Here is a 144,179-nt window from a genome sequence, read left to right on the forward strand (position 1 = left end):
ATGCTAGCCCGCAACCACCGCAGGCACAATATTCTGATACTTCCTAGAGACTCCAACCCACGACAGCTACTTCGTGGCTGCGTGTGTTGCACAACACCTTGGGGAGCCAACTCCCTACACAGAGGCCACAGTGAGTGGGACTTGGAGTCAAAGGAGACTTCCAGCTTTGGTTTAGTATTGTTTACTCTGTTATCTTTTTGGCTGCTTGGGATCTGTTACCTTCTTTCTGATTTCTCCTTGTTAATAAAGGAGGTGTGGGTCCTATGCCTACCACACCCATGGATTTTACAAAGAGATAACGTTAGTTCCACAGACTCTCAGTTGGAAAGAGAATTTGCCTCAGGATGAACCATGCTTAGAGCCTCACTCCTTCACGATTTATTATTTACTTCCTATTCCCATCTGATTTAGATGAGACTTCAGGTTTTGTACTTAAGGGTTGGAGTTAGAAAGAGATAAGGCTTATTGGAAGGGTGTATCTCACAAGTGGGAAGGGGATAAAGGGGCAGAATGTAGGCTCTGAATGTTGCCATTCGATTATACACAGTTATCCTAAAAACCATACACAGTTATCCTAAAAACACGCAGCAGTTTTAATCTAGAAACCATGGTGAACTTAACAGTGGTTGTCCCCGCTGGAAAATGTTTCTTTTCCTGTGAAGGAACTGTAACTACCTAACACTACTGGCTCTCCCAGCAACCCAGTCAGCCAGCTGGAGGAGGAGCTGACTAGTGGGTTCCATTCTGTGCCCTCCTCCCTGGACCTGGTGGCCTCCCGCTGACAGGGCTCTAGGAGAGAGGCTGTGCTTTGACAGGAAATGTGTGGTTTTCTGGCCCTGCATGTGACAAGCTGGCAAATATGCCTTAATTTAGAATTCAGAATTGGGACGCCCACAGGCCCAGAGGTGTCAGCCATATTCTCTAACATGCAACCCTCCTCCATGGCCTCTGCATCAGCTCCTGCGTCCAGGTTCCTGCCCTGTTTGAGTTCTTGCCTGAGTTTCAAGACCGACAGTGACCGGAGCGTGTAAGGCAGAATTACCCTTTCCTCCTCAAGTTGCTCTGGTCATGGTGTTCATCACAGCAATAGGAACCCAACTAAGACAGGCATTTTGAAAAGAAAAATTGGATGATACACCCCAAATAGCTAACAGCAGTTACTTCTCCCAAATGAGACTGAGTATCCCATCTGGGTTTAAAATTTGTACTTAAACCCCCAATTCATTGAACAATTTCCCAATGATCGTTTGCTACTTTTACTAGGCAGGCGCTCCACTACTGAGGTACATTTCAGTCCCTTTAACTTATTTTATTATGATGACTGTTCTCCTATAAAGTCCATTCGTGAAAGCTAGTTCTTCTCTGCTTCATCTTCTCCTGTGTCCTGAGCTGAGAGCTCCAGCTTCTTGGCTTTTTCTCAATCTGTGTGGACGAGGCTGGGCTTAAAAAGGGATCTTTCTGTCTCAGCCTCCCAAGTGCTGGGATTGCAGCGGAGTTTCGCCTTCTTACAGTCATAGTTCCTTACTCTCTAGCACTGTGAGAAAGGACCTCACCTCCAACCATCATCATTATCCTACCAGGTAGGGCACTTGCATTCTCAACCTAACTTGGCTGTCATGGTGATTAAAAAAAAAGATTTATTTATGTACGTATACGTGTTCTGTCTGCATGTATCCCTTCAGGCCAGACGAGCACACTGTTGTGAGCTCCCGTGTGGGGGGCTGGGAATTAAACTCAGGACTTCTGGAAGAATAGTTTCTTAACCACTAAGCCATCTCCCCAGCCCCAGTATGGTGACTTAACTGGACACCAGTCTAGGTGTTGCTGTGAAGGAACTTCACAGATGGAGTTGAACATGATCAGTCAGTGGACTTTTAAACTAGATTAGCCGGTACAATGCACAGCCCCTAGTCTCAGCAACCGGGGGGGGGGGGGTGAAGGGACTGGACTCATAAAGGTTCATGAGTTCGAGACCACCCTGATAGACATATAGCCTCCATTTTAATTTTGAAAAGTAGTGCATATTAGTACATATTATCTGGATAGACTTATATAAACCTACTTTATGTGTATAGAAGCTCCTTTGACTTACCTCCCAACAAATGCATTGCAAACTGAACTTCATAACTCAAAACAAAACATTAAAAAGCCCCACATATTTAACACAGCACACACAGCTATCACACAGCAGATCTCTAGGACAGGAAAAGATAACGTACAAGTGTAGTTTCTCCTGAGAGAGCATAGCTCTCAAGCCATCACGAAGTTTAAAAATGAGTCGATCCATTAGAACTTGGAACGCACACATATTTGAACTAGTGGAGCGCCATGCTCTGAGAAGTGTGGGTCTGGAACCCTGACTTGGGGTGGTGAGGAAATGAATAAAGGACACACACACACGTGTGTAAAAAGCTGGGGTGGAGGGGTGGGGGATGCATATGCTGACTGGGTGGCCTATTACCAATAAAACCCGGAACCTCAGTGCTCATGTCGGGAAGAGTAGGCAGGGAGGGGTCAGCTCGTCTCAGTAGCAGGTCTGGGAGGAGGGATCTGTGTTTGCACACACTGGTCACATGCTCACACTCAGACCGGGGGGGGGGGGGGCGCGATGGGGGAGGCTTTGCCATCCCTCTGAGCCCCACCAGGAAAGCTATGCCATTCCCATTGGTCTGATGCATGAGAGTCCTTGGCACGGTTGTGCCCACATCACGACAGCACACATTCACTAATGACTTCATTCAGTCAGGGCTTCCCCCATCCCCTGCAGTAGAGAGCCTGTGTGTGTGTGTGTGTGTACACGCACCGGGAATGCACACATGTACTCATATTTGGGTATGTGTGTATGTATGTGTTTGTATATATGTATGTGCATGCATGGCTATGTATGTAAATGTGTTTGTATATGTGTGAGCTGGGGTTCAAAATGTCCAATGAGACAATTTTTATTTTATTTGCCCTTTCTATTCACAATCTTTTTTTTTTTTTAAGATTTATTTCTATGATTCTGAGTGTGGGTGTCCAGAGCTCAGAAGAGGGTGTCAGATGCCCTGGGATTGGAATTACGGGGCTTGTGAGGTACTTCACGTGGGCGCTAGGAACCAAACGGGTCCTTTGGAAGATTTGGAAGCACTCTTGGCCTTTGAGCTCTCCGTTTACAATTTTCAGATCCAGTGTGTGCTCTGGCATTGAAGCAGTTCCCCCGAAGGGCAGACTACCCCAGTGTGCTTAATTGCAGCGTCCTGAGTACGCTCTTATCTTATCGTCACTTAGTGAGAGTGCTTATTATCAGAGCACTTTCAGTTTCTGTCCAGTCAGGGAAGCCAGAGATAACGTTTATGGGGACACGGGGGGTGGGGGGTGGGGGGTGGGGGGAGTGCGGGGGTTGGAGGGGGGAGGTTGAGGGTGGGGTCATGCAGATGAATGCCAGCCCAGTGTCACACTGTCCATCTGTCTCTAAATAAGTCACCCCCTTTTGCCTGACGAGTCACTGCAGCTCCTGCTGTGTTCCCACCAACACCAAAACAAGACACTTGGTCCAAACTGTGGCCTGGTCATGGGTGTGTGTACAGGGCCAGCAGACCACTTATTCACTACAACATGACTCATGGTGCCTGCGGTCTGAGGACCACCACAGGTACTGTCTCCCCCTAACAGATTTCCACTGCTCACACTCACGCCTCATTATCCAGTCAGATATCACTTCAAGACACAATGCAGGCATGCCTGTAATGCTAGCACTCGGGAGATTGAGACACGAGCACTAGGGAGACAGAGGCAGGCGGATCTCTGTGAGTTCGAAGCCAGCCTGGTCTACAGAGCAAGTTCCAGGACAGCCTCCAAAGCCACATAGAGAAACCCTGTCTTGAAAAACCAAAAATAAATAAATAAACTACTTGATTGGGATTCTAGGTGTAGTTCTGTGGTAGCTCACTTGCTTAGATTAGTGTGAAATTTGGGGTTAAATCCTCAGTACCAAACACCACCATCAAATCCCCCTCCCAACACACAAAACTTTTTTTGAGGGGATAGGATTGTTTATTAGGGGTAGGAGTTCCAAACAGAGTTTCCCTGTGCAGCTCTGGCTGTCCTGGAACTCACTCTGTAGACCAGGTCAGCTTCGAACTCACAGGGATCTGCCTGCCTCTGCCTCCCATGCCCTGGGGTTAAAGGCGTGCATCAGCGCAGCAGCCACTGCCGCCACGGCCACCTGGTTCCCCCCCCCCCCCCCAGGACTGTATAATTGAAGCATGCCCATTGTTATTTGTGCCTTCAGTGAATCACAATCTTTGCTTCTCTTGCTTCGGGGTCAGTGGTTGTTGACTGATAGGGTAGTAGATGATTTGAATAGCTAAGACAATGTCCTAAAATAAAACTGAGCACAGGGGTGGAGTCAGTGGTAGAGCCCTTGCCTAGTACAAGCAAGATCCTGGATTTGATCCCCAGCTGTGCAAACCACATCCGGGGTCGGGAGACGGCTCAGCAGTTACAGCACTGCATCCGCATCTGGGGGCTCACAGCATCTGTAACTCTCGTGCGGAGGATCCAGTGTCTTCTTCTGGCTTCCGAAGGTGATTGCACCCACACGCACAAACCTTATACAGACACACAGTCACACGCACAATCAGAAAGTGAAAATAAAATATTTAAAAATATGCCACATCTATGGACTTTTCCTTAATGAAAGATTTCCCTTTGGCACACGATGCTGTTGGTATCGAGAGCCCTCCATGATTGGAACCCTGGTGACTGACACCCCAATCCCAGCGTGCAGGGGCTGGAGGTGGAGGACGCCGTAGAAAATTGGAATCTGTCGTCTCAAACCCTGCAGCTGTTTCACCAGCTAAGTTTGTGTATTTGAAACCATTTGTTGCTATTTCAAGGATCTCCACTGCATCTGCGCTGGAAAGAAACAGGTAGCATTTCAATAAATGACTTTTTCCATCGCTCCGCTCACTAACCCCAGCTTCAGATCCCTTCCGTAGTTCTCTTGCGGTTTCTACCACACCGAAGGTGAAGTTGCGAGGCCTTCAAAGACCTCCCCGAGGACAGAATCAACTTATCCTAAACTCCTGTTAATGCCGATATCCTGACCTCTTCCTTTGAGTCAGAGATGTTCCTTATGGTGTCTAGGATGGTGACTAATTCTCGGGTTCTTAATGTACCGTTCCCAGATCCTTCGGAGAAATCACTCATTCTTTAAATAATAAGACTTAAACATTGAAATCACTCCAGAATGGAGTACTATTATGGTAGTAGGCATGAAAGCAGAATTAGTCTTGCCATACACGTCCATCAGAAGTCTTGGGTAACTAGGTATATTGTCAGCAAATGGGGGGGGATTTTGAAATGAATCTTTTTTTCTTGGACAGCGGGCTTAACATACTGAGTAAACTGCATTTGGGGATAAAAAGATGTGCTTGCTGTCAGGCTGGCTTTGCTGTTCCATTTAGCAAGCACAGGCAAAGATGGTTTTGTATAATTCATAAAGGCTTTAGGATCTTCGGAATAACAGAAGCACCGCTTTCAACTTCCAGTGACCAGGGCAGCTGGGCGTGGTGCTGATGCACACCTGTATCCAGCTCTTGGAGGCCGGGTGCACTGGTGACTTGTCTCAATGGGACAACACACTTGACAAGAAGCAAACTCAAGAGAAGAAAGGTTCATTTGGGCTCACAGGTGAAGTGATGTCAGCAGGAGCTTGAGACAGCTGGCCACATTGTGTGTGGGGTAGACAAAAGCTGGTACTCAGGCTCATTTCTGTTTCTGTTTTTTTTTGAGGTACTTTTTCGCTATATAACAGTTCTGCTTGTCCTGGAACTCACACTGTAGACCAGGTTGGTCTGCAACTCACAGAGATCCACCTGGCTCTGCCTCCTGATTGCTGGGATTAAAGGTGTGCACCGCCATGCCTGGCTCTTCAGACCCTCATCCTTGGAGTGGCACCAGGCAGTTAAATTAGTCTGTCTACGTCAATTAACTTACTACAAACATTTCATGAGCATACCTAATTTAGATGATCCTTCACATGTGTGTCCCCAAGGCTAACCTAATCTCGGTAACTCCTCACTGGCACTCCCAGACGCTTGTGCCCTAGAGGCCTTTAGACTATCTCAAGTGGACCGTGGTAACTGTCACAACTGAGCCAGGAAGATTGGGAAATCAAGGCCTGCCTGGGCTGCATGGTGAGACGAGACCTTTTCTCAAACAAAGCACAGTAAAAAGAAACATCTCACATGAAGTCATCAGTTGATTTAGCCTCTAACAAGGAAGGCAGCTTGGCTCGAGGCCAGGCCTTGACCTTTCCTCTTTATGAAAGTCCTCAGTGACAATTTCTCCAGGTACAATCTATTGTTTGTCATAGTCACCTTTATCAAAGTCTCAGCTTGGGCTGGAAAGGCAGCTCTTCACGGGATCAGAGTTCAGGTACCTGCTCTCATTCTGGGTGGCTGTGTGCTAGGGTGGGTAATTCTCTTGAGATGCACTGTGATCCTTTGTGAAACAGTTTGAAGTGTCCTCCTGACTTCACCCAATGGCATGATAGACTCTGCTGACTTTGTCCAATCTAACTGCCCCGCCCCCTCAAAAAGAGTACCTAAGGAGCTGTACTTCTCAATAAACTTGCTTGGCACAAGACACAGCTCATGCAAGACCTCCCAAACTCAGCTTTTCTGTCTTCTTTATTTTCTCATCTCCTGGCTACCTCCCACTTAGGACCTTGTCACCAAAGAACAACCTGCTAGTCCAGGCCAACACAGACAGACAGACAGGATAAAAATCAGAACCCGAGGCTCACTCATACACAGCAGTGTGACATCAACTAGTCATGATCATGAAGCATTTCTAACTGTAATGTTAGATTATTATAGGTATAATGGTAGATTGTGTCCCCTAACGTGCTTGCCACATTGTAGATTGTGTCCCCTAACTGCTTGTCATATAGGAATGCAATAAATGTTACTTTCTTTCCTTTCCCTTTCTTGTGCCCTGGGTTGGGGGTATGGCTCAGTAGTAGAGCATTGGCCTAGTATGTTCAAGGCCTTGGGTTCAATCCCTAGTAGTGTAAAAATAAACACACAAAATAAAAAATTAAAATACATAAAACAAAAAATTAAATTTCCTTTTTTATGTCCTACCTAGAATAAAATTATTTTCTACTTTCATCAAGTATGTTGATGAGGGTATGTTATACATCCAGGAGAAATGTAAAATATTAAAATAATTTGTAGTTGCTTATTAGCGCACAAGATGCAAATTATAAGGTTTCCACAAAGGACCAAATACAGCTTAGGAGAAATCCATAAAAAAAAAAAAAATTAGACGCTTAAATTGTGGAAAATTGAGTAGGATGAGATGCCTACCCCAGAGCTGAAGGTGGTTAGCCATTTTATGAAAATCAACGGTTACTGGAATGAGTTTAAAATAATTACTATACTCAGAGAATCACATAAGGCAGTCAATCTAAGAACTGTTTCCATCTATTCAGTTAGGAAGGATGTATCATGTGGATCCTTGTCCAAAAAGAACAGCAAGCAACTTAACGGAAGGTATTTTAGCAGTGCAATTGGAGAATAATTGTTATATAAGGAGATGTGACTTTTAAGTTTTTTTTTCATAGCAGAAAAATAAACATAGGTGAGATACAGGTTGAATGTCTTCTTTTGTGTAACTAAAAACCAGCAGAGGCTAAAATAGAATTGCAGAAGAAGGTCCCTAGGAATGGATAAAGTCTAATTCTTAGAAATCTGAATTTACACCATCAGAGAGCAGGTTGTCTGTCTGTTACAGATGTGACAGAACTCTGTCCAGAAGCATTCTAGCTGATATAGGAAGCAGGTAGAGTGTGAGACTGTAGCTCAGTGGCACATCAGTTACCCAGCATGTCCCAAGCCCCCACTGCAAATAAAGAGCATATTGTATCTACTAATATGAACCTGGTCCTAACCCCACATTGCAAATAAAGAGCATTTTGTTTCTACTAATATGGACCAGTTCTTCATTATTTTAAATATTATCAGCCTGCTGGACAGGAGCCATTCCCAAAAGAGGCGTTAGGATACACTAGGCAAAAATGTGTTGAAAACAAAGACACCCAAACTCTAAGCCAATTCATGTTTAATGCTTTATGACTTTAAAGTGGAAATATTAAGCCAGGAGGATCTCCATGAGTTCCAGGGCAGCCTGGTCTACATAATGAATTCCAGGCCAAGCAAGCCTACATAGAAAGACCCTGTCTCAAAAACCCCAACCAACCAAACAAGAAATAATAAATAAATATATGTAATAGAAATATTAGCACACACATGCCTATGGGTTTTATAAGAGTTTAAAACAGAAATAAATAATTGGAAATGTTTTAGAGATGTCATAAATGAAAATATTTTGGCACTCATCCATAATGTATTATTTAATGACATTTTTGCCTATATGCCTCTAAAGAGTATCTTTAAATCCACTATGTAAATTGAAATCTTTCTCTAGCAAAACAATCTAGATCTATAATGTTCACATAAAAGCACACTGAAGAGAACACAATTATTTATCAAACTACTTATAAGATTTTTGTTATAAAAGAATAATCGTGTGTGTGTGTGTGTGTGTGTGTGTGTGTGTGTGTGTGTGTGTATGTGTGTGTATCTTTGTGTACTTGTCTGACATTTTTTCTTTTGAGACAGTGGCTCACTATACCAGGGTGGCCTCAAGCTCAAAGAGTTCCACTTGCTTCTGCTTCTTGAGTGCTACCATACCACACTGTTTTGTTTTGTTTTGTTTTTGCAGACAGGGTCTCTCTTTATCCCAGAATGTCCTGGAATTTACTAAATATCCATAGCTGTTTTTAAACCCAAAGCAATCCTCTACCTTAGTGCTCTAAGCACCGTGCTAAAGGTATGAATCATCATTACCCAGATGAAAATAGGGTCGTTGTAGATGTAATTAATTATGTGGTTAAAGAAACAAAAAAAAAAAAAAAAAAAAAAAAAAAACCAACCAGGCAGTGGTGGCACACACTTTTAAAGCCAGCAGAGGCAGGCAGATCTCTGTGAGTTCTAGGCCAGCCTGGTCTATAGAACAAGTGCCAGGAGAGGCTCCAAAGCTACGCAAGGAAACTCTGTCTTAAGGGAAAAATAAAAAGATGTGGTAATTGTCTGGACCCATAAAAATGGCTTCACTTCATCTTGGTTTAAGGTCAGAGAGTTCAAAACTATCCTTATTCTTCCAAGGTTAAAGTCATAAGACCTAAAGGTACTGTAGGATGATTAGTCTTAGGTCTGGATGTTTTATCTACATAATTAGATGCTCTGAGATGTGGTTACTCTTAATCCTCAAGGCCAGATAACAAGAACTTTAGTCTAAGTTGTGGTTACCAAATGTTTGGAGAATTAAGGAAGACGGCCTGTTTCTTCTTTGTATCTTGACAAAGAAGTCTTTTGCCATGTTCCCCTTATTAGTTGGGGTATTTGAGAATGTTGAAGAATAAACTTGGCCGTTAAGTATTTGCTGGGTTACCCTCCTGATTCTATCCTGTGTCTCTCTCCTTCTTAGTATCTTTACCTGCTATTTCTCAATCCATACTCCACCTCTCAGGCATGGTTAATGGGGTTAATACAGATGGTACTGCAACAGATGGCCCCAAAGACAGGCTACTACCGCACCACAGAGAGCAGCTACTAAAGACAGGTTTCGACAGGTAATATGAGATTAGAGTGAACTCTAAATCCAGTGACTGGCGTTTTTGTAAGAAGAGGAAATAGCCAGGAAAGAAACCCTTGAGGAAGAGCCAGGCCAGAGGGTCACTGGAGGGCATGAGAAGCTGGAAAAGGCAAAGAAAGGTTCATTCCTAGTCCAAGGGAGCATGGTTTCAGATTCTCGGCTATAGTACTAAAAGGCAGTACGTTTCTGTCGTTTCATATCATTGCGGCAACCAACGTATGATGCATGGTCTCCTAAATATGCTTAAAGCCGTTTAGTGTGGAACCTGTGTAGCAATTTCTTCCTGTTTAAACAGGTTCATTAAGATTCAGGATGTGAGGGCTGGAGAGATAGCTCAAAGGTTAAGAGCACTGACTGCTCTTTCAAAGGTCTTGAGTTCAATTCCCAGCAACCACATGGTGGCTCACAGCCATCTATAATGGAATTTGGTGCCCTCTTCTGGCATGCAGGAATTCATGGAGGCAGAATGTTGTAAACATATTAAATAAATAAATCGTTAAAAAAAAAAAAAAGATTCAGGATGTGAACAACTTCTAGGTCTCAGGAAATCCCTGAAACCTATCAGATTCATAAGGTTCCCCCTCCTCCCCAAGCTTGTATGTGCAGTAACAACTTCTGGAGAGATAAGATTCCAGATTTGTTGAGCTGCTTGCATGCTCAGAGCACTCCATGGTTGTAGTTTCTGTGAGTCAGCACCCAGGCTGGGAGATGCACTTTTTGGAGATGCAGCTGCCTTTGAGTTACCCATGTGCCTGTAAGTAACTTCAATGAACTCTTTAGCATGCTGAATTGGACTTTGGTAGGACTGTTTCTTATCAGGGGTGAGTAGAAGTTGGTGCACGACTCTACGGGAAAAGCAGTGGTCTCATAATTCGTTGATATTTGCACTAACAGAGCCTAAGCATTTTAACATGTATTAATACAGTTGCACCTCAACACACAGGTAGTCATTATCATCTTTCCTTGCTACACACAGAGAAAATGCCGGTTTCTGTAGCTGGGTGTGGTGCTGCAACCCTGTAATTCCAACACTGGTTAGGTGAGTCAGGAGGAACAGGAGTTCAAGATCATGCTTAGCTACATAAGAAGTTCAGGACTAGGGCTGGAGCGATGGCTTAGAGGTTAAGAGCACTGGCTGCTCTTCCAGAGAACCTGAGTTCAATTCCCAGCAACCACATGATGGCTCACTGCCATCTATAATGAGAACTGGCGCCCTCTTCTGACCTGCAGGTGTGCATGCAGACACAATGCTGTATATGTAATAAATAAATAAATCTTAAAAAAAAAGTTCAGGTTGAAGACAGACCCCAATTTAAAAAATAAACAGAAGAAATGAAAACCAAAACCCGGAAAAATTTCTCTGACGTGCATGAAACTGCTGCAGAGGAAATCTTACTTCTCTGTTCAAATCGGACTGCTCCGTGGCTTACAAATTGTGATGACTAAGCATGTAGGAATGAACAGGCCGCCAAGTCTGCTTGCTCTTTATGTTCACACATGCAGGGGACCTGACTTGAGAGATTCACTGCTCATTTCCGCTCATGCCAGGGCCTCTGGAGGCTGGGCAAGCACACCTTCCCTCCTGAACCAAACCGTCAAGGTCAGTCTCAGAGGCTGGGCAAGCACACCTTCCCTCCTGAACCAAACCGTCAAGGTCAGTCTTAGAGGCTGGGCAAGCACACCTTCCCTCCTGAACCAAACCGTCAAGGTCAGTCTCAGAGGCTGGGCAAGCACACCTTCCCTCCTGAACCAAACCGTCAAGGTCAGTCTTAGAGGCTGGGCAAGCACACCTTCCCTCCTGAACCAAACCGTCAAGGTCAGTCTCAGTCGTCGAGGGCCATGTGAGCCCAGTGCTTTATGGTTTAGAGCAGCCCTTGCATGTTCTTTACAGAGATGAGATTATGGCTCGTTACCTGTGGGGTCAGTTTCCTGTGCTTGTTTAAACCACAGTGGGCCCCAAAACGGCCACAGCGAGCAGTTCCAGCTAATTTGGACTGGGGGGTAAGACTTTCATGCCAAGACGACTGGCGACAGCAGACTTGGGAGCCTTCTCTCTGTTTTCCTGGGAACACGGATAGATTCAGAGACAAGCACCATTCCTATGCGCTGCTGTCATCAAGGGAGAGTTAACAAACCATATCTCCAGTTCTCTGAAGTAACCCACGCCTTGGCACAGGGATTGATCTATTTACTGTGTTACTGTTTTGGAACCCATTGTGTTCATTGTGCATTTGAAGAGGAAAAGGTCTTTTGATCTATCTAAAAAAAAAAACTAATTTAAAAAGATTGATTGATTGATTGAGGCAGGGTTTTTTTGTGTAGCCCTGGCTGTCCTGGGACTAGCTCTGTGAACCAAGCTGGCCTCAAACTCAGAGGTCTGCCTGCCTCTGCCTCCTGAGTGCTGGGATTACAGGAACGCACCACCATGTCCAGCTTGTTTTTTATCTGTATGCATATTTCTACGTGTGTATGTGTGTGGGCATGTGCTTTTCCTTTTTCATCAGGACCCTGGGCTGCTGCTCTGTGAGGGGTGGGAAGCAGAAGCAGGGAACAGGGTTTGGATGACTGTGGGTATGACAGAGATAGCCCTCGGGGAGATAACTTGACAACTCAACCTTATTCCGGAGTATATGGAATATATAGGTTTGGGGATGGTAGCCGGGGAGTCATCTAATTTGCATTAAGTGGCGCTCCTGTCATAACGCTTTGTATGCCGCAGTAGAGTCTTACAGCAGAGCTCCTAGTACAAGTCTTAGCTACCATATGTGCATGGGAATGGGAGGGGAGGCTTCTAGAAGGGAACTATGCCAAGTGTCACACTAGAATAAGCCATGCACCCAGGCTGAGACAGCTTTCAGATAAAGTCAGTCTTCTGAAACTAGAGCTATTGTCTAGGTAAGGGCAGGTAGAGATCAGGAAGTCTCACTGGGGAGGGAATCCCTCATGTTGTCCAGCTTGGAGAAAGCTGCCAGGCCATGATAGACAGCAAGACCTCCCAACAGGTGGGAGTACCTGCAGAAGCCAGAAGACAGCGTTGAACCCACGGAGCTGGAGTTATATTTGGTTATGAGAGATCTGGTGTGCTTGCTGGGAACCAAACCCAGGTCCTCTGCAAGGGCAGTGTGTGCTCGTAAAGCGCCATCTCTCTGGATTTGTGCACTGTATTAGCTACTTTTCTGTTGCTATGATAACGCAGTTGGGAGCCAAGGGATTCCACAAAGTCACATGGCACAGCAAACCTCACACAAGATTCCCTGGGACAGGCACAGAGGGAGCTGGCTTCTGCTTGAGAGAGGAGTCAGGCAGCTGAGAACTAGCTGGGAGATGGGCTTCATATAGGGTTTCTTGGGCGGGGCAGAGCTTTCAGGGGTGATGTAGGATTGGAGGGATTTTGTGGCCTGATCTTTGTTTTGTTTTGTTTTTTTCTCTTTTCCTCCATAGGGCAGAGCTTGGCTATCTGCATCTTGAAGAGCTGAAAACAGGCATGCTCTGTCAGGTAAAAGGTCCGAGTACTTCTGGGTTTGAAAACCTTACCAATGTACCAATCCTTGAATTCGAAAAACCAATCAATCCCTGAGCCTCCAAATCCACCAATCCTTAAGTGCAAACACCAGTTCCCTGGGTTTGGCTTGATGACCCACCAATCCCAACCCTGGAAATCTCTGGAAAACTCTTTTCCCCAAGAAACCCTATATAGCTGGTGGTACATGCCTTCAGTCTCCTTACTCAGGAGACAGAGGCAAGTTGATCTCTGTAAGTTCAAGGCCAGCCTGGTCTACAGAATGAGTTCTAGGAGAGCCAGAGATATACAGAGAAACTCTGTCTTGAAAAAAAAAGGAAGGAAGGAAGGAAGGAAGGAAGGAAGGAAGGAAGGAACCCTACATAAAGCCAGTCTCCTGTTTGGTTCCACTGTTTCTCTTCAAGCAGAGGCAGCCGCCCTCTTGGGACTCTTCCAATAAATCTCGTGTGAGGTTTGTTGTGCGGTGCGGTTTTGCAGTACTCCCTGGCTTCCCAATTACCAGGACACCTTTCCTCTCAGAGCTGTTACACTCACATGGCCTTTAAGGTCATTGGGGGTGGGACCTGGCCACTCCTACCTCATGGGGCTTACAGTAGGATTTTCCTTTGTCCTTCAAGTTATTGTTGGATCCCCACTATATTCCAGACACCCCTGCTGCAAGTGGCCAGCACTGTTAAAGGACCTCGTCATCTGAGACCTACCTCAGCACATCTCTTCACAACCCCTGGAAAAAAGTATCTAAGACAGAAAAACCTGTTCACTTAGAGACCTCAGTCTCCACTACAAGGGAACAAACCTTCAGCCAAAAGTGCTGCTTGAGACTCCGCAGAGCTCAGAGGGTACCAGGATCTATCAGTATAGATCTGATAGGAGCTAAGGCCACAATATAGGAAGCTAATCCTATTGCCCCACCCTTCCTTGGGGTTCCTCTATACTAGAAGTTCAGGGAAGATATAGCCTGGATATAAGACATGGCTGATGCCCTGTACGGGAGCAGCCTCTTAGGCCTGACATTGAGACGACCATGTGATTTCCGCCTGGGTGTCTGTGCTGATTAGGCTTCCAGTGCCTCATATATGTTAAATCATCCTTGCATCACTGAAATAAAATCACGGTGCACGAACTTGTCAGTGTACGCTTGAATTCAAATTGCAAGTATTTTATTGGAAGAGAGCGGTGCAGACCAACTGAGGCAGCGGGAAGGGCACTCTCCAACCTGTTGAGCACCTGCAGCAGAGCTACCCAGGCTGTCTCCAGGCTCCCGTGTTCAAGAGATCCATTCTTTTTGACCCTGGCAAGAGCAGGAGGGGACTACAAGTGTTCGACATCATGTCTGGTCTGAGAGTACAAGCTTAGTTGTGGACGTATGCACGGGCCGCAACCCCAAGGACTGATGATTGAAGCCCATGACATACAGAAAGGAACAAGAATTTGAAGTTTTAGTAGGTAGTGGACAAAGATAGCTTCTCCAACAATAATGTCTACAAATAGCTAAGCTGCCTTACTGATAAAGATGCTTTTACAATTTCTCTATTTCTTTTCTAAACTTAACATTCTCTTTACAAAAAACCGTTCCCTTATATTTTATTTTGGGTAGTGGAAGGGAGCTGAAATTCGAAATTCATGTGTTGGATGGATCTCCGTTTTTTTTTTTTTTTTTTTTTTTTTTTTTTTTAAATAATCAGCATGCAAAGGGACACATTTTTTTAGCGTGGCACTTTCTAGGCTCTTACAGTCATAATTTGAGGCGATGTGCCCTGAGCCCCAGCCACCATAACGGATCAACATCACGATCAAGATAAATTTCCCAAATCCCCCTGGTGAGCCTCACTAATATGTACATACTGTAAAAAAAAAAACGCTCTACAACCCAGCAAAAATGACTGTCTTTTAAAAACGCTGCATTTTGCAATCTTCCAGGCACTTTAATTGTTCTCAGACAGATGGTTAACGCTCGGCTACCGCGCCCCGCATATGCTAGGATAAAACCCGATTAGAGCGCCAAGAAAAAGATGATTGGCTGTGGGCCGGAGAAGTTATACGGTTCCCCTAGCAAGAGCAGGGAAACCGCTGAATGTTCAGGTTTTGAAATACGGTTTTTGCATCGTAAAGGAAAAAGGTTAACCTATCAGGGAGAACCGAGCACATCCAATTACCAATCAAGAGCGGGAAAGAAGCCAAAGCCGGAGATGCCCAAGCACCACACGGGACGTCGTTCTTCAGCCTCCGCCAATGAGCCGCGGCAAGGGGCGGGGCGGCAGGAGGATCAATTGCCCAGGAAAACAAACAATGTGGAGTACAACTGTCTCGACCCCAGTCGGGGCTCCGGATGCCCCGGAGTGAGCTCCCGCTTTCTTCGGCCCGGGACAGTCGGAGCCGGTGGTGTCCTTTCCAGCAGAGCGAAGGCTGCCCTGCCAGCAGCTCCCGCGGGCTTGCAGAAACCCCGCTGCAGCAACTTCGTGCAGCACTTCACGGGAACGGGCTAGCTACCTACCTGAGGGGGTGGGGCGGCGGCCGTGCGCAGGCGTCCTTGCCTCGCGGAGGCGGGGCCCAAACGGCCCAGGCAACCCTGGGAACTGTAGTCTTTCCGTCCCGGGGGCCCGCACGGCTCCCGTGGCCCGCTGAACTACATTCCCCAGCATGCCCCGCAGCCTCGGGGCGGGCCGCTCGGTTTGTTAATGAGTTCGAGAAAGCCGCGGCGCGGCCCACCGGGTTCCAAAACAAGGAAATGAAGGGGGGAGGCGGGACTGTGGGTGCCCGCGGGAGCCTCCGCCGCCGCCGCGGAGGAGGAGGAGGAGGCGGAGGCGGAGGCGGTGGCTGCCTCGGCCGCCGAGGAGCCCCTTGCTGAAGGCGGGCGGGCCGCGGGGCGGCGGGCGGCGCGCGCGCGCCCGAGCCCGAGCCCGAGCGGCGGCTTGGGAGAAGCGGAGCGGGGCGGCGGCGGCGGACGGACGGCCGGACGGACTGAGCGGCGGCGGCCCCCGCGCCCCGGTGTCCCTATGGGGGAAGCAGACAATGGATTATGATTTCAAGGCGAAGCTGGCGGCGGAGCGGGAGCGGGTGGAGGATCTGTTCGAGTACGAGGGCTGCAAAGTGGGACGCGGCACCTACGGGCACGTCTACAAGGCGAGGCGGAAGGACGGGTAAGAGCGCGGGCTCGCCGGGGTCCCCGCCGCCGCCCGCGACCCCGAAGGGCCGGGCGGGCGGGCGGGCGGGCGGGCGGGCGTCGGGTCCCGGGGCCGCCCCGTCGGCGGCGTCGCTGGACCCGGCGGGGACCGACCGCGCCTGGGGGCGGGGGCGGGGGCGGAGGCGGAGCGGGCGGGCTGGTCCCCCGGGAGCGCAGAGGTCCCGGCCGGGAGGGCTCCGCTGCAGAGTTCCCGCTGTGGCCCTGTGCTGCCGACGGCCGGCCGTGGAGGAGCTGCCAATCGGCGCAGCGCCTTCCCGGGGCGGCGGTTTGAAAAGCTCGCGGGGCCCCGGGGTCGGACGCTGCCAGCCCCAGCCCAGCCCGAGTGCATCCCTTGGGGCTGGCTCACCTGCAGACGTGCCCACCCTGGTTGCTCACCTGCTCCCGACTCCACGTCCTCACATTTGAGTTCCGCACTCGGAGGATGGACCCTGGAGGGGTGAAGTGTGTCCTTAAGGGCGCAGTGTGCTTTGGTGCCTGCCTGTTCTGCCTCTTGGCTGTCTTGGGTACCTCCCCTCCATCCCCCACCCCCTTTAACACTGGGTCTCTCTGTGCACTCCTGGCTGGCTGGCCTGGAACTCAGAGATCCGCCTGCCTCTGCCTCTCAGGTTCAGGGTGATTAAAGGCATGTGCCACCCTACCCCCCTTCATTTCTTCAGGAAGAAATCTTGAGTTAATATTATATCCTCCACTCGCCATCCTCTTGTCAAATGGCTGCGTGCTCTGGTTGTGTTTATCGAGAACTTAGACCATCAAGAGCAGAAAACCGAGTGACGGACCCGGGCCTGAACCACCGGTTCAGGAGTTGAGGGAATCTATAGGAATCTCTTGGGAAGTATTATAGATTGTTGTGTTAATAATAATGCATCGAGAATGCCTTCTTTGGGCCGGAGCAGGAGGGGTGGAACCCGCTTCTGGCCTGGGAGTAGTGGGTTCCTAGGTCCCATCCTGGAATTCCTTTTTCCTAGGTTCTGTAATTTGGAAAGAAAGTCTCCGACCCTAAGGAGTGTCACACCACACAAAAGAGAGTTTTTAAGATTGTAGTGAGCTTTTTTGAAAAGCAGATCGTCACTACATCTTAGATTAGAAGTGCTACTTAGGGTTCCTTCTCACACTGCTGTAATTTGATTGGCTGGGTGTCAAACTCCAGCATCGAAGTAGGTAGTGTATGTGCTAATTTTATAAGAGGAAAAACAAAACACACTGTGTGAAGTGTTTCATAAACAGTATTCTGAAAATTACAAGGACTGTCCAGGTTTGAAAGATAATGATTACTGTTGCAGGTACAATTGTAGAGGCCAAGCCACTCAGTTGAAGGAGTTGTTTCTTTTCCTTTCTTTTTGGTTTTTCGAGACCGGGTTTCTCTGTGGCTTTGGAGGATGTCCTGGAACTAGCTCTGTAGGCCAGGCTGGCCTCGAACTAGGAGATCCGCCTGCTGGGATTAAAGGCCAGCACGTGCTGTTTCTTTTAATTACCAGGCGTCCTTGAGTGCTGGACAAGGGCTGTAGGTGCAGAGAGTGAGCTTGCTTTGTCTTTGGAGCATCCACTGTGCTTTTTAAATTGGTATTCTGGCGGGAATCTTCACAGGGATGTTCGGGAAAAGTAACCCAATGCTACTATTGGACCTTGTTTTTACAAAATAATGGAGGTGGATCCTCCCTTTCCTGTGCTAACTTTGTAATATACTCCATCTAGAATTTAAAAAGTTCTAATTTGATTTTTTATCTTGCCTGGAAGCTTTGAGAGAAGTTAAAGATAATTCTGCTTCGGATGCACTGAATGGCTGGTCTTGCAACAAAAACCAATGCCTGGTCCTATTTGTTTTCCAGTGTGTCTCTCTAATAAAGATCTTGATTCAAATACACTTTTTCTTTGAGTGAAATTGGTAAATTAGAATAAATAAAGTTAGCTTTTGTATTTTCTGAGTAGAATTTAAAAACAACAGCAAACACACACACACACACACACCCACACCATTTAGAGCTAGAGGCAGAGGCAGGCTGATCTCTGAGTTTGAGGGCAGCTGGGTCCACAGTTCCAGGACATCTAGGACCAACAAAAACTCCAAAACCAAACAAACAACCTCCCCAACTCCAAAACCTAAGAAAATGTCACTTAGGATACAGAAATGTTAGTTCAGACCACTGTATCACACATAAAACAACCCATGGTAAATTTTATTTGTCTTATTTTTTCTTGGGTTAAGTGTTTGGTCCAGATTCCTGATTTCCACTAAACACTCAAATCTCATGTGGGCTGGTAGTGTGGTTAGTGTTATGCTCATTAGTAACCAGCAGTTTGAAAGAACAAAAGCTTTTAGGGTGCAAGACAGATATACTAAAAAGACATGCTTATAGCACATAAAACCACACACACACACACACACACACACACACACACACACACACACACACACAGAGCATAATGGTTAGATCTTTTACTTGGTGTGTTGGATGTCATGATTATATGCAGTTTCTTTGGTACACAGTGTGGCCCCAGGACTTATTTCTCTCGGGGTTCCCTCCCTTAAAATTGTTGCTCAATTTTTTTTTTTTTTTCCGGTTTGGAAAGAAAAATATTGATTCCCTTTAAAGGAAACAACCAGGCTTGGGCCCTCAGAATGGCCCATTGGGTAAAGGGACCTGCTACCAGGTGTCACCTTGGTTGGATCACGGGCTCTACATGGCCAAAGCAGAGAACTGTTTCCACAGAATTGTCCTCTGACCGCCACACACCTGTCTCCTGAAGCATTCAAAGTAAATAAATGCCTAAAAATAAGTAAAGTCAGGCTTAAAGTTAACGACCTAAAATTTACTTATTAGAAATGTTTTGTGTGGGCCCTTGCATGTGTATGGAGGTAGGAGACAACTTACTGGTTCTGTCTACTTTTGTATAGATTTTGAGGGTTGAATTAAAGTAGTGATGCTGACCTTGTCAGACAACTACCTTCACCTGCTGAACCATTTTGTTGGCCCAAACTTATTTACTGGTGCTGGGGTCAGATCTAGGGCCTTGAGAGTACTAAGCATTCACTCAGTACTGAGCTATGCTTCCAGCTCCAGGATATTTTTAAATTTCTTAATTTGAGTGAGAAATCATTAGTTTTATTAGTAAAACATTCCACGTTGTGCTGGGGGTGTAGCTTAGTTGGCAGAGTGCTTGCCTAGCACACAGAAGGCTCTAGGTTGTAGACCACATAAACTAGCTTTGGTGTAATCCCAATGCTTAGGAAGTGGAGCCAGGCCAACCAGAGGTTCAAGGCCATAGTTCCAACCAGCCTGCAGTATGTGAGACCCTGTCTCAAAATAAGTGGAACATAAGAATTTATAGCAACAAGCCGGAAGACAATCATTTTCTAGCTAGGAACACTTGTAGTAAAGGAATATTGTTAAAAATTTCTTTTCATTAAAAGGGTGAGAAAAACCTTATTCCAGCATAGGATTATGTGTGAAAATTTACCTAATGTGAGTTGGATTTCTAAGACTAAAACCAAAAAGTTCCTGTTTTGATTGTTGTTTCCGAAAGGTACTTAATTCAGTGGCTCTTAACCTTCCTAATGTTGCCACCCTTGAATACAGTTTTTCATGCTGCGGTGACCCCCAGCCATAAATTATTTTTGTTGCTACTTCATAACTGTAATTTTGCTACTGTTATAAATCATAATGTACATATCTGATATGCAGAATGACTAATATGTGATCCTTGTGAAAGGGTTATTTGACCCCCAAAGGGGTCACAACCTACTGGTTGAGAACCACCGTGGTAATTAAAAGTGAAACAGCTGCCAGAGCTCTTAAGAGATTGAGTTTTTGTTTGGGAGTTCAAGGCCAGCCTGGTCCATAGAGTGAGTTACAGGACTGGCTCTGTAGCTACTGAGAAACTCTGTCTCAGAAGAAGAAGAAGAAGAAGAAGAAGAAGAAGAAGAAGAAGAAGAAGATAAAAAAAAAAAGAGTGTAGAGGTGGAGGTATCCAGGGTAAAGCTCAGAGCTTGCACAAGGCTTCGGATTCCATCCCCAGGCAAGGAAAGCAAGGCTGTGTGCGCGCTGTGCATATGCGTGTGTCTGTGTGTGTGTGTGTGTAATTTTTTGAGACATGTTCTTACTGTGTAGTGTTGGCTGGTCTGGAACTTAAATGCAGATCAGGCTGGCCTTGGACTCACAGAGAAGGGCCTGCCTCTTGTCTGTGCTGCAATTAAAGTCATGCACGGATAGGCCTGACTTTTACCCCCAGGAACTGTTTTGAAATCTTGAAATGATAATGTTATATGAGATAGGTGACTAGATATGTTTCTGTAGCATTAACTAGAGCTAGTGATTTTAGACTAACCTAATCTCTTCAGTGCTAGTAGCACAAACCCCAACACCTGGTTAATGTAGTCTTGAGGTCAGACCCAAGGCTTTGTGAGGTTAGGCAGGTACAGTAGCAGTTTAGCTACATTCCCAACTCTCTGGCTCTAGTCAGTCAGTCAGTCTGTCTCTCTCTCTTTGCATTTATATGTTTTTCCCCCCAGTAAGTTATTCCTTTAGGTGAGGCAAAGGCTGCTATGTAGCCTCAGCTGGTCTTGAACTTGCCATCTTCCTTGCTCCAGACTCCAGAGTGCTGGGACTACAGGTGGGTACTACCATGCTTTACACTTTCTTTTAATAGATGCTGAGAAGGAAAATAGTTATTTTGAAATAGTAAGCATTTTTTCCCTCTTCGACAAGACCAATTTTTGCTAGATTGTGAATTCTGTCTTCTGTGTTTTTAATAGCTATTTTATAGCAATGCTTAAAAAATGTTAGCACTCATATATTTTAAGAATTCTCTTTTGATATTACAGATTTATGACAAAAATATTTCTGACATTTAGTAAGTGAGGTAAATATTGGTTTATATTATTTTGCTCTTTTTTTGGTAATACAAACTTTAAAACTTTATTTTTGAGACCTAAGGGAAATCTTTTTTCCAATGAATTTTGGTAGAAGCAGTAAGTCAGCAAACTTTATAAAAAGCTGCAGATATTAGCTATTGTAGACTTTGTGTAGCCATCTCAATTGTACTTATTTGCAATTGGGTCTGAAATAGATCGATAAAGAAACCAGTGTTTGTAGAACATGGTAAAAGGAACCACACCAGGTTTTGAAGTGAATTGAAGATATTCAATTAACTTTTTAAGAAGTATTTTGTAGGCTGGAGAGATGGTTTGGCGATTAAGAGCACTTTGCTATGTTTCCAGAAGGGACCCAGGTTTAGTTTCCAAAACCCACACGGTGACTCACAGTCATCTGTAATTCCAGTTCCAGGGTACCCCGTGAACTCTTTTGGTCTTCATGGCCACCATCCATGGATGTGGTACACATAGACACACGTACCACTCATAACCAGAAAGTAAAAATTAAAAAAAAAAAGTATTTTGTAAAATAAAGAGCATGCCTATTTAATAATTGCAAGGGCATGAAAAGTAGACAATGTAACACACCTTCCCTCTGCCATACACTTTCCTCTCTGGAGGTCGCTTCTAGAGGGGGTTTCATGTATGTTTGTATGTATGTATGTTTGTATACACACATACGCAAGTATGTTAAACATGTCATTCAACATGATAGATGTTGTGGTCTGTATATTTCTCTTTTTAAACTTCTGTGACTTGAAGATTGGTCATTGCATATCTTATGTACAGAAATGGCTTGTTTTATAGTTTTATAGTTTTCTGTTTTGTTATTGACATATGATTTAACTGCCCCTCTTAATGGAGCTTTAGGACTTTGCTAGCACTAACGCCAGTGACTATCCTAGTCAGTGCAATTTCTGCATATTAATATAGCTGTAAGTTAAATTCTAGGAGCTCTTTATCTTTACAAGTAAGACTTGAAGTTGTTTGCTAATAGAGTGATACACATCTGAAGACTGGAGATTAAGGAGTGACTTTAAAGGTATTAATAAGGATTAAGTAATGAATTATTTGCTTGCCGTAGGACATGCAAGTTGTTTTGGATGTTATTGTTTTAGTAGCAGAACTTTAGCTAGAATGGATTTTAAAATACAGTGTGTATAAGTATTGATGAAGGAAGTGTCTTTACTTTTTTGTCACTTATTTTGGGACTTGATACACTTGATGAATAGGTTAATATATGATAATAAATGAACTTGTTTTTTGAAAAATAGTGAATATATTGTCAGGATTAGATGTTGCAATATACTATTTTAAGTTAATATATAATAGTTTGACATTTTCTTGGTTGTATTATTAGGATAAGAGTATTTAGATCTTTTTTGAATATTGGGGTCTTAAAAACTGAGTTTTGCTGGGTATGGCACACACCTTTAATCTCAGCATTGGGATATAGAGGCAGGCAGATCTCTTTGTGAGTCCAGCCTGGTTTACGTAGCAAGTTCCAGGCCAGCCAGAGATATGTAGTGAGACCTTGTCTCAAAACCAAGCAGCCAACACCTGTCCCCAACCCGGTGTTTGTAAAAGATGAACTTGTTTGTTAGCTGTGTTATGTTGTGACTGTGTATTGTTAGTATTCCCTTTTGGTTCCAAAACAAAGTGACAAGAAATATTATTTTTGGAGTACATTTTAAATTTAAGTAACTAGTGTAGCCATTTCTTAAAATAGTGTTTTTGGTGTGGAACTGTGCAGAGTTAGCCGGCGATGCTATTTTAAAGATTTTGTCCATGCAGAAATAGCTGGTATGCCAACTTCCTGAACTAGCCCTTTGGAGCATGCACCATGCAGGATAAGGGAGGGCCTGGAGAGAGATGCAGGGTGTAATGCAGCAGTCATTGTCTTCCTTTGTCAGCTGAGGGTTGAGTTCTGCGGGGAATCTGAGAAATAAAACCCTTTAAAGTCCTCAGACAATTGGTATCCTCATAAAATATATTTAATTTCAAATATAGTAAGTCCTCTCTTAAGGTAATGGGGGGATCAAACAAATACAGTACAGCTTTCTTGTATTTTCTATTTTAAAATAGAGAAGAGTAGTTTATGATAAAACACTGTGCCCCAGCTTCATATTTGTGCTTTCTGGGTCCCTGGTACATTGTGGATTTACCATGACCCTCAATTGCATAGAGGCCACATGAAGTTTGTCACCTGTGTTATTTAGGTATGGTGTTTGCACAGCCCGAGGATACCTATGCTTAGCAGCCCTCAATGTTCACGGAAGGGTCAGAGCGGTGGCTTTCCTCATGGCATTAAGTCAGTTTAAAGACACCGGGAGCAACCACAGGGCAGGAGAGCAGGAATGCTGGTCAAGCCTGAGCGCTTTTGGCATGCATGCCGAGGTTCTGGGTTTGGTTTCCAACCCAGAAGGGAAGGGAGGGAGGGAGGGAGGGGGGAGATGGAGGGAGGGAGGGAGGAAGGAAGAAAGAAAGGAAGAAAGAAGAGGTTCTATACTGCAAAACAAAAAAGTAAACTCACTTGAGAAAAGCAACGATTCTGCATACTGCTTTTGGGTTACTGGTGAGCATATTTACCTTTTTCTTTTTTAAAGACTTATCTGATTTGTGTGCACATATACGTGTGTGTGTGTGTGTGTGTGTGTGTGTGTGTGTGTGTGTATTTAGGTGCCCTGAGGCTGGAGGAAGGTCTGGGACTCTGTAGAGCTGGAGTTACAGGTGGTCTGAGCTACCCCACATAGGTGCTAGTCACTGAATCAGGTCTTTTGGGAGGGCAGCAGCAAGGCCCCTCTAACTGCCATCTTCCTGGGATCTCCTGACCCTTAAGGAAAAGAGGATTGTGTGTGTGTGTCTGTGAGCGTGGTGCCATGGTGTGTGTGGGGTCAGGGAAGAGCTTGGGCATGTCCCTTCTTGCATCCCTTCTACCATGTGGCTCCTGGGTGAGCTCAGGTTGTCAGGCTTGGGGCAATGCCTTTAACCTTCTGAGCGACCTCACTGCCTCTGCCCCTTGAGCTTATTTAGCAGTCATTTTGAAAATAACCATGCTGCTGTGGTGATAATTGCCCGTTAGCTCAGCATTCAGGCGCTGGAGGAGGATCCCCATTTCAAGGGCAGTCTGGGTTACAGAGCAACACTGCCTGTTTCTCAACAACTACCCTTGCCGCCACCAAAACCAATAAAACCTGTCCAACAAAAACCCGACACTAATCCAGTTTTCCAGCAACTAAGAACTTACCTTTCTGTCCAGGCCAGTGGCTCTCAGTCTTCCTGATGCTGTGACCTTTAATACAGTTGCTCATGCTGTGGTGACCCCAACCGTAAATTAAATTTCTGTTGCTACGTCACAACCGTGGTTTTGCTACTGTTATGGACTGTAGTGTAGACACCTGTTCACTGATGGTCTGAGGTCACCCCTGTGAAGTACCCACAGGTGAGAGCCACCGGTCTGGGTGTTAGACATTTACAGATGGCTCTGATAGTGTCCCATGCTGTGTGCTGCACTGCCACGGGGTCCCAGGTAATGGGAAGTTGTCCACTCCACTCCGCTGTCACGGGAGCACCAGAATGCGTGATTTGATCCTTGATTGAAATTTCATCATGCAGTCACACATGACTAATAGCAAAAACGTACAGAGCCAGCACTGTTTGTTGATCTTTTAGTGGAAATACTTTTACTTTTATTCTTTTAATTATTAAAAACTGTTGTATGTAGTAAAAACCAAACCTTCAGCAGTGCAATTGTACATAAAATGTAAAAGTGTTCCTTTTTACTGTGTTACAGAACCGTTAGCCCCCTTTATTTTATTCTGTTGCTCAGGATCAAACCTAAGGCTTTGGGTGCAGTGAGATGTCTCGGGTATGGGAAGAAATAGAACTGAATCCTTTGACTATCATACATGTGTTGTGGCTCATGTATGACCGTACCCATAAATACAATAAATAAGTAAATAAATAAATATGAAGATTAAAAAACCCTAAGACAGCCAGGCCTTGGTGGCACACACCTTTAATCCCAGTGTGAGGGAGGCAGAGGCAGGTGGATCTGTGTGAGTTTGAGGCCAGCCTGGTCTACAGAGGGAATGCCAGGACAGGCTCCAAAGCCACAGACAAACCCTGTCTAGAAAACACCAAAAACAAACAAACCCCTAAAACATTGTGAGTGTTTGATTGGTACTACAGGGAGCTGTATTCCCAGCTCTTAGACGTATAACTTCAATTAAAACTTTATTTTTTGTGTGTGCACCCAATCAATGCCTGTGTGCTTTAGGTTGTAGACTTTCTAAGTTCTTATATGAGTAATAATGTACTTCATTTTCACAATTGACTGAAAAATTTGGCTGTGTGTAGCAATTTTAGAATTATTAGTTAGTAAAATTTTATTCTTTGAATACAAAATTGCGGCTGTCTTAGAATACGTGGTCCATGGGAAGTTTATTTGAAACTTTGCTTTTTCTGGTTTTACTCATATACACACTATTCTTCACTCATACGTTATACCCCGACCTCAGCCTCCCCTCCCCCCACACCTCCCAGTCACCCCTCCCGTTTTTATTCTTTAAGGACTTACTTTTTCATTTGTTTATGACTGTGCCATTTACAAATGTCTGGAAGGCAGACTTGTCTCCCGGGTCTTTAGTACTGTTTCTTCTTGGCGTGGTCACTTTGCACTGATATGAACGCTAGAGATTAAATTTGGAAGGAGCAGCTTTAGTCTTATACTCCGCACATGCTCCTGGTTTTCCTGCCCTGCCACTTAGGGTGTGGATGCCAGGGGGGCGTTTCTGAGAGGTGTTTCGGATGGTGTCCTGTAGCTCAGGTGGCCTCCAGCTGTCCGCTGAGGTGGGTGGGTCTTCGGCTGCTCACTTGCTCTGCCTCCCAAGGGCTGGCATTACGGGGTTGTTTCTTTTTCTTCTCCACCAAGCTTACTCACCAGCATCCCCTTCCTCGTTCTTCCTTCCGAGCCACTTGGATTCATTGCCGGTATTCAGCCCTCACACTTTCGTAGTCTGAGAGATTTTCCCTTTATTTATCATGACCTGAATTCAAGAAATTCTGCTTTTGGTTTCCAGCGTCCTGTTGTAAGCAATTCTTTAGGTTTTTCATAAATAGATTTTAAAGATTTTAAGTTGAGTGTATGTATGTGTTTTTGGGGAGGAGGGAAAGACAGACAGACAGACACACACACACACACACACACACACACACACACAGAGAGAGAGAGAGAGAGAGAGAGAGAGAGAGAGAGGTAGTGGTGTGGGAATTGAGCTTGCTCATGACCACTTGCCTGTGCAGGTTGGAGACCAGTTTTCTGGAACATGTTCTTTTCTACCTTGTTGAGGAGGGTGTTTCCTTTCTGCTGCTGTGAAGCACAGGCTAGGCTACTTAGCTGCAAACGTTCTAGTATTCTCCTGTCCTTGTCTGTAGAGTTTTGAACGATGGATGCGTGTCATTGCATACACCCTCCCGGTGGTGGTCCCGGCGGATGGGGTGGGATCTGGGGATTGAACTCAAGCCCTCAGGTACGAACAGCAAGCACTCTGGCCTGCTAGGAGGTCTCTTTTCTTTTTCTTTTTTTTAATGCTTTTGAGACAGGGTCTCATTATGTAGCTCTGACTAGCTAGGTAGTTCACATCGCAGCCTTGTGAGTGCGGGATTCAGGCATATGCTACCACACCCGATTGAGGAATTCTCCAGTAAGTTTTTATTTTTTATTACCATATATTTTTCTTATTTTCTTCTTAGCCTTTTAAAGTGTTGTGCTACCTGCAAATCTTTGTATTAAAGATTTAGCTGAGAAAATTTGTCTCTCTTTCTCTTTTTTTTCCCCCGAGACAGGTTTCTCTGAGGCTTTGGAGGCTGTCCTGGAACTGGCTTCGAACTCAAAGAGATCCGCCTGCCTCTGCCTCCTGAGTGCTGGGAGTAAAGGCGTGCATCACCAGCTCCTGCTTTTGTCTCTCTTTCATAGTTCCCCAAATACATAAGGCTAATATATTTTCATTTAGCTATATTTCTTTTTTAAAGATTTTCTTGCCTAAGTGAGTAACGAGGAAATGACCGTTTTGTATGAGGAGGTCTTGCATTTAATCCCTTCCACAACCAAAGAGGTTGGGACAATAGAGGCTGGTCATGATAAGCAGATGTAAAGGATTGGGACACAGTAGTGAAAAGGAGCTCACTTAGCAAAGCAATCATGTTATGAAATTCCTGTGATAGGAATTCCATCATAGGAGTTTCTGAATAGTCTCCATCTGTCCTCATTGCCGTTTACCATCCTGTCTATGGAGCTAGTCCTGTTTCTACCAATCAAGGTATCCATTCTCTACCTTCTTCCAAGGATAAATTATTCCTTTTAAGCATTCTTCTACTTGTGTCAACTAATTCAGTTAGACCTTTATTGTTTATCCACTTGATTCCTTCCATGAGCCAAGTCTTGTGTCACAGGCAATAATATAAAGGCAAAAGAGAACTATCGCCTGCAATTACAACCAGGGTGTAATATTCAGAGCGGACTGCTAGTAACAGTTTCTATGGGAGGGAAATCTGGGTTGAGAGAAAAACCGAGGGCTCCATCCAGGGACTCATTCGTGGAAGACTTTTTTTTTTTAAAAAAATTATATATTCTTTAATTATTTTGAATATACTTCCCATTTAAAAAATGATAAAACACTTAAAACATAATGGGTAACTAGAAGAGCCAGAGGTGGTGGATTACTTCCAGGGGACTTTTTCTGTACACAGCAAGGCATTTGTATTTGTACACAGGCATACAGAGCAGTTTATTTAAGATGTGAGGGAGCTCAAGCCACACAGATGGCGTGGAGAGGGTGAGGTGGGCGTGAGGTCCCACCCGAGGGGGAGCACTTGGTAGCTGTTGTCTATTGGTGACACTCTGGGACAGACAGGCACCACACCCAGTACTACTTAGTTGGTCAGCGTAAACTGGATCTGGTGTGGCCTGTGGGAGAGTGAGTTAGAGGGGAAGTCGGGGAGGGAGGCAGATGGGGTGGATGTGCAGCGCTCAGGAGGGAAAAATAAACATCAAGATACATTGTATGAAGTTCTCAAAGATTTCACAAACCCTTTTGTTTTAAACAGTGCAACATGTAAATTTCTTTATTGGAAAAGCAAAAGCCCTTTGTATTAAGCACAAGAACTTGTAGTTGGATCTGCTCTACGGCTGAGGAGGAGGCTAGCTTTGCTGCGCAGTTATGTGCCAGCCTGGGCAACACACCAAAATCTTGTCTCTTAAAAAAGTTTAAAATATCACAAATGTCTTAATTTACATATTATAAAAAATCAGTATGTAAAAACATCAGCAAAGAAAGTTAGAATTTTAGAAAAAAAATCTAGAATATAGTTGAGTGTGATCGTGCACACCTGTGCTCCCAGAATTCAGAGGTCAAGACTGGGAGGCTGACAGTTCAAGGCCAACCTGGGTCACATATCAAGACTTATTGACAAGATCAAAACAAAAGAATACAAATTACTCGTGAACACTCAGAGGTAAGTAGTATTAGTATTGTGGTATATTTTCTTGCAGTGCGCTTTAAAAATAATTATGCCTAAAGTGCTTTTGTAATATGGTTACATTTAAATGACAAAATTTATAATTCTTTGTAGCTCTTTGGGAGGCTGAGGCAGGAAGATCACTTAAGCACAGAAATTTGAGGCCCTAGCTAAATATTGAAACCCTATTTCAGGGGAAAGTTTTTGATAGAGGGGAGAAACAACTGGCTCATCAGCTAGGAGTGCATCGGTTCCTGTAGAGAGCCTGACGTTGCTTCCCAGCACCCATATCTTGTTGCTAGCTCCCACATTTGGGATTCACCGTGAACCCTCTGTAATCAAGCCTCAGGGGCTCTGAAGTCTCTGACCTCCATTCTTGTGCACCTGCAGACACACAATTGAAGCTATGAAACTAAAAAAAAAAAGAAAAGCTAGTAGCACTCAGGGCAGAGGCAGGCGGGACCTGTAAGTTTCAGGCCAGTGTGGTCTGCGTGGCAAGTTCCAGGCCAGCCAGGGTTTCATATAGACCATTATTTTAATAAAGAAAAAAATAAACGATGCAAATTCAGAGTTCTTTAGTACATTTAGTACATTCACAGTGTTTTATAAGTAAGTTACTTCTGCCTAATTCTGGAAGATGCTCATCCCCAAAGGAGCCCCAGACCTTTGGAGTCCTACCCAGCCTTTGCTCTTGATTCTGGCATGTGCTGTCTGCCTTCTGTCAGTGGATAATGAACAGTCTGGCCGTTTATGATTGACCTATTTAACTCAGCATATTTTCAAGGTATACCATGTGGCAGTATGTACTAATATTTCCTTTTTGTGGATGAATAATGATATGGCCACGTTTTGTTTATCTATTAATGAAAATTTGTTCTCTTTTTGGCATTTAAGAATAATGTAAATATGTGTACATATTTTTGTTTGAACATATGTCTTCATCTGTTTTGAGTATTTACCTAGGAAGTAGAATTGCTCAGACATATGGTAATTCCAACGCAGAACTTTGTAGGAACTGACAAAACGCATTGCACATGGGTACACCATTGTGCATTTTTCCCAGTGCTGGTGTTCAGTTTCTCTGCATCTTTTAAAGAAGATTTCACGTCTTTGAGTTTTATACATACATTCGGTGTATTTGTTTCTGTTTTAATGGCCTTCTCCCCCTAAGCCTTTCTCACCTCTCCTCACGCATCTTCCCAGGTCACCCCTCAACTTCATGTCCCTTGGTCTCCGTCCCCACGTCTGTCTGTCGTCTGTCTCTGAATACCTCATTGAGTCTAGTATGTACTGGAGCATGGTTGACTGACTCTCTCCCTCCGTCCCTCCTTTCCTCCCCATTTTTGGGTTTTGAGACAGGGTTTCTCTGTGTAGCCCTGGCTGTCTTAGAACTCTGTAGACCAGGCTGGCCCTGAACTCTCAAGTGCTGGGATTAAAGGCGTGCACCACCACCTCCTGGTTTAGTTCTTACTTCAGCATATGAACATTTTACTTTCTACAGATATAGTTTGCTGTATTAGCGTCTAAGTACTTCTTAAAGGGAATTATTGTTTCTTTTTACCCACAGTACTCAGAACAGATTGCTAAGATCCTAGCTTGTGCATGTTGGAGATCCTTTAACTAGATATGGTCATTGTTTATCTGCTACTTATTTTTCCATACTCAATAGAGGTCTATTTTTTTTTTTTAATTACACTGTATAGTCTTTTTACTTGTTGGACATTTGGAGACTTTTTGCCTTACAGGCCGAGTCTTGTCTAGTCCCTGACTACCTCTAGCTCAGGAGAACCACCTTGAATTTCTGCTTCTCTTGCCTTCACCTCTCAGTTCTGGGTTAGGGTGCTTGCCCACATAATGTGTCTCTGGGGAGTGAACACAGTTTTCAGCAGGCGCTGCACCAACTGAGCCCGACATGTAAAGTTCCTTTATATTTCTTTTTTTTAATTAATTTTTTTTAACATATCAATTCCATTTCCCTCCCTCTGTCCCTCTCCTCCTCACATGCACACGACCACCCTCCCCTCCCATCCCCCCACCCACTCCACATGTAGGGTGATGCCCTCCAGGAGGGGGCATCTAAATCTGTGAAGTCATTTGAAGTAGGGACTAGGACTTCTCTCCTGTCTCTAGGTTAAGGGAGTATCCCTCCATGGGGAATGTGCTCCCAAAGTCCTTTTGTGCACCAGGGATACATCCTGGTTCCACTGTCTGAGGTCCCTTAGACTGCTCAGGCCTTCTGGCTGAGACCCATATTCAGGGGGTCTGAGTCAGTCCCATGCTGGCTTCCCAGCTATCAGTCTGGGGCCCGTTAGCTCCTCCTTGTTCAGGTCAGCTGCCTTTATGTGTTTCTGCAGCCTGGTCTTGTCCTCCCTCTCTGCATCTGGATTCCAGTTCGGCTCAGTGTTTAGTTGTGGGTGTCTGCTTCTGTTTCCATCAGCTACTAGATGAGGGCTCCATGATGGTGGATAAATTAGTCATCAATCTCATTATCAGGGAAGAGAAGGGCATTTATGGTAGCCTTTCCACTGTTGCTCAAATTGTTAGTTGGGGTCAGTCAGTCTTGTAGGTCTCTGGACATTTCTTTAGGTTCAGTTTTCTCTTCAAACCTATAATGGCTTCCTATTTTGTTCTCTCTCTCTCTCTCTCTCTCTGTCTCTCTCTCTCCTGTCTTCTATTCCTCCCCTGACTCAATCTTCCTAGTCCCACGTGCTTTCCTCTCCTCCCCTTCTCTTTCTCCTAGTTCCCTCTCCACTCACTGCCCCCCCCCATGTGCTCTGGAGATCTTGTTCTTTACCCCTTCTGTGAGGGACCTTATAGTTCCTTTATATTTCAAACTGTCAGTTGCTCATTTTTCTTTGTTTTAGTTCAGGTGTGATCCCTCCCCCCCAATAATAGTGATAGAAGTTGATTTATTGTGTCAAAGGCTATAAATTATTTTAAGGCTTTTAGTAGGTATTTCCAAATTTATAGATAATTTCATGCACTACCACTAACAGTGTATGAAAATGTCTTTCATTTCACTGTTGTTTGTTTTGAGGTAGGGTTTCTCTGTGTAAAATAGTCCTGGCTGCCCTGGAACTCACTATAGAGACCAGATTGGCCTTGAACTCCCAAAGATCTGCCTGCCTCTGTCTCCTGAGTGCTGGGATTAAAGGTGTGCGCGACTACACTTTGCCTCGTTTCAATTCTTTAGTGTGTGTGTGTGTGTGTGTGTGTGTGTGTGTGTGTGTGAGAGAGAGAGAGAGAGAGAGAGAGAGAGAGAGAGAGAGAGAGAGGCACCTGGAGTGTTTGAGCTGGCACACAGGCACACACTCTTCTGAATGGGTGTGGAGGTCAGAGGACAATGTCAGGGGTCAGTTCTTTTCTACATTGGGTTCTAAGAACTGAGCTTGGGTTGAGGCTTGAGTGGCAAGCTCTGGTACCTGCTGAGCCATCTTGCCAGCCCTCGTTCTGTCTGTTTTCATATGAGAATGTCTGTGTTTAGTCTGAGATTGAGAGCTGATGTCCCTATGCTTGAGCTCTTTGGAACTATAGTTTGTGGTTGAGGTTCCTTTATTTTATAGTTGCTAAGATCTTTAAGTTATTAAACAGTAGCATCCCCCCCCCTTGGAAAAGTGTGCATTTACATAATCTTTCCCCCTACATTTGCTACTTTTATTGTAAAAGATATATTCAGAGATGTAATTATTTGAAAATCTGTCAGAATGCTTTCTGTCAGCCTGTATCCCTACTATTTTCTTATAGGAAGAGAAAGTTTCAAACATAGGAGCTGTACCACTCAAGAAGATGGTTTGCTTTCCATTGCTGTGATGAGACACCATGACCAGGAACAACAGGGACAGGAAAGGGCTTATGTGGCCTATGGGTGTCAGTCACAGCCTGTTGTTGGGGGAAGCCTGTAGGAGCTGAAGCAGGGGCCACAGAGGAACACAGCTTATTGGCCTGTTCCCTAAGGCTTGCTGCATATGCTTTCCTGCTACACACCTCAGGGAGCCTGCCCAGGAGTGGCACCTCCGACATGCCTGGGCTCTGCTACAGCCATCCTTAGTCAAGAGAAGAGTATCCCACAGTTTCTCAATTGAGAGTCCCACTCCCCAGATGACAAAAACCTCACCAGCAGAAATGGGAAAGAAGAAACAATGTTTCACATTGTATTTGATGTAGAACTTGTTAGCAGCATTAAACAAAGTTTCAAGCTAAGGCTTAGGGGCAGAAACCATCTAGTTGTCTTTAAAATGGGGAGGGAGCAACCACAAAGGTACATGTATGTAGATCTCTCGTTTTGACTTCATGTAGAGGAAAAACCTAGTCATTATCATTGTAAAGAAATAGGGGCCAGGTGTGGTGGTGCATGCTTTTCAGAGGCAGGCGGATCTCTATGAGTTCGAGTCCAGCCTGGTCTACATATTGAGTTTCAGGACAGCCAGAGCTACATAGTGAGACAAAACAAAAAACGAGAAATAAGGAATTTGATTTTTTTTTTCTTGGAACAAAAAGTCCAGAAATGGTTTTTGGATACTCAAGGATATTATCAAGTGTTAAATGGTTTTTGGATACTCAAGGATATTATCAAGTGTTCGACTACTTCTGTCTGATCTATGGCTTCTGTTTAGGCCAGAGGTTCTCAACCTTCCTAACACTGCCACCTCATGCTGTGCTGACCCCAACCATAAATTATTTCATTGCGACTGCATAACTATAATTCTGCTATTGCTATGAAACATAATGTAAATACCCGATGTGCAGGGTGTCTGATATGTGGCTCTGTGAAAGGGATGTTTGAGACCCTCTGGTTGAGAACCTCTGGAATAGATGGTCCTAAATGATTGTTGTGCCTCTCTCACAACAGGAAGGGGACGAGGCAAAGGGAGGGGCTGTGTCAACCAAGTTGAATATTTTCCATCAGATAGGGCAGCCATCTTCAGCACCTACATTACCATCTTAAGTTGCTCATGGGAGACGCAACTTCTTGCTGTGGTCTGCAGTAGCTTGTGACGTGTGTTTGTTTAAAGAGTCTTTCATGCACGTAAAGCTTGAGTGTTGTCATCCCCGTGGAAAAGAATTTCAGGGTGAGCCAGTATAAGGCAAAGATAGGAGTTTATTAAGAAGACATTTTAAATAGCTCTTACGCACAGAGGTCAATAGAAGAAAGTATGTAGGGAAGCAGTAAGACATGCCAAGGTGCATGTGGACTTTTCAAGGGAGAATATCACTTTATTGCCTTTATAATAGTCATATGTAGAGTTTTGCTAAGACATTGAATGAAATCTCATAGGCACACCTGACAGGATAGCATTTGGTAAGGTAAGCGTCCATCACAGGGATGCAGGACGTTAGGATGTATTCACGTTAAAAGCTTCATTTCTGAAATTGCTGCAGAATCTATCTGGTCACACACACTCAGGCCTTAAGCCTGACTCAATGTTATCTTAATACTTTCGAATTGAATGTTAATTGTGCTAGGAACTTTGATTCTTAGCTGGGAGACACCAGGGTGTCTACGTCCCTGTGGTTTTCCCTGTCTTCCCGTCCTACCTCAGTATGATACATGTGCAGCGTTATTATTTTCTAAGTATGTTTATCCACTTGTATGGTTATCTCATTGGTTAAATTCTTAGAAGTGTGTTAGGTCACAGGGTAATATCACCGCAGTTTTCAAAAGGGTTGAGTCAGGGCTGGGGAGCTGACTCAGCTGTTAAAATGATTCTGTGCAACCATGAGGACCTGAGTTCAAATTCTCAGAGTCTATGTGAAAGGCTGGATGTGCAACTTGAGTTTATAATCCCAGTGTCTCTGCAGCCAGGTGGGCAGTGGAGACAGCACCCAGGAAGCTCACAGCAGCTAACCCGCAGTCTTGAACAGGACAGATGCTTGAGGTCGCCGTGTGACCTTCTCACATGCCTGTGGCACTTGTGTGCACATTCTCGCCCCTCCCCAAAGTTGAGCCAAGCTCTTACACTTCTACGAGAGTAGAGTGTTGCCTGCGCCTTCCTCCTCTCCTTGCCTACCTTGGCCTCATTATCTGTTATTAATAGGCAGATGGTCTTTTGCTGTTGTTATCACTAGTTTATTGTGGGAAGGCTAAGTGTCTTCATTTGTCTATTGATTACCTTTTGGGTCCCCACCCCCTTTTTCCTCTTCAGTAAGCATTGCATGGTGGCTAAGATTGGGCATTGGGTTTAAACTAATGCAGTTATAATACTTAGGTGAATGACTGGGAAAACGAATTCGGTGTCTTTGTTTTCCTCCTTGGTAAATGGTATGCTAGTTTCTATCTCATGGAGGGTTGCATGAGGTAACCCATGGGAAGGATTTAAAACACCTGGTGGTTCTGCTGCTGCTACTGTTAGACTTTACACACTGTATTCCTGGGGGGAATGCCTAGAAGAGTGGGAGTGTTTCAAAGTAGGTATCATCAAACACTGTCTTAACCCTGTTCACAGTAAAAGCTGCGTAGCTGAGGACTCTGTCTGTGCCTTTGCTTTCAGTGGTGTGTTTCTGTGTATATGTCTGTCTGTCAGTTGTGAAAAGATTCATGTATAAAATGATACATATTTTCTAACTTTTGGTTATCAGCAATTTCATTCAATGAGAAAAGTCTCATGAGCTCTGTGTATCCATCACCTAGACATTTTTTTTATGTAAAATGTCAGGTATTTCAGGATTCCTATAAAGGACCAATCAATAAATATTTGGTCTTTGGGGCCCTGTGGTCTGCTGTGTGTGCTGAATACTGCAGTTGTGTGAAAGCAACACTGTGGTTTTTACTTAAACAGGTCTTACTGAGCTTCCTGGCCCTTGACTAATCCCAGCATGTGAGAGGCAGAAGGAGGTAGTCTTTGTAAGTTTGAGGCCAGATCCAAGCCAGCCAGGGTTACATAGTAAAACCCTGTTATGAAACCCAGAACAAGCCCTCCTCCCCCCAACCTAGGTTCTATGATTTTAAAAAAGGAGCCAGCCTTGGATCTCTGTGAGTTTGAGGCCAGCCTGGTCTACAGAGCTAGTTCCAGGACAGCCAGGACTACACAGAGAAACCCTGTCCCCCCCCCCCCCAGCCTTGATAAAGAAGCTAAAAAAGGGTAAGGGGAGGGCGGTGTGGGGAGGGGCCATTCCTGCTGTTTCAGCTTTAATGTTACTGTGTTTTACTTGGTAAGAAAGACTTGTCATAGATCAGATCAGCTATCCCACAGCACGGAGAAGCGCTGACACATGCATTGTGTCTTTCCCCGAGGCTGATTTACCCTTTAAATCAGCAGGTGCCCTGATGGGAAGGACAGGTTCTACTGCATTGGTACAGTAGTGGTGGGACGGTAGGCTGCCATTGGCAATACTGTGCTTCTAGGTGAGACAGATAACTATCCATCATGAACTAAGTCCTTCATAATGTTTGGGAACAGGCTTACTACATCTTGGCAGTGCATGTTGAAGAAGCTAAACAAATGCAATCGAGATTCTTTTAAAACGCACCAGCCATGTGCTCAGGACAGGTTGGTGATGCATTTGCAGAGAAAAAAAAGCAGATAATGACCATGCAGGCCTGGCTAAAGAATTTGGCCTGGAACCTGGTAGAGAATGAGAGTAACGGCATCCCAGATGGAGTGGATCCCAGTAGCTCCCAGGGTGGAAAAGGCATCTCCCCCCCCCCCAAATCTGGTTGTACAAGGGATATATGTTACAGAAGGAAACAATTGAGAACTGTGGCAAGCCCCTCTAACCCCTTTTATTGAGGCGGCCACCACCCAGTAGCTCCTCGCAGAGGACGACTTCGTGGTCGCTGCCACAGCGTGGGTGTCACAGAGGACACACGGATGAGAGCGGACCCCCAGTAGAGAAGTGGCGAGAAAGGCTGCACTTCTGGACCTGTCTGTAGCTGTTGAGGAGATGGCAGGCTGGGAGCCTGAGGAGGGTGTTTAGGAGGTAGAATTCACGGACTGGTTGGAGGAGCCGAGTGGAGCGGAACAGTGGCCAGGAAAGAGGGTTGGACCAAATTGTGAAATCACTGGGCAACATTTGGAGAAGTGGTACTGAAACATAAGGTTTTTTTCAATTTATTTTTTGGTCATAAGTTGCTGTATTTAGTTTTCTTATTGTTGTTCCTTTTTTTTTTTTTTTTTTTTCTTAATGGCGTGGAACTCCCTCAGGATGTGTAGACCAGTCTGGCTTACAACCCAGAGGTCCACCTGCCTGTGCCTCCAGAGTGCTGGCATTAAATGCATGAGCTGCCACACCCTGCAATGTTTTCTTTTTGAAAATTATTATTATATGGGTATTGGATAAGCAGTCGACCCTGGATTTGAAAATTATCATTATATGGGTATTGGATAAGCAGTTGACCCTGGATTTGAAAATTATTATTATATGGGTATTGGATAAGCAGTTGACCCTGGATTTGAAAATTATTATTATATGGGTATTGGATAAGCAGTCGACCCTGGATTTGCACTGGCAATTATCCCTCTGCCTCCAAATGTTGGAAGTACAAGCTTGTGCCTCCACGTCAGCTTGAGTTTTTTGTTTTTTAAAATGTGTGTGTGTGTGTGTGTGCGTGCACATATTTGTGTGTTTGCGTGTGCCACAGGCGTGTGTGTGGTGCTCAGAAGACAACTTGTGGGAATCACTTGTGTTCACTGTGTGGGTTCCGGGGGTTGGACTCAGGTGGACACCTTTGGTGACAAAGCACTCTTCTTACCTGCTTGTTAAGCTTATCATATGCCTCCTCCCCAGTTTTTTCAAGACAGGGTTTCTCTGTGTAACTGCCTTGGCTGTCCTGGAACTCGGCTAGTACACCAGGCTGGCCTCCAGTTTGCAGAGGTTTGCTTGCCTGGGTCTCTTTATTGCTAGGAGTAAAGGTGTGTGCCATCACACCTGGTGTATCAGGGCTCCAAATCAGTGCTTTTCCCTTTTTTCCTAGTTATTTGGGGATAATCTGAAAGATTATTACATAACAAGATCATCGTACTAGCTAGTAAGTATATTTTCGAGGTTTTTTTCCCCTCCCATTATGTTGCTTACACTGGCCTTGAATTTAAGGCTGCCTGCCTTCACTCAGTTCTCAGATTACTCCCCATTTATTTTGGAGGTTTTAAAAAAAAGGTCTGTTACTAGGAAAGAGGGAAACAATTCTTTTTTAACTGATTAAATCTTTAATATTTTGTAAGAATAGTTTCTGAAAGTCCTATTTTTATTTTACAATATTGGAACAGTTAATTTTCCCCATCCCGCCTAGCATGCTTTACTCATTTTAGTTTCTGCTGGCTTCTGCTTTCTGAATAGTGCCAGCTCCATAGTGTGCTTTCTCCTTTCTTTCTGTGCATTTGTTTCCTTCCTGATGTGTTTTAAGTGTCCTCTCCCTATATTCTTAATGATAATTTCTGGTTCTAAGAAGAACTGTAAGAATCCTCACATTCTATTTTGTGGTTTGTTTTCCTATTTAATATATTTTATTTTCTATATACATGTATGAACTCGCATGATTGAAAAAACAGTTAACTTTCAATTTGCATGAATTCACACACCTTTTTGTTCTATTTTCCCCATAGCATAAATCTGCTTTATTTTTATTTTTTAAACGAGTGTATAGTGATTCAAACTCAGTCAGCATTTGGTATTTTTTGCATAACCCGTTGTGTTAGTTTACATTGTTGATTTTTTGTCAACTTGGGAGTTTGACTCCTTGGCAAGCCTGTAGACTCAGATAGGCATTAACACTTTTGTCTTTGGGGAAGTATAACTTTAAATCTACATAAACTACCTTTTGCTTGTGCTGTGACTGTGGCTTCCAGGAGGGCTGGGTGTAGGGACCTCAGGTGTTCTAGACAGCAGACTTTGAGCAGAAGGCGGAGAGTGTTGCCTTCTGGTGTTATTGCCTGTGCTGGGGCGGGTGCATGGCAAGTGAGAGCTTTGAGTGTCACCACAGAGCAGTTAGAACGATGCAGTAAATGGATTGCTTTGATCAAATTCAAGAGGCATTCTAAGTCAGTATTGCTACAATCTGTAAAAAGGGAAGGAGAGAAGAAAGGGAAGGAGGGCTGGTGAGGTAGTTGAGGGGTAAATGCCTGCACCTGCTGAGTTTTTTAATCCCCGGGTCCCACAGGTCCCACCGAGTGGGTGGGGAGAACAGGCCCCTGCAGGCTGGGCTCTGACTCCCGCGTGCCTACTTGCATGCATACACACACAAGTACATGTAACAGAGAGCAGGAGACTATGTGGAGCTAGAGAGTGACTTTCACTTCTGCCGACACTAAGATTGGGAGTGATTAATAAAACCAGAGCACCACTATCTTGTATGATATGCACTGTGTCATTTTCTCAGACTTAGCTGCACTGTGGTTTCTCCCTGGGAACCTGGCCAAGTCATTATTCATGCTGTATTCTTCCCTACTGCTCCTTTTACTGAGAGATTGCTTCACAATAAATAGAGAGGCAGCCTAATCCGTGACTCATGACTGGAGGATAGACATTCTTATGCTAGGTGCCATGTGCCAGAAGTGTTGCTTTCCAATATGCTAATTACCTCTTCCGAACTTGTTAATATGCTCTTCTCTCAAGTTTGTTCTTGTTTTTGTAGAGAAACAAACACATCCCACATACTTGTAAAATATGTTTTTATAGAGGCCTTTTTAATGAGTTGCTTTTAAAGAAAATAATGAGATTAGGATCAGAAATTCTGACATACTTTTCTTGGGCATGTTTCTTTGATTAAAAAAAGGACCATTTTGCCATTTATATGCCAAATATTGTAACTACTACCTTTATGAGTTTATACAGCTGTTTGTGAAGTTTCTCCACTTTTCTGGAGGAGTTCTTTTAAAAAGAGAGAGTGTGCGTGCACACACGTGGGTGTGCATGCATGTGAGTGTGTGTGCATGTGTACGAAAGTCTGTGTGTGTGTGCGCGCGCGCGTGTGTGCGCATGTCTCTGCATGTGCGTGCGTGTGTGTGTGTGTGTGCGAGTGCGCACGCGTGCACTCACGTGCACTTGTATGTGCATGCTCCAGTGTGAGGCTGGGCCTCCAGTATTGGGCCTCACCTTCCCTCTTATTGGAGACACTTCTGCTTGCTTTTCTGGTGTAAACACCAGGGTAGCAGTGGCCTCTGCGCATCTGCAGATCCTCTCTGTCTCTCAGACATTAGTGGAATACATCAATCAGATTTTTGTCTTGGTTTGTTTTAGGCTTTTATGAGGCTTGTAGGATTTGAACTCCAGTCTTCACACTTGAATATTTGAGACATCTTTCGAAGTTCTAGTGCTTTTTAGTTTTTGTTTGGAGACAGGGCCTCGGGGGTTCCTACTGTGTGACCCTGGTTGGGTTAGAATTCTGTTGTGGACTAGACAGACCTCCAGTTCTCAGAGAGGTTCTTGCCTCTGTCCCTTGAGTACTGGGATTTAAAGTGTACATCAGCATGCTTGGCTTAGATTGTTTTCTTTAATTAATAGAAGATTTGTAGCAGCTTACATAATGCTACACTCCAGTGCATAAAGTTAATACCGAGGTCAGTCTGTAGATGGTTCTGCATGAGAACCAGAGTAACTTAGTTTTGGAGTAATTATTTTAGTCTCTGGAGAGCATGTTCTGTTAGGTGTGGCGGAGTAAGTGGCTGTGCGTGCACCTCCTGCTCACGATGTGGGATTGTGAGAGGGTGAGGTGTGTGTTCAGTCTCTGCTATGTGCTCAAGGCAGGGCCACCCATTTCACTCACAGTCAGCTAAGTCCACCCTTGCTCTCACTCCCCTCCCATCGCTTAGAGACAGAGGAGTTCAGGCTGTTTAGTTCTTACATCTGAAACCCTGCCTTTTACCTTCTTCAGTGCCTAGTTCTAATTTACCAGTAATAACTGGAAGTAATTTTCTTGAGAACTTTTTGAACTGTATTTTAAGTTAGTTGGCTATTTTTATTATTTTTGAATTATGCACATTTATTGAATATGATATGGTATATATTGTTACAATTGAAAATCTCAAAGAATTACCCTTATCAAAACAAAGTGGTCGCATCTTACCTCCTTACCTCTTCTTAGTTTCTTTGAGAAAGATGAGATTAATACATGCTTTTAAAAATTTAAAAAAAAAACATGTGTATGTGTGTGTACATGTAAACATGTATGTGCCCATGGCAACTGGTCATAAAGCGCCCATGGCAGGTTGCAGGAACTGAATTTAGTTCTCTGCAAGGCCAGGGTGGTTGGCCCTGCTGAGTCATCTGCTGAGTCATCTCTCAGGGCGCCAACCCCTCCCCCACTTTTTGAGAGTCCTAGGTAGCATCATTGGCTGGGTGCTCGTTAAGTAGCCGAGGTTGACAGTGCACTTCTGATTTTCCTGCCTCTATCTCTCAAGTTCCAAAGTTACAAGCCTACACCATCACACCTGCTTTTACCTGGTGCTGGGCTCCGAACGCTAGACAGGCACAATCTCAAGCGAGCTATATCCCCAGCCCGTAGCATACATTTTAGGTGTGCTGGGGCAGGAGTTTTCCAAGTGATGCTCTTGCAGGCTCGGTCCTTCCTCCCTTTCCCTGACTTGACTTTCTCATGTCTGCCTGGCTCTGAGCTCTAGGCATTTGAGCATCAGCTCCCTATAGACATTACCAAAGCCCTCACCGTGAGCTCCCTCAAACTTCCCCAGGCTGCTCTTTCTAACTCCTCGCCCAGCTGCCTGCTAACAGGACTCATGCTTGGTTATCTTTCATGTGTTTCTTTATTCTTGTTCCGTTGGCACTGTGTCTAGCTGTCTTGCAGATCCATCTACTCCTTTTATTTCCTCTGCCACCACCCTAGCTTATATTATTGTTCCCACACACTTAAAATACTCTCGAGGTCCCTTAACTACTTTTCCTGTTGGCCTCACACCTCCAGACTAGCCACAGGAATATAGACTACTCGAGAGTCTTACCTTGGTGTCTTAGGTGACGTTGGGTTCCTTGACGTGACTTACATGTTCTGCTTGTCTCTTTGTCATTAGTGCTCATTAGCATGCGAGTCTTGGCACATAAAGACACGAAGAAACTTGAATCAAGTCTGCTTGAATATTGTAATTTAGGAGCCATTACCCTCTCGGCTTTAGGTGGGACTGCAGCATATGATAGGAATTGAGAGTTAATGTTTGAGCTCGTGGTCAGTTTCTGATGTGTAGTAAGTACCATGAAAAGACAGCTATTTGCAACTCGTAATAAATGTGCTGTTGGGTAGTAGGAGTTGTGGTAAATGGAAAAGATAGCTGTTCATTATAAATTAAGAATAGGATGGCTTATTGTTACTGGTACTTACGTTTGATTTTAATTGAGTAACAATTTTATTTAATTAGTATCTTTGTTTTTCAACTTATTAGTGACTTGTAACTCTTGGATTAGCATTTGTGTGAAATATATAATTTGATAAAGCTAGATTCGCCAGAATGTTTTTGTCTTTGGAGATTGGGTCTCTTGTAGCCCAGGCTAGTCTTGAACTCACTGTGTAGTATGGATGACCTTGGACTCCTAATTCCCCTGTCTCTGCACCCCTAAATTAGGTGTGTATCCATATGACCATTAAGTAGACAAATTCGCAAACTCTTGAAAGAAAATGACTATTACACAAGCAGTTGATGTTTGTTACAGAAAAATCAGAAGGGATAAAGATGGCAATAATAATCTTTGTATTGTTGATAGTTTATGTAAGGCATATTTCATAGTATATACAGACATGAAGAAATGATTTTGTAACTTGTTTTCTTTATAAGTGTTCTCTTGCAGGGCTGGGCTTGGTGGCAAATACCTTTGATTCCAACATTTTGGAGGCAAAGGCAGACTGGTCTTTGTCAGTTCAAGGCCAGCTTGGTCTAAATAGTGAGTTCGAGGCCAGCCAGGGATACAGGCTAAGACCTGGTCTCAAACAACAACAACAAAAACCAATAAAGTGTAATAAAAACTCTTCTATTATTACACCTTTATTCATACAGCATTCTCAGAAGAAGATAGCTAACATTTTGGTTTGACCTCATGATTTATGCACTATATTGATTCAAATTTCAAGTAAAGTTTTCTAAATCAACTAACTTTTTCCTTGGAAGTGTATCTCATAGATTGTGGATTATAAAGGCAAGAGCTTTTCTTACTGTGTCGAGAAAGAGACTAACACTAGTTAGCATCAACTAGGAAAAGTATGCTCAAACTCCCACCTGCCTAAGAGAAAACGGTGCTAGAATAATGATAACACGTGTGTGTGTGAGAGCTCTGGGGCGATGATAACATGTGTGAGAGCTCTGGGGTGATGATAACACGTGTGACAGCTCTGGGGTGATGATAACACGTGTGTGAGCACTCTGGGGCGATGATAACACGTGTGAGAGCTCTGGGGTGATGATAACACGTGTGTGAGAGCTCTGGGGTGATGATAACACGTGTGTGAGAGCTGGGGTGATAACACGTGTGTGAGCGCTGGGGTGATGATAACACGTGTGTGAGCGCTGGGGTGATGATAACACGTGTGTGAGAGCTCTGGGGTGATGATAACACGTGTGTGAGAGCTGGGGTGATAACACGTGTGTGAGCTCTGGGGCGATGATAACACGTGTGTGAGCGCTCTGGCCGCTCTCACAAAGGACCTGCATCCACTTCTCAGTGCCCATATGGTGGCTCACAACCGTCTGTAACTGTCCCTTACTGGCCTCTCCACAGGCACCACGCATTTAAATGGTGGTGTGCATGCACATACTCAGACAAAATGACCACTCCCATAAAGACAGTCTTATTTTACATATCAATCCCAGTTCCCTCTCCCTCTCATTGCTCCCCTGCCCCCCCCCATTCACTCCTCAGGGAGGGTGAGGCCTTCCGTGGGGATCATCAGAGTCTGTGTCATTAGGTGGAGGACCTTGGCCCTCCTCCATGTATCTGGGCTGAGAGAGTATCCCTCCATGGGGAATGGGCTCCCAGCCACACTGAATCTCTTAGAAGAGAAAGTGGTACAGGAGAATGAATGAATTGGTACAGGAGAATACTTCCTGAACATAACACCAGTAGCACAGACACTGAGATCGACAATTAATAAACGGGACCTCCTGAAATTGAAAAGCTTCTGTACGGCAAAGATCGACAATTAATAAACGGGACCTCCTGAAATTGAAAAGCTTCTGTACGGCAAAGGCAGCCCACAGAATGGGAACAGATCTTCACCAACCCCACTTCTGACAGAGGGCTCATCTCCAAATTATACAAAGAACTCAAGAAGCTAGTCACCAAAACACCAAATAATACAATTAACAATTGGAACTAAATAGAAAATTCTCAGTAGAGGAACCTAAACTGGCTGAAAGACACTTGAAAGTGCTCAGCATCCTTAGCCATCAGGGAAATGCAAATCAAAACAACTTTGAGATACCATCTTACTCCTGCCAGAATGGCTAAAATCAAAACACCAATGACAGCTTATGCCGGAGAGGATGTGGAGACAGGGGAACACTCCTCCACTGCTGGTGGGAGTGCAAGCTCGGGCAGCCACTTTGAAGATCAGTATGGTGGTTCCTCAGGGGGAAAAATTGTTTTTAAAGGAAGATACCTTCCATGGAAAACTAAGACATTTAAAATGTAATAGGTGTTGATTTTAGTATCTTGAATCTTAGTAATTCTTTTGAATAAATTTACAGTTTGAGGTAATTTCATAGAGCACAGTTGAGTGACAGAAGAGACTTGGCTTGCAGGAAGCCCTGGCCTTAGCCCTCAGTGCAAAACCGACCCGAGGAAACAGTACTGCCGGCTCTATTGATCTCGTTCTATCTGAACTGACAGAGCTAGACTTGTGAATGACAAAATATTTGTATATTTTTTTCCATTCCCTCCAGACGGAAGAAGTTGCATTCTGGTGAATTTTAAGACATGCTGCTTGCTTACTATTCTAGTGAAAATATTGATGTAAGGTTCTATCATTTTTATTTTATTTTTCACATGTATTTTTTGGTGATAAATCTGTCTTTGAGTCTTTTCTGCTCCTAAGGAACTCGAATAAAACTCAATGCTACTCTGGTGGTATCACTGCAACCCGGGAGCCACTGCCCAGGGATGGTCCCACCCACAGTGGGACCATCAATCGCTAGTTAAGGAAATGCCCTACAGACTTGCGTGGAGACCAGTCTGGTGGAGGCACTTGAGGCTCCCTCCTCTCAGATGATGCTAGTTTGTATCAAGTTGACAAGCTAATGCAGTAAAGTCTTCTGTGTAATTTCCATTGTGTTTGGAATGAATGTCTGGATCAGAGTTTAAGTTGGGTCATTGTTTCCCTCGTGGGGGAGGGGGGCATTACTGCTCCCACAACCAGGCATCTCAGCCATCTTTTCCTCTACATATGCAATCAAACTGGTTACTAAAATTGTCAGTTTTCATTTAGAAATGCTTTTATTCTTATGTTTATTCATTTATTTTTTTTTAAGACAGGGATTTGTTCACAGCCCTGTGGCTAGTCTAGAACTCTCCATAGAGCCTAGGCTGGCCTTGAATCCACAGAAATCCACCTGCCTTTGCCTCTTGAGTGCTGGAATTGACAGTGTGAGCCACCGTGCCCACCTCAGAAATGTCTTTCAATCCATCATTTCTTCTCACATACTTCTTCATCTTTCCTTACCTTGATGCAGCCTACCATGTGTTTGCTTGGCCACCATTTCCCCTCTGTAGCCATCACGAGTAACTTTCTGAGCAGTAATCTGTATAGGTAGCTTCTCTGATCTTAGGAATCTGGACTGCCCCCATTTGCATAGTCTCTTTCCCAACCCTGGCTCTGTAGTGAGACTTGAATACTAGCTGCTTCCTGAATGTGTTTTCATACTGTATGTGTGCCTGGATCACCCAGCATCCTCCTCCCTGCTTTGGGAAATACCCCTTCAGAGGGACGACTAGAGGAGTTACCTTCCTTAAGGTCAAAATGTCCCTCACATTCTGTCTGGGTCTTCCTTGTGTGTGTCCTGAGGGCAAAGAGCACAGGCGTTACTTGTCTATAGTTCCTACTTACTCAGGATGTCTTGTGTAAGACGGGCTGTGCTGTCCAGGTTAGCCAGGGTCTCAATTTCCGTCAGCTCTAGAGTTTGGCATAGTGTTGAAAGCTAAAATATGAACTTACTGGCTAGTTGGTATAAACATTTTCATCAGAAATAAAAAGACTTTAATATTTTTATTTGAAGATGCAAAACTTTTAAGGATTTATTTGTGTGAACGTGTGTGTATATTTGCGTATGTGTATGAGTGCATTGTTTCTGTACATATGGAGATCAGAAGAGAGTGTCAGATGCCCCGATGTGTCCTTCTCTGCCGAACCTGTACAAGCATGTGCACATGTGTTCACACAGACATTAACACATTAGAAAAGCCCCCTTTCATTTATTGTGTCCATATGTGTGTAGGGATATGCATGTGTGGGCATGTGTGTAGGAATGTGCATGATGGGCATGTGTGTGTGGGGATATGCATGTGTGGGCATGTGTGGGGATATGCATGTGTGGGCATGTGTGTAGGAATGTGCATGATGGGCATGTGTGTGTGGGGATATGCATGTGTGGGCATGTGTGTGTGGGGATATGCATGTGTGGGCATGTGTGTGCTTAGGGCAGAAGACAGCCTTAGGTGTTGTTCTTCAGGCATCTTCCACCTTCTTGTTCTTTTGAGACAGTCCCAGCGGCCTGGAACTAGCCAGATAGGTCAGTGAGCCCTAAGAAGCTGCCTGCCTGTGCCTCCCCAGGGTTGGAATCACAGGGCGTTGCTGCATTGCCAGAGTTTCCCCTTTCCCTTACAACAGGGTAGTTGCTTTATTACGGGAGCCGTGTTCTTGGAACAAAGGCAAGCCATGGGGTAGCCCTGCTACCACTTGGAAGGCTCCAGGGAGCCACATAGAGGGAGCGTGAGCTCCCTTCCTTCCCCGTGTGCCTAGACTGGACTCTTTGTGAGCATTATGCTAGCAATCCCATTCTTGGTCTTTAAACATTTTCTCTTACATGTATTTGTTTGTGTGGTGGGTTTGTGTGCATGTGTGGAAGTAGACAGCCTGTGCCCTCTCCTTCCACGATGGGGGTCCTGGGCATTTTGGCAACAAGAGCCTTTAATCACAGAGCCATCTCGTCAGCCCCCACATTCAGTCTTTTTTTTTTTTTTTTTTTTTTAATCTCTCTACATGGCCCTGGCTGTCCTGTAACTCACTGTGTAGCACAGACTAGTCTCAAACTCAAAGAGATCTTCCTGCTTCTGCCTCCCGAGTGCTGAGATTAAAGATGTGCACCAAGTGTGGGGCCTGTGGTCTGTATGCTGCAGTGTTGACTGTTGTCAAAGAGTCTCATGCTCCCTGAGACTTTGCTGTTTCTTGTGCTGAATCTCAGAGGTGCCTCTTCACCATTCATCACGAGACAGAATAAAAAGGTGAATATAACGATACATATGCTTCATTTCCTCTTAATTCTAAAACTTAAAGGTTTTCTAGGGTTTATTAATTTAGCATACGAACGTTATCTTTAAACTTTTTAAGTGAAATAATTACTAGGTTTGTCCCTTGTTTCTATCCATATAATTCAGGGTACAGCCTATGCTTTAGTCTATTCTCAAGCTTTTAAATTCCTTTGACAGCCTGGATATGAAATTCAAAAGCCATTAATGTGATGTGTTAATTTTGCACTTTTTGACTTACTGCAAAAATCTTATAGTTTCCATAGCAACAATAACCTATCCAGATTGTATAATATTCTTCACAGTATTAAAAATAAAACTGCAATTCCATGAGTTTTTGGAGCACCTCATGTAGGAGAACTAGGGATTGAAAGATTTCAGTGAAAAATAAATTGCGATTGAGTGTGAATAATACATCAAAAAGCTCTTTGTAATTTTAGGAATTAATAACTTTATTCAGTAGTGGATAGCTGGTAGCTAATGTAGTCATTAGACATGAAGCATGTACATTGTGAGCATGTGTGCTCACTGGCTCCGTGAACTCTGTCCCTGCCGCAAGGTGGGAGGTGCCACTGGCTTTGGCTGCTCTCTGTCACCTGCTGCTTGTGCTTTAGTGGTACTGAATGGTCTGATGGCCCAGGAGACAGTGGCAGAGGGGAAAGGAGCATGAAAGCTTTTCCTAATGTTTGTCTTTGCTGTGAACCTGGCGTGGTGGCGCACGCCTTTCATCCCAGCTCTCCGGAGGCGGAGGCAGGAGATCTCCGAGTTCAAGGCCAGCACGGTATATATATCTACGTGCTGAATTCCAGACCAGTTAGGGGTAGGCAGTGAGACCCTGTCTTAAACACTCCCCACCTGCCTTCTGCCTAAGTTAGTCATACTGAAAATGCTAAAGGTTATTTAAGCAGGCATTTGTTTCTAGAATATCGGGGTATTTTGGATCCCCTCCATGCTAACTTAAAACCATTATATTAACAGTACCATTTAAGCAGTATAATTTCCTGCATCTTACATGTGCTTTTAATTTTTTTTTTGTATTAGTTTCAATATATTCAATAGATGTATATATTTATTTATAGTAGTATAATCTTTATATTTTCTTAATATTACACAGTGTCCTATTTGCTTTCTATGACTGTGATGAAACACTGATCAAAAACAACTTTGGAGGGAGGTTCGTTTCATCTTACACTTCCGTCACTGAGGACAGTCTGCCCTCCCACAACAGTCATCAATCAAGAAAATGCCCAACAGGCCAGTTCCTCAGTCGTGGTTTCCTCTTCCCAGGCGACCGAAACAAAGTAAAAAAAAAAAAAAAGATGCTTTTAATTATCCTGATTGGCATATGGTGGAAAAAGTAAATATAATTTTTGGACTGACTGTGGGAGGGTAACTCATTTATTTATCCAAAATAGGCGATTAAGAAAACATTCTAAAGAAATTTATTTTCTCTCCTTCTGTTGTTTTTATTAATTAATTAGTTAGTTGGTTAGTTAGTTAATTTTTGTGTTGGTGGAGATTGACCCTAGGGCCTTTGGCATGCTAGGCAAACACACTACCACTGACCTGCATCTCCCGCTCTAAACTGATGTGTTAAAAGGCACATTGTGAATAACATGTCGACTCTTGTCTGCTGTCGGTACAGAATGGGGATGAGAAATAGCTAAGCAGGACAAGTGTGCCAGTTCTTTGGTGCAGTTGTAGTAAAACGTCACATCATGGTGCACCTTGAGCCTCTAATACAGTGGTTCTCAGCCTTCCCAGGGCGGTGGCCCTTTGTGTTTAAGTAATATATGTATATATTATATATGTGTTTTATTGTTTGTTGTGGTTTTGGCTTCTTGAGATGGTTTCTGTGTAGCCTTGCTGTGCTGGAACTTGATCTGTAGGCCAGGTTGGACTTGAACCCACAGAGATCTGCCTGCCTCTGCCTCTGCTTTTGCCTTCTGAGTTCTGGGATTACAGGTGTGTCCACCACACCTGTGGTGATGTATTATTTGTGATTTATCAAAGCTTGCCTGAGGATTCAGAAAGCAAAGCCAGCCTCAGGCTATCGAGATCAGGCTATGGAGGTACACACCTTTAATGGCAGGACTCAGGAGTAAGAGGTAGACAGATATGTTAGTTCAAGGCTACCATGACCTACACAAAAGTGAAGAGTAAGAGCTCACACCTTTGGCCCCAGCATTAGGGAGTACATAAGACAGGAACAGGGTCTCAGAGCTGGACTCACTCTCCAGCCACCCTAGGGTAGGGTGACACTGAAGTCTCAGGATTCTCCAGCCACGCTGAATTCAGGGTTCAGGCTGAGGTATGGTGGAGCCAGGGTCGGCTTTCAGTCTGAGGTAGAGGTAAGAGCTAGTGGCTTGGCTGGTTTGCTTTTTGATCTCCAGCTTGAAGTTTGAACCCCAGTATCTGTCTCTGGGATTTTTATTTTTTGTGTTATAACACCTGGCTGCTGTGACCTGTTAATTCCTCATGCTGTGGTGACCCCCAACCGTAAATTAAATTTCTGTTGCTACGTCACAACCATGGTTTTGCTGCTGTTATGGACTATAGTGTAGACACCTGTTCTCTGTGAAGTACCCACAGGTGAGAGCCACCGGTCTGCGTGTTAGACATTTACAGATGGCTCTGATAGTGTCCCATGCTGTGTGCTGCACTGCCGCTGTGTCCCAGGTAATGGGAAGTTGTCCACTCCACTCCGCTGTCACGGGAGCACCAGAATGCGTGATTTGATCCTTGATTGAAATTTCATCATGCAGTCACACATGACTAATAGCAAAAACGTACAGAGCCAGCACTGTTTGTTGATCTTTTAGTGGAAATACTTTTATTTTTATTCTTTTAATTATTAAAAACTGTTGTATGTAGTAAAAACCAAACCTTCAGCAGTGCAATTATACATAAAATGTAAAAGTGTTCCTTTTTACTGTGTTACAGAATCGTTAGCCCCCTTTATTTTATTCTGTTGCTCAGGATCAAACCTAAGGCTTTAGGTGCAGAGATGTCTCAGCTGGTAACCAAAAGACAAAAATTGGAGGGCAATGGATATGACCCTATTATTAGAACAAGCCATGGCATGATTTGTGTTTACAGATGATCAAACCACAGTTATGGGAGCCAGCTGGGACCATCCTGTGGCTGGTTCTGGTGTCTGTGTTGTCTGTATTCTGAGGAAGTTAACTCTTAAAATAGCTACTTATCTGATTGACTGCCCCGGTTACTGAAGCGTTATATTGTATTGGTGAAATCCCTGGTAACTATTAGGATTCCAGATATTCCTAGTCTTTGCTGGTTTCTTTTTCTTTTTCCAGACAGAGTTTCTCTGTATAGGCTTGGCTGTTTTGGAACTCACTCTGTAGACCACACTGGCCTTGTACTGAAAGGAACCTTCCCGCCTCTCTCTGGAGTGCTGGGACTAAAGTGTGCACCACTAGCGCCTGGCTATCTTTGCTTCTTTTTCAAAACCCCGTCTTAGTTACTGGGCTTCTCCAGGAGTCTTTAGAGAAAGCTGTGTTGGTGCTAAGTTTTGAAGTCTTAAAAGGGCTTTCACTTGGGGCCGATTAAGTGAGTCTGGTGGTTTATATTGTTATTTTGTAGTGATGGTTTATAACAAGGCGTCTGTAGACTTGAGATAGTTAGGAAAGGAATGGCAGTCATCTTACCAAATGTTGGAGTGTGTATCTATGCTTGTTTACTCTTTTAACCTGTGCTGTGTTCATTATCTTATTCTGCCTACTGTGAATTTCATGTTTTAGCTCTGTTTGGTGCTTTCAGTATAACATGAATTTCCTTTGGTAGTCCTTATTTCTACAGTAGAAGTATCAAACATAATCAGCAGTGTGTGGCATAGTGGAAATATTTACATATCATTGAGAGACTAAATATGTTTCCATTGTTTTTATAGTTATAATTTTAAGTAATATATGGAAAAGTAAAAACTGCTTTTTTTTTCACACGCAGAAAAGATGAAAAGGAGTACGCCCTGAAGCAAATCGAAGGTACAGGGATATCCATGTCAGCCTGCAGAGAGATCGCAGTAAGTACAGGCGCAGATAGATATCCATGTCAGCCTGCAGAGAGATCGCAGTAAGTACAGGCGCAGATATCCATGTCAGCCTGCAGAGAGATTGTTTTTAATGTTGGGGGCTTATTTGAATATAAGTCAATATATTTAATATGAAATATGTATCAATGTATTGATTGCATAATGAGTGATAATCTCACAGATTTATATAAAATGAGAAAATTTGTAAACTTAAAATCACTTGGAAGTAATTTTCTTAATGATTATTTGAGGCTTGTAATATACAGATACTGAATAAACAATGATGTAATTAAAATTATGGCATATAATTGCTTGAGTGAATAATAAAATGTATTCTCTAATTTTAAGTCTATATTTCTTTTTAAAAATGATTCTTGCAGGATTTTATCTGTTTCTATGCATGTATGACTATATGAGTTTACTTATACCATGGATGTGCTAATATTCAGTGGGTTAAACTCTGTTGAACATGGTACAGATCTTTAGGGAAGGATGTTCCCCTCCAGTCTTACCTTGCATACCCTTGCCTTGAAGACAGGGCTAGCCATATCTGCTGAGGATTTGCTAAATCTTAGTTTTTACAGTTCTGTGGAATAAGTGCTTTTAGTATACCTATTTCATACCAGAAAACTGGCAAAACTATAATTCTGGTTTTGAAGGCTTGCTATTACAGTTTCTTATTTTAATTCTTCAATGAAGATTTTTAATTGGGCTTTTACATTTGTTAGAGACTATTCCCTCTAAATTGTTAGCTATTTAAATAAGGTTTGCATAGTAATTCTTAAACAGTTGTTTACATTTTTCATATCCATTAGGTATATGTATATGTAGATTAGATTTTTGCAAAACTTAACCCCCCCCCAAAAGTATTGCCTTTCTCTGGAATATGCATTGATCTAAAGTAATACAAGTGTAAATTTCAACTGTAAAGTTAGTTGGACAATTTATTAATCATTCTAGATTATGTGGGTATAGAACAACTTGTAAGATGGAACTCCTTAGTACTCTTAAAAATTGGGATGCTTGCATAGTAAGAGAGGCTAAAGGCTGTCAGGGCCACAGACTGTAGAGGCCAGAGAGGTTCCTTAACCTTTTTGGACTATTGTGACAAAGCAGCAGAGGCTAGATGTCATGAAGGCTTCTATCCCTGACACTTCTGGAGACTAGAGCCTCCAGCATCAGGGCACCGGCAGGGTCTGTCTGGTATAGGCCTAGTTCCCTGTCTATGGAGTGTTGGCCATCCTTTGCCGTGTCTTTCAGTGATAGAAAGGATTGCAAGGAGTCTCTCAGGGGTCTTTCAGAGGACTTTGCTCTCTGACTTCTACCTCCTACCTCACAGAGGGCCCATGAAGTAATGACTTCAGTTTGTGGTTAAGATTGCAGACGTTGAGTTGGGGCCAAGGCACATAATAAGCATCCCATGTAGGCCTGGGATGCTTGCTCATGGGGTCTAGTGCTTGTTGCAAAAGCCCCAAGACCAACTTCATCCCTAACACCCAAAGCTGGCTAGGCCTGCCTGCATTGGTAGTGTTTGGGAGGCAGAGACGGGGTTCCCCTACAGCAAGACAGCTAGATTCACTGAATCAGTGTGCTCTGATTTCAAGTGAGAGCAAATAAAGCAGAGTTCAGTCAAGGAGACATGTCTACACATGTGACCACACATGTGGACATACGTGCACACATACCACCCACATAAATGCAAAAATTGTGGCAACAGAAAACTCATTTGCATTCATGCCCGAGGGAAGAGAGGGGTCAGGAAGTCTCCTTGCCCCTAGTGCTGAGAATTGAACTCAGCAGTCATACATGGGAGACAACTGCTCAACCACCGAGCTGTATTCCCAGCCCCAATCCTGACTTCTTGTCTGCTTACTGCCTCTCAGTCCTGGCCTGTTGTCATCTGAGAAGTCCTATTTCCTCAGTGACTTCTGCTTGGCCGTTTCCAAATGTGTGCATGCGCCCACACTCCAGCCCGGCTCTTTCCAAGGTGACAGGCAGACGAGCTGTTGTGAAGGGTCACCTCCAGTCTTCCTGTGGCGGGTGGGAATGCCATGGCCAGGGAAGAGCTCGCCTCTGCTCGTTCTCTGTTGCACTCTGGCCAGGCCAGCCAGCCGTTTGTAAAGTTCAGTGGAATGCTTACAACTTTTAGTATAGATGAATAAGCCTTTGTTTTATGAATTGGTAGAATGTATATTAGAGTAGGTAATGAACTCTGAGAAAAGCTTTGAAATGCCCATGAATAAAGCTGTTTAAATTTCCCTAATTTATCTCTACAGACTTAACATTGTTGCATTATATTTCATATATTAAAAGTGGAGAAACACATGGTATTAGGCAATGATTTTAAGAATTTTATGAATAAAGTTTGCATAAACTACAAAAAGTGGAGAAGGGTCATTGTATCATTTCATGTTTCAATGAGTTCAGATTTCCCTCACTTTGCCCAACTTTGTGAGAGTGTAGATTGGTAGAACTAGATATGTAACTCAGGATCCTGCCCTCCTGCGAAAGGATTAGATTTCAGTGAAAAGCCCCTAAAAGCAGACAGCTTTTAGATATATTTTAACAAGATGTTCTATGATAATTTGCTCATAAAATGTTTGACATGGTTTTTAGAATAGAACTAAAGAAATTTTATGTGATTTACTTTTGAACAAAATCTCTTCTTTGGATGCTTCCTTCTTTTTCTTTTTCCTTGATGTTTTAAGACAGGGTTTCTCTGTGTATCCCTGGCTGTCCTGGAACGCGCTCTGTAGACCAGGCTGGCCTTGAACTCAGAGATCTACCTGCCTCTGCCTCCCCAGTGCTACTAACATACTGCCTGGGTTCTCTGAGTTTGAGGCCAGCTTGCTCTACATTGGGAGTTCCAGACCAGCCAAAGCTACATGCACAGTGAGACCTTGTCTCAGACAAACAAGCAAACAAAGTATATTCTTAGAAGATATTGAAGCATAACATTTATTGTGTTTCTGTGTGTGTCTGTGTGTATAGGTGTGTATCTGTGTGTGCCTGTGTGCTGTGCAGACATTTGTGTCTGCGTGTGTCTGTGTGCTGTGCGGACATTTGTGTCTGTGTGTGCCTGTATATACGTGTGTATCTGTGTGTGCCTGTATCTGTGTGGACAAATGCATGTGGAGGCCAGCGGTGGCCATCAAATATCTTTCCTAATTGTTTTACACCTGGTTTTGTTGTTTTGTTTTAGCTTGGTCTTTTAAATAACATTTTTATTAGTTCTTTGGGAATTTATAGTGTGTTTTGAGCATATATGCATAGCCTCAGCTCCTTTCTCTGTCCTCTCCACTTGCACCTTCTGACATCTTAGTTTTTGAGGCATAGAATCTGGATTTTCCAATCTGGCTAGACTGGCTATCAGCGCCCCCCCCCCCCCGTCTCCCTCTCTAGTACAGGCAGCATAGGTGTGTGCTGCTTGCTTGGCTGTTGTGTCTGCAGGGTTATATTCTTTTGCTTGCGCAGAAGCAATTCACTGACTGATCCAACTCTCTAGCCCCTAAACTGTAAACTTTAATTAATTAAGTTAAATTTAGTAATCTTGGATTGCAAACACGATGGACATTTTGTTGGAGAGTGTGTACACGCAGGCGCCGGCATGCGTGTATGGTTTGGAGAGTGTGTATACACAGACACACACATGCACGTGTAGTTTGGAGAGTGTGTACACGCAGGCACCCACATGCACGTGTGGTTTGGAGAGTGTGTACACGCAGGCGCCGGCGTGCACGTGTGGTTTGGAGAGTGTGTACACGCGGGCGCCGGCGTGCACCTATGGTGGCCAGAGAACTACTTTCAGGAGCTGGCTCCTGCCTTTCACTTTGTTGAGCAGTCCCTGTCTCTCCTTGCTGCACTGCGCACTCCAGACTGGCCGGTCCACGAGCTTCTGGATTCCTGTCCACACCCTGTCTCATCATGGAAGTGAGTGCAGGGATCACAGGTGCTTCTTTCTGTGTGCATACTTGCATGCCTGGCGTGTGTGTGTGGAGGTCATAGGGGGACCTGTACGTGTGAGTTCAGGAATCGAACTCTAGATTCTCAGGCTTGGAGGCAATTGCCTCTACTTGTCATCTTCTTGACTCTCAAACTGTGACACTAAACCGGGAAAACCCCAAACAATACTAGAGATGCATTTGTTTGCTTGTTGCTTTTATTGTAAGGCAGCAAAGAACTTGGATTTGGGATTCAGGTAGGTTTGGGTTATGTGGGCTCCATCACGCCTCTTGAGTGTCCTGGAGTTCACTTAGACCAAGGCTTAGCGAGATCCTTGTGCGTCTGCGGCCCTAGTGCTGGGGTTAAAAGTGTGCACTACTATGCCCAGGCTTTTTTCTCTTCTTCTTTTGGTAAGCTTTGTGATTATTAATTTTTAGTCACACTTCAAGGTACACTCCATCATGGAGAGAAGGGCACGGGCTCAAAGCACAGCTCTCTCCTTTTTAAGAGGGTGGATTTGCTAGTATTGTGGGAAGATACTTTACAGGTGTCCTTAACAGAGGCTTGCTAAATGCTTATTTATTCATTTGTTTATTTTTAAAGTAGGTAGGTTCTAACTGTGTGGCTGGCCTGAAACTTGGCACTGGGCTGGCCTTGAGCTGGAGGCAGTCTGCCTGCTTCTGCCTCTCAGGTGCTGGACTGTAGGTGTACACCACCATGTCCAGCACACAAGTGTCCCTTTGAGAAGTTCAGTATTTGGTATTGCCTTTGAATGCTGAACTATTTTGAGGCTCTATTACTACACAAAATACACTGTGTCCTCTCGGTGTACCTGTTGGTAGATACTGAATATTACTTTTTGTGACACTTTGTACAGTGAAATTTTTATGCATGTAAAATGTTTGGAGTTTTTGAGACATGAAATGCTCTTCCCTCAGAAAATGAAATAAATGATGCCGGGCCACCAGCCTACCCCACCGAGAACCAGCCGTCACTCGGGTGACTGGGCCAGGCTGGCTGAGTCGGCCCTCCCTGCCTGCCTCCCAGCTTCACCTGATTGTTTATTGGTTTTGGTGCCTTGCACGTGTTAAACAGTCTGCCTGCCACTCAGCTCCAGCCTAGTAGGAAGTGGCTTGCGGGTTCAAGTCCTGCACTTCCGTTTTTGAGACCAGGTCCCACTATATAACTGAGATTGGCCTTAAATTTTCACTCTCCTGCTTTAGTCTCCCAAATGAGGTCTCAACACTAGGGCACGTTTTACATCTTCAAACTTAGTGACAGTGACAGGCTGATTCTTTCAGGTGCTTGGGGTATAAAAACTAGAATAGCGACTGGGAAAAATTAGACAAATTTAGGGGTTGTGTGGCAGTCAAGGAGAGCGAGAACCCATCGTACCCAAGCAGCATGTCTTGAATCGGTCAGAAAGCACCGGGATGGACTAGGGGAGCTGGAGGCAGCTGCAGGCAGGGCGTCTGTGTAAGTGGGAGGTGAAGGCACACTGCTCCAGTCAGCAGCTCTGGTGAGTAGGTGGAGGCAAACGAGTGGACCAGGCAGTGTGCACAGGAAAGCCACAGTAGGGCGGTGACCCAACAGTGCACACGGTAGATAGCAGCACACTCACCGTGATCAAGGGAAAGGAGGGTTGCCATGAAGACAGTCTCACTCAGGGCTCTGCTCTCGTTTCTGGTGATGAAAGGAGCTCACAGAGACCCCGGGAGAGACTGGGTGCCAGTAGACACCCACAGGGATTAGCCTGGATTTCGAAAGCACGAACCGCAAATTTCAGTTTTATAAGCTTCTTGGCATCTGAGCAGGTCTGGTCATCGAGAAGATTGGCTCTGTTGTTTTTCTTAGAAGAATGTTTTAATTAACTGGAAATTCTACACCTTGTAGATTTTAGTGATACATAACTTTTTGAGGGGGTGGTGGGTGATCTGCCTTTCTGGTAATTCTGCCAAGCTACTTTATATTAAAAAAGAAAAGAAAAGAAAAAAAAAAAAAAAACAAAAAGCAGATACATAAGCCCATATTGATCTGTGGTGTCAGTGTTGACATGTTGCCAGCCTGGGCTTCTTTTGAGTGTTTTCTTGTTCAGCTTTTAGAAATTACCCCACCCCTACCCCGCACTGTTTCTGTTTTTCTTTGTGTTGGACATTGCACTCAGGGCTGGATGCAATGCATGATAGGCGTGGGGTCAACCACTGAGTTATAAGCCCCAGGGTTCTTCAAAGTTAAGGCTTTCCAGTGTAGCGATCCTATCATGTTATGAGTTAAATATATCTAATACCGTACGGCTCTCTGTCTGTCCTTGCCCAGTTTTGCATTTTATGCCTTTGTTAATTTATGTTGCATGCTGCCTATTTTGTTATCTATCGTTTTAGAAACCTTAAAGTACTTTTTGTTCTCAACACACTGAGAAAGGGGCATCAGGAGGGATGGTCACATTCATTTGGATTGCTGTACCCTTTTCCAGTATTGTTTACTTTGATGACTTCTTTGAGTTAACTTGAGATGACCCTAAAAGTGTCTGCACACACACACACACTTACACACACACACACACCCATCCATCCCAGTGTTCTGTTGCCTCAATATGAACATAAAGACTTCTGGAGTTTGTACAGGTTAAGTTGGTAATAACAAAAATAAACATTTCAAAATATATAGTGAAAATTAGTCCCTTCCATGCCTCTACATGAACTTTAAGTTGTGTCCAAAGTTTTTAGTACCATTTTTAAATGTCTATATTCCCAATAACTGATCTGAAAAGTTTTGCATAGAACATATTCTGCAAAGATTTAAGAAGAGTAAAGGATACTATATGGGTTTTTCAAAGTAAAACCTTCCTCTGTGAACGGTTCCATTGGTTTTATTACAATTTACTGTAGCTTGCAGTAAGAGGTGTTTTACTTCTATGGAACTAATTTGTCAGTATATGTAAACCTGCTTCTTTTTACCCCAAGTCTGTGATTCCTATAAAAGGCCTGGGCCAGCAAGCATTTCCAGCACGTTCCTGACGTGTCTGAGGAGCACGATGGTGCTAGCAAGCAGCTGTTAGTTGGGTTTCCTGTGCTTTCTCTTGTAACAACCATAATGTGTGCTCTCCACAGTCCAGCAGGTCCACATGGAAACAACAGCCACAGTGGTGGCATTTCAATCTGTCACACACATTAGTCAGTGCTGTCACTTATATCTGTCTTAACATACAAGTGTAGATATGCCAGTGGAAATAATGTAAAGATACTTCTTAAAGTTTATGTACATGAGATGCTTATTTTCGATTTGGTATAAGCTCCTGTTGTAATTTTTTCTTGTCTTTTTGTAAAGAATTTTCTGAAGGAACGATAATTTCTCAAGGACTGTAAGTCAACGCATCTCACCTTTTTAAAAAAGTAAAGTGTTTTGGGTTGGGGAGGGCGTTGTCATTTGTGTTCTGAGACGGTCTTGCTTTGCAGCCTAGGCTGCCTCCAGTCCTTGCTCTTCCTCCCTCAGCCTCCCGATGGATAGGCTCTGGCTAGGGGAGGTTCTCTCTTTTAATTTGAAATGATGCTATTTGTCTGTGTGCGCACACGCGAGCGCGACATGCGTGGATAAACATGTCATCATGCACATGTGATGGTCACAAAACAGCTTTTAGGAGTTGGTTCTCTCCTTCTACCACATGGGTTCTCAGGCTGGGCACACGACACTTTTATTTGCTGAGACATCTTACTGCTCTATAAAGTTAGATATTTTTAATCCAGAGGAAAAAATAGGCTGAAGGAGACTTACACAACTCATTGAACACGGGGGAAGTCGGGGTTGTGCCTGCTTAGAGCCCTCTCACCCTACTGACCAGGGCTCCTAATTTACATAAATAGGAATTTAAGCCTCCGGTTCAAGACAGTTTTAAAGTTTCCGGAAGAGTTTCTGTTGCAGCCATAAAACACAAGAGGTGCGGTGGTGGCGGCGGCAGCTCACACCTATAATCCTATAACCCTAGCACTCGGGAGGTAGAGGCAGGCTATTAGTTCAAGGTCAGCCAAAACCAAACACCAAACCAAAACAAAAAAAACACAAGAAAAAGGTTGGGAGGAAAAGGGCTTATTTTGCTTACACTTCCATCATGGTCCGTCGTGAAGGGAGTCAGGGCAGGGACCTGGAGGCCACGGAGGGTGTGCAGGGCCACCAGCCCAGGGTGCCCACAGTGAGCTGGGCCAGTCTGGTGGGGACATTTTCTCAATTGAGGCTCCTTTTTTTCAAACGACTCTCTTGTGTGAAGTTGACAGAAAACTAACCGATGTGCTGACTTGCACACCCTTTCCTGCCTCCCCCCAGGGCATTTTAATTAGGTCTGAGGCATTTTCAGGCCTTTGCTGTTATTGTTACTTTGTGATCTGCACCTCCCTGCTTTGCTCTGCGTTCGTGTTGACCTGAGATTTCTTCCCTTTGCTTTGGGTTTACGTTTGACTGGATATGGAGATATCCCTGGACTCCCAAGACAGTGCTTCAGTCCTTGATCTCTGGGTAGAGCATCTGATAATGTCTGTTTATTACTCAAGACAACTGGCATTAATTTATCTTTGCTAATGCACTCCCATTATCTTATAAAATATCTCTTAATACTTTGTTTCCCAAGTAAAGAAAGAATCTGATGTAATCCTGCTGCGTGATTCTAACATGATTATGTTGGTTGCATTGTGAAATACTAGGATTATCTTTTTCCCAGTCAGACAGATTCACTAACTGTTCTCTGAAGCTACTGGTATTTCAAAATGATACTGAAATGGGTTCCCATAGCAATGCCCTACCAGTTTCTTTTGGCAAACACTGCATCTTTTTACAAGATAGATGGAGAAAGAGAAGTCTTTCTGAGTTTATTTATAAAGCCAAGCCGACATGATGTAGTTGTTTGGGATTTTAGTCTTTCTCTCTCAAGAGATAAAAGGAGGGACTGTTAGATTAAACAAAAATTAGTGAAAATTTTTACATTAATTTTCAAGTTAGCATATAGTGTCTTCTCCCCTGCCCTCTCTCCCTCCTCCCTCCTTTTTGTCTTTTGGAGACACAGCTTCTCTGTGTAGCTCTGGCTGTTCTGAAACTTGCTGTATAGACAAGCTGCCCTTGAAGTCAGAACTCGATTTCACCCACCTCTGCCTGAGAGCCGGGATGAGAGTTGGGATTAAAGACATGTGCCACCACTGCCTGGCAGTGTGCTTTATTCATACATAAAAGTTTATTTTTTTTAGAATGAAAAAAAAAAAAAAAAGATTTGCTTTCACAGCCACACTTGGACTCTTAAAGCACACCCGGCTTTGGTAATGGGAGACCGGTTGAAGGTGACGTTGCCTGTGCCCAGCAGCTTGAGCAGTGCCTTGCAGACCGCCCTGCCCTGCCCACCGCACTGCCTGGGTCTTGGGTGTTGAGTGGGGAGAGAGGAGTATTAATAACATTATCAAGCTGGTGTTTCTCTATGAATTTTATTCTCTAAAGTTGACTTAGTTTTTTGTTAACTCAGACCTTTGAGGGCTCCACCATCTCGAAAGCAAACCCAATTCCATACTTTCTAGTTTGGGTCTTTTCCCTTGTTGCTGTGTGAATTTTCAAAGCAAAACATTCAAATAAATTTGTTGAAACTAGCATAAATCAGATTTTAAGAAGTCAGTGTTTAATACCCTTTAATAACTGATTCACTTAGCAAATTCCACATACTGAATATATAACAGGGAAAAACCTAGACAGAAATAATTCTGTCTCAGTGGCCCTTTCCTAGTAGGGACAGGTTGAAGATGCTTTCTTCTTGGCATTCTTCAAGTCTGTTCTCAGTGTCATGAGAAAGCAAGCTTCCTCTGGCTGTGTCGGCTCCGTAACTGTAACGTAGAACTCTGAGAGCAGCATGTGCCTTATTTTCTGTTTGTGTGTTAGTTTTAAACATTTACTTTAGGCACAGAAACAAAAAAGATCTTAAGTGCCTCCTACTTTTGAAAGCACGTTAGAGGGCTCTTTCACATTCAGTCCAAGTTTACCCTTAGTTTCCATGTCTGAGTCTTAGTCTCAAAACGCCTTTCAGTTTCAGCTTCGTTTTCACTGTAAGACTAACAGAAAGCCTTTGAAAGAAGGTTCCAGTGTGCAGGCCAGGCTAGCCTCCCTCCCGCCTTCACTGCAGCGCTTGAAGCGCACGGCTCTTCCTGTCTCAGCCTCCGAGTGCTTTGCTCACAGGTGCTTTGCTCACAGGTGCGCACCGCCAGGCGTGGCTGCTCACTGTTGCTTCTACCGACTTTGCCTCAACCCACGGTGTCTTTTTTTTTTTTTTCTTTCCTAACTTTGAGCAATAATGTTCTGTTCTGCTTGCCTCTCTGCCAACTTGTCCTAAATATAGCCACTGGATTAATCTCAAACCGCAGACACAATTAGGGTATGCTTAGCTGCAGAATCCTGTGCTTGTAGACCCAGAGCTCTGCAGTGGGTGCACACTGGTGTCCCGGCACCCTGGGGAGCTCTGCAGTGGGTGCACACTGGTGTCCCCTGGCCCTGGGGAGCTCTGCAGTGGGTGCACACTGGTGTCCCGGCACCCTGGGGAGCTCTGCAGTGGGTGCACACTGGTGTCCCTGGGGAGCTCTGCAGTGGGTCACACTGGTGTCCCTGGGGAGCTCTGCAGTGGGTCACACTGGTGTCCCCTGGGGAGCTCTGCAGTGGGTGCACACTGGTGTCCCTGGGGAGCTCTGCAGTGGGTGCACACTGGTGTCCCTGCACCCTGGGGAGCTCTGCAGTGGGTGCACACTGGTGTCCCCGGCACCCTGAGGTGGGGCCCAGGTGGTCACTTGTGTTCTTTCTCTCTCAGGTGTTTGATATAAGTTCTCCTTTCCCCTTTCTTTCCGGGTACTGGTGTGGGTAAAAGGGAAGCTTAGGTGTTGTGGTTTAATGGTGGTGTGTTTGTGTGTCAACCTGCAAAGGGTTGAGCTCTTGATTGCCAATCTTGGTTGTCAACTTGACACACCTGTGAAGAAGGAGCCTCGGTTGAAGAATTGTCTGTCAGATTGACCCGTAGGGATGTCTGTGTGGTGTAGCATGAATTCTAATTGGTGTTGGTATTAATAATAAGAACCCAGAGACAGGTATTGGGGTTAAAGCTGAAGATCGAGAAGCAAAGTGGCCCCACTAGAGAGCCCTCTGCTCTCCCAGAGCTGGACCACAGGGTGATCCTGTCCTCAGACTGCATCTCCAGACTGCACTGCTCTCTACCAAGGCTCAGACTGCACTGAGCTCCTGTCTCCTCCAGCCTTACATCCATCCCTGTGCAGGGCTGGGATTGATGGTGTGAGCTGCTTCTCTGTTAGACTGATTCACTCTCAGGGTGGCCCTGAACTCTGTCTCCTGAGTGCTGTGCTGGGATTAAAGGCGTGTGCCACCACTGTTCGGCTAATGCATTTATTTAGTGTGGGCCAGGAAGAGAGCCCAGGCGCTCATACATGCAAGGAGAGCAATCCTTGTACTGAACTGCACCTCCAGTCTGAATTTGAACCCTTCCTTTATAAGATGGTTCATTTACCGTCGGCTTTCCTTGCTTTCCCCCACACCCCCCACAGTCATTTGTGCAGTGGTTGAAACCATCAAGGACATGGAGCTTACAGCACCATGGGCCAGAACCCTTTGGCTATTTTAGTGATGCTGTGGTTTGAATATTTGTGTCTCCATGACGGTTTTTATATCGGAATCCTCACCCCTATAGTAATAGTGCAGTCAGTGTCTTTGTGAGAGACACTGAGTCTGCTGTCCCCTTGACCTTGAAATTGCCAGCTTTTGGAACCGTGTGAAATAAGTTTCAGGCCACCTGGTCTGTGGTGACAATTACAGACAATAGCTCAGATGGACCCAGACAGGGGTTTATTTATTTCCACTTAGACTTGCTGTCTTGTGACTGGCGTCTTAGGGCCGCACGCAGCTGAGGGTTGTTTCAATGTGGTTGGCTCCTGACCTGGACTGTGGGTCAGGGTGGACAGTGACAGGCACAGTGGCCTCAGCATTTCCCATGCGCATTGTTGACAAGCCAGAGCAGATCTTAGCCGGTGTGATGGAAAGACTCACAAATAACTGCTTGAGATGACCTCAAGACTAATTTAGTTTGTTTAAAAGTTACTGCTGTTGAATTATTTATGCCTTCTCTGGTTACAGTGTTCTCCTCAAGTGGTGTTGATTAGATTATCAAAATTAGAATTAGTTTTAGAGACTTTATTCCCTGATGATAAGTTTCTAAAATAAAAAACACAGTCACCTGTGGAAAACAGTGGCATCCATCGATGTCTTGGCAAAGATCACCAACAAATGGATGGCGTGCCTTTAAGGAGTTTTCTCTTGGATGTTGTTTTTGGTCAGACTCTGCCATATATCTGCATCAGTGTTGGACAATAGACGTTTCAAGGGTACAGAAGCTTCTTAGAGTTAGTTTCTGTTATGATTGTGAGTTTCAGGACAGCCAGGGCTCTGTAGAAAGATCCTGTTTTAAAACAATACCCTCCCCCCCCAAGAAACCCAACAACCAAAACCCTAGGTTGGATAGAATTCCTGCATTTTATCTTGTTTCTTCATTCTGTAATTACATCAAGGTTGTTACATATTTTCTACCGTAGACAATTGGAAAAACCACTTTGTTTTTACCCCTAAGAAATGGATTCTGATATTGAGGATCTTGGGTAATGTCTGCTTGCCTTTTACATAACAATGTGTAAATTTGCTGTTTCCTCACTTTCTGAGCTTCCCGTCTTTTATAAGGCAAAGCTTTTCTAGTTATTTCTTAGGCAGATTGTTAAATAGAATGTAGAGAGCCAGTTGTGGTACCAAGCTGGTACTAAAGACTAGTTTTGGTTTTCAACACAGGGTTTCTCTGTTCCTGGACCAGTAGGGACAGCCTTGGCTTTGTAGACCAGGCTGGCCTCAAACTCACGGAGATCCGATTGCCTCTACCTCAAGAGTGTTGGGATTAGAGGTGTGCACCACCACTGACCAGCAGTGTAGACTATTTTAATTATCTGTAAAATTAAAAAACTTTAACCTGATATACACTTATTTTCTTTCATGTGATTGTGTATGGTGCCGCGTGTACCTGTAGAACACGGTTTTGTGGGGTCCATTCTCCCCTCCCACCCTAACGTGGGCTCTGGATGATTAAGCTCGGGAGGGTAGACTTGTGGGTCACATTGCTTCATCCACTGACCATCTCGGCCCAGCCTCTCCAGTCCAGCGTGGTGATTCATCTTACACCATCTTAGTGGTTTCTTTGTTAGAGCAGAAACATGGTAGAATGTGAAAATTTTGTGTTACTGTTTCAAGTGAAAGATCACGTTGATTGACAGAAACACATGAAAGGGAAACTTCCTTAGAAGATGGGTCAGAAAGCCTGCCCTTCATGAACCCTAACAAATACCTGCCGGTAGGATGACGGGCTTGGAGACTACAGGAATGCTGACATGTAGACATGGCCCCCTCTGTCTTCTGAGAGCAATGGAGCAGGACGGAGCCAGTGCTCAGACTCAAGTCTGGCATGCTGCAGACAGTGGAGAGTGGGCAGCTTCAGAATAAATGGGAAGCTTTGCACTCTCCGAGAACTGCATGAGCTGGCACAGTCTAAACCTGTGGTTCTCACCCTGTGGGTCACGACCCCTTTGGGGGGTTGTCAAATGAGTCTAACAGGGATTTCCTAAGACCATCAGAAAACAGATATTTACATTATGATTCATAACTACCAAAATTACAGTTGTAAAGTAGTAATGAAAATAATTTTATGGTTCAGGGGTCAGCACAACGTAAGAAGTGTGTTGAAAGGTCGCAGCCTTAGGAAGGGTGAGAATCATGGTTCTAAACCAACACTGCCTGTTGGAACTCCCTGTGGTGAGGGACACGTCTGTTGGCTGTCCACAGTGAAGCCTGAGTTTGCAAGGGCCACAAACCCTCACAGAGCAGGTAACTACACTTATGATTACCTACAACTGGAAAACAGGGCCTTCTTCTGTATGTTATTACATTCAAGAGGCGGGCGAGTGCACAGAGGTATTATTATTCGTTCTGATGCCTATGATAGTAAACATAGGTAATACTCAGAGCAACGCATTCTAGTACAGTGGAATACTGGGGCAGCCATTAAAACTGCTGGCTAAGGTGGATGGTTATTGAGTGCACATTTGTTTGTATTATGTAGAAAAGCCTAGTTACAATTTTAGGGAGTTGAAAGTGTTGAAGAGTATTCTGTTCTGTGCACATGTATATTAGTACGTAGGAGTTGGAACTAAGGCATCAAAAGATTTGCTCTAGATTGAGGGGGTAGCTCATTGGTAGCGCTCTTGCCTAGCAAATGCAAGGCTCTTTGGTGCCTTCCAGTTACAGGGTGTGTGATAGGGGAATGGGGAAGACGGACTTTATTTTACCATTGATTTTGCTATTAGCTGTGGGACTTTGCCTTTTAGCTTTCTCAATTTTTCTACTCTGAAAGAGACGTTTAAAAATAGTGCCTTTTTACCCTGAGGAAGGTCTGAATTTAAGCTCTGGCTTCCACGTGTAACACCCATCCCGCCCTCCAATGGTCCCTTTTGTCTGGAACTGCCATACATGTATATGTTGGTTTTTTTCCTGTGATTCTCCAGAAAGGCAAAGAAAATGAGTAAAGCAATGTTCTTAGGTCACTTAGAAAATATGAGATTGTTCCACTGCCCCGAACAAGTGGATGTAGAAGAATCATTGTGCTGTAGACATTAAGGGAGCGTGTGCTATTTAAGGAGTGCTATGTGAGAGCACATTTGCTGTGGTACCCAGGGTGTTGTTGGTATTGCTGCATGTGTTACGGATCTTGAGCACTGTAAGAACAAAGATGGCTTTCTAAGACAGAGGAGGAAGTTTATTATTAGAAAGGCATCAAGGAGAAGAGTCTCTCCGTTCAACGAAAACCAGCCTTTACAACCGTTACATCAAACAAGCCAGTGGGAAGAGCCCTGGGCTGATGGGTCTGTACCTTGGGTATCCGTGGCATAAGGTATATAAAAATAAAAAAGTGAATGCACCACATAAAAAGCAAGGTCAAGTATACAAAGTCTGCATCTTTATTGCTTTTTGGGGGTGGTTTTCAAGATTAAATGACATAATGTAACTGTGGTTTAGCACAGTTATCTGGGTTATTTATGAAATTTAATAGCTATAAAACATAGTTATATGTTATCCATATATTTATGTACTTGTATAATATAAATACATAGTATTTAATATAAAAATTAATTTAAATACTTTAGATAACTATTTTTTATTATATTTATTAATCACAATTATTGCTTTTAATTATTAATTAACATGGGGCACATTAATATATAATGAACACATAGTTGTATAACACTTACATAATTATGTAATATCTAAAATAGAGTAAATGTCCGCTCTTTTGTGGTCATGGTGATATTATTGTGAAATGTATATGTCAATAGAGACAAAGTTAGGAGGTATGCACCACATAATCTCTGATTAATTGAATTACAGATGATTTGTATTTTTCTCTTTGTGTGTGTGTGGGGGGGTGGCTGGTCTTGTATTTGAACATACATGATTTGTTTGTAATTTTAAAATGCTTTTATATGCCTGAATCAATAATATTAGGCATACCATTAAGTTAAAAATTACTCATACTAAGTAGATAAAAGATTTATGAGCTCCAGTATAAATTTCATCATCCCTTTAAAATTGTGCCATCATTTTTATGGCTCTAGAAAGTAGAGATGGCTCAGTGGTTAAGAGCATTGTCTGCTCTTGCAGAGGACCTGAGTTTTATTCCCAGCATTCACATGGTAACATATTGCTAGAACTCCTGGGAGCAAATGTCCTCTTCTGTGTTCCTACATGCACATGGTGCATAGAAGGTAATGCAGGCCAGTGCATAAAATAGTTATTAAAACAGGAAGAAAACCTGTGAGACCAAGACTAGTAGGGACGGAATAGTGTGATTGAGACACACTCCTCTATGTTAAATTGTACTCTGTCTGTCCATCCATCACCCACCCCACCATCCATCCACCCAACCTGTCTACATCTAGCTACCTACCTATCTAACTGTTATCCATCTATCCACCCACCATCCATCCAATCTGTCTATCTCTACCTACCTACCTACCTATCCATCTACCTATGCATTCACCTACCTTCCTACCTACCTAATCTGTCTCTATCTATCTATCTATCCATCCATCCATCCATCCATCCATCCACCCACCCACCCACCCACCCACCCACCCACCTACCTACCTATGCATTCACCTACCTACCTAATCTGTCTGTCTGTCTATCTGTCTACCTACCTACCTACTGACAGGGCCTGTGCAGCCCTGGCTGTACCAGGCACTCTCTTTGTAGAGTGGGTTGGCCTTGAATCAATCCCCAGAGACCCACTTGTCTTTGCCTTTAGAGTGTTGGAATTAAAAATGTGTGCCATTAAGCCCAGATTTAGAGTTACATTCTTAATCATATTTACACATGAGAAAGTGTGTTGGAATTAAAAGTGTGTGCCATTAAGCCCAGATTTAGAGTTACATTCTTAATCATATTTACATATGAGAAAGACATCTTGCATCTTTTCTTTCTTTCTTTCTTTCTTTCTTTCTTTCTTTCTTTCTTTCTTTCTTTCTTTTCTTTTTGGGTTTTTGAGACACGGTTTCTCTGTATAGCTTTGGAGGTTGTCCTGGCACTTGCTCTGTAGACCCTCCTGGCCTCTGCCTCCTGAGTGCTGGGATTAAAGGCGTGATCCACCAATGTCTGGCCGTCTTGCCTCTTTTATACAAGGGCAGATGTTTAGTTATTTAGAAATGTCCCTTTTTTTATTGTTGAGACAGTCACATACATACAGCCCAGGTCATCTCCAAACTTGTGTGTAGCTGAGGTTGGCTTTGAACTTTTAATACCCTGCTCAGTAGTAGTCTTGGTTTTCAATTGCTTGTTTCTGTGGTGCAGATTCAGCAGCTCTGGTCTGTGTGTGGTTCTTCGTGAGTGGAGAAGTCAAGGAAGCGTAATCCCGGAAGACATGGGGCGGGGTTACCAGCTATACTGTCACGCTCGTTTGCCTAGGTCATTCTGTCATAGTCCTGTGCTACTTGACTTTTTAAAAGTTCATTCTGTTAACAATTAAAATATTGAATTACACATTAATTTGGGCTAAAGTGAGAAAATAATTAAGGAAGAGTCTTGTGAAATTTGTGTAGATGTTTAGTTTTCCCCGTATGTTTTCCCAGGTCCCGTATTTTTAAAATGTTGTCTCTCGTGTTGTAACAAAGCTGAGTCCGTTGGTTTCTCTTCATCATCGACTATTAAAGGCAGCCTAGCTGGGTTGCATTCTGGCTTTGTTTCTCTAATGCGTGGGAATCAGGATTTGCTAGACTCAGTGCTGTTAAAGTCAAGTTTATTCGGGGAGAAGTCACTTACACAAAAGGCAGGTGGCTGCTTGCTGCAAGTCTACTTACTCCAAGCATCCTTAGCGGTCGGGAGGACCCAGATCTAACCTAACCCTCCATCGTGTCTGCACCTGTCAGATGGTCAGCACTGTGGGTGTGGGTGGGGTGGGCATCTCAGTGCATTTCTCCTTCGGTTTAGCTTAGAAGTGTTTATATTCCCACACATGACTGGTCCCATTGGTGTAGCAAATAACAGCAAACAAGAATAGACATGATAACTGTCTACGGAATTTAGATTTTCGGTAGTGAAAGCTATTGTTTTTGACTTGTAAATACCTCCAATGGAATTTGATAATCCAGTAGGAATTTCTCTCAGCATTTAAGATTGTCCTCAGTCTGGGAGGAAGAACCCTTTCTTACTTCATAACAATACCCTCTCCTGTGTGAAGGAGGCATCTGCCTTTTTTCTTGTCGACATTGGTCTACATCCTGTCTATTTTCCTGAAGGGTTCTCTACTCTACTCTGTCACTTTGTGTCTCTTTTCTGTGCAGTATCTATTCCAGGTTGGTCACCGCCAGTTAAGCTCTACCTCTGTGCTCCAGGTCCACAAGACTGGGCCTGCCACAGACCCTTCAGTTCACGCTTGACACTAAAGCCAACCATCTCGCGGCCTCCGCCTTACGTTTCCTGTTATCTCTACACCGTCCGCCCCTTCTCTGCGTGCTTGTTCCTGACCATCCTGGGCCACTTGTCTTCTAAGCAGTGCCTGGGTCCTATTGATGCTGCTGCTGCCCTCTCTGTCCATCCCTTCCCCCTATTCTCACCACCATGCCCTCTCACACACGCCGCCTTCCCTCTAGAATAAGAAAGAGATGGTTGGCTGAAAGAGAGGGAGATAGTGTAAAGTGAGGGAAAGACACTTGAAGTTGGCAACGATGGTATTAGTAACAAGCGAGCTCCCTCCTATGGTGCTCAGACTACACAGTACACATGATTTAATCTCCATGTTAGTCAAACAGCCTGCTTCATTCTCCCGGTGACCCTTTAATTTCATTAATTCTTACAACTTTACTTTTACTTCCTGAATTATGCTCCTATTCCTAGGTAGTCATTTTGCAGTTGCTTTCTTTGATCAGACGTGATTGGACAAAGGCTGGTATTGATAATAACTAGCTCTAACATGCCCTAGGCACAGGAAATACTTAGAATGTATTCCACAGATCATGGTGGTACATTTTGTATATTCTGTTCACAGAATCCGAGGCAAGATGGCTCAGCGGTTAGGATGAGTGCTCTTTAGAGGACCTGGGTTCAATTCCCAGCGCCTTCATGTCATCTCACAGCTGTTTTGACTCCTGTCTCTCCTCTTTCCTTGGTCCTCCAAAACCTCTATGGTTACTTTTGGTCAGTTACTAGCAAGGTCTGCCCTCCGATTCAAAGCAAACTGTCCGAATGTGATCAAGATATCACCCAAAATTTCCCTTTTCTTTTTGTCTAAGTGTAAAGGGAAGGTTTTGACTCTAGCATGGTAAAACTATATACAGCTTCTTACATTCACAATGTCCAGTCCATTTGCACTTGGCAGATTCAGAGAAAATGCCCAATCTTGGTGAGTCCAAAGTTTTGTACCTTATTTACTTTCTACCTTTAATTTGTATTATGAACCCCAAACTATCCTTTTATGTCTATCAACTTTATACACTTTACACCTCTTTTGTGAGTTTATTTTCTGAATTTGGTAACAAAAACTATAACTTTCTAGTTGAGTCAATCAGAGACCCAAGAAGGACATACTATTACCCGAATAAACAGGAAGTGCTGAACAACTTCCAAAACTAAGAAATGACAGAGACCTCTGGCTGCCTGGACAGTCATCCGGGGTTCCTCTGTAACGTTGGGGCATCCATCTTTGGCTGACGGGCCTAGAATATTTGACAGACTTTTCTGTGAAGCAGGGATTTTGAAGAACTGTCCTACCCTGTCTTGGCAAAGTTCAGTGGTTGCTTTCTTCTGTGTTCTGTGTGTCCAGTTTGGACAACATGCTGTCAGCAGTCAAGGCAAGGGCAATGTTTTGCTCAGGGGCTAACTTTTGCCAGAAAGAAAGCAAACTCTAAAGTACATTGATGCTGCCTTGAGTAGACATTATTATGTCATTGTCATAAAAAGCCTTATATTTCTAAGACATCTGTGATGCCATATTCTATAGATCTCTGAAGTGTTTGAAGTCTATCTAAAATATATATATCGCTGTTTGACCTTGAAAACATACCTAACATGACTACAACATTGATCGTAATAGGTGACTAACTACTAACCTGCATTTCTTTATTATCCTAAATAGTCTGCAATAATATTCAAGGCCTAGAAATTTACACTACATTGTTAAATGAGCTATATAGATACAATACCTTAAATGAGACTAGAAATGTATATTTAGTATGTTCTAACAAGTAACCTTAAATTTGTATCAGTATACAAAAATACCTTAAACAAGAGTAGAAACATACATATATATCAAAATAACTTTCAGTTTGTATCGCTATATAAAGATCAATACCAATATAAAATATTTAAGACTAATAGTTGCTTTTTTACTCTAAAAGTAGATTCAGTAATCTACCCTCTGTCCTATAATTTCTATATCCCCCATTTTTCTTTTCAGAATGAGATCCCTAAATCTAATCTTTGTTCAGTTTTTTTTCTTAACCATTACCAATGACAACTTGTAACCAACCACCTTAAACAATGATAAACATCCATAACCCACCAAATGACTAAAGACCACCGTGTCCCCATCTCTTGAGAATGTCATGTTCTCTAGACTACTTCCTGTTGTTGGGGTGGTGGGTGGGGTGACGGCATCTCTAGGGAACCCTGAGGAAATTGAGACAATGGTCAGATTCTGGGAGAGCTAGCTGATTCATTTGTTGCCAGTGTCTGTGTAAAGGGAAAGTGTAGGGCTTATATGAAGTCCTGACTGGAGTAATAATGAGCGTGGAGCATCTTAGCTAGCCCATCTTTGGGTGGTGTTTGTTGGCTTAGTGGCATTACCATAATCCAGGTGAAATCATTGTTGTGGAGCCCCATTATCCTTCTGGAGGCTTCAGATGTTGCTGTTAGACATGGTCATGGTTCACCCAGAGTACACAAATTCAATTCCTAGATGCTTTATAGAGACCCAAACCCAGAGTCTTGTACAGGAAGCTAGAATTAGTTAGTATTCTATATGACCAATAATATCATGACAGAAAGTTAAAAATACGTGTGTGTGTATTATATCTTATAAATTTTGAGATATTTATACCTTAAGAAAAAAAATTTAAGAGTCAAAATAAAGCCAAAGTATTATGATGTTAATGTCAATAGTATAGTCCCTTAATTCGGGTTTTTTTATGTTCCATAAGTACCAGGTGGCTCCTCTGACACGAGACAGAGATTTTGGATTTTCCTTTAACAGCGCACTAACAACAGAATTATTGAAAACTATAGTGCTGTGAGTTTTTCTCTGTCCCCCCCCCCCCTCTCTTTCCTTTTCTGACAGTGTCTTGAAGTCTTCCTGCTTCAGTTTCCCAAGGCCTAGGATTAAGGCTGCTCAACCACACTTACCTGACTTTGCATTGTTATCATTTAATGATTTCTAAGCTTTTCAATCTAGTAATTGTTTAATGCATTTCTGTAAAAGCTCCACATCTGCCGGTTTAATTCTTTTTAAAAGATTATAGTTGGGTTGTCTAGCTTAGTGGGAGAATTGCTTGTGTGGCACCTGCAAGGCTTCTCACAGACATTGAATATTTTCAGTACAACACACAAAAGTAATAAACTTCACACACTTAGTATGAATGTAGTTTTTAGTATTTATTGATTAAATATGATACATGCTTTAAAGACAAATTAATTACTTCATTATATAAACTTACCCTTCTATTTTCTTATAATACATAGCTTTGTTAGCAGACTCGGAATGAAATAGTTTTGTGTAACAGAAACAGTGCTGTAGATGTACCCTGGCCTGTGTTTACTTCAGAGCATGTAGTTGCTTTCCTTGTTAAAATGTCTGGGAATGGTGGATGATGGTGGATTCATTTGAGTCTGATTTCACTGTGTTCTTTTATCTCCTTTTGAAGCATTGTGATCTAAAAGACATTTAGTCATTTGTGTTGGTAGTTCAGTGGTTAGTTATTAATCGGAATCCTTAAGTATACTTTGTAAATAGTGTTGCAATTTCCTTAATGTTTGAAGTGGGCAGCTAACCATTTAGATTGGGAAGAGTCAGGGTGGAGGGTGGAGGGGCAGGATGAATTAGAACATGCCTGTGAATTAGAAGCTTTTACCAGGCAGACTCAATTTTTTTGTATCCGTTTTATTTAAACTTTGTATATCCACAGTACTGTTGATTTGTAACAGGTGTTTTCAATATTCTCATATGTAATATCTTACATGAAAGCTTACTTATGCTTAAGTAAACACATATCCTATCACAGTGAGGGAGATGTAAACTTTTGTTATTTTAGATATCACTTGACTTCGATACTGCTCTCAGCAAAAATGTGCAGAACTTAGGGAGAAAAAGAAACCAAATTGTTTGTTTGTGTAGAAAGATAACCAGCCTTTCATATAACCACAGTATTGTGATAAATCTATTAAAGGGTTGTTTCAGGCACTTTGTGAGGCAGTGCTGTGCCGTTTTCCATCACGGCCTATTTCTTTTTAATGAGTGTCTGCCTTGAGTGGTTAGTGTTTAAAGAAACTGCAATAGAAATACATCACATTCCCCTTGCCCTCCCCCCCCCCCGCCCCTCCCAGGCACCCTCCTTCCAGCCTTTCCCATGCCCACCCCCAAGTGGAAGCCTCTTTTTCTTTGATTATTATTATTGTAACACTCCTCCCTTCTTCCACACACATGCGCACACATGTGCGCACGCACACACGCGCGCGCACACCCCTACCCCTTCCTGAGTCCACTTTTGTTGTTTCTATGTATGGTTGCAGGGATGACCATTCCTCATTGGAAAACCAGCGGAGGGCTCATCATTTTCCTTCTCCCCGGAGTCATTAGTTCCTGTTCTTTGTCTAGGACCCCTGTGGGGTTTCCCCCTTCCCAGGTTAAAATGCCTGCAGATACTGTCACTTTGGTCTTGTTTGTGCAGGCGTTTCTGGGGGAGACTTTCACAGAGGGCTTCCGGTCCTTGGGCTCTTCACGCTTTCTGCCCCTCTTGTGCAGCGTTCCCTGAGCCTCAGATGCAGGACTCTGCACCTTCATTGAAGGTGTCATTTGCGGTTTTCTGGGATGGTCTCCATTTGGTGTAGACAGGCTTATTTGAGGAGGAGTGGGAGGTACACTTAGCCAGGAAATGTAGCTCATTCTTTTAGTGGTTAGTTCTTTTCAACTGAAATACAGTTACAGCTGCTGTTTATCAAGAATGTTTCTTATGCTATACATTCTACATAGATCGTTGCATTCTTGCTTTGTCTTAATGTTCTTGAAAGTAATGGTAGTTTTGATTGATAACTATAATTTGTCAAGAGTTTGGTTTGTTGTAAGCATTGAGTTTATATGCTTAACCACTGTATATTCATTTATTCCTTACAGAAACTGCTGTGTGAGTAGATAACTTTATTCTTCCACAAGACTACTCAGAGTTAAGTAACTTTGTATCATGCTGCTAGTGAACCGGGACTCCTGTGTGTATTTTTGCATTATATGTGGTGGTGTGTTGCAACAAGCAGTAACAGGGAACCCTGACTTTTTGGAGCTTATGACTATTACCTAAGCATTGCTATGAAAGTGTGCATGCCTGTGTGTACGTGTGTGTACACATGAAAAATTAGAGGGACCTTGAACCATAGTTGGGTTACTGTGCTTCTTAAACCCCTTTCATAATATGAATGCCACCTGCTGGAGGTTTACAATGTACCTAATATGCTTTTGAAATATTAGCTTCAAAAAGGCCCGTCAAAGGTGTGAAAGTGTCACGTTTCAAATGCTTATTATTAATGACTGCTTTAGGGTCACTCCCCAGTGAAATTGGGCAGTTGCCCTCACTATGAAATGCATTGCTTCCTTTATTTTGTTGTTTTAAAGCTGATTTACTCAGTCCTTTCTAAAACAAAGTCATGGACAGGGTTTTTACCCAAGAGAAGCTTTGATGGCCCTATGAGTCACATCGTTATTTTAAAGAAATCAAACAAGAATAGCAAGTTGGGTTTATTTTGGGAAAAGTAAGTTACTGGACTATAAGAATTTCAAAATCCCCTTTTAAAAAGTCTGGGACCCAAGCAAGCGTTGTAGACAGCACAAAAGAGTGTGTGCATAAAAATAGAAGTGTGCATTGGAGTCTTTGGTAAAGACTCCCGAGGTCCAGTGGAGATCTTAAACAGTGCTTTAGAGAAAAACATTAGAGCTTTAATGTCAGGTTTTTTTTTTTAATGCGTCTAGAGCGTTTGTTTTTATAATCTCTGGAAGGGAAATCAGATAAAAATTTTTGTCCATTGAATATTCTTCTCAAGGTTGTGTTGTTACTAGGTTAGCAATTGAGTATCCAGCACGGAGGTTAGCATTCAGTGCGCGTCATGGGAAATCGTAGTCTACTTAACTGCTGTTTAAATGGATCTAATGCATATTTGTAGTTGCATGATATCATGTGTAACAAATATTTGTTGAACAAAAAGAAATGTGATTGTCATCTTACACCATTAAAAAAAGTACTAATAATACTTTGCTATATATTTTATTCTATAAACAAATCATTTTATAGATGTTTAAAATATTATGGCACAACATTATAACAGTGTGTCTCGTTAAGAACGTATAGTGGGGCTGGAGATGCCGCTCACTGGTTAAGAGCTTACTCCGCTATTCCCGAGGGTGAGTCGGACTCTGAGCACCCACGCCAGGCGCTTCACAACCGCCTGACTCCAGCTTCAGGGGATCTGATGACTCTTGCCTGCTCAGACACATGCCTTCATGGTCACATTCTCCCTCCACATGCACATAATTTTAAAGTCTTTAAAAACCCTTTAGAGTATATATCAGAAGAAGCTATACCATAATCATCAATTTTGTCATCATTGAGATCGTGAGATCATGTATTTCTGCTCCTTGCTGGGTTCTGTAAATCATGGTAGAGAGACTTTTTGTCAGGGTGGTGATACCCTTTTTGTGTGATGTTTATCTAGTACCTAGGGCTTCATTTGTAAACTGGTCTTAAAAATACCCCCACGAGCTGATGAAGGGCTCAGTTGATTAACTGCTTACCGTGCAAATTCGAGGACCGACTTTGGAGCCCTGGGACCACGTAAGCAGCCTGGGTGCGGTGTGTGGCTGTAAACCCGGTGCTGGGGCTTGCTGGCTGGTGAGCCTTCAGTGAGAGACCCTTTCCCAGCAGTAAAAGTGGAGACAGCTGAGGATGACGCCTTATATGGTGACTTCCGGTGTCCATGAACATATTCACATGTTACTTTTCTAGTGGGTTCTTCATAAGTGATTGAAAAAAAAAAAAAAAAAGATCACTCAAAAACACTTTTTGATAGAGGATAGTTTGTCAGAAGAAACCAGTATTCTACAAAGTATTGTTTTCATGAATAAGAACCAGGTAGGCTCAATAGGTTTAATTCATTTGATAAATATTATTGAGTGCTTAAGTATGTCATATGTGCCATTTTGAGCACTGGGGATATAAAACCAACAGAAGCTTTGCTATTAATAGAAGATGACAAGCAGCAAATAACTGTAAAGCATTGTAATGGAAGGGCCAGGGGAGGCTTCCTTAGGAAGTGATATCTGACACTAAAGTAGCCCCCACCCCAGTAGTTGCCTTTGCTGTGAAGAGCGGATGGAGCAGAGATCAGACACTGACGCAGAGGCGCTGCCTTAGGCTGGAAGACTGTGGGCAGGAGCAGGTGTTTGTAAGTCATTTCTGTTCAGGGTTATCTAAATTCCTTCACGTAGATGAGACCACCAACACGAAACACCCTGCAAACTGAACTCGAGTGTGCCTGGTATGCCATTCATTTCCCAGGGACACAGCGGTAAATTCAACTGGCTTTGAGCAGCTCCTGGTTAATAGGGAGGCAGATGTAAGCAGCTGGTAGAGTAAACTGTACTAACACAAACACAGGCCTAACGCAGATGACAAACACAGGCCTAACGTAGATGATCCAGAGACGCCGAGGTGAAAGTCCTTCTCTAGCTCACACTGCTGAGACCCTGGCGCAGTGGTCCATCCCTGCACGCATGTACAGTTTCAGAGCTGCCGTGTGGGTGCTGGGAACTGAACTTCACCCCTCTGGAAGAGCAGCCAGTGCTCTTAACTGCTGAGCCATCTCTCCAGTCCCTGTGGTACACATGTCTGATGCCGGCACTTGGGAGGTCGAGGCAGGAAGATCACAAGTTCAGAGCCAGTGTGGGCTAACATAATTAGGTGTGTGTGTGTGTGTGTGTGTGTGTGTGTGTGTGTGTACACTCATGGTCTCATACATGCTAGGGAAGCATTTTACCACTGAACTGTATTCCATTCCTCTTTTTGTTTTGATGTTTTGAGATGGAGTCTCACTACATAGCCTAGGACTTGAGTTCACTTTATAACCCAAATGGGCCTTAAATTTTAAATCCCCCTGCATTGACCTCCTGAGTAGGAATATGTCAGCACGCATGGTGAGCTCCTCCTGTCTTTAAAAAAAAAAAAAAAAAAAAATCAAGTATGCTTCTTCTCTGTGCTTACTAATTCTGAACCGTGCGTGATTGAGTAGTGGGAGTCAGGCATATTTACAAGGCTCTTACCGTAAGCTCGTGTCAGTATTCCTGTCGTTTATCAGGCTGCTGTCTGTAACGTGCAGGTGGTTTTATTTGCTGGATTGGCTGTCGCTTTCTTGTTAGGGTAGAGCCTGAAGCTTGTACATTGTGAAGGCCATTCTTTCTCTTTTATGTACAGAACCTCTGCTGTGTGAGTCAGGTTTCCATCGATGTCACAGATCCTTGATAATCAAATAACTATGGGCAAAGGTTTATTGTGGCTTTTGTTTCAGAGATTTAGGCCATGCTTCTTGGCCTAGGGCTTGATAGCACAGAACCTCATAGTTAGAGCCTCTCAGGGTATAAGCTGAGGAGAGAGAGGGCTCAGTACTCTGACAGTCCCACTCCATCCAGCCCAGGGTTTCCTGATGTCCACACGAGCTGGGAACTAAGCTGTTAGCATACAGGACTTTAGGAGACTTTCAAGATCCAGACTCTAGCCACCATCAGGGCACATAAGACTCACCATGCCTGTTAAGCCCCATGGATGCTGGAGTGGAGTGGGTAAATGTAAGGATTTTAAGTTTTCTTTCCTCTGATTGTGGAATATATATTGAGCTCTGATGCTGTGCTATGGTGAATATAAATTGACTGCGGTTTCTGATTTTCAAGAAGATCATCCTTTCATAAAGAAAATACACATGGACCAAATACAGCTTTTGGGGGGAGGGGAGGGGTGTGTGTGTGTGTGTGTGTGTGTATGTGTATGTACATGCATGCATCATGCATGTGCAAGTATGTCAAAGCCAGAGGGCAGCGTCGGGCGTCATTTCTCAGTCCTTTACTGTTGTGTTGAGATTCAGTCTCTCGCTGACCTAGAACTTGCTGAGTAGGCTAGACTGACTGGCCAGTCAGGAACCCGTTAGCACTTCATTGATGGAACTATTTTCCCAGACCCAGCGAATTCTATAGGGACACAGCACTCATTTTGTCTATCGCTTACATTGCATCATTTCGGACAGCCCTGTTTTTAAAACACATGTGCACACATGCATGCTGTAGGGAAGAATCAGAAAAGTGCCTGCCCGCAGAATTTTTCTCCCAGCGTGGTATCGGAGAGTCTTTCCTTTCCATGCTGCTCACCGGGCTTTCTGAAATCTAAAAAGTTCATTTGAAAGCTAGGCATGGTGGTGCACATGGGTTGTGAGTTCAAGGGTGGTGGCCTGAGCTATAGAAAACCTTGTTGTAAATAAACTCTGTTCAGGTCTGAGCAGACTCCCTGCTGAGCCCTCCTTGATACTGAGTGGTGGCCTCTCTTTCTCTTGCACTTAGCTTCTCAGAGAACTGAAGCATCCTAACGTGATCACCTTGCAGAAGGTGTTCCTTTCTCACAGCGACAGGAAGGTGTGGCTGCTGTTTGACTATGCGGAGCATGACCTTTGGGTAAGTTTGTTTTATATAGGTAAGGGGCACGTATGCAAGCAGTGTGTACTAGTCATGCACAGAAAAGAAAGCTCCCTGTTCATTCCAGTTTAGAGCAGTTACAGTAAATGTTTCCGGGATGAAGTTTTGCTAGGATAACAGACTGGTCCTGTGCAGGAAGCAGTTTGGAGAAAACTGCTTCTGTTTGTCGAATTCACAGGGCTCAATTCTCATCCAGTATATGCCAGTGAGTAGTTTTTAAATCAAAAGTGATCTCTTACTGTTATCTTGGTATTTCAAACTGGGTCAACCAAAGAAAACTATGATTATAGTTTTTAGAATGCCTTATTAATACATAAAAGAAGGAAAAAACCCAATTCCTGACTTTAAAATTTGGGAATCAGAACGTTTTAAACATTTTGTCTCTAAAACTGCCAAAAAAAAAAAACAAAAAACAAACAAACAAAAAAAAAACAAATCTGACAGTTAAATCATGGATAAATTTGGTTCAGTGTGTCGCAGCGTGCCTTCTGTATAAATTGAAAATCTTTATAAGGACAACTTGGACAGGCTTGTAAGGTCTTGAATGACCTTTGAAAGCTCATGCTACTACAGAGCTGTTGATGATAACTCCCAGGTGCAGGGCGGGAGGTACATGTGGCTGTAACATTTTCCTCCCTGGCATTCCAATGAGTGCTTTTATAATCCATGTTTAACATGTGATGTGAAAATGGCAGTCTGGGGGCTGGAGAGATGGCTTAGAGGTTAAGAGCACTGTCTGCTCCTCCAGAGGTCCTGAGTTCAAATCCCAGCACCCACATGGTGGCTCACAGCCATCTGTAATGAGATCTGATTCTTTCTTCTGCCATTCAGGTGAACATGCCGATAGGGCTCCATATTACAAAGAAATAAATAAATCTTAAAAAAAAAAAAAAAGAACATTAAAAAAAAAAAAGCAAGCAAGAAAGAAAAGAAAATGGCAATCTGGCTATTGACGCCTCAGCCATTTGTCTCAGGTCTGAGACCTGACAATTAATTCTTCAAGTTGTTAAAATTCTGCTTTTCGCAATGTCCTCTCCTGTACAGTACTAAGTTCTGGGAACGTATGGATTACACTGTTGTGTGCCTAGAGGAGGGAGTACAGGGAGGATTTTCTCAGTGATTTCAATATATCCAGTGCCAGTGACGCTACACAAATATGAAAGTACTGTGCTTGTCTGTCAGCCCGGTTTTACAGTTTGCCCTTGTCTCTTCTTACCCCGTACCAACACTGTTCTGAGACAGCCATTTGAGTGTCAATTCTTTCTACCCTTCGAGGCTGGAGAGTGAAAATCTTAGTGTTTTCATGAGATCTGATCATTACAGACCCTCCTTAACAAGGTCACATTCATCCTCAATACATTTTTTGGACAACCTTATTATTCAGAAATTTTTGCATCATTAATTTAAAAGTTAATTGTAAGATATATAGCATTTATTTCAATTTTGATTTTTTTTTCTTTTGGCAGAGATATGAGCAGACTATATTATTATAGGATGTTTTCTTTTCTAATTTTTAGCATATTATTAAGTTTCACCGTGCATCTAAAGCAAACAAAAAGCCCATGCAGTTGCCGAGGTCGATGGTTAAGTCCCTGCTCTACCAGATTCTCGATGGCATCCATTACCTCCACGCAAACTGGGTGCTTCACAGAGACCTGGTAAGTTGTGGTTTAATTCTCCGTTAACCAGATTGTTCCTCTTGGCACGATTATAACAGGACATTAGCTAAGGAGGATTTGTAAGTACATGCAAAAGGAGGGTAAAAGCTCATCTACTGCCTGCTGTCTGAAGACTGGAAGCTGACGTCACGGTGGCTGCTGTCTGTAATTTCAGCACTGGGGAAGCTGAAGCAGGAGGGTTCCCATGAGTTCAAGGACAGCTTAGGCTAAGAGTGGGACTGTCTTCCCACACCCCTCCTCCCCTCCCCTCTTCTCTCTTCCCTCTCCCCCGCCCTTCTCTCTCTCTCTCTTCCTTTCCATTCACCCTTTGTTGAGTGCAGTGGAACACACCTGTAACCCCACCACCAAGATGGAGGAGCCTAAGTTTGCAGCCAGTTGGGCTACCAATCAAGAGCCCGTCTTAAATAATCAAAAATGTACCAAACAAGATTATCTTTGGGCATCTATTCTGCAGATCAGTGCATAGCCGTAAATATCAGTGTGATTTTTTTAACAAGTGATTACTAGCATATAATTTTAATGTTCAGTTAATATGTAAAGCTAGTGTATTTCACTTCAATTTGTTCTTTATATTAAAGCACTAATAATGAAAGCTGACTTCTCATTTTTTGTTCCTTTGAGACTTAAACTGAAATAATGACATTACTCTGGTGAAAATGTTCTATTACCAACATTACTTAATAGCAAGTAAATGAATAAGTGCATTTCTTAATTACAACATACTTATTAGGCAAAGTAGCCACTGTTGTGGAATATTAAGATGTGTTACATTTATTTATGCTTGGCATATTTGTTTTAATGATGCAAAGATACGTTGCATTTAACTCTGTGAAGCTGGGTTACTGTGCCTGTCTAAAACACCCGATGGCCTAATAAAGAGCGGAAAGGCCAATAGCTGGGCAGAGAGAGCATAGGCAGGGCCGGCAGGCAGAGAGAATAAACAGAAGGAGAAAAAGAGGGAAGAGAAAGGAGAGTCGAGAAAAGAAGGGGAGGAGGACATCAGGGGCGGCCACCCAGCCAGCCAGGGGACAGGAAGTAAAGAAAGGTACAGGGCAGAGAAAGAGGCAAAAGGCAGACGGGATATCTTAAGAAAAGCTGGCCAAGCTAAGAAACAAGCCAAGCTAAGGCCGGGCACTCTTAAGTGATAATAAGCCCCCATGTGACTTATTTGGGAGCTGAGTGGTGGGCTCCCCAAAGGAGTAAAGAGTGAAAAGAGTAAAGCGGCCAGCAAGAAGCCGCAGTGCAAACGTTTGGTCTTGTTTTTTAATTCAGTGTATGTATAATTAGCATTCACCTTTATTTTCAGCTTAGATAATTTTTTAAATTAAGAATATGAGGACCTGAGATGGCTGTGACCCTGATGAGTTTATCACTGAGGAGTTATCATCCCCCCACAAGATTTCATAATAATGTAGTTTTTGCCAGTTTTAGGTACAGCAATGGTAGGGGTTGGTCTAGGTAGATCCCAGCTTTATTAACTGAGGAGAAGCATTTGCTACAGAACAGACAGAATGCATGAAGAGATGTAGTTAGTACCCTCTGGCTCCTTGTCAGTAGACCTGGACGTCTGTCTTGACCACCTCTTACTGTGGTATTGTAGCTGAATTGAGACCAAATAACAGTGACTACAGCTCATTCATTCTTTTAGCGTTTTTTGTCGGCACTTGAGATTGCTTTGGAATGACCCAGAGATAGCACTTACATTTTTTTGTTTTTAAGGTTCCAGGCACATGTGAACCACTAGTGATAATCAGGATTGTTTGGAGTATTTTTCTCATATTTTACAAAGTTACTTGTTCCCAGAGAAGAGTTTATCATGGTTTCTTTGTGATGCCGTGATCTGCTTGCCTACTGGTACTATTCAGTGTGACTGGGGCTCAGTTTTTTCCTGTTTAAATTTGCTGTCCTTTCGTGTCCTTTACCTTAATAGGCAGCGGCCTCTCTCTTCCTGGCAGAGAAATACCTCTTGCCTGTATACAGAGTTTCTTTGTGGTTCATATCCAGAGTGTGACATTGTCGTGTCTACAATAGCTTCTGCTCATCTGTTTTTATCCCCTGTGCCTCCTCCCTTGATCATGTCCTAATAAATTACTTCTTTGTTTTATCATGGCACTGGCCTCTGCATTTATCTCCTTTAGCAGGCTTTTCTTCCAGTCCACAATAGACCTAATAGCCATTTATTAGCCTCTCAGGAACTTTGGAATATATTCTCATAGAAAAAGTAAGGTTTCAGTTTCTTATTTGGTTTTCAGGATCTAGGTAAATAGCTCTAATAATTTCAATTTTTTTTTCTCTCTCTCTGCCTACATCCATTTCTGCATGACTTCTACTATTGGTTATTCTTGTATCATCCTGAGGTTTCTTGCCTTAATGGCTTACATTTCCTTGTCTTATTATTCTTTGTCTCTACATACATAAATGTAATTGTCTTTCAAGGCTCAGCATGAATACTAAAGCTTGGGGCAGGAGATGGCTCAGCAGTTAAGTTTTAAGCAGTTAAGTTCTTGCTAAGGACTTAGGGTTGCTTCCAAGCACCCACATGGCAGCTCCCAGCTGACTGTAACTCTGGTCCCCAGGGATCTGGTGCACAGACATACCTGCAGAAACGGGAAAAAAAAAAAAAAAAACCCACCATAATAAAACAAAATAAACTAAAAATTTAAAGTTTATATTCACAGTCCATCTGTATTTTGAAGTGAAATAATCTTTCATTGTTCATTCCTGTTATATTTCATTTTTATTCTCTTATAGTATTTGTTAGTATCCTATAGATGTTTTCGATCAGCAGTTCTCAACCTGTAGGTTGAGCAACCCTTTCACGGGACAGGGGTTGCTTAAGACCATTGGAAAACACAGGTTTTTACACTAGGATTTGTATCAGCAAAATTACAGTCACGAAGTAGCAATGAAAATACTTTTCTGGTTGAGGGTCATGATAGCATGAGGAACCGTATTAAAGGGTTGTGGTGTTAGGAAGGTTGAGAACCTCTGTCTTAGATCACCTCCCAGATTATAACGCTCTGAGAGGACAGGGTTTATGATCCTTCTTGTATACAATAAATGTAGAAATGCCAGAATAGTGACTTTTATTTCATTCTTGTAGCCGAGTATTTGAAAGACTGTCCTCCATGAACATGCATTATTTTTGTGTATGGATGCAATAGGGGAAATAGGAAAGATGGATGCAGCTATGACTGTATCAGAGACCCTCTCAAGGAGGCTGTAGTCTAAGAGAAGCATCAACAATTGTAAGTTATGGAGAATGAGATTGTAGGTCTCCTTCAGAGGGGCGGGCCCGATGCTGTTTATCCAAGTTAAAGAAGAGTCGCCGTGTGTGTGGTGTGGGGGGGTAAGAAGAGTCGCTGTGTGTGTGTGTGGGGGGGGGGTAAGAAGAGTCGCCGTGTGTGTGTGTGGGGGGGGGTAAGAAGAGTCGCCGTGTGTGTGTGTGGGGGGGGTAAGAAGAGTCGCCGTGTGTGTGTGTGGGGGGTAAGAAGAGTCGCCGTGTGTGTGTGGGGGGGTAAGAAGAGTTGCCGTGTGTGTGTGTGTGTGTGTGTGGGGGGGGGTAAGAAGAGTCGCCGTGTGTGTGTGTGGGGGGTAAGAAGAGTTGCCGTGTGTGTGTGTGTGTGTGTGTGTGTGTGTGGAGGGGTAAGAAGAGTCGCCGTGTGTGGGGGGGGGGGTAAGAAGAGTCGCCGTGTGTGTGTGTGTGGGGGGTAAGAAGAGTCGCCGTGTGTGTGTGTGGGGGGGGTAAGAAGAGTCGCCGTGTGTGTGTGGGGGGGTAAGAAGAGTTGCCGTGTGTGTGTGTGTGTGTGTGTGTGTGTGTGTGTGTGTGTGTGTGTGGGGAGGGGTAAGAAGAGTCGCCGTGTGTGTGTGGGGGGGGGTAAGAAGAGTCGCCGTGTGTGGGGGGGAGGATAAGGTGATGTTTCAGAGAGCAGGTAGAATTTCAGCTGGACTTTGACTTGGGACTTAGAGATTTAGTGAGCAAAGGAAATCTGTAGACGTGTTGGTTATAAAAGGTGAGAAGGCGCTTGTATTCTCTCAGAAAGGACGGGGGTGTGTCTGGTGCAGATAGGAAGGATTGCTGTAGTATTATAAAAGGTGAGAAGGCGCTTGTATTCTCTCAGAAAGGACGGGGGTGTGTCTGGTGCAGATAGGAAGGATTGCTGTAGTATTATAAAAGGTGAGAAGGCGCTTGTATTCTCTCAGAAAGGACAGGGGTGTGTCTGGTGCAGATAGGAAGGATTGCTGTAGTATAAAGTAGAACAAAAGAGATTTGGGTTGCAGCTTCACTGGCCAGGCCCTAAATATCGGGTCCTGGTATTTGTGGGGTTCATTTGTTTTAAGGTCCTGAAACTTCGTGAGCAAAAGAGTGGATTCCTCACGGATTACAAAAACGTTGTCTGAGGGTGAGGATAGGGTATATATATTCCGAGAGAGGCTCTGAACTATGGCAGTGCTTGTTTATGTTCTTCCCACAGCTGCTGGACCTTTCTGCCATTCATAAGTAATTCTAATAGGACCAGGGACATTCTCCCTGGTCTTCTCCGTTGTCTAGTATCTTGGCGTCTGTCTGTACCATGTCGTCTTGCTTTTATTCAAGCATTTTCAGGAATGGAGTGTTAAACCTACACATATACATTGTCATTAATAGAAAAATGTAAAAACATATAAAATATGAATATGTTATTAAAAGGAGATGGAGATGTGTGAAATTTATTTTCATGAGCTGAAGAGCAGAGCTACTGTTTAAGATATTTAACTGCTGTATTTCCCATTGCGCTACACCATTTGTTAGTCACAACTGTTTGTATGTACTCATTGTCTCTAATGTTCATTTCATATGTGAAACCTGGGAAAATTCATACAAGTGTACAACTAGAAAAAATATAAACTGCAGCTTGATAATATAACCAAAGGAAATTAAGAGTAACTAAAAGCCGAGATCCTAGAGTTCATATGCAGAAATATTAATCCTGAAAAACAGTATGTTTGTTTGTTTTCAGGTCTGGAATAATATTTCAGTTATGTGATTTGAATCCTAGAATGTAATACAAAGGCAGAGAACTTTAAAGCCCCTATGACAATTATTTGAGTTGAGGAATTGGCTTTAAAGGAAAGGAGAAAAAGCTGAACGTGTTTATTTTGGCTGAGAGACAGTGAAGGAGAGACATAAGTCTATAAACAGTTTGAGAAAGCTGTATTTTAATTTTACAGCAGGATGCAGTGCAGAGTAAGGTGATGAAATACGGGATGACTCACGTTTGTGGGTGCCGCTCTGGGCTTGGAGAGTGCCAGCATACAGCTGGTAACCCCGTTCCAGTGTGAGCTTCTTAGAGCCGGCTCATAGCGCACTGATTGTGTCCTGGTGCTGGGTTCATTGTCTGTGCTGTAAGTCACTAGAGCGGACTCTGCAAAGCATGTGACACTTCACATTATTCTTCAGCAGAGACGGGTGTGCTGGCTAAACGGTGGTGCTGTGTAGATTTATTGATCCTTGGTCTCAGAGCATTGCTATTGGGTCAGTGGCGTAAGCTGAACGGCCAGTTAGACTGCCATCACTCATATTCCAGAGCCTGGCCCAGCTCTTCTCTTTAGAGAGTTTGTGGGAGCTCCACCCCCAAAGTTAACTTGCATTCTGTATAGTGTGTTCTCATAGTGAGTTGAATTTTTATTTGTTTACGAGTCCAAAGAAGGGGCTGGAGAGATGGCTCAGTGGTCAGTCACATTTCCTGCTCTTCCACAGGGCCAGGTTGGGTCTCTAACACCCACACAACTGCTCCCAGTCATTGTCAACTCAGGGTCCTGGAGACCTGGTGCCTTGGGCTCCACACACAGGCAAAACATGCATACAAATAAAATAAAAAGTAATCAGCCTTTAAAAACAGCTTGAAATAGAAAGTTTCTAAGATAGCCAGCCGGTAAGCCTCTGTTCCCCTCACCGTAGCTTATAGGCAATGGTAACTTACGTGGTTGGCTCCCTCCCTCCATACTGAGGCTGAGTTCCTCTTTGTTGCCCTCCTGTAAGGGCCTCCAGGTGGTCTATCAGCAGTTGAAGATGCTCTTTCTAGCCCATCTGCCTAAGCAGAGATCAGGTTCATGTGTGAGTCATCCATCCTGATTCTTAAAAAGATTAAAAAAAAAAAACAAAAACTAGCCTGTGTTCCCTGTAGTTTACATTTGAGAACTACAATTTTTTTTTAACCAAGACTTAATTTTTAAATGCTCAACTGTCAAATGACCATCGATTTTCCTTTGATTTATTAAACTTCTACTTGAAGAGAGTTACTATAGCAGATGGTAGGACTTAATTGCTCTGTGGTATTTAATTTTACATGGTAGCTTACAGTGTAAGAGGGCGGGGCCTAGAACTTAACAGTATTGAGGAAGCCAATGGAGCAGCAGTCATGCTAGGCTGTGTCTTTCCTCTCTGGTCTCAGCGGTGCCCGTGAGTCCCCGAGGTGATGGCTGGGAGCCCCTGTGTGCGCCCCCTCCCGAGGTGATGGCTGGGACCTGGAATATAAAGGCAAACAGGCCTTTCTTTGCTTTCTTTGCCTTTGCTTTGTCACCCGTTTGTCACAGCAAAGAACCAGAGCACGCTCCAATAAATGAAACAGTGACTGCAGCCATGCACACTAACCCTTGAGGAATTAAGTTTGCTAGTGTGAAAGTAAAGGGTATGGACTTCTAAACATGGTGGGCCTTGAAGGGAGGTGTGGCTTCGGGAGAGGGGCTTCCATAAGAGCAGAGCGAGAATGAGCTAGATAGATAACCCAGCACTCGGGAGGCAGAGGCAGAGGCAGAGGCAGGCGGACCTCTGAGTTCAAGACCAGCCTGGTCTACATAGTGAGTTCCAGGACAGCCAAGGCTACACAGAGAAGCCCTGTCTCAAAAAACAAAACAAAACAAAACAAACAAAAAAACCAAAGTAAACAAAATGAGGGAGAGGGAGAAGCTGGGATGGGGTCGTAGCAGCTAGCTGTGCGGTGCTGGCCTCCTCTCTCTCTCCCCCTCCCTCCCTCCCCCTCCTCTCCCCTCCCTCCCCCTCTCTCCCCCCTCCCCTCCCCCTCCTCTCCCTCCCCCTCCCCTCCCCTCCCTCCTCCTCCCCCCTCTCTCCCCTTCCCGCCCCTCTCTGTGCCACCGCTGGGCAGGGGCCCTGGGTGCCATAAGACAGCAGGCTGAGCAGGCTGAAGGGAACAGTAAGTTCTTCCTGACCCCTGCTTCCTCTGGGAGTTCCTGCCTGACTGCCCTCAGGGATAGAGCGAGCCCAGAGGTACAAGATGAGGCAAACCCTTTCTTCCCTAAGTCGATCATAGCCATGGAGTTATATAGAAACCCTAACTAAGATAGGGGCAGAGGCCTTCTCCAGCTGGTATACATGTGTCCATCACACACACACACACACACACACACACACACACACACACACACACACACAGACACAGACAAATAAAAATAAAAACAATTACAAAAATACCTGTCAAAACCAAAGGCCACAGACAAGAGCCTTAGGACTTTAAGGGCTGTAGTTAGTTAAGACTGAAAAAGTCATTCATTCAGTCTTGCTATTCCATTAAATTATTTTTATTGAGGAAAAATTTATATGTAATGATATATCCGTTTTAATTACCAGTTGGCAGGTGGTGCTGAAAGGTTATTCAGGTAGTCACCGCTGTGGCATTGCGCAGGGTTTCGTGTCGAGGAGGCAAGGACCGGTGCCTTTTTCACAGGTTGTTTGTGCCGTTGTTTGTGGGAGCATGTGCCCCTCGGAGCACGCTTCTAGAGGTGAGGACAAAAGTCAGTGTACCCTAAGTTCTCCATCATTCTACTGCTTTCACAGCCCGGGGCCTGCTGCTGTGTGTCTTTGGGAGCTTTGCATTCTGGGCCTGCCACTTTCTGTGGAGTGTGCAGTCAGAGAAAGTTCTAGTTCTCTCGCTCTGGGCCTCAGAGTCTACATAAGTAGAACAGGAGGGCTCAGTTTGATCATTCTTTTCCCTGACGCGCTTCCTTTCTGAATATAAGCGTGAACATAAACACATGAAAAATGTAAAGTAAGTAAAGCAGGAAGATCGGAGGCCACACTTTGGACTTGGAAGGCCATGGTTGAAACGGGAAAACGCATTCAGGGACGGTGCTGGATTGAGTTGGTTTCGTGGGAGGGAGGGAGTGTTGTTGATAGGAACAGAAAGCTGTGTCTTGGGGTTGTTGCTTCTCGGTGTTGTCTGGGTGGATGCCTGAGCACTGCTGGCCCGATACTGCTGCTAGCAGTGCCCAGTAGACCTCATCTTTCTCCCCTGGCCTTGGCCTTGGGCGAGTCAGGTAAACAGCCCTCTAGACACATGTGTTTGTTTTGCGTGAAGCTTTTCATGATGGTTGCTTTTTATTGGTTCTCGTTAGGGAAAAGAAACCTTATCTTTGGTGTTCAGGCCTATAACCACTCCTGAAGGCAGACAAAGGAATGCTTTGTTAACTGTTGCCGGTGCTGGCTTGGCAGGCATTGTTTAATGTGAGCACCAGGGTTGGATTAACATAACTTATACGCCATCCTGGCCTATGGTAAAATGAAACTTATCATGTACTTGGCGTTACAGGCTGCTTCTCATTTACAAATGCCTGACACTCATGAAACTTCATTGTGAAGACTTTGTTGCTTAAAGTCAACATTTTAAATAGTGGCTAGGTTCTCTAAAAAGCTAAAGTGTGAAAGGAATGGCATTACTGAATATAACTGACATTTAAAACTGTTTTTTTTTTTTTTTTTCTTCTGGGCAGTGGTGGCACATACCTTTAATCCCCACAGAGGCAGAGGCAGGAGAATCTCTGTGAGACACAGCTCAGAGAGTCTGTTTAAGCAGCTAAGAGCTGGAAGGTCCGAGGCAAGCCCATCAGAATAAAGAGGAGAGGCTGCAGTCAGTGTTTAGGGCAGAAATAGAGCAGAGGGCTACAGCTGAAAGGACAACAGCCAGGGCAGGCTTCTGCTTTTGTTGACCAGGGAGAGAATACCAGGAGAAGGTAGTTTGTTAGGGAGAAAGAAAAATCCACCGTGGATGAATGGAGTTTGTGGTACATACTTATGGAAATGATCTACCCAAGGTTGACTATTTCTAAGATAAATGGAAGATCAGAGACCTAGCAGTCTGCATTGGAGTCACCAGTGTACATTATTCCAGTGGTTTATGGAACCCTGGAATAAAATCCAAATTTTGAAAAACATATTCAGAAACAAACTTGGTATATTTTAGGTATTCATTTACTTCCTAGTTCTCCTTTTAAAATTGGGACATTACCTATCAAAAGACTCTTACACAAAATGCCACACGTAACTGGGTGGGTTTTGAGTGCTAACCATTGGCCGTTCAGTTCATTGGTTCATTTGTTTCCTAGCCGGTTAGTATATTGTCACCATTTCAGTAGACACGAGAGTGGCAGGCTCTCTTCTCCACTGTCGGGAAATGGTCCCATCGGCCGCGTCCTCTGCATTTCATACCTCTTTGCTCCATTCCCTCCCCTACGCTTCTGCATCTCCCTCTGGTTTGCTTGTTTTGTTTTTAGGTAGCCTTCGCTCTCCTGGAACGCATGTTGGTAAACCTGCCTCTGCTTCCCAAGTGCTAGTGTTAGAGCACTATCTCTCCTTTCTCAGGCTGGTTTTGAACTTGTTAAGTAACCAAGGAAGACTTTGAAACGTGATCCTCTTGTCTCCACTTCCCAAGTCACTGAGTCTTGCTGTATTTTTAAACGCTCCACTCTTCCATTAGTGAGGTTGTTGTAAGGCGTAGATAACTATGGTAGACCAGTGTCTGCCTATGAGCACTGTGTTCATGGAGAGAGCCCTGTGCCTCTCTTGTAGGCGCTTGTTCTGAGAACGGAATCTTATTTGTTCAGGAGAACAGCGAAGAACAGGGTGCAAAAATGAATCTCCTGGGATGGTCCTTCTGTGTCAGTAGAAGGGAGCTGCACTATATGTACTATTAAATGAAAGCACAGTTGCAGCCACTAATATCAGGCCAGCATTGTCCATTGTTACAGAAACTAGCCCAGCTTAAACTCTGATTGCCTCATTCCTACTATTTAAGTCTGGTTAGTTGTGCTTCTGTTTTCCTGTCTCTGGCGCTGTTAAAAATCATCCCGAGATTTCCCGCTGTGCTGAAGTAGGGAACACACAGCAAATGTATTTGAGTGGTCGTGGATCTCTTCGCTGTTCTATTTATGACACACCAACTAACCGAAGTCAATTTAACCCGTGAAATGAGTGATCCTATGAGAGGAAAAGCAGATTTGGAGTATATAGAAAGTGTCTTGGGTGTAGGCTGAAGAATTACTGAATTCTGCAGGAATACAGATATTAAAGGAATAGCCTCTTTATAACCCTGTTACTATTATACATTTTCATGACTTGCCTTTACAGTAGAATTTAACTAAACAAACCCCGTAGCATTGATTTTTGCCTGTTTGATTTTATTGCTGATAACTTAACTGTGAGGCATCAGCTTCTGCCATTTCTGCAGTTTCTATGGCAACTAAAGTGTGCAAGCCCAGCAGTATCACTTTGTTTCACAGCTGCCATTTTGTGTTCACAGTAAGAAGAAGAGCTTTGGTGAGGCGTGCTCTGTGCTAATTGGGTGTAAGTGGGTCAGGACAATTTTGGTATGCTGCTTCTTGTCTGTTTAGGTTTGTGTGGGCAGGGACATGGGTCTTAAACTACACGGCTCTTCCCCACATCTTTCACTGATATTACTCATTAAAGTTAGTCTTCTTGAGAATTGGGTAGAGTTGTTCTAAGACCTGCTTCGTAGACCTTACACACTTATTTCTAGTAGAAGTGCAGGGGGCTGGAGACATGGTGCAGAGGTTAAGAGCACTGGCTCCTCTTCCCGAGGCCCTGAGTTCAGTTCCCAGCAACCACATGGTCACTCATATACACAGACAAACATTAAAAACTCTGAAGCGTTAAACATATTTTAATGGTAGATACATAGTTTACCCTGTGATTTTTAAATTAGTTATCTTGTGAGCATACCCTGTGCGTACTTGTTATGAAGGGGACAGGTAGGGCCACCTTAGGGTACACGTGCAGCTCTTGACCACAGGGTAGGCCACTCTGCCTTCATGTGAAGAACAGCATGGCTCCTCACACTTCCGCTGCCTGCCCTGCCTGCCGCCAGGGTTTCAGTGTGCGGACGCAGACGGTCCCCTTAGACCCGCGGCCCTCTCTGGTCTCACTCCGTGTGGTGCCAACACCGACATTCAGCGGAACTTGAGCACAAGAACTTCTAATAACACTAAGTAATACAAATCTGCTTTCTGTTCTCGCATTTTATTTCTTTCATGAAACGATTTGTTCCCATTCACAGACGTCATTGTGTTTATCTTACAATTTTAAAGTGCTTTAAAAGCTCAGACTTTAGGAAACACAAATACTGTAGGCAAATGGCTTACACAGTATGGCAATCTTACAGTTTAGAACTCATGACCTGTCAGGAACAGTCATTCTTTCTTAAGGCCTTTGGAATCTTATTGATTCTGTGCCTTCCTTACACAAACTTGAGTTTCATTTACTATATCTGACTTCTGAAATTGAAGAAAAGTTATTTTTATTGGGTCACCAATGACCTAATCATCCATTTTGGCCACATCTCAGATTTCATTATTGACACATGACAACCACTCACAGGGACCCTGTGCTGCTAAGACACGTACCTTTCTCCCTCTACCCTTGGTCTCAGCACCCTCCCTCCCCCTTCCTTTCCTCGGCCCCCTCTTTCAAACACCTTGCCCATCTGGCCCTCTTGTGGCAACTCTTAACAGCTGTCAGAGCTCACACTCAAGAACTACCCAGTTCTGGTCACTCAGGGCTCTTGCTAATAGTGGAGCCACTTGAAACAGGAAGCAGGTCCTTCCTTGGTTTCCTTTGTGTGGTCACTATCATTGTGCTTGCTCGTTCATGAGGAACATGCTTGCCTCGTAAACTCTAGATGGTTCTTCTCTAACCGCCCGGGCGGCACGCCCCCTACTGTTATTCTTCAGACCTTATTCCAAGGGTTACCTCCTCAAAGAGGCTTTCTCTGTAGAGCATAAGAGAATGGTTAAAAACGCTTGAAGACAGTACCTTCCTTGTTTTACTTTTGGTTGCTGCCATCATCTTACTGTGCACATTCAAAAATATTTGCAGGATTTATGTGTGCTAAGAGCTTAAAGATGCACAGACTGCTGAGACCCTGACAGGTAACAAGTAGGCCATTACCCGAAGCTTGTTTTGTCCTCTCCCTTCTAGTCTCTTCTTCTTAAGACATAACAGATGGCGTAGATTTTCAGACGCTATTCTCTGTAGTTTAAAAATAGGTTTATCTCATTGTGTGCATCCCTACAAAGTGTGTTTAGCTCTGGTTGGATTTGAGCTATATGGAAATGGTGTTCTGTTACAGATACCTTCTCAAACTTTCTTTTTTTTCATGCAGTATAGTACTTCCAAGATTAGCCATGGATTTGTATCTATTTGTATTTCAGTAATTTTCTTAAAATTATGAACTGTGTTATTACAGATATTCTCTGGTATTATGTAAAAGTAAAATTACTGATTCAAAGTGATTCAGTTATTCACTTTTGCAGGGTTATACCGTATTATTTTCCAGACAAATTGTGCAGTGCGTTCACCCACCAGAAATGTACGGTGTTAGTTAGCATTGCCTCTCACTTGGCATTTTAGCCAGTGCTGATGTAGTGGAACATCTTTCTATAAGGCTTTTGGGGATAAAAAATATCTCTGGTATAGTTAAATATTTTAATTTTTTCCCTACTTTTCTACACAGTTGATTTTTCATTTTGACACTTAGGTCTTTGTAGTGTTCTGTTTGTGCTGTGGATTTCATTTTCTTTGTTTTGATGATTGGAAACTATTTTAATGTAGCAAGATTTAGCTGTCTTTTATGATTAAAAATTTTAATGTCTTTGTAAAGAAACTTGAGTGAGTATGGAGAGATTGCAGAGGACCTGAGTTTAGTTTCAGCATCCACACTGGGTGACTCACAGCCTCCTAGAACTTCCTTTTAGTTCAGGTGCATCTGCTGCCTTCTTGCTTCTGTGGATACAGACACACCCACACGTATACAGTTAAAGATAAAGTAAATCTGCGAGGAAAGAAGCAGCCGCAGCCTACCAGGACCAGATGCTCTTACCAAATGTCATGATGTACCCCTCTAGTCCAGTCCTCAGGAGGCTGAGGCAGGAGGATCCCGAATCTGAAACCAGCTGGCTCTGTAGTGAGTTCCTATCTTAAAAAAAGAAGGAAATGTTGTTATTGTATTTTTTATTCAAACTTTTGTTTTTCAGTTACATTTTATTCTGCTTGAAATTTATCGATCGATAGCTAGCTAGCTAGCTAGCTAGATATGTGGTAAGGATTCACTTTACTTTATTCTATCTTTGGGTAACTTGTTCCTGCATTGCTTTTTGGATAGTTCCTCCTCTAGGCCCTCACTCTAGCTAGCCCTTTGGTAATCTGACCTGAGCCTCTGCTATAGAGCTAAAACAAGTCTTGATGTTCTGTTTTGAGCCTAAGTCCTATACCTACTCCTCCACCCTCCAACATGCCTCTCAGATGTCTTGGTTCTTCTTAGCCCTCTGTTCTTATGTGTGTGTTTGTTCATTTAATTGGAGGTACTGGAGACTAACCCTACATCCACGAGCGTGCAAAATGAGTGCTCTGCTCTTGAGCTGCACCCTTGGTCCTGGTGTTGGGTTTGTAGTCTTGCTGTGGCAATCGCATGGAAATTGAGCGACATGTAGTCTAGGTTGCTTAACTTCTGCCTCTCTCTGTCCTCCTCTTGCCTTCGTTCTGGCACGGACTCACAATATAGCCGAGCTGTCCTCACACTTGTGCTTGTCTTGCGTCTGGCTCCTGAGTTCTGGAGTTACCGCTACATCCAGCGCATTTCTTGACCTGCTCTACTTGTGTGCATTGTGTAAAGGGTGTGCACGCTTCTTCATGTGATTCTGGCATCGCTACATCCCTGCTTCTCTCTGCTTCCTGTGTTCTTGCTCCAGTTGTCTCAGAGATTTATAATTCCCTTCTGTTTTGTGTTTCTGCCTGGATCTCTTTAATACTGCATAGTGCTTGTTTGTTTGTTTTTTCACACTTGTTCATCTGTTGAGCTTGGGCACACATTTTCTTATATCTATGCTTTTTTCCTGACATAATACTCAAAGCCATAAACTTTTCTTATAAGTGCTGCCTTCCACAAGCTTTGGTAAGATCTATGTTAAAATTTTTGGTTCTGAGTGTTTTTTGCTTTTGTATAGTTTTCTTCTTGCTCTGTTTGCTTTAGAAATATTTTTAAATTTTCAAATATGTGATAATTTTGGCTCATGTTTTCTTAATTGATCTTAAAATTGTTTGTGTGTGCAAGTACACATCGTGATATCACGCACTCTCGTGATATACTTGTGACTGTACCCTCAAAGGCCAGAAGTGGGCATCAAACTCTGGAGCTGGTTGTTGAGTTGGCTGACTTGAGTGCTGGTAACTGAACTGTCAGATCTCGAGCATCAGCACTCTTAACCGCTGAGCCATTCCTCGTCCCAAGTCTGTGTTTTATAAATGTGCCTTTGTAGGATTGGTTCCGTTAGCCTGAAGCGTATTCTTCTGGTTTGAGTTTATTCATCTTTACTGACGTCACCTTCCTAAATATTATCCTGATATTCACTGAAAAGTTGTTTCTGTTTTGTTTGTTTTGTCTTGAGACAGGGTTCACGCTCACCTGTCTCTGTCTCCTGGGTGCTGGGATTAAAGGTGTGTGCCACCCCTGCCGGCTAGACTTTCATAATACTCCATTCTAAAATTATCTCCATCTTCCCTCACTAGGTTTAAGCTCCTGGAACTGTAGTAGGTCGTCATGTATTTCCTTTTGTTTCCTAAAAGTCTATAATATAACGTTTTGTAATCAGCCTGATATCCATCCACAGTTAGCAAACTTTAATTATGAAGGGTTGTTTTTCACCTGGTGCTGGTTTACCCTTCCTGCCTGGTGACCTTGTTTTAGTCACCACGCTCCTTGGGCAATGACCTGTAGCGCAAATCATCCTGTCCCACTCTCTTGGCTAGTGTAGCTTGAGCGCATCATGAGAGCAAACTTGCTCCGTTCACTGTCACATGAAGCCAAGATCTTGGTGTGATCTGTGTTTCGGTTCTTGTTAACCTTTTCCTTTTGCTCCAGTCACTAACTCCTATAACCTTTCTTCTCTAAACAATTTTGCAGCCCCACCCCTCCCCCTCCCCCTGTGCTTTGTGTCTGTTCACCAGTGCTGGCCTCTGCTTCTGTGTAGGGTCAGGTGGCTTCGCTGGCATTTGAGAGCACTCAGCAGGAGCCCCTCCTGCCTGCCAGAGCTCTTCAGAGCTGGCCCTCCTCCCTGTCCTTTCTCTGCTAGACTCTTGATAATTGTTCAGGGTTTGGTTGATGGACCCTGTCCCTGCCCATAATAAAGTTGCCAGCCACTTCAGAGCTTCCTTAAAACAAACATCAGCACCGTGGAAAAGATCTCAGAGCAAGAGAGACAGACTCAGAAGGAAACTCACTCTGTCTATCCGTCTGTCTATCCACAGAGTAAATGCCGACGATTACTTCTAGTGCACACATTTTTCTCTCCCGGGTTTTCAGAGGAGTTTGGCTCACCCCTCTACCCCAGTAGGTAGCCATAGTTTCTTTCCACACATTTGCAGGAGAGGACCATGGGAAAGGCGTGAAGACTGGCTTAGCTTACTCTTTTCTTTGTAGAGCTCTGTGTTGGCTTTGGCTTTGGCTTTGGGTTTTTGTTTGTTTTGTTTTTTCAAGACAGGATCTCACTACAAAGCTCTGTCTGTCCTGGAACTAGCTCTGTAGACCAGGCTGGCCTTGAACTCACAGAGATCAGCCTGCTTCTAGAAGCCTCTGAGCGATGGGACTAAAGGTGTGTGTCACCACCGCCCAGGTTGACTTTGGTTTTTAATTGTTCTACAGTTTGAAATTGTATTTGGAGTCCCTTACTTTTGCTTTGATTCTAGCTGACGTGAACTCTAATGGAACCTGTCTGAATGTCAGTGATGCTTTTCCATAGTCCAAAGATACTTAGCAAGGTATACTCATTTGATTCACTTAGTGAATGTCGTTATATTGTATTTTGAAATTCTTAGGTTAAAAATGAGTGTATTTAATTTGTGCAGTTTTTTAAATTATGGGACAAATAGAAATGATAGCTATAATGACTTTGTAGTAATTTTTACATGACACAGTTTTGAAAATAGATATGTTTTCCTGCAAAGATGTTTATATGAATATAGTTCTAACTTCGAGGATATCAAATGCTTTAATATAAAAGGTGCTTAATCTTTAATAAACTTAGACTAAATGAAAATACATAAATTATATTTTCATATGAGAAAATTTTGTCCATTGTGGAGCATGTCAAAAGAATAAATGTAGTAATTTGAATGCTCTATTTTTTATTTCTAGAAACCAGCAAATATCCTAGTAATGGGAGAAGGTCCTGAAAGGGGGAGAGTCAAAATAGGTAGGTAATGATCCTGAGGTAACTGATGAAGAGACCAAGGTGACTACTGAGATGTTTCCCCCTTTCAATCCCTTTCTTAAGTTGTTGATTTTAAAATTACTTTCTTGGAGTGTTTCTAGAAAAGATGTTGGAAAATGTAGGGAGTACGTGAATCCACCAGTTTTTCCACAGCGCTTTCCTCAAAATAAAACGCTGTCGTTCTACGTTGCCGCGTCAGTTAACGAGCCCCATAAACACTTGCTCCCATTCGTATGCTGTGTGTCATCGCCTCTGTCCTGCAGACCCCAGCTTTATAGTTCTTTTGCTCCTCGGGCCAGTCCCTGAAGAAGCTGTCCCAGCCAGTAGCCCTGCTTGGAGGCTCTGCCTGATGGAGTGGGGCTGGCCGTCATGGAGGCTGCGTTGTCGGGAGATACTGGATCGTTGCTTTCCCCTTCCTGGTCCTTTCCCATGTGTGTTTTTCTTTTTAACACTCACATGCTTTCTTACAGGCACTTACTGAAGACGTGTGTTTTGCTCTGCAAAAGTGAAAAGGAGATAAAAGCTAGTCCCTCCCCATGAGAAATAGTCAGGCAGACAGACTTTTCACTGTGCAGTGTGTTCTAGTGTGTTCTGTGTTATGTTACCTCAGCCTCATAGCTGCCTCCTGAAGGTAGACACAGTAAGGGAAGCTGGATTGAAGAGCTGCGCCTTGCTTGCTCACGTTAAGCCGTGGCTGGGATCCCAGCCCTGCCCTGAGACTTCTCCACAGCCTCATGCGCCCTCACTGGTCCAACCCTTGTAGCCTTAAACACTAACGGGCTTTCTCGGGCCTGCGATGCACTGGTGCCACTCAGCTGTTCTGAGGTTCCTCCTGTTCCTTAAACACTGACGTCCTCCCTCCATTTTACAGTGAACTTACCTCTGCCAGTGCAAAGCACGGCTCTTGCCCCCAGATGAAGAGAGAATTTATTCTGAGCCAAACACAGTGGCTGTGACCTCTGAGCATGGATTCAGGTTGCCCCTAATAGCTGGCCCCACTGTGGGAGCAGTTACAACCAACTTCTGTAGTCACAGAACAAAAGGAAGCCGTGTGTCAAGGCATCGCCCAAATGCATGGGCAGAAGCATCAGGTAGATGGCAGACAGCTGATAGAAAAGCTGGGTGGAAGGGTGTGAGGATGCCATGGACAGATGGACAGATGGACAGCTCTACTGAGGATTTGATATATATCTGATGACATTCTCAGCTTTTAGATTGATGGACTTTAGAGGTCTGATGATACATTCTAGAGGTTTTATCTGATGGTTGAAAAGATATCAGACACAGGAACAATGAATAACAATACCCTGAGATCACTTGGCTCTGGGCCTGCAAAATTCCAGTTTTCCACAGTCACAGTCCTAGCCATTAGCCCTGTTGACCTTTAACATCGACCTGGCAAGTTTTTCTGCGAAGTTCTCCTTCTTGGCATGCACCACGTTTTGTACATGTAGAGGCTGGAGGTTGTTTTGTGTCTCGGCGCTGGGAAGGCTCATTCCTAGAATCTGATAAAGGTGAAACTGAGTAGGCAGAATAGCAGTTGACAGCAGAGAGAGACTATTAGACTCACCAAGGAAATAGCCCCAGGTCACATCACATGTTAGCTGCCAGGATCCAGGTTTAAAAAAAAAAATAAAAAAACTTCATTGATTTTTTTTTTTTTTTCAAGACAGCTGTACACTCTGCAAGCCAGGCTGGCCTCGAACTCAGAGTTCTGCCTGCCTCTGCCTCCGTGTTCTGGGATTAGAGGCGTAGGCCACCACTGCCCAGCCTTCTTTCCTTTCTTGTCCTCTGTATCTGACGTGTATTTACATGTGACAGATAGTAGATACATTCTATCTGAAGTTAAAAGTTAAAGGAACGCAGTATACTCTGGAGAACTAAAGGTGGCAGATGACAGCCAGCAAAGCAGCTCTCTAAACTGTTTCTCCCGTGTCTATGATCGTGGCCAGGGGTCTCTAATGCTCGCGCTATTTCAGGTGGTATTATTTTATTTATCCTATTACTTTGGCATTATACTGGAAAGCCTGGATAAATAGGTAATAGTTACAGAAGAAATGAGTTAATAATTTTTAAAATTCCTTCCAAACAACATTATTTTTCTGTATGTACCAAGTTTTACTATTGTCAGGAGTAGAAGTAGGAGGCCAAATCTGTGAGAGATCAGCATTTGTGAGTGTAATAAAATCTTATTCCTTATTTTACAATCAGAAAAGAAACTGGAACTCCGGTATGTTATTTCATGATTTTTTCCCATAATTTTTCCCACTGATTTACTATTCATTGTCAGAATAGGAGTATTTAAGATTTTCTTTCTTATTCACTGACGATTGTGCAGTTTATAAAATGTATTTTAATTGTCTCCGCCCCAACTTCCACTCTACCCAAATATTCCTTCGACCCGCCCCCTCCACCCTCATGTCCTTTTTAAACCCACGAACGCTGAGTGTATTTGGTGCTGCCGATATGCGCAGTGGTTCTGGACAGCCTGCCTGTAGCCACACCTTCAACCACAGAATTATGGGCACTCGCGTGCATGCGCGCGCACCATCAGCTGCCTGTAGCAGGTCTCACACGCCGCTGCCGTGCGTCCCAGGCTTGTGGCCATGTGCCCAGGTGACACAGTACTCCTCTCCATCCTCCAGAAGAGCATCTCTCACATGTTTCTACCCCCTTTCCTGCAGTGTTCCCGGAATGTCGAGGGCCAGGGTACCTTTAAAATCAGAAAACATGGGCTTAAAGCACCGTCTCTTAGATAGAAGAAGTTTGTTCTTTTGGGAAGAATAGTTTTATGTATTTAAATATGGAATCCCTTTAAAAATCTATTTTTTAAAAATTACTTTTAGTAGATTTGTTCTAAACCTTCCAGTTTAATACATACACTTCCAGAGAGATCTCCTTTGATGCTAGCTAGTTCGATACCAACACCATGGATGTGGTGGTGTTCACTTTGAGTTAACTCAAAGCCGTTGGGTATTAGTGCACTTAGCTGTTGTATGCCCTAGGACTGCCCAGAGCCTTGAATTTGTTGTATCACAACAGTCATGTTAGAAATAATAATATAGTAATCCAGATGGTTGAACCCAGTAATATTTTATCTCCTTTTTCTTACTGGGGATTCTGTTGGTTTTGGCTCTAGCTTAGATTTAAAATTGAGGTATCCCCAAAATGGAATTCCTTTTAGAAAATTTAAAGTAGGTATCTGTCAATGTGAAGATTAGATTTTTAAAAAGTTATACTAAACAATGAGATTTTTCTGTGAAAATATTTTGAGTCATTTTAACCATTAAGTTGCGCAAACACTCAAATACTTGATTAATAAAAGGATCTAATACCGTCACCCTCTTTTGTAGTTTTACTAAAACCAAGATTAGTGATTTATCGGTTAGGAAAATATACCAGGGAAAATGTACTATCCCTTGAACAGTTTTTAACGGTTTAAACATAAAAGAGTGAGTGTCAGGCGTGGTCGGAGTGCTCTGAGTTCAGTTGCTGGGCACTCAGTTGTCCTTCCTGCCCAGGTGAAGGGCATCCGAAGCATTACATCATTGGACAGTCACCTGTTTTTGTAAAAGCTCGTGTCATTTAGTTTTTCTTCAGGTGTTCACTTTGGAAGAACTCTGTAAACAATTTTGGATTTTTTGAGTTGTTGTTTTTTTAATCCCATAGTAGTGCACAATGTCTCATTACTAGAGATGGCGTATACAGTCCTTTGCCCGTTTTTTATAGGATGCCATGGGTTTGCTACTCAGTTACTGTCAAATCCTGGGGACAGGTGGGATTTGTCCCGCGTAGCTTTACTCACAAACAATCACAGTAGAGTGCAGACTTAGTGGAACAGGTGAAAACATGCACCCCTCACTCAGCCGGGGCCCTCTTCACCGTAAGCAAGGGCAGGGCCGGCCTACAGGCCTGCCGTGTGGATGGGATGATAGCTCTCCCTCGCTAGCTTTAAAAGTTAATCAGCAGAGACACCTGTACAGATGGAGAGCTGAATTAATAAAAGGTAAATAATCTGGATTACAGGTCAGTAAAATGCTCTGAAATTCTTCAGCAGATTCCAGAGTGCCTCAGATCTAAAGTGTTTGTCCAGGTACTGTGTAGATGTGTGGGGTCCCTGTCCCTGTGGGCTGTGAGGAGAGGCTTGACAGGCTTTGATACAGGACTTGCCTTGCTTGGGAACTTGTAGAGAGTAGAAGGAAAGGGTGATGATGACTCAGAGTAGGCAAGGAGACCAGGCTGGCCTGGAGAGACGCCTGCCTCTGAGTTAAAGGCATGAACCATCACCACCTGGCTTTTAACACCTTTCTTGTTTGTATAGTTTTCAAAACTCTTGTGTGTGCTTTTTTTTTTAATTAAATTTGTAATTTTATCATTTCTTAGGTGCTTTTATTTGCAAATAGAAGTAGGCTTCCCATTCAACATATTTTGCTTTATTGTGTACAACTTCTGGTTTGGAGAAAGAAAATAAAATACACAATGTAAGGATATTGAATGCTGTCCATTGCATGTGCATGTGTTTGAGATAAAGCCAAGTTATAGTTTGATAGGTTTCCCTGTTTTTCCAAATAATTGCAAGTGGAATTGCGTTAATTATTAAACAGAGCCAGGTGGAGTTCTAGTTGACTGTGGTCTCCAAACACTTCCTCCTTTGAATTTCTGCTTCTTCCCTTTGCTTTGGTAGAGGAATCTTTTTCATGCAAACTATATATATATATACACACACTCTTATATGCTAGCTAAAGGGGTTTGTGTTTGGAATCAAATATATGTGTGAGAAAAGCTACCTTGGGTCTCCTATCAAGCTAGGTTCCTCCCATTGTGTCTGGGTTTATTCTGAACATTTACAGGGGTTTGAGTGGACTGGGCGCCAGCGCCCACCCCTCATATGTGTCTTTATAGTGGAGCCAACGACGTTCCAGGAATGGGGTGTGTTGTCTCATCTTGAGTCTGACACCTTGCCCTGATGATTGTATGCTGTCTTTATGGTCATGAACTTGTAGACTTTGTAAGCTGAAGGGATGAGGTTCCCATTAGCTGGGGCTGCCATGGAGACTGCACAGGCACACTCGGGTTCTGGAGATGCTGGCGAGCACGTGCCCCCAGAAACAAGCAATATAGGCAGGTACCTGACACCCTGATGGGTGTGTGAGATAAACAAAGGCGTCTGATGAGGGCTCAGAGCACAGGACTGTCGACAGTCCACCACTACACCAGAGGGGAGGCTCAGTCCCCAGGGAGAGCTCACCACATCTACCCAAGGAGGCTGCGTGGTTGCCTGACACTAATGCCAGTCCACGTGCAGATCCCATGAGGTCTCATGGTGTGGGATCAGAACTGTCGACACAGAGTAGAGCTCTACAATCACTAAGTTACATCAGTGACTGAGTCTTCAGTGTCTTTTAAACTAGTTGTGACTTTTTCTGCACCACTTCATTTATTAGCATCTGTGTCCCTGTGTCTCATGTTGGTACACCCGATTGTTTCTCTACTCCTAATGTTCTAGCCTTAATGTTCACGCTTTGGTTTCATTTACCATAACTTGTTGGAAGCTCGCCTTGAAATCCGTTTCTCTGTCAAACCTCCGCCCCGGCAGATCCCGTGGCCCGTGTCAGTCACTGATCTTCCCACAGTGCGCGGGTCTGACATTGTGTGGCGGACTGGGTGTCCTGAACTTCATCTTCTTAGACTCCTTGTTGTTTTTGTGTTATTGACTGTGTTTACCTTAGCCACTCAAATCCGCTCAACATAAAATTCTGTTCTCTGCTCAGGCCAGCTACCTTATTGTTAAGAATTTTAAGATTAGCCAGGCGTTGGTGACACACACCTTTAATCCCAGCACTCAGGAGGCAGAGGCAAGTGGATCTCTGTGAGTTCAAGGCCAGCCTGGTCTACAGAGCGAGTTCCAGGATAGCCAGGGCCACACAGAGAGACCCTGTAAGTACACTGTTCTGCACGTGCACTATTCTGTCTATGCACATATGTGCATAATAAATACTTTTTAACTACAGCAGAACATGTTTGTTTGAGTACTTGCCCTTCATGTGAACATAGACAAGTAGTTTAGTTGTTTTGGCTTTAAATTCTTCATCTCAGAAGTGAGAAGCAACGTACTAAACTAGCGTTCTTACGCAGGTGAAATGAGATTATGTGGCATGCGCAAATGCCGCTTGTAAAGTATCTGATAGATGTGAGGTACTTCTTACTTAGGAAATCTTAAAAAACACCTCTAGAACCTTATAGTGACAAGTACACCTAATACTTAGCTTTTTTTTTTTTTTTTTTTTACATCTTTGTTAAATGAATTACTATAGTAATGGTCTATGTCTTTTTTAGCAATTATTTACTGTATGTTTTATATGAGTTCTTGGGATTGTGTATGACATGCATTATAATCGACTTTGTAGGGGAAAGGTCCAGTATGGTTTTTTGTCTTGTGTGCTCTGATTGCTTCCGCACAGCCAGTTCCACAGCTGCAGTCGCTGCCACTGGACACATGTAGTTCAGCCCTCCTGAGTTTGCAGCAGCTGATTTCAGGGCACACTGCTAAGTGGTGTGTGTCGGTTCTCGGTGTCTGAACGAGGGGCTTTTGCAATGCCCTGACTGCTCCTAAAAAGCCAGGGCTGCAGCTGAGCTTAACGATTGTGCTCTGAAGCTTTAGTTTCCTCATCAGTAAAGCAGAGCTCATGCAGAGGGCTCTCTCTCTCTCAGTAAAGGTAAGCAATGCAGTTCCTAACCAGGGTGCAGTTTTTAGAGCAAGCGTCCACCTTTGAAAGGTTAGCAGCAGTTACCAACCCCTGCATGACTCTGACAGCTTGTCAGATTGAGTTTTATTTGTCTACCTTATTTTTCAGCTGACATGGGTTTTGCCAGACTATTCAATTCTCCTCTAAAGCCTCTCGCAGATTTGGATCCTGTGGTTGTGACATTTTGGTATCGGGCCCCAGAACTTTTACTCGGTGCCAGGCATTATACGAAGGCCATTGGTAAGTGTCGAGGTGGGCTCTCCTCAGTGTGAAATCATTCCTACCAAAGCCAGTGTGCATGAAGCAAGGATGTGCACACCTCCCTTATGAAGAGTTGGAAAGGGTTAGAACTGTCTTCACAAGGAAACCCAGCACAGGGTACAATGCTGGAGGAAACTCCCGCTGTGTCCTCACCAAGACACGGCACAGGGTTCCATCTCTCTCGATGTCGTGTCTGCATAATGGCGGTTTGTCCACTGAGGTAGGGAATACAGTCTCAGTAGGATTGTATCACTCAACAACTTGCCAGACCACCAAAAGGAGAAAGGACCAGAGAAAAGAGTGTCCCTTCAGATTGATGCTCTTCCTTACACCAGAGGCTTTGGAGATTTCACTGTCTGACCATAGAGGAGACTCCGCCCCGGTTAGGGGGTAGCAGGCAAGAATCACCTCAGCTCTGGAGATCTCTTTACAGTGAAGACGAAGGGCAGGCAGGCAGGCAGGCAGGCAGGCAGGCAGGCAGGCAGGGGAGTAAACAGAGCCCAGGGCCTTGGTTTCTAGTGTTAGTATTTCTAGAGGACTCTGCGTGTTCCTTCTTTTTCAAAACTTTTGCTGTAGGCAGTTCCACCTTGATCGCCTTTGCTGTCGTTGTGTCTGTTTAACAAGGGCACTAAGGTGGAATGTTAGTGAAGATCCACCAGAAATACAGTCCTGATTCTGCTCAACAAGCTTCTGAGAAGGGAACGGCATGCCACTCTGAGCAGGTGTGGTGAGGCAAGTTAGCCTCTCAGTTAATTCATGGGTAAAAAGCAGACAAGTATTCCAGTGCCTTACTCACCAGAAGGTCTGAGTTCTTCAAAATCCAGATACTGTAGCACAGTGCCGAAATAGATGTCACTATAAATACAAATGAATATAAGTCAGTGTAAATATAAAATAACCATAAATTGCTGAACATTTGCAAAAGCTTCTGAGTGGTCTCACGCCTTGAAGACAAGTGTGTTTGACTGCAAAGGAGTGTGAGTGTGACCCTGGACTTGTGTCCAGTCAGATCAGGCTGCTGAGGCCATGCCATCAGTAGAGTGCCTGGAGAGGCCTCAGGACCGAGAGCTAAAAACTAGTGCGGCTCTTTTGTACTCTGACCTAAGGGGTTTGCTTTTCTTGTTATCTAGGTCTTTTCCTGCCAGCTATTGGGAACAGTGCCTTAGATAACCTCAGAAGGCAGCAGAGGATAGGAGGGGAGAAGTCTGAGAACATGTGTGTGGGAGTGTTAATTGGAAATTAATAGAATCATACAGTAAGCAAGGTGGTATATAATTCAGGCCATAGATAGGGAGGATGGTAGAGTGTTCATCCTTTTGGTATTGCAGCATGTAAAATGACCTTGGCATCCATAAATGCATTGGGCTACATTCATAGCCATCCTGGGACTGAGGCAGCTCAAAGGGTGCACATGCCTGGTAGATGTGAAATCAGAAGCAATACATATGCCCTTGGCCCTCACCTATGACTAGTACAGTATATAAAAGGAAGGTTTCCCATTAAGGAAAGAGATACTTAACCAAAAACAATTTTTGTGCCAAAATTGTTTTCCCACTGTCTTACATTTTTCTGTTGTGACAAAAACACCATGACTGAAGCAATTTATAAGAGAAAGAATTTATGCCAGCCAGTGGTGGCATACACTTTTAATCCCAGCACTTGGGAGGCAGAGGCAGGCGGATCCCTGTGAGTTAGAATCAGCCTGGTCTACAGAATGAGTTCTAGAACAGCTAGGGCTTCTACACAGAGACCTTGTCTCGGAAAAAAGAAAAAGAGGGGGAGAGAGAGAAAGAGAGAGGGGGAGAGAGAGAGAGAGCGCGCGCGATGGTCAGAGTCCTTGGCTGTCCTGGTGGGGAGCACTCTTGGTGGGGAGCACTCCTTCAGGCAGGAGGACATGGTCTAGAGCATTAGCTGAGAATTCACATCTTGGCCCACAAGCTGGAAGCAGAGAGAGCTAACTGGGACTGGTGTGGGCATTTGAAACCCTGGAAAGCAGTGACACACCTCCTCCAACAAGGCCACACCTCCTGATTCTCCCCAAAGGCTTTCATGCTGGGGACCAAACACTCTACTACCTGAGCCCATGGGGGCCGTTCTCATTCAAACTGCCACACCCCAATGTTAATTGTCACACACAGGCACTAGTCCCCAGTGTCAGCACACTGGGGAGCACACTGTTTGAGAAGCACAGCTGTAGGATTTTTCTTGCTTTAGTTTTCCCTCTGCTGTTAAGGAAGTAGATGTGATGGGTTTGTTGTTGTGTGTTTGTTTGTTTGTAACAAATGTAATTGGCTATAATTTGAAAGTCAACTATTTCTTTTCTCCTTGAGTAAGGAGAACTGAAAATAAGTGTTAACCAGTTTGCAACTTTTGTTTCCCAGTTAACAAGATTTACCATTTAAGGTAGAACATAATTACTGGCCAGGCACTGGGGGGGGGGGGGCGCCATGGCCCCGGGGTCTGTGGTGCTGGCTTGCGCCTACGCCTTTGTGTTTGTGCATTCAAGACAAGCACTCACCAACTGAACTATGCCCCAGCTTCTGTGTGTCTCCTCAGGGTGCTTACTGCACTTGGCACACTGCCCTACTGAAGCATGTTTCTGTCTGTATGGTGGGATTTTATCCAGGAAGTGTAACTAAGGAAATGCAATGCATTTTTATAAACGTTGTTTTTCCCTTCATAGATATATGGGCAATAGGCTGCATATTTGCTGAATTGTTGACTTCAGAGCCTATTTTTCACTGTCGTCAGGAGGATATAAAAACAAGCAATCCTTTTCATCATGATCAACTAGATCGTATATTTAGTGTCATGGGGTTTCCTGCAGGTAATTTGTTGCCTTTTTCAAAATGCTATTCTGAGTTATATTTCAAAAGTGTCCCTTTGGAAGAGCATACATAAAGTTTGTTATTTATTTTTAAACTAAAACACAAGGGGGCTTTTAATAAGGTATTTTCTAATAAAAATCTTTTTTTTTTTTAAGATAAAGACTGGGAAGATATTAGAAAAATGCCAGAGTACCCAACACTTCAAAAAGACTTTAGAAGAACAACGTGAGTAATCCCAGATTACCATAGTCCACGTGTGCTGGGAAAAAGAGGCAAAAGTCTGAGATGAGAAACCCTGAACAGCAGGAATTAACTTTCTCACAGTGCCAGGCGCTGGCAGACTGGCCTGTTTGGCTGCTCTCTGCTTTGTAGAGTGCCCTTGTTGCGGGCGGTCTCCTATGGTGGGAAGGCGAAGGGTGAGAACTGTAGAATCTCTCTTCTAAGATGTTAATGCCACCCACGGATGCAGAACCCTCCATAACAAACACCTTTGCAGGCCTCCCTGTGATACCAACACACTGGGGAGTAGATTTCAGCGTGAATGTTGAGTGATATAAATACTCAGGCTCATTGGTTACAGAGTGTAGCTTCAGTAGGGAAATTCAGTCTTTTTCAAAAAGGCTGTAGATTTAAACCGGAAACTCAGGTGTTAGTTTACATGTCATGTCTGTAATTTAAAGAATATTCCAAATGATTTTAACATATATACCCAATTTAGGGCTGTGATATTTAAAGACACAGGCCAGGTCTGATGGCTTCTTTCACCCCAGCACTGAGGAGGCAGAGGCAGGTGCATCTCTTGAGTTTGAGGCCAGCCTGGTCTGCAGAATGACAGGGCAGCCAGGGCTACACAGAAAAACCCTGTCTCAAAAATCCCCCCAAAATAACAAGTAGAAACGGTTACAGTTTTAACAAAGGGCTCAGTCCAGTACTACAGCTGTGGTTTTATTCCCCATTTTTAAAATTCACCTATTAAACTGCTGTGGTAGTTTGAATGTGCTTGGCCCCATAAGGTCACAGGGAGTGACTCTTAGGAGGTGTGGCATTGTTGGAGGAAGTGTGCCACTGTAGAGATGGGTTTTGAGGTCTCATACGTGCCCGGGCCACACTCACTCCCTCAGCCCATTTCCTGTTGCCTGAAAAATGTAGGGCTCTCAGCTCCTTCTCCAGCACCAGGTCTGCCTGTGTGCTGTCATGTGTCACCATGCTAACAATGGACTAAACCTCTCAAACTGTTTTCTTTATAAGATTTGCCATGGTCATGGTGTCTCTTCACAGCAACAGAAACCTAAGACAACCACCAATGGAATCTCAGTCTGAAATAGAAACCCCATCTGCCCTCTTAATCCTAAACCTCTGCGCCCTGTATTTCAAGTCCTGAGAAAAGACTCCATGATTCACCTGATTGTTGAAGCCCCAGACCTGTGAGACAGAACTGTCATGCGTTGAATTCCCCTTACCTCTCAACACACGTACCTCTCCAAATGACCAGCAAATCTACTCCATTCCTTTTTCTGGAAATGCTCGGAGTCTCTTTCTGCCCATCAACCTTGCCAGCATAGTTAGTACAGCGGCTTTCTCTGCTTACGGTCCTGCAGTGGCCTTCCTGTAGTATTTCTGACCCTATTTAATCTAGGTGTGGTGGCACATGCCATTAATCGAAGGCTGAAGAAGGCTGATCTCTGAGTTAGGTCAGCCTGGTCTACAGAGTGGAGCTCCAGGGCAGCCAGGGTAATAGTAAGACCCTGTCTCAAAACAACTGCAAACAATGGAAATCACTAAAGCAGAATATGTTGAAAACGGCAATCTGGAAACTATTTCAAATAAAAAATAGTATTTCAAAAGTAAAAGAATGTTAGCTTGCTTTTATTGGAAAAAAAGAACTTCCAAAATACTTTGCAAATGAATTGCTGAGAATGAGTCACTTTGAAAAGCTACATGTTCAAATGAACACAATTTGATAAATCCTGAGAAAGTTTATATCACTTTGGAAACTGTTCAGCTTCTAGAAGAGTTTAGAAAGTAAACAGTTCATATTAACTCCAAAACCAAGGAAAAATAAAACAGCTACACCCAAGAACTTAGCAGTGAATTCAAGGCTTTTTATATGATTGAGACAACCTAGCATCTAGTGTTAGCGCAGGAAAACAGCTGATTGCACTAAGAAGCCCTAAGACAGGAAGAGAAACGATTTTTCTTGAAACCATAAGGTTTCTTACCATTCCCAGACCACGTACGTACCTTGCCCATCAATTCTCTGCTGCACTTAAGTGTTGTCAGGGCGCCTGGCTTCTGTTCTTCTGTGAGAGCAAGTGTTTGGGGACTTGCTACAGATGCAGCATACCCTCCTGCCCCAGATACCCAAGACACTAACCTGGGCAGTATAACAAAATCCCATTCCAAAGACAGGGCTAGAGAGATGGCCCGGCAGGTAGGAGCACTGGCTGCTCTTGCAGAGGACCCTGGTAAGGTTACCAGAACCCACGTTAACCATCGTTAACTATTCACATGTAAGACATACACCTACATGCAGGCATACATTTGTACATGCAAAATAACTATTGCTGGGGATATGTGTAGCTCAGTGGTAAGGCTTGTTGCCTAATATGTGTGCGGCCCTGCCTGGCCTTGATCCTAGCACTGTGCAAAATAGAAAGCAACAAAACAACAAAAATACTTCCAAATGTGCACGTTTCACCTGATCATCCCAGGGGTGTATCCTGTGAAAATCAGGCTGCTACAGGGCAGGGTTAAGTCCTTTGTGCTCTTTCTAGGGAACAAGCTTACCGGGCAGATACAGTTATGATCCACGTTTTTTTTCCTAATGAGGAACTAAGTCTTCATAGATGTTAACCTATTGCTCAGGATTACACAGTGGAGAGATGACCAAGCCCAGGTCTAGTAGCAGTCCCCAGTACTCAGGAAGCACCCTTGCCACGGGTGCCCAGTTAGCCCATAGCTGTGGTGAAACCGCTCTAGATAAGTAGGCAATGTATAGAACTTTTGATAAAGGGAATGTTAATGAGACAACATTAAATGTAAAAACAGAATTTTTATACTGGTTCTAATTTTTATCAAACCAAACTAAAAAAAAAAAAAAAAAAAAATCCCCTGGTTTTACTTTGTGTGTGTGGATGGAGACATGGCAGCGGTCCTGTGAGCCGCGTCTACTATGGGCGTCGGATTCTGGTTTTACTGTGTGTGTGTGGATGGAGACATGGCAGCGATCCTGTGAGCCGCGTCTACTATGGGCGTCGGATTCTGGTTTTACTGTGTGTGTGTGGATGGAGACATGGCAGCGATCCTGTGAGCCGCGTCTACTATGGGCGTCGGATTCTGGTTTTACTGTGTGTGTGTGGATGGAGACATGGCAGCGGTCCTGTGAGCCGCGTCTACTATGGGCGTCAGATTCTTGCTCCAGGTGCCTCTCTTTCTAATACCTTTTTGGTTTGAGGGGTTTGGTTTGGTTTGGTTTTTGACACAGGGTCTCTCTATATAGCTCTGGCTGTCCTGGAACTCACTCTGTAGATCAGGCTGGCCTCGAACTCAGAGATCTGCCTGCCCCTTCCTCCTGAGTGCTGAGATTAAAGGTGTGTGACACCCCCCAGCCTATTTACACAAACTTAAAAAGCACCCACTTCTGCTTCAAAAATAAAGAAATAATAAAAGGGACATTATCAAAACACTGACAATGGTTTATGTATCTATTTGTAGAATACATATCTTTTATATTTTGAAACCATTGAAATTTTAAATATTTCATATATAGGAAGTAGTGTTATAATGTTGTATACTTAGAATAATCAAATGAACATCCCCTCATTGGCCTCTTAACTAACAAGTAGCATGTTACTAATTACTGACATCTGTGGGTACCTCCCTCCTCGTTCCCTCACAGAGGGAAGCTTGGGGGTTCTAAATGTGTGTTTGTGATTTCACAGTCTTATTGTACATGTATGTATACTTAAAGTTTGCTATGTCTGTGAGCTTTATCTAAATGGTGTTATTCGTCTCCCCTGTTCAGTAGTATGGGTTTATAACGTTTCATTTTCTCTGAGTTTATTAACAGTTGGTTTACCTGGTATTTGTGTGTCTTTAGTAGGTGGATATTTGGTTGTTTATAGGTTGGAGGTTGGTGGGTTTTGTTGTTATTGTTTGGCTAGTAAGAATATTCTTACATGTCCTGATATTCCTGTGTGAAAGTGTCCCTTACGCTAGGCCTGGATCCTAGCTGCTCAGGAGGCTGAGACAGAGGGTGGTGTCAAGGCCTGCACAACTCAGTGAGACCTGTCTTAAACTAGAAGGGGGCAGGTGGAGGGATGACACTCAGCTGTAGAGCACTGCAGAGCACTTGCCCAACATGCATGGCCTACCTGCCAAACCAAGCCAGCCATCCCTAGGTGTGAGTGCATCACCGCGATTGCTGAATTTCAAGAGGCTTGTGTTTTCAGCTCTGATGGTTACACACAAGCATTCTCAACGTGACCATAGCACTAAAAACCCTGAAAGGTAGTGATTAACAACCGTGTTAATATTAAGTATATCTTACCGTGTCAATATTAAGTAATGTGTTTGCACATAGGAACCTGCCTTAGAACTGTTCCTTAGGAATTCAAAGCATGTAGACTCCTACTGACATGTGCATGTGTCATTGCAGATACGCCAACAGTAGCCTCATAAAGTACATGGAGAAACACAAGGTCAAGCCCGACAGCAAGGTGTTCCTCTTGGTAGGTGCTCCCCAGTGACAGCACGGTGTTCCCCCTGGTAGGTGCTCCCCCGGTAGGTGCTCCCCGCTGACAGCAGGGTGCTCCCCCGGTAGGTGCTCCCCCTGGTAGGTGCTCCCCGCTGACATCAGGGTGTCCTCCTGGTAGGTGCTCCCCACTGAAACCTGGTCAGCACAGCTATCTTCTTGTCCTGTTTACTGTGGGATTGTCCCAGCTAGTCTTCCTTGTGAAAGAGGGGGTGAGGGCGAGAGAATATTTAGTCGCTGGATGCTTTAGAAATTAGATGTTAGTCTATTGACAGTCATGCTTGACTTCTAGTCTTAATTTCTTGAATGATTCTTATCAGAAAAAAGAACTTTAACGAGCCTTAGTGGTAATTTCATAATTATGTGTGTAGGCTACTAATTGTGCAGCCGTTCATCATGGTGTGAGGCTGACAAGATGGTCAGTGGGTACGGGCACTTGCCGCCAAGCCTTGACAGCTTGGGTTTGGTCCACGACCCTGGACCATTTGAAAGAAGTGACTCACGAGTGTGAAAAAGATGTATCTAATGTTAATCGTGTGAGACATTAATTCAGAAGTCAGGTGACTTGTCAGCAACCTTATCATGTGCTGTCATGTGTATTTGCTGTTAGCTTCAGAAACTCCTCACCATGGATCCAACGAAGAGGATCACCTCAGAGCAGGCTCTGCAGGACCCTTACTTTCAGGAGGACCCCTTGCCCACGTTAGAGTACGTACCCTTCCTTCCCCTCCCCTCGTCTTCACTCCGAACTGAAGGTGTTGGCAGCTGCTGAGTGCCTGACATGTTCTGCTTTGCTCGTGAAGACTGCGCAGAGAAAATTGTTGACAGAAGTTTCTGTCCTGCCTGGTCCCACAGCTGTTAGTCCCAAATAAACACACAGAGGCTTACATTGATTATAAACTGTTAGGCCAATGGCTCAGGCTTCTTACTGGCTAGCTCTCTGTTAATTATTCACCCAAATCTATTAATCTATATATCTCCACATGGACAGAGAATGCCCAGACGTCCTACCTTCCCAGTAGCTACATGGTAGCTAACTCACTCTCTCGAGTTCCTCTTCCCAGAATCCTCCTGGTCTGCTAGCCCCGCCTTTACTTCCTGCCTGGCTACATCCCGCCTGCCCACTGGCCGAAACAGCTTTAGTCATCAACCAGTAAGAGAAACACATACTCATAGCCTACAGAAGGACCTCCCCCACCGTAAAATCTGCTCAGAGAAAGGCCACACCACTTCCTAGATGAATCTAGAGCAAGGCAGGTGCAAGTCAAGCACCAGGTAACGGGTGGCATGGTGCGTGCGTGTGGCAGCCTGTGGACGCCGCTCCACCTTCCAAACGTGTGCTCCAGGCTTGTATATAGTAGAAATCCTTTTTTTTTTTTTTTCTTTCCGGAAGGGAGACTTATTTTCATGGTGAAGTCATCCCAAACTCAGTTTAGTGTGATGCTGCTGGGTTAGTGCGAACAGAGTGCTGTGTCATTTCTGTGAGCGTGCTGCAGTGACAGCGGCAGTTAGCAGGGGCGCGAATGGGCCTTGCTTCCTTCCTTACTGCTTAAAGGAAGTTGTTTGGAATGTGTCGGGCAAACACCAAGCACAGAAAAGCATAGGATGTAAGTCAACAAATAAAAAGTAAAATTTTAAGGTAAGGTGATGGAATTACAGATTTTAGGTATTGACATGTGTTTCTTTTAAATGGTTTTAGTGTGTTTGCTGGCTGCCAGATTCCATACCCGAAAAGAGAGTTCCTTAATGAAGATGAACCAGAGGAGAAGGGAGACAAGGTACAGGCGTCAGCAGCCCTGACTGGGAGAGGAAGCGCAGCGCAGGGGCGATTGAGGGGGTGATTTGATGGCCTCTGACTCTGGTTTTACTTTGCTCTTTGTGGGAGTTTGGCCGCTGAAGGTGTACTGAAGCGTACACTAGCTTCCTACTCCTTCCCAGTTCCGTTAGTCCGGTGCCGTCTCCGCTTGCTATGCTTTTGTGGGCATCGCTGCACCCCTTCGTGTCAATGGGAATGTTAGCCACTCCCCACCGCCCTTTTTGCGAAGTCCTGACCGAAAGGGCTCTTAGTTTAAGGAGTGTGATGGCACTTCCTGTCTGCCTTCTGGTACCCACTGAAATGTCTGTTTGGTTTGGAGATGGTGTGTGGTCTAAATGAATTTCAGAGAGCATTACTGTTCAGGGATCACTATGTTAGTCTTCGGGAGTGGTTTATTTTGGAGGTTACCCGTCTCCAGTCATTCTAGTCACCCCGTGACCAGGTTATACCCTAGGTGTGTCACCAGGCATGGCTATCAGGCAGTGAAATGAATTTCCCACTCATCTGGCTGCACAGCTAAAGTTTGGATCTTTCTCTCCCCCGCCCCACCCCCACCCCCTAAAAGAATCAGCCCCAGCAGCAAAATCCACATCAGCAGCCCGCAGCCCCCCCACAGCAGCCCGCAGCCCCCCCACAGGCGCCTCCACCACAGCAGAGCAGTGCCCAAACCAATGGGGCTGCAGGGGCAGCTGCGGCCACCGTGGCTGGTGCTGGATCAGGGCTGCAGCTCAGCCAGGACCCCAGCCTGAATCAGGTGCCTCCCAACAAGAAGCCCCGGATTGGGCCTTCGGGTGCAAGCGCAGGCGGGCCGGTTATGCCGTCGGATTATCAGGTACTCCCTGTCTGCTCCTTTCTGATAGGAATGTATTTTATGAAATGAGAAACTGACTTTTAACAAATCCTTTTACATTTATTTGAATAGTTCTTAGCTCCAAAGTCTGATATGAAAACTAGATATTTCTGGCGTTACATGAAATCCCAGGAAGATTTTTGTCGTTTCGATCAGTTGTGAGGTAATTTGTATTGTGACTTGTTTATCATAAAACCCCAAGGAGAGGAAGGGAGGCAGGAGGCTCCTTAAAGAAACTGTCGGTACTTCATCCATATCTGCCACAGACTGGGTAAGTGTCTTACTCAGACAAAATCAAGAGCACTTAGAAAAAGACAGAGCTTGAGAAAAATTGCTCCTCCTGGAGGAAATAGCCAGTAGCCACATAGACATGGGAGAGGGTAAAGGCTGAGCATCAGTTCTCAGGAACAGTGTAAGTCAGACTAAAACCGTTTAAACACTAGATAACACTTCTGGTGTAAAGACAAAAAGGAAATCAGCTGTACTACTAATTTAGGAGGGAAATATTTCCCTCACATCTGATTCTTGGATTTCTGAGGAGTAAAGTATCTTTAGGTTTGTTTTATCATACTCTTCAGGATAAAAAGGCCAGTGTCTTAAACCAGTGTCATATTTTGTTTTTTTGTGTTTGATTCTGAGTTACTTTTACCTTGTTTTATTTGGCACCAGATTGAATTATTCTGTGAGACGACTCTGCCTTGTTTAGTTTCCATGTGTGGGATTTTAGGCAATTTCAATATAAGCAAGTATGAATGCTTCAGAAAAGGAGTACAGTGTAGTGGCTTCACCTTAGAATCTCAGCACTTAAGATTCTGAAGCAGATAGGTTGTGGGGAGACCTAGGACCAGCCTGGCTTATGGAGTGAGTTCTAGGCCAGCCCTGCCTTAACACACACAGACACAGATACACACACAGATACACAGACACATACACAGATACACACAGACACACAGACACATACACAGATACACACACAGACACACACACACATACAGACACACAGACACACACACACACATACAGACACACACACACACACAGACACACACACATGGAGACACATACACAGATACACACACACATACACATACAGACACACACACAGACACACACACACACACACACACACAAAGAAAAAGAGGAGGGGGAGTGTGTGCATTTTTTCCCTATTGGAAAAGAAAATATTGTCATTATTAAAAAGTTGTTTTAGCACAGGCTTTATCCTAGGCTGCAGCTTTCTGTCTGCTGATCTCTTGAGACCTGTCCTGTAAGCAAATAGCTTTATTTAATTTTTTGGTGGGAATGTTTTGTTTTGAATATTCCCTGAAGTTTGTAATAACTACCCACTGCTAGCCTACGCTGTCAGTCTCTTTTGTTTGGTGATTGGTAGGCTCCCAGCGTCCCTAGTTTCTGCCTCTGAAAACTCTGCCTTAAAAACATGATTTCCCAGTCATAGCTATTTATGAAATGAGAATTAACAGTATGCAGTTATGTCTCATGGATACCTTTTTTCTGTTTACCAAATTAATTGTTTTGTTGTCAAATCTTAGTCATGTGAAAGGTTAATCAGTATAACTCACCCTCCCCACTACGCAGTCAAATTCAGTGCCTTCCAGGGTAGTTACAGTCTAAGCCGCTGTTTCGGATAAGCAGAACGTGTCAACTGCAGTGGATCTGAGCCAGGAGCCTTGGCTTGAAAGTAGCTAAGATCTCTGTCCTCCTGGGATTGGCATCTTGAGCCCCTCTCTGCAATCAGTCATCCTCCCTTTCCTGTTTTTTGATTTTTGTTTTCTTAGCACTCCAGTTCCCGCCTGAATTACCAAAGCAGCGTTCAGGGGTCTTCCCAGTCCCAGAGCACGCTAGGCTACGCCTCATCTCAACAGAGTACACAGTACCACCCTCCTCACCAGACCCACCGGTACTGACCCACAGCCTCTGCCTGGCCAGGGCGGCGCCAAAGTCTCCAGCAGGGTGGTGTCTCCATGCAAAACTCAGATGGTGAGAGGAAACCATTGCACACTGAGTGTTTGGAAGGACTGATACCTCCTCTTCTCGACTTGAAGAAGATCTTGTGAAGTGTCCCCAGCCCGCGTCCCCGCATGAACTCCTCGGCGACTCCCTGATGAAGCCTCTGATCTGCCCCAGCACGTCTGTCCTCTTCAGCAGCTTCTGAAGGAGTTTCTGGTGCACCTTTCTCACGCTGTAGCAATCATGTAATTTATCTTTTCTTAAGACTCCAGTGTTTTAGGAACAGGGTTCCGTGGTGTATAGTTTTATACTTCATGAACTGATTTAGCAACATAAGTCAAATGCACCTTTTAAAGCACTGCAGTCTCCACAGACTAACGGCTTTGCTCTTGGAAGTCTTTAAAAAGAAACTTTACCGTCCCAAAGTACTTTACTATTGCGTTTTTATTTATCTCTTTCAGGGAAGGTCTAGTGAAAGACCATTGTGGGACAGGGGTACCCACACCCAAACACAGCGTCGATGTTTGCAGCTGCCACGCTTACACTTACGCCATGAAGAACTGAAGTAGTCAGTGGTTTTTATGTGATTGTTCATGTGGAACTTAGTTCCCAGGATCATCATACTCTGAATAACATTCAGTAATTAAAAATTATAATTTTAACCTTCATGTAGCTAAGTCTACTTTAAAAGGGGGTTTCAAGAGCTTTGATGGAAAAGGTCCTTTGGGGCCCGCGTGGGAAGTCTGAGAGATTGTTAACTGCACTAGGACTTCACCGAGGCGTCGTGCTGATCAAAGACAGCTGTTCCTCTCGAAGGAGAGCAGCTTCTTCATGTGTATCATTGGGCATTGGCTTCTCCAAGGGAGATGTTGATTCCTTCAGTCTCCACATCTGGGTCAGCATGAGTGACTTTCTTACATAATCAAGATAATCAAGGATACTTAAATCAAAGCCTATTCATTCATCCGCAGTGGTTTCCATTTGTATTTACATTAGGCATAGAGTGGCTATTTTTAAAGCATGTTTAAAATTTTAGGTTTTATTCATGTTCAAAGTATGTATTCCGTGTGCATAATTTTGCTGTTGTTACTTAACGCTGTCAAGGACCTTGTCAATTGCACTGAATGCTTTCTTTTGCCCCTAGGAGAAAACTTAATAATTGTGCCTAAAAACTATGGGCAGATAGTGTAGAGTAGATGAGGTGAATATTTGCATTTCCGTGATCTACGAATTAGAGGGGGTTCTCTTTTTAGCTACTTCTAAGGAATCCCTCACCCTCCAGAGTCAAGAGGAAATGTGACAGCGTGGAGCTCCCGTCGTAGTGCAGGAGCAAGAGCGTCTGTTCCCATGCTGCTAGCAGCATCAGCCTTGTTTTCAATGTTTCTGGAGCTAGAAAAAATAGCCCATTGTTGTATATGCAAACTATATGCATTTTTAAAAACTATTCTTGTGAACTTATCTACCTGGTTATGAAACTCTGGGGTCCATATTCAAGTAAAATAAGGTTTTCGAAGCCAGTATACATTTTGCACTACTGATGTGATACTGTAGCCAGCCAGGACAGTGCTGATTTCAGCATAATAATGCTGACAAATAGTAATAAAGGGTGTGTGGTGACAGCATTCCAAGACTGAAGAGGAAGTCATTGGCATGCTTCCCTGGGAGGAGCTTCTGTCTGGCTCCATATGTTTTTATCCCTTGTGTGTTTTAAAATAAGAATCAGCCTCCTGCGTAATGTAGCTTCGTGTGTAAAGTTCTGTCTGGTGCTCTGGAGCCTCTGTCCAGGGTCACTGGTCCTTACTACAGGCTCACTGCTCTGCAGGGCAGAAAAACAAAGAACAAGACGCATTCCTTGTTCCAGCCAATTCAGTGACCATAGATAAGCTCGTGTGGGATGTCTGTGCCATGTGACTGACGTGTGTCATGTGATATGAAGGGCCTTTTGTTTACTTCTGAACCCACTTGGACAATTAATTATACTTCTGAATTTATAGTAAACAGTGTTACAGGGAAGCAGGTATGTAGCTGCCCACTTAAGGAGAAAGCCAGAAAGCCAGTGATTAACTGTCACCAAAGGCATCTATGCATATTTGAAATGTTCACAGCAGCCTTCAGCAGCAATTGGGTGGGCCTTGCGTACAGAGTACATTCTACCAGGCAGTTGCAGGAAATCACGGAAAACAGAAGCTCTGTCCTTGCCCTTGGTGAGCTCACGTTTAATAAAAGATATTAGGCCCAGTCTGTATATAAAACAAAATACCAACAGCTCTTTGTACGAAAACTGGACACCTGATTCTGGCAGTGTGCACTTACACATTCACAGGACGCCCTGGTAAAACTGATGCACACAGAAGGGACCTCGTCAGTTGCTTCCAGCGTTAGAGTTTTCCAGGACGTAGGCAGCCAGCAAACGCAGCCTGCACACAGCTGGGCCCCACATCTCCGCGCTGCTTCTGACCCTTCGCTTTTCTCTTCTTGCCTCAGGGTTGGTGATGCATATCTGCGCCCAGTACTCTTAGAAGTAACTTTTGCTCCTTATTTCCTTTCTCTGTAAAGGAAGGCAAAGCTTTTCATATGAGGTAGGGCCATAGTCCATGGGGTGGGACCTGTGACACTTCTTAAGGGTAGAGTTTACCTCTGTGAGCCTCAAGTGAGTCCTTCCCTCTTTGAACATTTATTAGATACTGTTTTGCCCTGTGAGGACACAGCGGCATCCTCAGACTTATGGGGAACCTGGGAGTCCAGGGCGGTATTGAAAGATTGAGTTGAAAGGTTTCTGTTCTTTTAACTAGAGATCACTTTTAGAGGGAGCTTTGTGGAGGGGTGTTTGGATGGGGACAGACTAGCTGGAAGTAAGGTAGCTTGGGCCTGGGCTGGTAAATACGAGGCTGGAACAATCCTTTTGACGAAGCAGACCATGAAGTGAGGTGCAAAAATCCAGGACATGTTTACTTTTATGTCTGTGCTTTTGAGACCAGGATTTAGAATTCTGCCAGTCTGCACTGTTGCACTGAAACATAACTGATACCTGTAAGACAGGAAGGGATGGCAGCCACGTGCATACATGTTCCCTGCCTCAGCCTGGTGTACAAGTTGCTCGTTGTTCTCTGCGCCTCTGAAAGGGTGCTCTCTCCGTTGCTAAAGGGAAAGGGAATTGAGAGTAAGGTTTGAAGCCTGCTTTGCTTTTGAGTTGTTGGTATGTAGCCTCGGCTGCACACAGAGGAAGACTTGTGTGTGTCTTCAGCTCAGCGTTGCGCCGTAGGAGACGGGGAAGGCAGTAGTAGATGGCCATTGGGCTCAACGGAGGCTTGAAGGAGTCAAGTACAAGTCATAATTTTATATAAAATGTAGCGGTTAGGTCCCCATAATCACCGAGAGTAGTTATGACCATCATAACCCCACAGGTCAGTGTTTGAGGACTCTGCTTTGCGCCCCCCTGCCTTGCCGGGAGGAAGTGCTGCCTATGTGTTATACGGGAAATTACCTAATGCACTGTTATCACCTATAGTGAGTAAATTAAGACTATTTAATTTTTTTAAAGCTTTGTCTGGGTAGACACTAAAAGCATTATACAAAGCCAGGACTGAGGTGTCCTTTTTAATAACAACTGAAAGTACTTTTTATATATGTTATATACAGTATGTCCTTTCTAAACTAGTTTGTATTTCTGATAATCCTATTTGTGAAGTGTACCTGTCTTCCTTTTCCGTCATTTTCTGCACGCTCCCCCTCTGTCTGGCCGTAGATATCACCATGGCTTTCCTTGCTCTGCTGTGATGTGCATACTCCGAGCCTGCTGCCCTCGGTAGCCCGTTCTGGGGATGCAGGATGTGCTGCCTCCTCAGAACTGAGGGCCTCTGCTCTGGAGTTACCCAGCCATCCTTCTCAAAGTGACTGTTTCAGCTACGATAAGTTACATGTATTTTATATTCTTGGTTGAAATAAAATTTAATTAACTTTGTTTCTGTGTGGATTATTTTAGGAGTAGAAAACCTTTAAGTTAAAAAGTATTTATTATGCACATATGTGCATAGACAGAATAGTGCACGTGCAGAACAGTGTACTTACAGGGTCTCTCTGTGTGGCCCTGGCTGTCCTGGAACTCGCTCTGTAGACCAGGCTGGTCTTGAACTCACAGACTTCCGCCTGCCTCTGCCTCCCGAGTGCTGGGATTAAAGGCGAGCACCACCATCACCCTGCTGACCGTGGCAACTCTTAAAAGGGAAACATTTAATTGGGGTGGCTCACATTTGCAGAGGTTCAGTCCATTATTCATCATGGTCGGGGGCATGGTAGCAGGGGCAGGAAGTCGGTCAACTGTCACAGCTCAAGGCCCGCCCCCACAGTCACACACTTCCTCCCACAAAGCCACGCCTACTCCAAGGCCACACCTCCTAATAGTGCCTCTCCCTCTAAGCTCCTTGGGGGCCAATCACATTCAAGCCACCACAGTGTCCCACTTAGCCGATCTGGTGGGGCATTTTCTCAATTGAGGTCTTCTCTTTCCAAACGGCGCCAGCCTGTGCCAAGTTGACATACAGCCAGCCAGCACAGGTCCTATGCTACTCATAGAATAGATCTTTCTTTTGGAAAGCTTGGTTTGTTCACCTTCCTTTCTTAAAACCATCTGGGTAAGAGAACATGGCCTAGATGGACCCTTAACACTCCCTGGGAACATAACACCCCCTAGAAGGCTCAGTCACTGCTCCAAGGTTTCGGGAACTTACGACTGACAGGATACATACCCAACACTGGCCAGTCAGTAACATCACTGCCTACTTGCATAGAAATCATGGACTGTATATGATGCCGAGTTTGTGTATGGGCAAAGTAAAGAGTTCTGATGGGTGAAAGCCATTTTAGAGATTGCTGATTGTGGAGTACACACTGCCATGGCCTCCTCAGTCACCCCATGTTTCCTGCCTGCTGTCCGAAGCCTGGTTTGCTAACTCTGCCCAGGGTGACATGTCTTCCCATGAAGGCTGGGCCTTTGTAGCCAAAAAGGATGGATATTGTTGGTTGGTCAAAGTGAGGGCAATGGGTTTTGGTCTTGGCAAAATTGATTTAAGCAAGGGCTTTTAACCTACCAACCAGAATAATCTGAGGCAAAGTCTTCAGGGGGGCAGTTTCTAGAAGGATTTGCTTTGAGCTTAAGAAGATTAACCTCTAGACACTTGTGAGAAGCTGTGACAAGCTGTGAGGACCAGGAAGGGACCCAGCCTCACAGGACAAGCTGTGAGTGCCAGAGAGAACGATGGAAAGAGCTGGAACCTACAAACGTAACTTTAGATCAAGAAGTTGACTCCCTGAAGCTGCTCTGACTCTGGACTTCTTTTCTGAAAGATTGTATTTTTTTTCCAAAGTGCAATTATATTGGGGCTTTCTGGCATTATCAGTCAAGACCTCCAGCTCTAAGGGGTTTGCCTTAGTGTTAAGATCACAGAACCCCTGCGGCATTGTGTCCGGAACATTCTTTTTCTGAAAGCCTTGGCAGATTATGGTGAGTGTCTCTTCCCATATTCCAAGCTCTGAGACCTCTAGATTTAAATGAATAGCTCTAATATTAGCATGTGTAGGGTCTCCAAATTAGAAATTGAAACATTTACTCCTTAGCCGCAGTGACAGGCTAAACAGTAGATAAATAGATGATAAATAGTGCTCGGTGCTCTGACAATAAAATCTCTCGATGCCTCAGGCATCCACAACAGATCTGGGCCTGTCCGTGTTTTCTGTGCAGCTGTCTGTCTGGGCTGGGGCTCTTCTGTTTGCATTCATAAGCTTGTAGCCGTTTCCCCCCACCCCCTCACACCCCTGCAAGACACTGGAAGACAGCCTGGCCCTCTGCCTTGCAAGTCCTGGGCTCTGAAAGTACTGTGAAAGCGTTTCCATACAACCTGCCTCCGTCACTCAGCCTCCACCAAGAGTCTGTCTGGTTTGATACCCATGGTTAACACGCAGGGTCCCCCCCATCCCATACTTTTATTAGTTTATGTTGTATCTGCCTGCACTCCCCCTGCCAAATGAATGGAGGTGTTACGGTAGATGGTTGAGCTAGGGAGATGGGCTCAGTGGCTAAGAGTGCTTGCTTTGCAAACATGAGGCTGTGAGTTCGGATCCCACACACCCGTGTAAAAAGCTAGGCGTGTCTACATAAGCCTGTAACGCCCAGCACTGGGGGACAGAGGGGTAGAGTTAGGACACTGCCTAGCCAAAACAGATCTACGGGTTCAGTGAGAGACATTGTCTCAAGGCCATGGAAATAGCCTATGTTCTCTGCACATTCACGTGCACCCACCATATACATACTATTATGGGTTACCTGAAAAGAACCCTTCCTGAATAAATTGAATGGAGTCTTTATTAGCCACTGGAGGGACTGTCCCAGGCCAATTAGAGGAATGCAGCCTGGACTTCCAGTTTGAGGTTTTAAGGGCAAAAAAATGCAGTTGTGACATAGACCGAAAAGCAGTTCTGGAGAGAGAACAATGAAATGATCAGGCACTTAGCCTTTAGCTCAGGGCCACATTGTAGAGGAATTTAGGGCTGGTCCAGAGACCGGTTTTACCCAAGATAGTTTTTGCGCTTAAAATATTCTTAGGAACATGAACACGTTCATGAGATGACATAACTGTAGTTCACTAGCCCATTACAAAACCACACGCGCCACACACACAGAAGAAGGTGGGCTTGGTTAGCGTATTGCCTAGGCCAATAGTCTTTAAGCCTGTCCTAGACTCCACACCCCTTTTTATAATAAATTTGTAACAGTCATGTGGAACCCGCTTTTGTTCAAAATCATGGACTCTTGAGTGAGAGGAGGTAGGATCAAAGCATGGTATGGTGGCCGCCTTTTAAGCCTGTCTCCATTGCTTTGGCACAAACTGCTGCTTGATGATCCTACTGGGAGTGTCTGTCTGCCTAACCTCTCTCATACTCCTTGAGGCCATCAGTATAGGAATACGGCACTGTCTGAGTCCTGACTCCTGTAACAACAGGACGAATCCCCCTCCTCATCTCCAACCCCCTCACCCGACATGGTAATTACTGTTAATGATGGTGGGGCTATCATCTGGGGCAGGCTACTTTATAGGAACCAGACTGGCCTCTTGGGAGGTGACAGCCCTAGTCAGCAATTTATGGAACTACCTTGCAGTATAGAGAGAAAAAGTCATGAACCACTTAGGAAACCCCTTCCATATAGGGCCCAGTCTACGAGTGAGCATGCTCAGAAGTATTGACCCACCCACGAGACGTTTACTAGACATTTAGATACCGTTTTCCTGGAAGTCATTGGCTCCTCTCTTAGGCCTAGAAAGAACTCAACAGTGTGAAGTCAAACATCCACATGTTCATGCTTAACTCTGTACATACTCATTACTCAGTCACACACGAGGCATCTGCCCAAAACCACTTGCTGCTTAACCTACTTCATCCTGCTTTGAGGCCAGAGACAAAGAGCAAACTTTCCACTGCCTGCTTTTGCAATCTCCCATCCCTAAGGAAAGCCTTCATTCGGTGCCCTGACCGTCCAGGGACAACAGAGCCTCTCCCAGGTAGATGACCCTATGTTGAAATCATCCCCAAGCATAAGTAGTCATCTCCAGGAACTTCCCCCACAAGCAGTAAGGACCTGAGGCCCTCGCAGGCACGGAACTGGGATAGTGACCAAGCCGCCTGTATCTTCGCCGAGACTGCGCCTCTCTTGCTCTCGTGATGGCTAAAGAAGCTCCGTTTTGCTGGGTAGTGGCAGCGCGCGCCTTTAGTCCCAGCACTCCGGGCAGAGGCAGGTGAATCTCTGAGTTCCAGGCCTGTCTGGTCTACAGAGTGAGTTCCAGGACAGCCAACGTTACATGAGGAAACTCTGTGTCAAAGAACCAAAGGAAAAAGAAAGGAAGGAAAGAGGAAGGAATGGAGGGAAGGAGAGGAAAGGAAGGAAGGAAGGAAGGAAGGAGAGGGAGGAAAGGAAGGAAGGAGGAAGGAAGGAGAGGGAGGAAAGAAGGAACGAACGAACTCCATTTTATACCAGGCATTCATCTTAGTACCCACCAGCCTTTGTCTCTGACTCCAGTCCCTGGAAGTTGAGTTCCCAGTTACCCTGACTCAGTACAGCCATGACTATTTACTTGTTATGATATGACTAACTGCTGGTTTGGTTTCTGTTAACTTGCTTAAACAGATACCCAAAGATTGTTTTATGTTGCCTTGACCTCTTAACTTGGCAGAACAGAACAGTTGTTGCTTGCGTAGATAGTGAAGCTCTTCCCGTGGTTTCCCCTTCCCACACCCCCCCTTCAGGACATGCCTGACGGATGCCAGCCTGCCAGTCTTTGATTATGGTTGGGTTGAGTCTATGGTCTTTCCCCAGGGGGCACAAATTCCATAACACCCTCTGGCCTGATTCCTCTTCGAAACCTAACCCTCATGCTGTGACTGTCCCAAGTAGAGTTGAGGTCACTAAGTTTATTTATCTGTTCCCAGTGTACCCATGTATCCTAAATCCTATCTCTGTCTTTCACCATTATTCATCTCTTCCACTAGCCTGTTGGCTGCCCCGGGCCTGGGCTTTTACCTGAAAACTTAGGTAATTGTTCTAGAGCAATCCACTGAGTCCAACCTCAACCAAGGCTGGAGAAAAGATTATTTATTTATGCTGGACAATTCAGAACTTGACCCTAAACACAGCAGGCTCTGAGGTGAATGCCAAAATGCGAGTTTACTGGTTCACTGCCCTTAGTTCTCAAACGCATGGTATGGACAAGCCAGAGGGTGCTGTCAGCCAAACCCCGGGGAGGGCCCATTCGTGGGGGTAGCTCTCTGTTGTTTACCGGATGAGTGCCCATTCTCTCCTCTTCTGGCTGGGTTCTATCGGTCATGTGCTTACCTCTTGAAGCTAGAAGCCATTTGGTTCTTTTTATTGAGACTCCTTATATTTGCCGTCACTGTCATGGCTTCAATTGTGGAAGCATATTCTAACAGCTTAGATAAATCTAATTTCTGGGTCTCTGCAGAGCTAATAGGCATGTCTCATCTCTATAAAAATTTAAAAAAAATACCACAATGAAAACAGTTCCAGAGGCTACAGGTGTAGCTCAGTGGCAGAGCACTTGCCCAGCACACACGAGGCACTGGGTTCGATAGCAAACATCACCAAAACAAACTAGGGTTTGAAGACCATTAGGAAACTTAGGTGGCATGGTCCCAGTTACCCTGGAGTGTGAAGTTTGGTCATTTCCACCTTGGCCTCAGGGATCCAGAAGACCTGGGGAGGTAGATACCCAGTGCCCAGAGGTGTGAGAAGCCATCGATCGGGTTCTATTAATATTTTATTCATATTAATATTTCCCATTTTCATTTCTTTCTTCAACACTTGCGGTGTGTGTGTGTGTGTGTGTGTGTGTAGGGGTGCACTGCATACATGTACATGTCAGAGGACAGCTTTGGGTAGCACCCTGAAACCTGTGTCCACCACCTTTGTGACAGGGCCTCTCCTTGGCCCGGAGGTTACCAAGTAGGGTAGGCGAGCTAGCCAGTGAACCCCAGACTGGGATTACAAGAGCTGGCCACCACACCTAACATTCCTGAATGAGTTCAGGGGTCAAGTAAGGTCCTCACGCTTGCAAGCTGAGCCATCTCTCCAGCCCTTCTTTCTTTTAAATTAATTGTTTGTTACTGTGAAGAAATGTGTTGTGTTGTAACGTTTTCACTCATATAGACCACTATACTTTGTTCCCCTTCACTTGCCACCGCTCTCTCCTTCTCTCCTAACTCTTGTCTCCGTTTTCATGAGGCACACGCACACTTAAATCTACATTCTGTGCATAAGAGAAAACATGCACTGCTTGTCTACTTACTTCACCTAACAGCGATCTCGAGTTCGATCGATCCATTCTAGCAGGGTGGGGGGGGGGCTCCATCATTTCATTTTTTGTTAAAGCTGAAGAGAATCCCATTGTTCATATGCAGAATACACATGCAGAAGTGTGCAGCTAGATCCGTAAGTACCCCTCACCCTGCACAAAAATCTAATCAAAATGGGCCGAAGACCTCCGTGATGACTTCCAGCTCTTTGTCTGCCAGAAGCAAATGCAAGCAAAACACCCGACTACAGGCACGCGCAAAGAAAAGAACAGCAGAGCGCAGGGGGAAAACATCCCAAGAAGTGACTAACAGGATTGCAGGGCAGGCTCCTGCACAGCCCAGGAAAACATCAGCAGACTGAAGACAGCTGTGGGCTAGGAGAAAACACTGATCTTCCCTTGCGTACACACCTCCAGCCCTTCCAATGACTGTCCACTTTTCCTGCCTTCCTAACAGGGAATGGCGTGGACCCATGTCTCCTGCAATTCCAATTCCCAAGATCACAAGGTCTACACACCTCCGTTTTTCTCAGCACACTATCCTGCCCATATCCCCAGTGTCACTGGCAAGAGCTATGTCCCTGTCAGTGCCCACCTATAAACCCACCCCATGAGAAATCTCTGCCTAAGGATAGGAACTTCTGTCTACCAGACAGCTCTGGAGAGAGGCTTCCAGGGTGAGAATGGATACTAAACCAACCCTGCCTGGTGGCCTGGCTCAAAGCCAGAACACCCTGTGACAAGTAGCACCCGAGGAGAGAGAAAGGCCCCCAGCTGGCATGCTTTCTCCGGGGCTGACCTTCAAGAGAACACCATGAGCCTGGATTCTGAACCTGGCAGGCTGGGGGAACACACTGTGTACTCTGGCTTCGAGCTTGAGTGGCTGACACACTCATCTCACAATCAGGAGGTCCCGGAGTCTGGGGCAGGGTCAGAAGCCCTATCTCTTGCAAGTCTTGCTCTTCTGATTATGAAGGTGTCAGCCTTTTCAAGGCTGACTCACCCCAACCTCTCTCACCAGACAAATCTGTTAGGCTGAAGCCTAGTTAGGATTACTTGAGCCCAGAAGTTTGAGCCTGTGCACTCTAGCAAGAGTGCTTAAAAAACCGTGGTCAGGTGTGTGATCGCACACACCTGTGGTGGAGACAGAAGTTCAAGGGTTTCCTCAGCTACAGAGTGAGTTTGAGGGCATCTGGGGTACATAAGAAACTTTTTTTTTTTTTTAATTTATTTATTTATTATGAATACAGTGTCCTGCCTGCCTGCCAGAAGGGGGCACTAGATCCCATTACAGACGGTTGTGAGCCACCATGCGGTTGCTGGGAATTGAACTCAGGACCTCTGAAAGAGCATCCAGTGCTCTTAACCTCTGAGCCACCTCTCCATCCCCACATGAGAAACTTTCTTAGGGGAAAACAATCAGTCCCTCAGTTCTGTTAGCCATATTTCAACTACACAATAGCCACATCTCGCTAGTCATTTAAACTCAGAGAATTCTGCAAGGTGCCACAGGCCTTCCGTTTGTACTGTAAAGCCACAAGACTTACTTTGACAGTGGGTGCGTGTGCTGTGCAGGGTAGCTGGCTGCCTGCACATGTAGATTTGTCTAGGTTTGTCTGGCCACCTGACAGGCTTCACGTTCCCTCCATTGTGCCAAGGAAGTCTGCACCAAATCAGAGGTTCCCATCTATGTTATCTACAAAGATCCCTTTGATTGTTCTTTGTTCTCGGGGACCCACACCCATGTTTAAAATAAAACACGTTATTAGGTAATGATTGGCTTGCCCTTCCGCTTTTGTTAACTAAGACTATTTATAGTTACTAACAAAAACTTCTAATCAACTTAAGATAATCAGAATTCTGTTGTGCTGAAGTTATTCCAACCCAAACTCAGAAGTTGGGCATTTACGTTTTGCTTGGCAGCCGTATCCCTGGTAATTATACACTTCCCACGTGGTATCTTTGAAGTACTGAAAATAACATTAATTTCTCCTCCCTGTCTCTGTATTACCTACCTTTAGGGCTTACAGGAATCAGTTAGGAGTCTTCTATTATAAGCTCCCTTAAGATTCTTTAGGTTTTTGTTTTTTATTTACTTATTTACTAGAAAGAAAACAAGTTTATTTGAACAGTGAAGGAAATGGCCATAACAGACTGCCTGTTGACTTTCTCATAGGTTTGTTGGTTCGTTTGGCTTCCCTTCCCCCAAACCCTTTCAGTGATACTGAGGAATCTAACCTGGAGTCTTGTACATGCTGGGCAAGTGCTCCCAGCCATGAGCTGGGCAGGTGCTCCATCTCTGAGCTGTGCCTCCAGCTCTGTTTCTTTTAAAGGGATTCTGGGGTCAAAGAAATGAAGAACTTTAAAGAGAAAGAATGGAAAAGTTTATTTGATTCATGAACCAGCTAGGCTTCAAATCCAGAGATGTTTCAAATATTCAAATGCAATGTGGGTGTCAATATTTATAGACAAGAAAAGGCTGAAGAAAACAGAAGATCAAAAAAGCCAGTGAGGCCGGGCGTTGGTGGCACAAACCTTTATCCCCAGCTCTCTGGAGGCAGAGGCAGAGGCAGGCAGATCTCCTGTGAGTTCGAGGCCAGCCTGGTCTATAGACTGAGTGCCAGTATAGGCTCCAAAGCTACACAGAGAAACCATGTCTCAAAAAACCAATAATAAAATAAATTTTTAAAGAAGTGATAGCTTTGTAGGCTCAAAAACAGACCCTTTAGGAGAGTTAATTAATGGGGACAGTCAGCCTGCAGGCCCAAACTGGCCTGCGTGCAAATTTGACTATCAAGACCCTCAATGTCTTGGACGGCGGGTGTCACGGTTTGGAATGTGGAGCTGTGAGGCATGCATCTTGTTTTGGTCTGGCCTGTTGGTGACCAGAGCAGGAATTCATTGCAAATCAGTGGCATCCTAGCCTTGAGCACCCTCATTTTGCACACACCACCTCCTAGGTGAGAGATACAGAATTAGGTTTGGGGGTTTGGCACAATAAAAACGTTGGGAAAGTCTCAAGGTGGCCTGATCCTCTAGGACATTATAAAGAAACAAACTATTGCAGAGCTTTGGTTGTTACAAAAGAAGGTGACACATCCGGCCTGGTCCTGAAAAGCTGCTAACATTTTATGCAATAGCAATGAACATCTCTGTGTCTGGGGTTTCGCTTGCTTGTTTTGTTTTTGAGACAGAGTCTCAGGGCTCCTAAATTAGCCTTAAATTCATCATAGTGAGTTCAGATGGCCTTGAACTTCTGATCCTCCTGCTTATAGTTATTAGGGGCTGGGACTGCACACTATGTCTGTTTTGTTTCTTAATGTCATGCTCGGGGTTGAACACGGGACCCCCCAGGCATGCTAGGCCAGCACTTTCCCAGCTGTGATACAAGGCCAGCCAGATTCTGTGACCTGAATACTGGGACTGTCCCCACTTGGTGCCGGGGACACCGGCTACTCTTTTCAGAGCACATCAGGGACTGAGCACTCTGTGAGCGGTGGGCCAGCCTGGTGCTGGAATAGGACCAGAATGGGAAGCACACACTCAGCAGCATTGTGAGCCGTCAGCTAACTCAGGAGGAATGGAAGAGGAAATCCACAGTCCTGCCAGACCATGGTCACAGAGTGAGCTGCTGACCATCTGTATGTCACTGGGGGAAATTCTAGAAACAAGTGCGCACTAAAACCGCTTACAGAGAGGTTCACACTTGGTCAGAAAACTGTGCCAAAGCACAGGGGAGCCGGGTAGTCAAGAGCCAGAGCTGGGTGGAAGGTTGGGACGCCATGAAAACAGACTGAACTTCAAGCCTACTCTTCCCACACAGGAACTCATTACCAAGGTCCAGCCTTCTGGGTCAGGTGTGCTGACCCGATCACCAGCTGATACCAGAGCGCTGCAGACATACGCACAACCTTTAGAAAGCCAGGCTAAAGTCAAAGGAACTAAAAGCATTAACTGAACAGACACGAGGCAAAAGCTTCGCTTGTTGCATTTGGGCAAATTGATTTTGACAGCAAGGGATGGGGAGCAGGGCCCTGAGTTGCTACAGCATGTAAAATGTTGTCAACATTTCAACAAAATTAATGGCATGAGAAGGTATAAAAATAATACTGCTGACTCTGAGGATAACCAAAAGGAGAACCAGCAGAAGAAGATTTCCACGTAGCTGCTAATAAGTGTGTTCCAAGAAGTAAAGGGCTGGGCTCAGGAATTAAGAAGTCAGCATATGGCTTGGCGTGGTGGTGCACACTTTTAAAGCCAGCATTTGGGAGGCAAAGGTGAGCAGATCTCTGAGTTTGAGCCAACCTTGTCTACATAACGAGTCCCAGAAGTCAGGGCTACATAGAGTAACCCTGTCTGGAAAAAGAAGGGAGAGAGGGAGGAGTCACCATATTGACAAGAACTCAACAAATAGAAGATCTAGGTAAAGAAGTAGAAACTTAAAATCAATGCCGTCATAGAGCCTTCACCCAGCAGCAGTTGTCACCAAAAGCAGAGATTCACAGCTAAGCACTGAGCCAAACTCCTGGAATCCTGTTGCAGAGAGGGAGGAGTGATGAGCAAAGGGGTCGGGACCAGGCTGGGGAAACCCACAGAGACAGCTGACCTGAGCAATTGGGGGCTCATGGATTCCATTCTGACAGCTCGGGAACCAGCATAGGACCTAACTAGTCCCGCTGCACGTGGGTGTCAGTTGGGGGGGCTTGGGAAGTCTATGGGGCCTCTGGCAGTGGAACCAGTATTTATCCGTAGTGCACGAATGGACTTTGGGAATCCATTCCCTATGGAGGGATGGATACTCTCTCAGTCTAGATACATGGGGAGGGCCTAGGCCCTGCCCCAAATGATGTGACAGACTTTGATGGTCCCCCATGGGAGGCCTCACCCTCCCTGAGGAATGATGGGGATTGGTGGGGGACGTGGGAGGTTGGGAGGGAGAGGAAACTGGGGTTGGTATGTAAAGTAAGACATTAAAGTGGCCATTCCAGGTTCCAGTGTATAATAGCACAAAAATTTACCAGAGGATATCACAGAAAAATCAGTGTATTCAAATTTAGACCATTCAAAGAACAATGAAGAAAAAGATTAAATAAAAATAAAGCCTCAGACACTGGTGTAGTAATACCACACATGGCATATTTGAATGTCCAGAGAGTTAAAGAGAAAAGGGAAGAAAATACTTAATTATATAATAGGTGAAAAGTACCCAACTTTGATTGCATCCATCCATTTACAGACCAAAAACACTCAACAAACCCAGCTAAAATAAATTCAGAGAGATCCATGGCAAGGCTAAGGTACACAGGGTACCAAACAGGATCCATTGATAGGCTGGCTACAGGGGGTCCAGATAAGCTGGAGTGTAGCTCAGTAGTAAAATACTTGCCTAGTTTGTATGACTCTCAGTTCAGTTCAGTTCTTAGCAACACACACACACACACACACACACACACACACACACACACACACACACACACACACAGAGCGGCGGGGTAGGGGGTGGGGGAGTGGGGCGTGGGGGGTGGAGAATAAAATGATGCAAACGAATTACTATGTAAACAGCAGTCATTAGTGACCTAGAGCCTACAAATAGACTCCAGGCCCCCCCCCAAAAAAAATAAATAAAATTAGTATATTTGTCTTAATATGACAAGGAGGAATATTTCATAATAATAAAAAGTTAATATAGCAGGAAGGATAACCATATGAATAAAAGTTAGTTAAAAGTTAACTCTATATGATAAAAAGTTAATATATCATGATGAGCTGCCCAAATATACAAATAACCAACAGAACCAGGAGAAATTGATAATTCCACATTTTTGTTAGAGATTTCGGCTTTGACAATTGACAAGGCAGGAGTAATGTTTGAGAAGAAAACCTGTTAAGAATACAAGGACTGTTCTCTGCGATAGACACAACCTGGACCATAAAATAAATCTAAATATGTTTAAAAAGTTGAACTTGCAGACTGGAGAGATGGCTCATCGGTTAAGAGCACTGCCTACTCTTCCAAAAGTCCTGAGTTTAAGTCCCAGCAACCACATGGTGGCTCACAAACATCTGTAATGAGATCTGGTGCCCTCTCCTGGTCTTCAGGCAGAACACTATGAATAATAAGTAAACAAATCTTTAAAATGTGTTTTTAAAAAGTCAAACTTAAATGATAGCCTGTGATCATAATGGAATTAAAGACCATAAACAAAAAGAAATTTGGGGGCAACCTCAATAGTTGGAAGTTAATGTATTTCTAGGCCCAATAGCCAGAAAAGACATCAAAAAGAACAGTTAAAACATTGTGAATTTAAGGCAGAAAGTGTAGAATAAACATTTTTCATGATTTTTATGCTGGGTGGTGGTGGTGCAGGTCTTTAATCCCAGTAGAAGCAGAGGCAGAGGCAGAAGGATCTCTGAGTTTTGAGTTTAAGACCTGCCTAGTCTAAAGAGTGACTTCCATAATAGCCAGATTTACACAGAGAAACCCTGTCTCAACAAACAAACAAACACAAAAGACAAACAAACAAAAAATCAAACCAACCAAAACAAAACAACCCCTCCCCAGAAAACATGTTTCATGGTGTGTGTGTGTGTGTGTGTGTGTGTGTGTGTGTGTGTGTGTGGTAGGAGCAGCAGCAGCTCATCTTTGGCTACACAGAGATTTCAAGGCCAGCTTGGACTTCATGAGACTCTGGAGAGGGTTGAGAGGGAAAGAGACAGGGAGAGAGAGAGGGAGAGGGAGATGGAGAGGGGGAGGAGGGGAAGGGGGTGGGAGAGAAAAGAGATACATTGCCATACAGACCCTCTGTTCAGAGACCAAAACCAACCAAACAACTTACCACTAAGCTAAAGAAAGAAGATAATAAAAATGAAAGTTTAGACAAACAAATTTTCATGGGCACAGAGGGTGAATTAAAACAGAAGGAAATATGATGTCATAATATTGATTCACTCCGTTTCCTTAGTCAGGAGCTTGACATCGGTATAGCTCTTCAAGGACTGAAAATAGATGTCCCTTGCCCTGTGATGAGCTATGACATGGCTAACCATCATGCACCAAAGTGATTACTACATCTAACCTATTCAAACAGCATGCCTTCGCCTACCCTGCCTCAAATGTGCCTGGGAGCCAGGCTTGAAAGCACTCGCTGATAATGTCAGAGCTCTGGAGGCTGAAGCAAAGAAAGTGATAGCTCAGCCCAGACTACATACCGAAAGCCTGTCCCAAAACGAGAAAACCGTGTGCCCAGGGTATTCACATTAGCTTTAGATTAATCAGACAAATTGCCTGACACAAAGTCTGAATTCTAGTAAAGTACTGATTCTCTCTCTCTGTTGTTGTATTGTTTTTTCAAGACAGGGTTTCTCTGTGGCTTTGAAGCCCGTCCTGGAACTCGCTCTTGTTGACCAGGCTGGTCTCGAACTTACAGAAACCTTCCTGCCTCTGCCTCCCGAGTGCTGGCACTGAAGGTGTGCGCCACCACCGCCCGACAAGTATTGATTCTCTCATACAGTTTACCACACTGCAAATGGCACACAAAACGATGGCACGAGTTTACTTTTATCACCACAGACATCACAACAGCATCCTGAGTTTAGGAATCGTCTGTTTTACATACTTACAGTTGTAAGCTTTGTGAGGCAGGTGTGGTTTCCCTCTGAAATTTTGCTTCCTTTCCTATTTTACCTAGCAGTTTGAAGTTACAAAGGACTGATTTAACTAGGGTGATTTTTCTCCTTTCCAAACTCTCTGCTTCCCCAAAGCTCTGGCTTACAGCATCCTTCCCTGCTTAGCCTGGACCAGAATGGGCAAGTCTGCATTCTGCCTGGAGATGCATGAAGTTGATTCCACTGAGATGTTTCTGAGGACTGGCTGGCCTGGGCACGGATATCCCCAGGCTGGAAATTGTGTGGTACACCTCTATTCCTGGGTCCCAAAGATCTACCTATGGAACAGCGCCTCCAGCTCCTTCAACTAAAGACATCAGTGGTACCAGAGACAGGTCTACCATGCTAAGTATGAGAGAGCAAAACCCCGTGCTGGAATTCAACTGTGAAGAGGCCTCAGGGTAGCACAGCTCAAGCCCTTTACAGACCCCAGCTCAGGGGCTGGAGACAGCAGGAAGGCCACAAATTGCTGTGAGCTGTCAGAGGACACAGGCCGTGGAGGCCTGGAGGTGCCATGTCCATGTTCCCCAGGTCTGGGGTGTTGGTGGAAGATGTCCGGACTCCCTTGAGGATTCCTGACTTTTCCTACTGGCCCTTCAAAACCAAAGCTGAATGCTTCTCTCATTCCATGTCATCTCCTTAGAGCTCACCATTGATGGGAGATGTCATTCTGTAAATATGTTTCTCTTTGGTTAATGAATAAAGCCCTGTTGGTCAATAGGAAAGCAAGATAGGCGGGACTAGGAGACAAGAAGGATTCTGGGAGATGTAGTGAAGAGAGTCTCAAGATGTAAGGACTTGAGAGAAGAGGTCCAGAGTCTCTCTCAGGTAACATAAGACCACGTAGAAACACTTAGATTGATAGACATGGGTTAATATTTAAGACAGAGTTCACCAATAATAAATGCTAGTAACAGGCCAACAGCTTTATATCTAATACAGCGTCTCTGCGTGTCATTTGGGACTGACGTGGGGAAGCTGATTGTAACACACCATGTCTGGGGCACACACGGGGAACCTGGGCTGAAGCCCCCCCTCCGCCCCCCGTCCGCAAGGCCCTATAAGCTACAGTGAGGCCCAGCATCTGGGCCTCTGTCATGGTCTCTGTGCACAGACTTGACACTGGTCTGCTCTGCCTCCTGTGTCTCTGGCCTTGCACCTGCTTCTGTCTTCTGGGCTGGGCCCAGATGCTCTACTTGGCATCTGAGACACGTAACAAAGATAATAACCCAAAACATCTCAACAAGAGAAAGAGGAAATACGTATAAGAAGTCAAATAGTGGCCAGCGTGTGGCAATGTGCAAGTTAAAGAAGTAAAAATAAGGTCAGGCCTTGGTTGGCCTTTAGTCCCAGCACTCAGGAGGCAGAGGTAGGCGGATCTTAGTGAGTTCGAGTCCAGCGAGTTCCAGGACAGGATCCAAACAATACAGAGAAACCCTGTCAAGAAGAAGGAAGGAAGGAAGGAGGAGGAGGAGGAGAATTGGGGTCAGCTCTAAGATGGTGCACTTTTTTCCCAGCTGGATTTTACCGGAACCCTGCTGACTCCTTCAGAGCTGGCCCAGCACTGACCGACCACTGGGAGCTGCAGAGGGACAGGAGAGGGCGGGGCAAAGGAGTGGACAATTGAACAGAGAAGGAACCAGCAGCCCCGAACACTGCAGGCTGGCTTGGGCACTCACAACACAAAGACAAGTTCCGTTCCTTTGTGCTGTCCCGGAATGTTTGCCAGCTCCCAGGTCACGTTGCAGGGGACCGTGTGGCCCTGCAATGAAAGGCCCCATTGTGACCACTGGTCAACAAGGCAGAGCAAAGGCTGTCCGTGCAGTAAAACCAGGAACCTCCCCGCTTTTACGTGCTGGGCAGTGAGTGTCCTTAAAACAGCCAGGGCAAGGAAGCAGCGATGCTTATCTGCTCATTGTCTCCAGGGTTTTACATGACCCGAGCAAGGGCCTTACGTGTCCCTCTTTCTCCTTTTAGCTGGCCTTCCTCTTCTTCGAGCTTCCTCTCAGAGCAACCCCAAGCTTCTGTTGGGAATTCACACCCCCACCTCATGGATCAACAAGCAAAGCGGATTGTTTAAAACTATGTACTTATTTTCAATATATATTCGGTTCACATGTACGGAGGCACAGAGGAGCTCTGCAACACGGGGCTGCAACTGGTCTGGAGCAGTAGCTACAGGCAAATGCTGTAGCGAGCTGAGCACAAACCGAAAATACACACCATTGCTGAGTGTGGTAGCATATGCTTATAATGTCAAATCTCAGGAGAGAAACTGAGGCAGGAGTACCAGTCGAGCCTAGGACACAGAGTGACATCCTGTCTCAAAATAAACAAGAGCCAAATACTTAATGCTTGGATCACATGGGTAAAGTCGGTGGCGGCACTGCCTGGGCGTGGGGTGTGGCAGGGCACCTGGCGACATCCGGTTTCCTGGTCTAGGAAAGGACACACAAGCTCCCCGTAGGAGGTCCTTGTCGGTCAGCTCCAACCCCAGGTTTGATGTCCGCCTCATGCTGGTTCTGCAGTCCCATCGTATCCAATTATTGTGGAACTGCCCGGGGTGGGGGATATCTAGAGGGACTGGAAGGATCTGCATTTTCAATGCAGAAATTGCAGCAGAGGCTGACACCCCTGAGGACTCAGAACATGGCAAGGGTTAGGAGGGGGAGGTAGTGAGACCTGGGGAGCAACTGGCCGTTCCTACACCCAAAAGGCAGGGAGCTGGATTCAGACTCTCCAAACTCTTTCCTCCCCAAACAATTCCCACCTGAAGTCAGGGGGCCAGGGCACATGCCTTTCTTCTGCCTCAGAATCTCCGTGGCAAATGCATGGTGTGGACTTAGGTGATCCCTGAAGCCCAGGTAAAGGTCGATATTCATGATTCTAGAACCTTCAAGAAGTGGCCACTAAGATTTGGTCCCGAAACAAAACACTGGGCAAATGTTTTGTTTTTACTTTGAGACTGGCAGGCCTTGAGCTCATGGGTTAAACGATCTCCATTCATCACCCCCAGGGTGCCTGAGACTAGAAGAAGGTGCTCTCACACCTCACTTACAAAGTTTAAACCAATGACTGTCAACCACAGGGCCACAGACACAGGGTAGGAATTCCTGAGTGGAAACACGTCTTATGCTCACCCTGCTTAATCCCTAGAGAGCTCCTGGGTGAGAGAACCTTCTGTGGTTAGTGGGTGGTGAGGTCAGCAGGACTCAGGCCTGTGCCTTCCATCATCACATCCCGAGGGGGAAGAGTCCAGAAATCCTGGACTCAGAGTCCTGAGTGGAGTTGATCTAGGATCCAAGTTCGGGGGCCCAGAAATACATCTGCAGCTCTGTAGCGTGCTCCTTGGAGTCTTAAGGTGACTTCCCACAAGACTGGGGAAGGAATCACCAAAAGTAACTCATGGGACTTTCTAGAGTTCACACTGAGCAGCAATAAACTACCCTGCCCCTTTCACCCACATCACCCTGCCCTGGCTCAGTAATGGGGCCTGATCAGCTGGACTAGAGACAGCCCTGGCTCCTCCCAACAAGACTGAAACCAAGTCTGGGAAGGATCAGACTGTTAATAGCATCCCAGAACAATACTAAACACTGCTTTAGAAGTGCTTGGTGCTGGGCAGAGGTGGCACATGCCTTTGATCCCAGCACTGGGAGGCAGAGGTGAGCAGATTTGTGAGTTCCAGGTCAGACTGGTCTACAGAGTGAGTTCCAGGACAGCCAGGGTGGTAACAAAGAGAAACCTTTTCTAGAAAAAACAGACAAATATAAACAAACAAACAAAACACAGTTGTGTTGGGCTTCAGAGATGGCTCAGTGGTTAAAAACCCTGACTGCTCCTTCCAAAGCACCCACACGGCAGCTTGCAACCGTCTGTAACTCCAGTTCAGGGGACCTGGCACCTTCACACAGACATACATGTGGGCAAAACAGCAATGCACATCAAATAAAAATAAATTTAAAAATTGAGGCTTGGTGACTCCACCTTTAGTCCCAGCAGCTGGGAGGCAGAGGCAGGAGGATCTCACTGAGTTGAAGCGCGCAGCCTGGGCTACACAGTGAGATCTTGTCTCAAATAAAATCTTAAGCGAAGGAATATCTAACATTCAAAAAGGTAAAACCCAAACAACAGAATGGTGAGGTGGCACCAGGGCCCATCTTGTCAAGTTCTAAGATGACAGTAAACCTCAGGCCCCAAAAGAAAGACATTATCAGTGTCGGTAAGAGCCAAAGACGCTGGGCTTGCTGCCTGCATCCCAGGCCCAGAACCCACATAAAAGGAGGCATGCAGAAGGGGATGGAGGGCAGCGGATAGACTCTGGATTGAGGCAGTTTCTGTTGCCTCTGGCTACTTGGCCCCAAGAGTAAGGTTCCTGAGGGAGCCCATACTCAGGCCAGAAATCTGGGATTCCTAAGAGCTGACCATGTGGGCCAAATCACCCACACCTTTACCTGGAAAAACTTGGAAGAGCACAGAGATGTAATCCACACCATAAAATAAATTAGAACATGCAAGCAAGCTAGGTAGGTATGAACCTGCCAAGACCCGCGCCTGAATAGGCATGATGATTAATGCTTTTGTGTGTTTCGTCCGTCTCACGTTGGTTATGTGCAAGGTAGATGTATGCTATCTATGTAAGTGTAGGACTCACATGTATGGATATCGCGTACACGCATTGGGGACACTGATGTCACAGCTGCCTGTTATTTTAAACAAAGTTCAGTGAGAACCCTTGCATATAACTCTTTGCACTTATTCTTTACAATTCCCTTGAATAAGTTCCCAGTGGGAGTCCAAACTGGGACGCTGCCCATTTTAATGTCTAGCCGCTTTTAGCAGGCTGTAGGGCGGGGCCTGGGAAGGGGCTGGAGTGGAGGGAGCCCTGTCTCAGGGGCAGCTGGGAAGGCTGCTCTGTCTGTCGCCGCCTCCGTCTGCTTGCTGACCTGTTAGATGCGCCGCACCCTCTTCTCAGAGAATCTCTCCTCACTTTTCAATTTCTTTTTTTTTTTTTTTTTTTTTTTTTTTTGGGGGGGGGTCTCATTCTGCCATCCCAACCCTGGATTTTTTTTTTCTCCTTCTTTTGCTCAAGTCTTTCATTGGGCTGTCATACCTCTCTCCCAATGCCTCATCCTTTACACTTTGGTGACGACATGGTGGCTGCCATGGTTTCACAAGCTCTGAGACGGGTATACCTTAGGATGGAGGCTTCTTCCCCAGCAGCTGCCATGGCTCCATGCGGAACTCAATGATTGGCTTGATCCAGGCCACACAGCAATAGATGAACCAATAGGTGTGTCCAGAGAGTAGATTTTGTGATTGCCCGCCCTCAAATAGGAGGAAGCCTTACCTGCCCCAGGAACTACTAGTTATGAAGTTGGTTCAAGTGGCATTTTGTTCTGGGAAAATCCTCCAACCATGTGGTGGCTTGAACGTATGACCTGAACAGGTATGACCCTCCAGATTCCTGTCTTTGAAGGCGTGGCTCACAGTGAGTGGCATTCTTAGGAGGTGAGGCCTTGTTGGAGTAGGTGTGGCTTTGCTGGAGGAAGCGTGTCACTGTGGGGGCGGGCTTTGAGGTCTCCTGTGCTCGGGCCAGGCTCAGTGTGGCATTACTTTCTTCCTGCCGCCTGTGGATCCGGGTGTATCGCTCCCAGCCACCTCCTCAGCACCATGTCCGCCTGTATGCCACCATGATGTTGGTGGATTAAAACGCTGAACCGTAAGCCAGCCAATTAAATGTTTTCTTTCATAAGCGATGTCGTGGTCATGGCGTCTCTTCATACCAATAAAACCTTGAGCTCAGGTAAGTGGTGAAACATTCCTGAACATTCCCAGAGAACACGACAGCTGTAATGTGTGAAGAGTTTACTTTATAATGCATGATGCTGGGGCTGCAGCTCAGGGTCCTACGTGTGCAAGGAAAACATTCCACCACCCTAGCCCAAGATGTGGCCTTTGGATATAAGTCACCAGAAACAGGCCTAAAGGAAATGACTGGAAAAGAAGTCAAACATCTAAGACTAGGAATGTAGATTCCCAGGCAGATCCAAACCACATACGTTCACTTGTCTAAGGACACAGTTGTTTGTTTAAAAAATAAATAAGCAAAAAAGGAAAACCCCAAATGGGTCTTATAAACATAAAAAAGGATTCTTAATGAAGGTCAGCCTAGCCTTCCTTTTCACTCAAATTTCCACTGTATAAAATAATTTTACTGACTTGCAATCTGTAGGTGTCATGGGCAGTGTCAGGAACTATACAGTTACATGGTTGGGTTGTGAATATTTAATTTTTCTCCAAATAAGTCTTATCTTTAAAGTTATTTATATTTCAGTGATCATGTTCCTTTTAGGGCTAGCTCCTGAACTAGACTTTTGAAGTATTATACTTTCTTATTTAAAATATTTCTTCATACAATGTGTTCTGATCACCATTTCCCTCTCTCATCTCCTCTCCACTTCCCTATCCTTCCAACTCTGTACCTTCTTTCTCTCTTTAGAAAACACACAGGGGGAAAAAAGAATATTAATCAGGTATATATAGAGAGGCTGAATCTATATATACGAGGGAATTTATTAGAATGATTTACAGCTAATCCAACAATGGCTGCCAATGAACGGAAAGTTCAAGAATCCAGTAGCCTGGATGCCTCAGCTGGCCTTATGTATATGTTGGTATCCTCAAGAAGTAGTCTTTAATGCCAACAAAAGAATGGATTTGCTAGCTAGGTGAGAGCAAAAGCTTCCTTCTTCTATGTCCTTATAATGGCTTCCAGAAGAAGGCGTGGCCTAGGTTAGAGGTAGGTTTTCCCCGCTCAAAAGATTTGAATTAAAGGTGTGTCTTCCTAACTGAAGATTCAGACTGGAGGTGGATTTTCCCACTTCAAAGTAAACAAAACTCCCTCACAGGTAGGTGAGCCCCCGTCCATTTTAGGATTTTAGTTCTGTGTAGTCAGGTTGGCAACCAAGAATAGCCATCTCACAGAATAAAACAAAACAGAAAACACAAAGAAAAGGCATCACACACACACACACACACACACACACACACACACGTAAAAACACAAAATCAGAAACAAATACAAGTGTAAGGATGGAAAACACAGCCTAACTCTCCAATGACCCCAGGAAGCTAGAAGTTTAAAAATACTATGTAAAATCCCTAAAAACCTCAAATTCCAGACCCCGTCCTCTGCCTGTAAATAGGCAAGGTCACACTCCTTGCTGCTTACGACAGACGTACGTAATCCTGGCCTAGTAAGATAACAGAAACTGAGCTGACTAACCGCTTATCTGACGTCGGTAAACTGCTTGTGAAACCCCGCCCCGGTGACCTATGTGTGGGCTGTTGTAAACCCTATAAATACTGTCTGAGTTCTGCCCTCGAGGTCCTCAGTGCTCTACCCCTGTGTGGCGTATGACTATGAACCCCAGTGCACTTGGAATAAAAATTCCTCATGCTATTTGCATTGAGTCCGCTTCTCGTGAGTGATTTGGGGTGTCGCCTTTGTTGAATAGGAGCGTGAAGGTCCACACTCTGCAGGTCTTTCACAAGCAATCATTTTTAATTCTTACAACAACTACAAAGTAAACGTAACACTCTTCTTTAGCGATGAGAAAGATGGTGTTGCTAGAGGCAGGCCCAGGATTTCTTCCCCAAGTGGCTGTGACAGTTTTGTTGGCTGGATAAAACGATAAAACTTGAGGGGATCTTGCTTGGGGGACCTTGGCGGATCCCATGGCAGGCAAGGGTGACCGAGGCAGAGGGACGAACATGCCAGGCGGACAGACTTAAGTGAGAAGTTTTATTAGAAAGGAGAACAGAGACAGAGAGACAGAGAGACACAGAGGACAGAAGAGAAGAGGGAGACAGGAAAAGCCCTGTCTGCTCCAGGGGAACAGGAGGAGAGAGAGCGTAAGTGGGCGGGGTCTGTCTTTTAAAGGGTCCTTTGCACCTGCGTGCAGACCATGCAGTCATGGACCCCTGGGCTGACCAGGGTACTTACTGCCTGAGTGCGTTCTGCCAGGTGACAGGGGCGGGCCAGCATATGTCTAGGATCTCCTGGGGAGGGATTCCTAGTGAGGGATCCTCTGGATCACACTGTCCTGTGGGCAGGTGTTGGGCGATGTTTGTACCTTCAAACAGGTGTCTCCGCACCAAGCTGGTGAGTTACACAAGCAACAAAGCTCTATTTGTAGACCCTCTTGCGGCCAAAACAATCTGGGGTGTGCTTTTGGTTTGGTACAGGAAACGGGAGGAGCGTGACTCCAGTTTCTGGCATTTGGAAGCCTTCTACCAGTATCTCCGATTTTGTTGCACACATTTTAACAGAGGAAAAGGGTTCTCTGGGAAGAAAGGCGAGGCATGGCGAGGTGTGCAGAGGGCACGTCTCCTGAGTGTGTGGGAAGCGAAGGGCAGCAGGTGACGAGGGACCAGCTCCAAGACGCGGCAGACCCAGGTGTGCGCTTCAGCTTTATTCTCACAGCACTCAAGAAGCGGGAGGCAACGGCAGTCATTGCCCTGTTTATTGGCAAGACGAAGTTACGGGCTCAGGGTGAACAAAGATGGAGTCAGATTTTGGTGTTGCCCGAGAAGGTGGTGTAGCCATGACCGGATCAGGGGCCTTGTGGGAGGGGCACACATTTGAAAGGTAAGGGCCACAGTGCTGCTTCCGGACACCCCGAGTGTGGAAATGATCAGCCGGTCCCCTGAAGGCGGGGCTTTTAGAAGGGGTGAGAAGCAGGGAAGGTTCCCTAAGGAGCTGCAGAGGTCCAGGGGAAGCCAGGAGCTGCTGCTGCTAGTCTTGAGGAAGCCCAGTGGAGAGTGGAGTGGATTGTGAAAGGTCAAAGCCAAGTTAGAAAGATTTTAATTTTGCAGATGTTTTAGGATGGGATTTTATGTAACCCGAGCAGTCCTTGTGTGTGTGTGTGAGAGTGAGAGTGAGAGAGAGAGAGAGAGAGAGAGAGAGAGAGAGAGAGTCCTGGAACAGGAGTTACAGACAGTTGTGAGCTGCCATGTGGGTGCTGGGAATTGAACCCAGGTCCTGTGGAAGAGCAGTCAGTGCTCTTAACTGTTGAGCCATCCCTCCAGCCTCCCGGTCACTAGAACTTTTTATCTTTCCATCCTGACTTGAGACTGCCTATGTGAAGACAGGGATTCTGGCTGGAACTTCCTTGGGCCCTTTGAGTCCCAAGGAGGTTGGGGTATCAGTCTGGCTGCCCTTGGACAGTGCTCAGTGTGGATTTCAGGGCTGGAGAAGCTCCAGGGATTGCTTGATACTCTCTAGTGTGGCAAACTGGTCCCTGAGAAGAACACAGGCCAGTGTGGCCACCTCAGCAGGGCTCTGTGTTACGGTGCTGTAATGGTCCCAGCTTCAAACTCAGTCTCGGGCAAGGCCAGCAGCCCCTCTCTGTCTTGTCTGCCTGGACCACCTCTTGGCCCCGTCTCACGTCCAGTGTGTCCGTCTTTCCCTCTTCACGCACTAGCATGCTCACCCTTGTCTGGGACCTCTGGGCTTTGTCCTCTAGACTTCCTCTACTGTTCTGTAGACCAGGGACCATCACCTGCCTGCTGCAGCCACAACTTCCGTACTGCAACGCCTCCATGTAGGAGCTTGCTCCTGCCTCCTACCCTTGCTCTGCCGACTGGACTTTGTACCCCATGAAGGTCCAGTTTTCTGTTCTGTCCACCCCTTCTGCTTACTCCAGGTCACAGAGTCCTCTCTCCTCTGAACATTTCCACTCACCTCACTGATGTTGGATGGCTTCTCCCAGGTACAAACAAACCTGTTCACCCCACATCCTTATGCTCCTTCAGGGGAAAAATAGCATGTATTGTGTGCTTGGCATTTGGCTAGCAGCTTTAGGTACCGTAGGCAGGCTGGCTCGTTCCTACTGGCCCTTCCAGTCTGTCCTCTGCACTGCTCATACCCCAGGAGGCCGACTTCCATGGAGCATCCACAGGCTCCACTACTTGGCTACCCAAGAACCTGTCCAAGGAGGAAACCTCACTGGTCTTAAATGAATTCACAGCACGCGGAACATTTTGCCAACGTAGGACCACCAAAGTCATCTTGAAGAAAATGTATAGCCTGCTCTACTGAGAGTTTCTGGGGAAGAGCGGAATGAAGGCCCAGGGCAGGGCTGCCGCTGGGTGGTGTGGTAGATGCTCCAACAGGGGCAACTTCACTTCCTTCACGGTAAAGCAAGCAGCAGTAGCCCTGAGAAAAAAATTAAAAAAACCAAATCAGATCCAACCAGCAATTCCAATCACCCCCAAGTCCCTTAGGGAGTCCCCAGAGACCGTAGCTAATCAGGCAAAGGAACTCCATTGAAAAGGAATTTCAGTAAAGCCAATCTAAAACATTTCTGAGAATTGAGTTATTTAAAAAAAACCACCCCAAAGCTATGGAGAGCAGAAACCAGGCTTGTCT

General features: G+C 44.5%; 1 protein-coding gene across 2 annotated transcripts; it reads left to right on the forward strand.

The window, feature by feature from the left end:
• Positions 1-16,178: 16,178 nt before the first annotated feature.
• Cdk19 (cyclin dependent kinase 19) lies at positions 16,179-120,183 on the forward strand. Of its 2 annotated transcripts, XM_051175558.1 has the most exons (13): positions 16,179-16,368; positions 51,157-51,232; positions 78,639-78,749; positions 80,288-80,428; positions 96,925-96,982; positions 103,855-103,986; positions 106,691-106,834; positions 106,991-107,060; positions 111,493-111,565; positions 112,199-112,296; positions 113,288-113,366; positions 113,970-114,236; positions 116,051-120,183. In XM_051175558.1, the coding sequence occupies exons 1-13, from the start codon at positions 16,241-16,243 to the stop codon at positions 116,177-116,179; spliced, it is 1,506 nt and encodes a 501-aa protein (XP_051031515.1). In that variant the 5' UTR covers positions 16,179-16,240; the 3' UTR covers positions 116,180-120,183. The 2 variants fall into 2 exon arrangements, with proteins under 2 accessions (XP_051031515.1, XP_051031516.1); XM_051175559.1 differs by lacking the exons at positions 16,179-16,368; positions 51,157-51,232 and adding an exon at positions 51,240-51,282.
• The last annotated feature ends 23,996 nt before the right edge of the window (positions 120,184-144,179 follow it).

This window comes from Phodopus roborovskii, unplaced genomic scaffold (assembly GCF_943737965.1).
Source record: "Phodopus roborovskii unplaced genomic scaffold, PHOROB, whole genome shotgun sequence".
NCBI lineage: Eukaryota > Metazoa > Chordata > Mammalia > Rodentia > Cricetidae > Phodopus > Phodopus roborovskii.

What these genes read in the sequence shown, in the direction of transcription:
- Cdk19 (XM_051175558.1), top strand. Translation starts at nt 16,241, where the DNA reads ATGGATTATGATTTCAAGGCGAAGCTGGCGGCGGAGCGGGAGCGGGTG. An exon ending in GCATTATACGAAGGCCATTG is followed by an intron (nt 103,987 to 106,690) that starts GTAAGTGTCGAG and finishes TTCCCTTCATAG; the next exon opens with ATATATGGGCAATAGGCTGC. An exon ending in ACAGCAAGGTGTTCCTCTTG is followed by an intron (nt 111,566 to 112,198) that starts GTAGGTGCTCCC and finishes ATTTGCTGTTAG; the next exon opens with CTTCAGAAACTCCTCACCAT.